General features: G+C 41.7%; 8 protein-coding genes across 15 annotated transcripts; 6 read left to right on the top strand and 2 right to left on the bottom strand.

Annotated features, from left to right (window-relative positions):
* The first annotated feature begins 775 nt into the window (after positions 1-775).
* Positions 776-21,153, top strand: thbs4b (thrombospondin 4b). The gene is made up of 22 exons (XM_033647544.2): positions 776-1,083; positions 6,102-6,299; positions 7,245-7,495; positions 7,612-7,714; positions 7,888-7,970; positions 8,085-8,136; positions 8,267-8,418; positions 9,646-9,783; positions 10,274-10,351; positions 10,460-10,612; positions 10,736-10,840; positions 10,927-11,034; positions 12,936-13,095; positions 15,019-15,137; positions 15,655-15,707; positions 15,827-16,020; positions 17,132-17,310; positions 17,905-17,953; positions 18,066-18,262; positions 18,417-18,589; positions 19,470-19,609; positions 19,822-21,153. Exons 1-22 carry the CDS (start codon positions 1,005-1,007, stop codon positions 19,878-19,880), a joined length of 2,823 nt encoding a protein of 940 aa, XP_033503435.1. The 5' UTR covers positions 776-1,004; the 3' UTR covers positions 19,881-21,153.
* A 264-nt stretch (positions 21,154-21,417) lies between these two features.
* On the top strand, positions 21,418-30,001 carry LOC117270099 (urea transporter 1-like). The gene is made up of 10 exons (XM_078161925.1): positions 21,418-21,590; positions 26,217-26,333; positions 26,464-26,653; positions 26,854-26,982; positions 27,798-27,927; positions 28,018-28,086; positions 28,213-28,360; positions 28,611-28,745; positions 28,829-28,878; positions 28,980-30,001. Exons 2-10 carry the CDS (start codon positions 26,222-26,224, stop codon positions 29,244-29,246), a joined length of 1,230 nt encoding a protein of 409 aa, XP_078018051.1. The 5' UTR covers positions 21,418-21,590; positions 26,217-26,221; the 3' UTR covers positions 29,247-30,001.
* Positions 30,002-46,876: 16,875 nt separating this feature from the next.
* On the top strand, positions 46,877-50,919 carry LOC117269274 (dnaJ homolog subfamily B member 5). Its single transcript, XM_033646192.2, has 4 exons — positions 46,877-47,115; positions 47,835-48,093; positions 48,484-49,037; positions 50,022-50,919. The coding sequence occupies exons 1-4, from the start codon at positions 47,008-47,010 to the stop codon at positions 50,253-50,255; spliced, it is 1,155 nt and encodes a 384-aa protein (XP_033502083.2). The 5' UTR covers positions 46,877-47,007; the 3' UTR covers positions 50,256-50,919.
* A 260-nt stretch (positions 50,920-51,179) lies between these two features.
* Positions 51,180-54,770, top strand: hwa (huluwa). Of its 2 annotated transcripts, none has more exons than XM_033646194.2 (3): positions 51,180-52,060; positions 53,853-54,048; positions 54,210-54,770. In XM_033646194.2, exons 1-3 carry the CDS (start codon positions 51,299-51,301, stop codon positions 54,371-54,373), a joined length of 1,122 nt encoding a protein of 373 aa, XP_033502085.2. In that variant the 5' UTR covers positions 51,180-51,298; the 3' UTR covers positions 54,374-54,770. The 2 variants fall into 2 exon arrangements, with proteins under 2 accessions (XP_033502085.2, XP_033502084.2); XM_033646193.2 differs by having other exon boundaries at positions 53,850-54,048.
* Positions 54,771-56,210: 1,440 nt separating this feature from the next.
* On the bottom strand, positions 56,211-61,138 carry atp5fa1 (ATP synthase F1 subunit alpha). The gene is made up of 11 exons (XM_033646144.2): positions 60,999-61,138; positions 59,435-59,510; positions 59,148-59,317; positions 58,671-58,844; positions 58,365-58,531; positions 57,539-57,839; positions 57,206-57,430; positions 57,020-57,127; positions 56,787-56,931; positions 56,523-56,673; positions 56,211-56,433 (listed from the first exon to the last, which is right to left on the bottom strand). Exons 1-11 carry the CDS (start codon positions 61,056-61,058, stop codon positions 56,355-56,357), a joined length of 1,656 nt encoding a protein of 551 aa, XP_033502035.1. The 5' UTR covers positions 61,059-61,138; the 3' UTR covers positions 56,211-56,354.
* A 1,234-nt stretch (positions 61,139-62,372) lies between these two features.
* On the top strand, positions 62,373-70,603 carry ark2n (arkadia (rnf111) N-terminal like PKA signaling regulator 2n). 4 transcript variants are annotated; one of them, XM_033646630.2, is made up of 5 exons: positions 62,375-62,624; positions 63,535-64,437; positions 69,286-69,456; positions 69,921-70,035; positions 70,133-70,603. In XM_033646630.2, exons 2-5 carry the CDS (start codon positions 63,600-63,602, stop codon positions 70,320-70,322), a joined length of 1,314 nt encoding a protein of 437 aa, XP_033502521.2. In that variant the 5' UTR covers positions 62,375-62,624; positions 63,535-63,599; the 3' UTR covers positions 70,323-70,603. The 4 variants fall into 4 exon arrangements, with proteins under 4 accessions (XP_033502522.2, XP_033502521.2, XP_033502520.2 ...); XM_033646629.2 differs by having other exon boundaries at positions 62,376-62,624; positions 63,532-64,437; XM_033646632.2 differs by lacking the exon at positions 69,286-69,456 and having other exon boundaries at positions 62,376-62,624; positions 63,532-64,437.
* Positions 70,604-77,111: 6,508 nt separating this feature from the next.
* Positions 77,112-95,096, top strand: ark2ca (arkadia (RNF111) C-terminal like ring finger ubiquitin ligase 2Ca). 4 transcript variants are annotated; one of them, XM_078161888.1, is made up of 10 exons: positions 77,166-77,303; positions 78,321-78,516; positions 79,839-79,926; positions 85,989-86,289; positions 86,381-86,506; positions 86,651-86,780; positions 87,448-87,552; positions 88,401-88,496; positions 88,629-88,729; positions 89,830-95,096. In XM_078161888.1, the coding sequence occupies exons 3-10, from the start codon at positions 79,905-79,907 to the stop codon at positions 89,945-89,947; spliced, it is 999 nt and encodes a 332-aa protein (XP_078018014.1). In that variant the 5' UTR covers positions 77,166-77,303; positions 78,321-78,516; positions 79,839-79,904; the 3' UTR covers positions 89,948-95,096. The 4 variants fall into 4 exon arrangements, with proteins under 4 accessions (XP_033502115.1, XP_033502114.1, XP_078018014.1 ...); XM_033646226.2 differs by having other exon boundaries at positions 78,321-79,926; XM_033646224.2 differs by lacking the exons at positions 78,321-78,516; positions 79,839-79,926 and having other exon boundaries at positions 77,112-77,303; positions 88,404-88,496.
* Positions 95,097-96,519: 1,423 nt separating this feature from the next.
* On the bottom strand, positions 96,520-134,426 carry loxhd1a (lipoxygenase homology PLAT domains 1a). The gene is made up of 41 exons (XM_078161945.1): positions 133,694-134,426; positions 129,656-129,770; positions 127,056-127,136; positions 123,499-123,683; positions 122,595-122,693; positions 121,617-121,765; positions 121,402-121,525; positions 121,029-121,279; positions 120,816-120,951; positions 118,817-118,977; positions 118,631-118,717; positions 118,258-118,393; positions 117,997-118,151; positions 117,744-117,904; positions 116,062-116,138; positions 115,748-115,944; positions 115,451-115,643; positions 115,183-115,343; positions 114,761-115,094; positions 113,580-113,731; positions 113,098-113,231; positions 111,957-112,108; positions 111,691-111,795; positions 111,480-111,608; positions 111,224-111,388; positions 110,936-111,117; positions 110,672-110,788; positions 108,691-108,853; positions 108,270-108,424; positions 107,884-108,093; positions 107,454-107,577; positions 107,120-107,328; positions 106,808-106,993; positions 104,776-104,903; positions 104,557-104,674; positions 102,075-102,252; positions 99,412-99,597; positions 98,832-99,002; positions 97,804-97,933; positions 97,370-97,525; positions 96,520-97,256 (listed from the first exon to the last, which is right to left on the bottom strand). The coding sequence occupies exons 1-41, from the start codon at positions 134,424-134,426 to the stop codon at positions 96,776-96,778; spliced, it is 7,266 nt and encodes a 2,421-aa protein (XP_078018071.1). The 3' UTR covers positions 96,520-96,775.
* Positions 134,427-138,923: the final 4,497 nt, after the last annotated feature.

Below are 138,923 nucleotides of genomic sequence, written 5' to 3'. Positions count from 1 at the left end.
CTTTTTAAGTGGGAACATCGTCTCGCAGCCACTGAAACTTGGCTTTTATTGAATTAGTGAAATATTATTAATACAAATTCAGTATTATTTTATGCTCAGTGGCGGTTGCTCAGTCATGGAATAAGGCTCTGTAGGCTTAAGAATGAGATGCAACACGCACTGAGGAATGGAAAAACAAACATCATTAAGACTCGAGCTTCCTCATCTCTGCCAAATGTGGCAACTCGCGTGGTGCCAGACTTGCTGACGACCTGGAGGCCGTGTGAGCCAGCAGCCTGTCTGAAGCTCTGCTGGCCGGTTAACACGGCTTGTTAACGCACGGGCTCCACTGAGCGCTCATTTCCTGACTTTGCCCGGGGACGGAGGGGGGAAACGAGGGCACATGGGGAAGGTGTCACATCTGATCCCTAGAAGGAAAATGAAAGAATCTCTCTGTGTTTTCAGACAGAGTGTGAAATAAATACTCAAAGTCTGATCGCTGGAGGTGGGAAACACTTTTTTTTAAGAATTTCACCTCAAGCATGAACTCAAGAGTCTAAAATTAATCCGGGCTCACTTTGAGTTGAAATACAATTTCAGTGTCCTAACATGGGTTCCTAGAGTGGATTATTAGGTACTCATGTACAGCACATTTATTTAAGAGGCTGTGGGAATTGGTAGCAGGCAGCTGGAGCCAATGCAAACAGTTTCTCCAGGTCACTCCTTCTCTGCATGGGGCCGTCTGACGAAGGTTTTAAGAGCAGGTTCTGGCCCTGATGCTCCTCCCTCACTAAAACTCCTGCGATCTTCACATTCACACACCAATTGAGACACACACAAAAGCAGTCGGCAGCTTCTATTAGGCTTACCATGACAGGCTTGTCTCACATCTGATTCAAAAAGGAAGCACGGACACAAACGCACCACTCACAGCAGAAGCAGACATACGGGAAACTGCCACTGTGTCACATACTGATAAGTCACTCCAGAGAAACTGCTGATCTGGGACCAGCTGGAAGGACAAAATGGGTGTGTGGACAGCCCTGATTCTGGCCTCGCAGCTGCTATTAAAACTGAGCTTACACGTGGAAGCCCAGGCTTTAGGTGAGTATTATCTGAAGTGTTTTAATTTGCTTTTCATAGCAATTATTTAAATGTAATTACAATTTTAACAAAATGTGCCATTGATAGGTGATAACTGATTGCCACAGCTGTGGTTTCTGCTGAGGGACGACAACAATTGAAGAAATGAAAAGCTTTTTAGGTTCTCTGTTAAAATTTTAACACACACAAAGAAAGATGTCTTTGATTTTATTTGAATGCCGCATTTTTCTGACATCCTGGCTGTGATGTAATCCTCCATTTTCATTATCTGTCAAGAAAGATTTAATGGCTCCACCACTGGGTATTTTAACACACTATGTATGAGTTCAATGCATAATGGATAAAGCAGACACTGTGAAAGAGAATATCATATGCAGACCCAAAGAACACAAAGGATTAGACATGGTGTGTGATACTCACTGAGGTACGAATAAAATGCTAAATCTCCCCGTCAGTTCGAGAAGAGATGAGGCCCTCAAATACATTTTTTGTGTTTGTGACAGGAGCTCGACAAAGATAAAGAATAAAAGTAGACATCTCTCTGCTGAAGTAAAGTCATCCTGCTTTCCATATCCATATCTATCCAGCCAGATCTTGCTTGATTACTTTAGCTTCAGGAGGTTCAGCTTTCTGGCTCGTATTAATTCAAACAAAGTCCCAGCTAGGGTCGCACACATGGGAATAATCAGAGATGATCTGGGCGCAATATTGAACTTCAAGTCACACATACGCACAAACTCTCTCTCCCTCTCACACAGACCCACACAGATTTGTTCAAGGTCACACACAAAACCCGAGCTGCAGTCGGCATGTAGATATATTAGTGTTGATGGTTTATCAGCTTCTTACAAATCACTCTGGTGATAGATTGCACACCTTTCATGCACCCATTAATCCCTACAATCTTTTGGTAATAGCCGCCTGATGTTATGTATAAAACAAGTCCAGTTTAATGGAGTCCATCATCTATCATTTCCCTTGCAAATGACGCATTGTCCGCATGACTGGAATTGCTCAAGAGCCAGGAGACCGATTTAAAGCTGCGGTAGGTAAGATTTGAGCAGCACAAAAAAGCCTTTCTGTCTCCGTAAAGGGTTATTGGTCAATATGAATGTCTCAAGGATGACTTCAGAGGGAGCTAAGATTACCGGAATTCGAAACTCACTTTCTACTCTGGGCACAAAGACTCCCTGCCCGGGGACAAAGCACACTTTTAAAGCAGCTATAATCGATATTTCTATAATAACAGTGTATCAAATGACAATGTGAAAGGGGTCGCTCGCATTAATGAACCTATAGAGAATCATCACCTGAATCTGCAGCTCTCTCAGCTTTACAGAGCTTTAGAGTGACTTTCAGCTCATTTTTTAGCTACCCAGCTGCAACTTTATTGTTTTGGTTCTTTCATAGTGTCGTTTTAGGCAACAGCAGGCAGCTGTTGTCATAAAAAAAAAGCTCTAAAAACCCACAGTACACCTGTTCAGCACCAAAGAGCAGACAGACACAGTTAGTGACTAGCAGGGGAACACAGTGGAGGATTTGGCAGCCACAGAGCCAGATATTTCCCTCGGGGGTTGCTAGAGACCAAAAACAGAGCTAAAAGAGATTGAATATTGGACTTACATTCTTTAACTGGCTCCAAATGAATGATAATGTTTCTCTGTAACTGCTGGATGTGTAATTAAGCAACTGTTTCCTAACAAGTTCAGCATATCAACTTAAAAGTGATGGTATAATGTCTTCACAACTTGTTCCCACTGTTCCCAGATGGATGAAAATGTCTCTAGTAAATTAAAGGGGACCTATTATGGTTTTCCATATTTTGTGTCTTACAGTGTTACAGTGAAAGGTTTTCATATCAAACATGGCCAAAGTTTCAAATAATGAAGTAAACGTATAGGCTATGTAGAAGTAAATCCTCGGGCTTCCTACCACCTTGAACACTCCACTTCCAACATTTTTTTTTAGTCTGGCTACAGTATGATATAGTGTCACAGTATGATCATAGTGTGCTGGATTACTTTATATGGTCATCTCCTCCAGGCATGCTACTATAAGCAAAGACACTGTATTATAACAAGATGGCTCACCTACAATATACCCCCATTGTATGAAATGGTATACATTTCCAGTCTCCTAAGTAGGCGTTGTCCCCCGTAGCCCAATCAAAGACGATGGAGAACCGCCAATCAAAGACGAGTATCCCCAACCTCACTTGGTTATCGTAGATTAGCTGGGCTAACCGTTAGTTGTTAGCGGTGTCTGTAATAACTCAGTAACTCAATAAACGGTCCGTGAAAAAAATATTTTTCCAGCGGATATCTTAGTTATAACATGATTGAGCTAGCAAAGCAGTTTTGTGTTGCTATGTGTGGTATTTATTCAGTTTTGGGAAATCATGATGTCTAGAAAGCATCAGTTGCTGCAGCTGACAGGGACAGCTAACAGCAGCAAAGCTAACATCAGGACGTCATCTGTTAAAAGCCTCCCGTTGTTGGATATGACATGAAACTACTCCAGTTAGCTCAATCATGTTGTAACTAAGACATCCGCTGGCTAAAATATTTTTTTAATCCAGTATCTTTGGTGAAACTGCACTGATTTCAGCACCAGAGAGGAGCCATCTGTTGTCTCGGATCTCACGAAAGTGTGTTGTTGAGACAGAGACAGGTCTTGAACAAAGTAAATTTTCTCCTGATTTGTCCGTCTGAAATTTGCCATTTTGGCGTCTGAATGTTCTGAAGATATGTGGCTTGTGATAAATGGGTCCAATATCTGCTTCCGTGACTATGGGGTGAAAGAATCGGCCATAATCTGTAATCACGTTCATTTCTCCCACTGAAGTCAATGGACTCAGGACCTGCTGTAGTCTCCTAAAGGGGCGTGGTGGTTGCGAACCCCACATGACACTGATACAGGAAACTGATTCGCAGTGGACCGTCTTGGTTTATCCACTGTCTTTGCTATAAGTGTTGTAGCCTACATTGCTGCATGTAGCTACATGCTAACGTCAGTGAAACATGTAAACTATTTTGCCAATGTTATAAATTTCTCCCCAATTTTGGATCATATTACTGCTAGAACATGTCCGGTTGTGTTAAGAAGCTTTCATTAATGACTTTTCATGGGAGAAAGTGCCATTATTCTCGATTACAGTCACTCTTCTGCTGCAAGTACACTGCTAACGTACATGTAGCTACATGCTAAAATCAGAGAAACATGTAAACTTGGTTGCCCATGTTGTAAATGTATTCTCAATTCACAGTAAAAAGTGACACTATTATCCTTTACAATCATCCTCTGGCTGCAGTGACCCCAAAACGCTGACCAATCAGAGAGGACTTTATCGGGAGGGGGACTTAAAAAGACAGGCGCTAAATGTAGCTTGTAAACATGTTCTAGTAGAAAACTTAAATACAAGTACGAAGCCTAAAAAATGAGCACAGTAGGTCCCCTTTAAATGCAACTGAGAGAAAAATATTATTATTAGACTATTTTACATCATGAACTATGATAGATCTCGGCTTCTATCAGGTCAGTAACTGTGAAAATGTGACTTCACTGTTTATGTTAACTACATGCTGATGTTGATGATGTAATTCCTCCATCATGACTAATGGTTGACTAGGTGTTTCTAAACAGGAAGCTATGATAAATCACAGCTCTCAACATACAGGCCCTCAGATGTAGGGTATTTGTACAGCAGTAAAATGAAGAATGCAGACCATTTGTACACTTTATAGTGCTCTGTAACCGTGATAGATTTATATGCTGGTGTTAAGGAGAGGACAAGACACTGGATTACTTTATGGCTTTCAGCTGAACTAGTTTTATGAAGCTTGAAATCGGAGGTTAATCAGGGGGTGAAATGAGGCACTTTCTCAGGATCTCTGGTGTAAGACGACCCTGACCCCCACAAAGCCCTCTGTCCAGAAGATTTATGGTCAGCAGGACTGTGTGCTTTGTGTGCGTGTCTTTGTAGTGTTACAGTAAATCTACAAACACGCACTGAGGTTCATTTCCTCTCTTGTTGTTTTGTTCATTTATGGATTTTTGTGAATTTAACAAACTGATTCGTCACATTGAGTCAAAAAGAGATCTATCCGTTTGCATAATGCTCAACAGGTAATCTTTTTGCAATCATGAACACAAAAGACTCATTTCCTTCTCAGTAAAAGGGATGTTGACAACACTATGTGAGCAGCCATTTCCAGTGGCTTAGCCACATTTAACGGTAACATTTTTTTAAAGCCCCCGTGTTTTGCTGAAATACAGCATGTGAGGGCTGAAACACGAGGAGAGAGTTAAAAGAGAAAAAAAGGAGAGACCTCATCTGGGGATCATGCTTCGCAATCTTGGCTGACAGCGACCAATCTCTGGGAGCATTTGGGAGCAATTTTGCTCCCTTATGACTGTGGGCCTTGCAGACTGCTTTCAGGGTGCTTGTGCATTCATGATGCGTGCAGATGGCGGACTAGAGATTCGCTGCACATCCTCTCATAGCCTGCCCAGCTCCCAAGTCACTTTATTAAAGGAGGACTCTAACCATGAGGTGTACAGTGTCCCTCTGGCTTTTCACACCCACTAAGCAGCTTGTCAGTAGATATGTCTTAAGCCTGCCATACCTCTCTGCCTGTGAGAACAATAAATGAATTGTGGCAGAAAATGAGAGCTCAAATACATCTCATAAGCTTAGCAGCTTTGTTGTGGATCTAACAAAAAAAGTTATAATAACACCACACACCTAAGTGTCACAGCACATAGCTCTGATCTGCTTCGAAATCCAGGTCTTTCTGACTTCTCTGAGCCAACTCTGCCTGCCAAGTTTGCGCTGACTGATTGACACAGCGTCTCGCAAGAGCAACAAACACTGGGTCAACATCATCATCTTCTCCTCGTCAGCTCAGGATGTGTTTACTCAGGGATCGGAGCGGCTGCAGGTTGTAAATATTCATATATCTCATCATCCATTACTCATGTGCATTACCGCTTCTCTCTTTTCCCATCCCTGTCAACAGTCTATGATCTGCTCACCTCGCCTGATTGCTTGCCAGACCTGCTGCAGGGGGGTCTGGCCGAGCAAGGAGTGAACGAGGCTTTCATCCTAACCTCCTTCAAGTTGCAGCCCAAGACCGGAACCACTGTGTTTTCCCTATACAACCCCAGGGACAACAGCAAGTACTTTGAATTCACCGTGATGGGGAAGCTCAATAGAGGTAGGAGACCCTAAAAGAGGCTCTGGTGCAGTTTGAAGCTGCACTAATCAACATTTTTGTGTTAATGTGTTAAATGACTGTGTAAAGTCACTTATAATGATGAAACCGCAGAGAATTATCATAAAGAGCTGCAAATCCTCTCAGTGCTCTTGAGCATTTTAACATCTTTCAGCTCTTTGTTTTGGTTTTACAGGTACTATTTAGCAAATGTTAGCATGCTAATCAAAATTACCCCAGCTTAAAATCAGCATGTTAGCATTTTCGCTGTGACCATGTTCAACGTATCCTCCTAACGGTTCATATGATATCTCATGACAATTCACATACAACACTTTGTATGATATCTAAGAAATTAGTGGCTCACGAATGACGTTACGTACTAAACGTAAAGTTGTACTTGACTAAGAGTTACTTAGATTAGGTTTAGGAAAGGAAACATGGTGACAACATACCTCAAAATAACTCAAAGGTCACCTGGTCCCAAACACCGGTCTACCAGGAGAAAGTCCTGTGCTGTTTGACCTGTCCACCACCCCAACCCTTCTCTTTAGCCAGACTTTAGGTCTATACTACTTCCTTCTTCACTGCAGTCAACACATAGGTCACGTGATGGCAGCCTTCCCAATTATGTGGGATATGCACAAATTACTGGGTGATGATTACATGTGTTATATACAAACTGTGGTGCATTACATTTTGTATATTTGAACAGTGCATGAGAACAGCCTGCCATGTTAACATGCTGATGTTACCATTAAACTTAGAGAACCTCTGTGCATAAGAACAGCCCCACAGAGCATCGAGCGAGGCTGTAGACTCTTAGTCTTGTTGTAATTTGGATGAATCAACCCTTTTACAGTAAATGCTCCTTGTAATTTCCTCCTCCTCTATCCCCTGCTATTATCTCTTCTTTCCTTCCTCTTCCCCGGCTCTGTCCTCCCAAAGCTGTGTTACGCTACCTGCGGACTGACAAGAGGATGAGCTCAGTAACCTTCAACAACCTGGTGCTGGCAGATGGCCAAGTACACCGACTGTTATTTCACCTGAAGGGGATGCAGCAGCAGGGGCCAGGCGGGGTGGAGCTGCATCTGGACTGCAGGCTGGTGGAGACAGTCAGGGATCTCCCCGCTGCCTTCCAGGGTTTGCCAGCAGGCTATGGTACGGTGGATCTAAAGACCATGCAAGCCAGAGACCAGGTGACCCATCACTTACAGTATTTCCACACAACAATGAATATGTTTCTTTCCCCATTATGGATCTGGAGGTTTCCAAATGGCTCGGTTGTTCACTTTGTCCTGTTTTATTGTGACAGGAGAGTTTAGACGAGCTCAAGCTGGTGGTTGGGGACACATTTGAAAATGTTGCTTCATTACAAGACTGCCATTTCCAACAAAGAGACTCCGTCCAAACTTTGGGTAAGATTCTTGTGGAAAGCAAATGTCCACAGAGATGGCCAAGTGTTTCTCAGGAAAACAATCCCAGTGTTTGGAAAACAACAGTCTGTATTTGTCAGAGTGACTTGAGAGCAGGCTCGGTGAATCCCCCACCTCTGCTTCAGCTTAACAAAATAACAGTCCCTTTCTCTTAGGGGTCAACACAAAGCAGCTGTCCAATCAAATGCTGGAGTTAACAAAGGTGATAAATGAGCTGAAAGACGTCCTCATTCAGCAGGTGACTACCACTAACAGCTCCTCTGGGGCCACTTAATCCCTGCTTCCTCACCCCTGACCTTCCTGACAGCTTGCCTGACTGCATATAAATTTGTTTATGTTTGACCTTTTCCAGGTCAAAGAGACCTCATTTCTCAGAAACACCATCTCAGAGTGTCAGGCCTGCGGTAAGATTGTGTCAAGTAACAGTCATGTCACCAGTAAATATGATGCTTCATGAACAGTCTGAAATTGTTCAATACACAAAATAAAATAGCAGATGATGAATTAAATGTATCTTTCCTCTGTTGCTTTAAGGTCTGGGTGGTACTGAGGTGGTGAAACCAAGGTGTGCCCCAGGTGTCTGTTTCCGTGATGGTATGTGCACAGAGACAGCCGATGGTATCGAGTGTGGACCGTGTCCTGATGGGTACACTGGGGATGGTTTCAACTGTGATGATGTGGATGAGGTAAGGCCCAGTGTGTTTCTCTACTTCTACACTTGTGAGAATCAATATGAGTTTAAAATCTGCAGACGAAGGACATTCTTAAAGGGAGACTTCACCTCCCAAATGACCGTTTGTATATCAATTACTCACCCCGTGTTGCACTGAATTCATGAAGAACACTTTGTTTTTGTAGCATGTCTCAATAATGGGCGAAGAATCCAAAAAATGAGAATATTTTTGATTAATTGAAGCAATAGGGGTCCACATTTAACAACAGCAAAACTATATCAAAACATCCATTCACATACTCTCACACAACTTGTGCAGTATAATCCAAGTCTCATGGAAGGTCTGTAAATGGAAGGTTTTGATATAGTTTTGCTTTTGTGAAATGTGGACCCTAATGACCTCAAGAACATTCTCAGTTTTTAGATTCTTTGTTCACTGTGGAGGCATGCGGGGAAAAAAGTTTTCTTCACAGAATCAACGTAAGATGGAGTGGGTAACTGATATACAAATGTTATTACGGGGATGACGTATTCCTTTACGATGTGTTACCACCATGTTTAACTTCAATTCTTGTATATTAGGGCTATAATTTAGGTTTATGGTTAAGATTATACTTACGCTTCAGTAAAGTTGTGCATTACCCCAACTTAATGCCCAAAAGATGATAACTAGCCATTTAATGGAAGGGTGGGTAATTTACAAATTTTGTTTAATGACCATGAGGTAAGTGTGAGCCTGAGCTTTTGTTTTGTTCTGTATTTCCATACAGGCGCTCTGCCACTGTGTAGGCAGCGGTTAGTACTATTTATTCTGGATGCTGTGTTTTAAATTATTTTGGGGCATTTATTCAAAGGTAGGCAGCAAAGAGGTGACAGGATATGAGGTGAGACAGAGAGGGAATAAAATGCAACTCACAGAAGCTAATATGGTATAATGGGGTTCAGGAGTAAAAGCCACAAGTAAAGGTATAAGTTTGGGAATTCAGTTAAAGTCAAGGCATTACTGTTAATGAGATCCTTGAGAGGATAGAAGTATAAGGATGTGTGTGAGTGCGTGTGTGTTTGTCTGTCTTCTCGCGTTTGCACTGACCCCTTTTTATAAGGACTGGCCCCTTCAGCATTCTCTTTTTTGCATGAGCAAAAGTGTCATCAAACCTAAAAGCTTTCGGGGAGAAGCCCTGTGAGAACCACATACATTTTGCAGCTTCAACAGAGCTCCTGTCCTCCTTTCTTCCTGCAGTGCCAGTTTAACCCCTGCTTCCCTGGAGTGAAGTGCGTGAACACCGCCCCGGGCTTCCGCTGTGACGCCTGTCCACTGGGCTACACCGGCCTGGCAATCGAGGGCGTGGGCATTTTGTTCGCTCAGACCAACAAACAGGTAAAAGAGAAGATAAAATATGGAGGATACAGAAACAAAATGAGACTAGATTGAAAAACATCATTAGAAAGAGGTTTATAAAAGAATACTGGGTAGTGCTTTAGATAATGCTGTAAATATTTAGTACATATGGGATATCAATAAAATACCAGGACACGTATATAGCTGGAGCTGTAAAATAAATGGTGTAAGTAAAATTATGATATAACACTTGGGACAGGTCACCTTTAACTTCGTATATAATCAGAGATAATAAACTCAGACCCTCTGAAATGTAGTGGAGCAGAGGCATATATACTCAAAAGTACCTTAAAACTGTAGAAAAAAACAGTACTTGAGTATAACTACCTAATTACTTTCCACCACTATTCAGTGTGTATTTTATACAGTAATCATTGGAACCTTGAAATCAGATAAAAAAGGAAAGAAGGTAGATTTTAATAAAGACAAAACTTTGGATGATTTTGACATCTTACATTCATCAATCCAGGTCTGTGACGACATTGACGAATGCAAGGGGCCCAACAACGGAGGCTGTGCTGCAAACTCAATCTGTCACAACTCTGTGGTAAGACCACTGTAGAGTGTTATCCAAACACTACATGTTGCTCATGTGGGACAATTATTTCATTTGTGTGGCTGTCCAAGGAAATCAGATGTCCTCATTCCTGCACAGGGCTCGTACCACTGCGGCAGCTGTAAGTCAGGCTTCACAGGAGATCAGGTGAAGGGCTGTAAGCCAGAGATCAGCTGCGGCAACAGCCTGACCAACCCCTGCGATGTCAACGCCCAGTGTATGGTAGAGAGGGACGGGTCAGTCCATTGTCAGGTGGGATTTCACTCCTTTTTTAACTCACACATTTAAACACTGTCTGCGCACACATACTGTGCATAAGCACAACTCCATATACATGCTGTCTGAGTTTCTGAAGAGTATACTTTGTCTTGTCAGTGTGGAATCGGCTGGGCCGGTAACGGATACCTGTGTGGGAAGGATACTGACATTGATGGATACCCAGATGAAAAACTCAAATGCAAAGATGCAAACTGTAAAAAGGTAACCCAAGTGAAAACTGTCAGCAGATGCAACTTTGCTGTGATAGGCAGGCCTTTAAAAAAAATTACTGTAACATCTCCTTACAGGATAACTGCATCTTCGTTCCAAACTCTGGTCAAGAGGATGCCGACAGAGATGGTCAAGGAGATGCTTGTGATGATGATGCAGATGGTGACGGTATACCAAACGAGCAGGTTGGTGGAAATGTTCTCACAAATGCATGCAAGCACACAACGGCTCCACCTGATGATGATTTTAATTAGCAATTAATCTGTTGATTGTTTTCTAATTGTTTCTGTTTCAATTTATTGATTGTTTTGATCATGAAAAGGTCAGAAAAGAGTTAGAAAATGCATATTACAATTTCCTTAAAGGAGCGGTATATGATATTCAGAGCATATGTGGGATTCAGAGTCCGATTTAGATTGTCTGCACTTGGCTCTCAACATGGAGTTGACTGCGCTGGCGGCTAGCAGCAAGTAGCGCTAACAGCACAAACAGTGCTAACAACAGCAAGAGACTGAGAGAGCTAATGGTGTTAACCTTGAGGGGGGTGGGGGGGCTGAATGGTAGGCCTTAAGCCTCAGTTACACCTTCGCCTGGCTCTGTTCGCGGATTGCATGCGCACATCAACAGAGCGCGAAGGCATTTATACTTGGCGCATTCTCCGTTGCAGTATTCGCCGCAAAGACAGGGAGCGGTAGAGAAAAAATACTATAGGGAGTAGTAGAAGCAGGCAAAAAACAGTAGAAGTAGAAGCAAGTGGAAAACAATGTAAACAGCAATGATGGCAGCACGAAAAGTATGGATTGCAGAGGAGGAGGAATTGTTATATTTATGGCTTTTGACCAGACAAAAGCGTTGCAAAAGCCTGCCAGCTTGGGAAGCCAATGTGGGCTGTAGATGAACAGATGCACTTCAGCTAGTCTTCCTTCAAATTCATTCATTTTGAACTGAGCAACACTAGCATGGCTTGCGAAAAGTTTCAAAATCCTGGAGGTACGTGACCTCGCGAAGCGCCAGCGTGCGCAGCTGTCGCCAGGTGCGCGATCATGTCATTTGTGGCGTGCAAACCTCGCACACTCGCGACTGCGTCGAGCATAAACTAGGCTTTACACTTCTGTGACAACGCTGTTCTGTCACAGTGAGTCAAGCTGCCATCTGGGGGCTTTTAATTTGAAAATCCAGCCTTGTCCAGGGCCCCTTGGAAAAATCCTGGTACGCTCTGGGGGCTTTTATTTTGAAAATCCAGCCAAATTGCAACCTCTTTAACCAGAGCCATCGTGGTCGGGATGGCATTATCAGCAGTAACTGCCATATAAGCGCAGCGCAGAGCAACAGCAATAAGCTAGCCAGTGGGATACACACACAGGGACTCACATGCACTGACATGCATACACTGCCTGACAGGCTACCACAGCAAATAACTGAAAAACTCAAATTACAACACAACATAGTTGTTTACTGTCATATTCATGCTCTGAATGTCACATAGAGCAGTGGTTCCCAACTGGTGGGGTGTGGGTCCAATCTGAATGGACCACAAGTGACTTGCGACTGTGTCAAGTTTGGAAAAAAGACACTTTATTTTGAAGTACAGTGAATATCCGGCACAGAGCATTTATTTTGAGGTGCTGTTTCCTGCTGTAGAGTGAGTGAATAACAGATAGCTGCTTAACAGAGACAGCAAACTACGTCAACGACATGGCCAAACACTGAAGTGTGATGCTAAATATGTAGAACTGTGTGGACCTTGAACCAATGACTAAGGAGAAATCTGGACTCTGTGGTTAGACCATTTGGGAACCACTGGCATAGACCATCTTTAAGTCCTAGGTGATATCTTCAAAATGCTTGTTTTGACCAACCACAAGTCCAAAACTCAAAGATGTTTAATTTATAATCATATAAGATAATTAAAAGCTGCACATTATGACAATAACTAAGCTGTAGCTTATAAAATGGCTTATAAACTGAGCAAAACAGCAAATCTGACTCTGTTATTTATAATTAATATGTTTTATCTAGCTTTTCTAGTCCAGTGGAAACAAATACATGCTGTGAATGAGACCTTTGTGCTCTCTGTCTGTCTCAGGACAACTGCTGGTTGAAGCCGAATGTGGACCAGAAGAACACTGATAAGGACAGCCACGGCGATGCCTGTGATAACTGTCGCACGGTGGAGAACCCTGACCAGAGGGACACCGACAGCGACGGCAAAGGGGACGCCTGCGATGACGACATGGATGGAGACGGTATGGAGATAAATTACATCACTAACACTGACGCTGGTGCTTATATAACCAGCATCACTGAAGGCAATCACTGTTATGACTTATTACCCTGTTCTCTCCTTCACATTTCCACCCTGCTCTTACATTAAATTACAGACATATTTTACACTACACATCACTCTCAATCATCTTATAGAAATATATTACTGTGAAGTAATATGGATGCTTTTAGGAGCCAACTGAGGCATGAGAAATAGCACTGCCAAAAAAAAAAAAAAGTCAAGGCCAACAGCAGTCTGACCCCTGAGCAAACACAAGCTTTGATCATTCACCAGCATGATTGCACCTCAAAAACCGCCACAGGAGAGAAGATAGTTTTTCCTCTATCGCTGCTGCTTGACCTTTATGCATTTGTAGTGCTGCTGCTGCCTCCCTGTGAGGAATAAAAAACAGCATCTGAGCACAAGCTGGTGTTCACCTTCATAGCAAATACAACAGTGCAACCCAGTGGTCAAGTGACGAACAACATGCCATAAAAAAACTAGTGGCAGTAGTAGTATGGATGTAACGTCTCAGTTTCTCTATGTATTCTTTAATCAAATATAAATTCACTGATTGACTTCACTCACTGTTTGTCAGGAAAATGACATAAAGTATTACAATAATGCATCACTTTAACTGATCAACAACAATCTGCTGATTATTCTCTCCATTAAAGCTGCAGTAGGCAGTTTAATTTAGGTATCAGTGAGCAAAAACCTTGTCTGGGTTCAGACGTTTGAATCCGCCTACTCAACCGAGTTTGTGTTGACTGATTCGTCTGGCATATTGACATGAAGCATCAGTTTCTCGGTTAAAATAAAAATTAAAAAAACAACCAATAAGCACTGTAGGGGGACTCGGTTAGCCAATCAGCACCACAGGCGGCACTAAAGCTGTAATAAGCATTGTCAAACGGCGAGGAGGAGTAATAACAACAATGGTGAGCAGTGTAGATATGAAGGCACTTCTAAATTAACCTCTTTAAACAGATTCTGCATATGTATGTAGATTCTATAAGCGATGGAACAAGATTTTAATATAAGAAGTGGTCTGGTTTCTGTTTGTAATCTGTTTATTTATTCTTTATTCATCTGCATTTATATGCAGACATCTGTTTATAAAGATTTGCCGAAATGATCGGCACATGAAAGAGGAAGTCTTGGCCAGGATATCTGCTGGCTACACCAGATCAGCCCTAATTACTGGCCTAAGCCCCCAGAGGCTTTGTCAGACCGAAAATGGGTTACGAGATTGCTTCTAAATAGAAACGTATACTTAATATCTCCCAACATTGTAGTTGTTCACTCCTAAAACCCTAGTTAAACAGGTATGTTGGCATGGTTAATTGTCAGTGTGGACTTAATATGACGTTAGATTTAGGCAGATACTTTGGTCTCTAGTGCTTGTTTAGGGAAAATGGAATCTTCCTCCTCCATGTCAATTGAATAGAGCGGAGGCAATGTCAGATTTAAGATGGAAGCAAAGTGTAACAAGCAAAAAATTCTGATATCAGACAACAAAACCCTATAATAAACTTTGAGTATTTTGTAATTCAAGTGGTCTGATAGGACACCAAACTTTTGCTCCTCTGCTTGGCTGTTTTCAGACTTCAGAAAATCTAGCCTGTGACAGGAGACTTTGGCCAATTACAGATCATTTTCAAAAAGAGCTGCTGTCAAACGTGTCAATCACCGCTTGTGAACAGCAGTTACACTGTCAAACACAGCGCTGATCACATATAAGTCAAGATTCTGTTACTGCATTACCGAGTAATTTCTCAAGTTCTATTTCTGCCGTCTCTGAATGTATCATACATGACAATAATTTGTATTCACTGTTGAGAAGGAGTCCAACTGACTGCTAAATAACACGAATCATCTCCTCTTGTTAATTGGTGAGCAGGCCTGAAGAACTTTCTGGACAACTGCCAGCGGGTACAGAACAGAGACCAGAGGGACCGGGACGGAGACGGAGTGGGAGATGCCTGTGACAGCTGCCCCGACATCCCCAACCCAAACCAGGTCAGTCAGAGCCACATGGATGGATGGATGGATGGATGGATGGATGGATGGATGGATAGCTATGGTGAAAAATAACTGAGTACTTTTATTAAACTGTACATAAGTAGAATTTGGGGTACTTGTACCTCAGTTTTTCCATTTTATATTAACTACAATTTCTTTCTGACAGCTGAAGTTCCTAGTTCCTTTTGAGATTAAGATTGTACATTAAACTATATGATAAGCTTATAAAATACAACACATTTTTAAAGATTAAACCACTGTAGACATTTTTAGTTTGTGACCTGCTGCAACAAATTTGGTGTCATTTGGGGGTGTCATGATTCAGATGTCTATGACGTTGTTCCTTTATAAACTTCCTAGCTGGTTTCCATTAAAACATACTCTTTAGGTCCAAAATGAAGGACCTTTACTTTTAATAGAGTATTTTCAAAGGGTGCATTGGTACTTTTACTGAAGTAAAGGATCTGAGCATTTCATGTGTGAGAAAACAGTGAACTCTCTGTTCTTGTTTCAGTCTGACATTGACAACGACCTGGTTGGAGACTCCTGTGACACAAACCAAGACAGGTAATAATATTGTCACAGTCTCTATGTTGTGTTCTTGCAGCTATCTGAACTGCTTTTTCTACTACTGCTAGTACTGGAGTATTTATTCACATCATGTGATTGTGTCACTTCCACTGTAGTGATGGCGACGGTCACCAGGATACCAAGGATAATTGCCCGTTCGTGATAAATAGCTCCCAGCTGGATACTGACAAAGATGGGCTGGGTGACGAGTGTGACGATGACGACGATAACGATGGGATCCCTGACACTATACCACCGGGACCAGACAACTGCCGGCTGGTACCAAACCCTGACCAAATTGACGACAACAGTGAGTGCTAGTCTAAATATGTAGCAGTTTTACAGCAATGTTTAGATGTGACTGTTAAAATCCTTGACTAACAATCAGCATGGTGATCTCCCTGAACTGTTCTTGACTTACCTTTATATAGCATTTTGGGCCCCACTTTCACACCCATGCAGATCAGACAAAAGCAACCCTGAGCACATTAAGTGCCAATTTAGTTGGCTGAAAGCCTGCACCATTTGTGACTCATTTTGACATTACTTGTGTAAAAATAGGCTTTAAAGTCAATGGGAGTGAAGTGTCAATTCAAATCAACTGGGGCAAGGCAGTTTTTGTTGGCAGTCGGGGAATTAAGTGAGGTAAAGTGGAGGTAACAGTTTGGAATACATAAAAACACAAAAAAATGTACCAACAAAACATTCATGCATTCGCCAAACTGAGCATCAGTAGCACAAAATGAAGCTTTTATGTCAAGAACCACCAAAACTGTGACCTTTTTCATGCCATAGCTGTCGCACATTGACTTTCCTAATAGTGTATCATGACTCCATCATGGAGGAAAAACATTTCCTTCCATTTAATAATCCATATCATCAGATTCAGAGCTGCACATGACATACTACTCAAAACAATCACCAACAAATATGCTAGAGAAACTACAGCATTGCACTCTTAGCATGGCAAATACAGCATTTCTAATTCTGAAAGCACACTCACTCAGCAGGGTACAGACTGAGTGAGCTCCAATACAATCCATCTAAATTAAGCAAATGCAACACACAGCCTTGTTCTTTTGCTGAAATGTGAATAGCCCCCTAAGAAAGACCATTTTTGCACGTTGCCAGCATATTTGGGATGTTTTGTATTCAGGCCTTGTAGCTCTGCAGCTCCTGGACATCAATTCCTTTGGAGAGAGGCCTTTTTGACATTTTTGTTGTAGAGCCAGTCTAAAATCTCCTTGTCGTGACAAGGCAAGAAACACACTGGTTTTAAAAGGATTGGGGAGCTTGTCTCTTTGCATAATTGATGCAACACAGTCACGAGCACACAACAAATGTCTGCACCTGCACCTCGGTCATGAAATGAGCATCCACAGCCTTTCTAAAAATTTAATCCTGTCTCTATTGTCCCTCAGATGATGGCGTTGGAGACGTGTGTGAGTCTGACTTCGACCAGGATAAAGTGATTGACAGGATCGACAACTGCCCTGAGAATGCTGAGGTTACGTTGACTGACTTCAGGGCCTATCAGACTGTGGTGCTGGACCCTGAGGGCGACGCCCAGATTGACCCCAACTGGGTTGTTTTGAACCAGGTGAGACTGCTGAGTGCTTAAACTTTCCCATTTGTCACTTGTAGTGATACATGTAGAGAAAATTATCACTTGAATCTGCAGCTTCCCTTGACTTAATAGCTTTAAAGCTAATTTCAGCTCATTGTTTAGCTGTCCAATCCCCAACTTTACTGTTTTAGTCTCCTAGCCTCATCTTTTACCTTAGCAGGCGGCTATTTTTTTTCACCTGCTCAGCACTAAACAGCAGACAGATGCAGTTCTTGACAAGCTGGTGAACATAGTGGAGCATTTAGCTACTGAAGAGCCAGATTTTTACCTCGGGAGATGGTGGAGACCAAAAACAGAGCTAAAAGAGAGTGAATAATGGACATTACATTCATCAGGTGGCCACAAACACAACTCATGATGAATAATGTTGCTTCATAACTTAATAAGCTACTGTTTGCTGACAAGTTCTTAATATCAAGCTGCCAAACAATCAGTTATTGCAGGTTGCAAATTGTAATAGACTCTAAACGTAAGTTGCAATTAATAAGACTGATAATAAGACTTAAGCAAATAAAAGCATCAAAGTGTACAATCCCTCATTTACAAGTCTTTCTCTTGCACACACAGGGAATGGAAATTGTTCAGACCATGAACAGTGACCCAGGACTAGCTGTTGGTAAGACGTATTTCTTCTAAGTTGAATATCAGTCACCAAAATATACAATGTTCTTGAGAAAAAAACTCAGTCTGAACATAAATAACGTACTGATTACACTTTCTGTTGTCAGGTTACACTGCCTTCAGTGGAGTGGACTTCGAGGGCACATTTCACGTAAATACAGTGACTGACGACGACTACGCCGGCTTCATCTTCGGATACCAGGACTCATCCTCCTTCTACGTGGTGATGTGGAAGCAGACTGAACAGACCTACTGGCAGGCGACACCCTTTAGAGCAGTAGCCGAGCCGGGCATCCAGCTTAAGGTGAAAGCACAAGTCATGTCACAGATCCCCAGCAGCAGATTCATACTCATCCTATTTTTATCCCTCGACATATTTTCCACATTTCTGCCTTTCTCTTGTCTGTTTGCTTCCACATCCCACTCACTTCTCTCTGTTATCTGTCACTGCTTATCAGGCTGTGAAGTCTAGATCGGGCCCCGGGGAGCACTTGAGAAACTCACTGTGGCACACGGGAGACACCAACGATCAGGTGCGTCTGCTGTGGAAGGATCCCAGAAATGTTGGCTGGAAGGACAAGGTGTCCTACCGTTGGTACCTGCAGCACCGCCCACAGGTCGGATACATCAGGTACGACAAACATGTTCTAGATATTTGTTCACATGTTGATTCCATGCAAGCACATATTGAAACTGCCTGGTTCTCCATTGTTTAGAGGAATAGATCAACATCTTGGGAAACACACTTATTAGCGCTCTTGCTAAGAGGGAAATGAGAAGATGCCACTCTCATATTTGTCTGTTCAATACGAAGCTACAGCAGCCACTTAGCTTAGCTTAGCATAAAGACTGGAAACAGGGGGACACAGCAAGCCTGGCTTTATGCCAAGGTATAGGTAATATTCAAAGAGCTATGTTACCTGTTACCCAATTACATTCATTATGCTATGTTATGCTAAGCTAAGCTAACTGGCTGCCTCCCATTTAACTCTCTGCATGAAAATGATGCTGCGTTCCATTTGCCTCTGAAGTCGGAAATGGGACTCACACCCAAGTTGATCCCATTCCAGTACAAGCTGTAAAAATATAATGTTGTTAGCAATACCAGTTCAAGCTAGGTTAGCCATGGTTAGCAATACCAATTAATAACAACCCATTACGCTGTATTGTGCGCATACAAACACCGTAGCAACATGTCCCCAAACAAAAGTTGGACCGCACTGAGTGTACGACTGTTTTAATGGGACACAAGAAAGACAGAAGTGCTAATAAACAGGACTTTACTACAGCGTTCACTACTGCTGATGTGCAGAGCAGCTATTGTGGATTTTAAGGTCGGGGTTAGTGAGGTTGCTCCAACTTTCCAAGCTGGTAATCTGACTTCAGGAGGCGTTTCATTTGAAAATCCAACTTCCAAGTGTAAATGGAACGCACCAAGGATAAGCGTTTTCCCAAAATGTTGGGAGTAGAACACAGGATATAGATTTCTAAAACGTCTTGTGTTTCTGTAGGGCTCGGTTTTATGAGGGAACAGAGCTGGTGGCAGACTCCGGTGTGACTATTGACACGACCATGAGAGGAGGACGACTCGGCGTGTTCTGTTTCTCTCAAGAAAATATCATCTGGTCCAATTTGAAATACCGCTGCAACGGTAAGACAGGAACACCATCATCAAAAATCCACACATTTTTATTTTGAAAATTTTCAATTGCTGGAAAGTCTGGAAAGTGGGACAGGTATAGTGCTTAGATTTTATGTTGTTGTTGCATAAACGGGACTACAGCTGTGAATAGAATTAGTTTGGCCTCGCTGGGCTTCAGAGTCGGAGTTTGTCTCATGATACCTGACTTCTCACTTCCACAGACACCATCCCAGAGGATTTCCAGGAGTTCAGCACTCAGCACGGCGTTGACTCACTCTGAAGTCGAGACAAAAATATGACACCAGATCTCTAAAGACTGCTTCTGTGTGGGAATGTGTGAATGTGTAAGCGAGTGTCTGTGTGTGTGTGTATGTGTGTGAGTGTTTGTGTGTGTCTGTCTGTTTGTGTACTGATGTGTACAGTTTTAGTGCATATAAAACCAGACAATCTTTGTACTGTATGTGCATATTATCATGTCTGTTTTCTTTTCTATCTGTGTCCTCCTGTTTAATCATCTCTGAAAGACTCCAGCCGAATGTGCCATGCTGAATATTATAAGTTATGATGATTCTTACTGAACATGATACAACATCACGTTATAAGGAAAGAAACACAACACAAGAACATGTAACATAAGATAACATAATGCAACATATCATACGGTTAAAGTGGAAACAGACAAGTTTCCAACGTCTCCTGACGTCTCCAAGTGGTATTTTTGTTAGTGCTGCTGTCGCATAGAGAACCAAATCACTTTCTGTTTTCCTCAGGGCCTAGCAACGGGGCTCCTTTTCTTTTCCCAGGTGGAGTTTCCACAGTAACCACTGTTCGCCATTTTCACTTCTGGGTATAGTAACTGATCATAGACTGATCCTCTTTCGTAACTACAGTAGCTACCAGGGAAACAAAGCGCTATCCTCTTCCTGTTTTGTTTGCGCAGTGGTTGACGCACTTGCTTTGCACTGTAAATTGAGCCTTCATTTTCACATCTGGTGGCAGATAGAATTGCAAAATGAAAGCGCGGCCTATAAGGAACCAATGTACATGCAGATGATGTCATTATTCTATGGCCACTACATTGTGCAATCAACATTTACTTTATAAAAAGCTGAAGCAAAAAGACATGTTTATTTCCACTTTAATAATGAACAGTTTCCATTAAGTTCCATGTATTTTCAAAATATAAGGATCATCATTATAAGAACAGTATTTTGCTCCCATACAGTGGAGATTTTAGCTTAAATCTATTCCAGTTCAAACAACCGCATGGGAAGTTCTCACTTTGGATCAACCTCTACTGACCTTTTTCTACATTTTGATCATAAACTGTCTGTATTTGTTTAACAATCATGTTTATTTGTGCTCCTTTTGTGGAGAGAAGATGATCAGACCATATTCTGTATGATTAAAATTCCAGACTGTGCCTTATAGAAAATTAACTTAAAGCTCAGTGTAACCATATTTTCTCTTTCCATCACTTGGTCCTTGGCATCTTGATCATTTCATATCTATGTAGTCATGAACCTGGTTAAAATAAAGGGCTTTAAACTTTATTGAAATTCATGTTCATGTTTAATTAAAAGGTGATATCAGGATTTATTTTATTTTTCCTCAGATTTTGAGACTGTGCATACCTTTCATAACTTGTCCCCTCATGAGTTTGGCACATTCCCCTTTTGCTCAGAAGGTGATACTAAAGAAACAAAGGCCACTGTTTTGCCTGAGCAGGAAATACTTTCCTAATAAGAACATTCTTCCCCCTGATTAGCTGCTGAGATGAATAGAGAGACTTTGGTCCTTGCTCAGGGCAGGAGGTCCCCTGGAGAAGAGACAAAGATGAAGAGAGTTTGAAGCTTTAATATAGACACGAAGAGGCTATGGAACATCATGCAGATTCCTTTATATCTGGCTTTTCTTTAATCAAGTATGTGCGCCTTCATTAACTCAGCTGGTAGATAACAGAGCTGTGATTCATCTTCACTTCACAGAGGTAAGAAAAAAAATCCTTTAATTTCTCTTACATAAGAGGTTAAATGACTCAACTTGGATAAAGTGCAGCTTCATTTTACTGAAAGTGCTATTGTATTAACAAGAAATAATAAGATGGAAATGGAAATTCAATAACAGCACAATATATGCCCACTCTTTACTACTTGATTGTATGTTGGGAATATTTATTGATCGGTAATGAATCAGAAATTACTACATCAGCCAAGACCACTAGATTTTTGCAGCTTGTCTGAGACAAGACTATTTATCTCTATCTATAGACTGATTGATTTATTGGTTGATTGACTGAATAGCTAGACTCACTGTTTTATGTTGGTTAGTCACTGTAGAGTTTAGGTGGCCTTTGAAAAAATTGATTTACATAAAATTAGACAAGCTGCCACCACCCAACAGCGGTGCCTCCAAGAGGGAGAGGGTGGGAGGGCCTGGTCCCCCAATACAATTGCTGCACCCCTCACTAGCTCTCCCAACTGGTTCCTCCTAGCTAAGATAATTTGAGACAGACTTTAATGTCTTTAAGGGGCTATGGCTTGATTTTTCAGCCAGTGCAAAGGTAGTGCAATCTTGTGAAACTAGACTAGTTTTTTTGCACCCTCAAGTTCACTGTTTTCAATGTAGACGCATGGCAGGCACGCTCAAATGCCAGAGCGCTGCCAGAGCAGTGTGCACGCGTTCCTGAGTGCCCATTTTTCAGGGAGCGATGGCTACACTTTGAGATAAACCGAGTTCAACTTTTGGAAGGCAGCAGCGTGCACCGCACATCATGTTACAAGGAACAACCAATCACAGCCAACAATTATCTTTCTCTTCTTCTGTAAATATCAGTCAGAAAAAGATCAGCTCTGCACTCAGGATTTAAGATAAATATGCTTTGATACGGTGCTTGTAAAGGTTGCTTAGCAACCTCAGACGCAACCTGCCGCTGCGCTCTTGGAAGATGGCTCAAAAAAAGGCACAAAAGTAATGTCCAGTGCCTGACCTCACGTTTTCCAGGCAGTTAAAGACGCGTAATGTGTATGATTTTAAGGCATCCAACCAATTCAGCATAGCTTATCAGGAAGGGGGCTAAATTTTGGCAAAGGAACAACTGGCATGGTCCTTGAACTCTCACCTCAAGGTATCTGAATGAAAATGGGTTTTGTGGGTAGCCATGAATCTCCCCTAAACTAGAGAAGGCTTGTTTCCAGTAAATATTTTGTTCCTTACTATAAATGTACTCCTTCAAAGGAAAGCTGTATATTTGTCTTTTTTAAGAAAAGGACACCCAGCTTATTTGAACAATGAATCACCTAAGACATGTACTGATACATAACACATAAAGACAGGATTGTTGTGGGACTCAAAATATTAACTGTGCCGGTGTTAGTCTATGCACAGCAAATAATCAATATTATTACATGGAAAATAAGGAACAAAAATGTATCAGTATGTGATTCCTTAACTCTCATATTGACATAGTTTTAACTTCCCTATGTACTACAACAGCATAATCAAATTCATGACATTCAGTTATGGTTGCCATCCCAAGATCTTTAGAAGCCCCATCTGGCCAGCCATATCTGGGGGCACTACTGCCAGTCAACGAGCTATTTTTATCCTAATGAATAAACACTAACCCTGGTATTCAAGAGGCAGTGAGTGTGTGTGTACACAGTTTGTGCGCCACAGCAGCAATCCCCAGCACCGAGTGAGAAAAAAGCAACTCCCAAGGGTGCTATCAAAAATGCACAAAGAAAGGAAACAGCACAAAACAAGACAATAATCAAGCAATCACGATTTGCAAAGCCATAACAATATGATGGCTCGAAGATAGCAGTATCATGGTCTGAGCTACCTCAAGGTAATATACTGATTGTTTTGTATTCGATCCAACATTGAATCACAAGAGTTAGTGCAGAGTTGTGTTCAGCTGCTTCCATATTTGTTAATTCTTAAGAAGTATTGTGGCACAGAAGAAAAGAGGCTGCAGACAGAGCTGAAAGATCAAGAGGTTCACCGTTCACTCAACAACAGAAACACACCCAGGCTTTCATGCAGAGAACTGTGACTGTGGATGTTGACGGTAACAGTGGGAAGCTCTTTGGGAAATCTGCTTTGATCACTTCTTCAAAAAAAATCTGAAAATAAAAAGAATAGAAAACGACGTGGCAAACTGGCAGTGAAGTTTAGATTTTAGCTCACACTTCTCTGTCGGAATTGTTTCCACCCCAGGGAGCGAAGGGAATCATGTTCACATTTAGTTTGTGGGCAGAAAGGCGTCGACTTGTCTATTTCTGAGTTACAGGGGAAGGGTGGATGTCGATATCTGACAATATCAAGGTCTAAATGAATATTTTAAGTCTAATGAACACGTGGACTGTAGAAGCTTAGAGGCAGAATAAGACTGAGAGTCTTCAGCCAAGGCAAAGCTGTACTTTGCCAGATGAATCATCCATACATTTGTTGAGACATTTTACTAAAACCACCAATGTCTGGGGATCACCAAAGATAAAGGATACAGTCTCTGTGCACCATGAGTGTTTACAAAATTAAGTGCCAATCTGTCCAATAGATAAATATACTGAGATATGTCACAGGATAAGTAAAAACAAGACCAGGGATACTTAACTTAACTAACCCTGTGCCCGGGGTCCACTTTTGCAAAATGACATCAAGCCAGAGGCCAGTTTCTAGGATTTGAGCACATTCTGGGCTTAGCTTCTGTCGGGCATTCAAGGGGATCCTTCGCTGATTTTTTTTTAATGCACTCTGGCCCATTTTTTGCATTCATAGTACAAAAAGAAATTACCAGTGTGAATCAATTTATTTTCATTGTGAATTAGAAACGTGAAAATTGGTTCACCTGGCACCCTATAAGATGAAAAGTCAGAGGGTCATCAGAGTTATTAAGATTCATCCTCTGGGGACCATGACTAGATTGGAGTAGGGGCACACTAACACCCAGGCAAAATTTGGCCAATTAAGGTGAAAGCACCTGAACTGTTAAGGGGCTCATGAAGCACAGGTGTGTCAGCTTCATTCCTGCTCCCATCCATATGCTTCTTTGTTATGACAAACAAACTCTTGGTGTTTTAAATAGGATTATTTGATTGTTAAAGGTCCAGTGTGTAGGATTCAGGGGGATATATGAGCAGAAATTGAATAAAATATTCATGACTATGTTTTCATTATTGTATAATCACCTTAAATAAAGAATCATTGTGTTTTTGTTACCTACAAATGAGCTACATACAAAGTGAGTCCTCTTCCACGGAGTTTGTTGGTCCTTCATTAGCCCACAGCAGACAAAACAAACACTGGCTCTATATGGGGCCATTCACGCTTTCACGTTGGCTACCATAGTTCTCCTACACGCTTGGCACACAGGAGAAGTTTCAGTTGGTTGCAATGTTGCAACTCACTGCTAGATGCCACTAAATCCTACAAACTAGAGGTATTTATTACAGGTTTTTATTGCAGAATGGTGGGTCTGCCAAGAAACTGTTGTTTCCTTTGTAAAGGGTCATAACAGTCCTGGTGTATTGGCAGTGACAAAGTATGAGAATTCCTTTTTAAAGGTCCAGTTTGTATGATTTAGTGGCATCTAAAACTGAAACTTCTCCCATGTGCCAAGCATGTGGGGGAACTATGATGGCCTATTTGAAACACAAAAATGTCAGAGGAAACACTGGCCCTATCAAGAGCCGGTGTTTGATTTGTTCATTCTGGGCTACTGTAGAATAACATGGAGGACTCCGTGGAAGAGGACCCGCTCTGTATGTAGATATAAATGGCTCATTCTAAAGTTATGAAAACACTGTGATTCCCTTTTTTCAGGTGATTATAAACTACTGAAAACATAGCTATGAATATTATATACCAATTCTACCAATAAATGCCCCTAAATCCACACTGGATCTTAATATCAAGCTGTGTTAACCTGTGGTTAGAATGAGATTAATATGTGTAGTTGGTGTGTTTTTTTGTTGGGGAAAAAAGGGTTTATCTTGTGTGTGGTGTTTGGTTATCCACTGCCAGTATACTTCCAGTGCATCAGCCTTCTGATTGGTGCACCACACTCCTGCAGCAAGATGCCTCCACTTTAAACTTCCTTTATAGAATTAATAGCAGGTCACTGCTATTACTCACTCACTGAGTGTAATAAACCAGCCTGTTATGGCACCAACTGCTGGCTTTGTTGAGTTGTAGTTATGTCAAAGCTTGGCAGGGGTCACAATCTGTTTCAAATTTATTGGCAATACATCCAAAAGCTGTTAAGATCTTGCAGTCTGGACCAGAGTGAAGGACCGACTGACAACATTTCAATCGCAACAGTGGCCAGATACAGTACTGTATATAGTATAGTCATGGGCAAAATATGAATGAATGGGCTCCTGGACACAGATATACAGAAGGGCCCATCACCTCTCTAACACAGGAGTGAGACACACAGACTTTGTGGTGGTTTCGCGTCTCTTTGTAGTCATTTTGCATCTTTTGGTGCTTTTGTGTCTCTTTGTGTTTGTTTTGTGTCTCTTTGGGGCAATTTTGTGTCTTTTTTGTAGTTTACTAAAAGCCTGTTTTGTACAAATTGTTGTACTAAAATTTCAATAAACTCTATTGACAGCAAGTATGGACAACAGCAACCAGCCTTCACATGAAGAATCTCCAGCTCGCTCCGTCCTCGTCAGAGCTTTCGGGCTTTTCACCGGGGACATGCATCTCTGTGCAGACTGGGTTAAAAGTAGGTGATGAGCGGTCATGTCAGCTACACTTTGAGTGAATGTGCTTAAGAATTTAATATAGGTTCAGTTTAAGCCTTTTGTAATGTACTTCAGGTGATGACAAATGACATCACTATCAATCTCTGACAGGACAGGTTTTGGCAATCCAACTAGTGGACTGGATTTTCCGAGGGGTGGCCCAGGTCATGTTCGTCAACAACCCTGTCAGTGGGCTCCTCATCACGGCCGGCCTCTTCCTGCAGGACCCTTGGTGGGCTCTGAACGGCCTGCTGGGTACCTTTGTGTCCACAGTGTCTGCACTCTTGCTGGGACAAAACAGGTCAAATTACATCTCCATATGTTTGTTTGACTTCATCGTTAAAAAAACCAAACATTTTCATCCTGCCATTAAGTCATTATCGCTGTCTCTTCCACTTAAACTCCCCGGGGCTACACATTTCTTTAGTTTTCACAATGTGCTATTTTCACAGTGTGTTTCTCATTTTAATGTGTTTTACACATCTGTCACATTCTCCGCAGGAAAGCCATATCAGCGGGTTTATATGGCTACAATGGAACCCTGGTTGGCATACTGATGGCTGTTTTCTCCACCAAAGGAAGCTGGTACTGGTGGCTGTTATTGCCAAATGTGTTCATGTCCATGTTGTGGTAAGTGTTCCCCTAAACTTCATTCGATTCGTTTGATTGCACACACTTTTCAACTTGAAACAATAGCAGACTCTCATTTCTAGCCAGCAAACATCCAACTCTGTGAGTAGGTGGAAAACACTGTCTGATTTTTGTATTTTAAAACAAGAACCCTGAAAATCCAGACCTTTTGGCTGCGTTCATTTATCACAATTCTGCACCGAGTGTCCTGCCAGGAAAGTCTTGTGGAGAGGAACTGACATATGTAATTAAAAGTAGTCCTTGAAATTTACAAATTTTTGATGAAATCTGTTTCAGTGAGGCCGTTCAAATCACCATCCCACCACTGCTGGTTCATCCATTTTGTAATTGCTTATCCTCTTGAGGGTCGCGGGGGGGCTGGAGCCTATCCCAGCTGACATTGGGTGAGAGGCGGGGTACACCCTGGACAGGTCGCCAGACTATCGCAGGGCTGACACATAGAGACAGACAACCGATCCACCCATCCACCGTCCCTCCCGCCCGCCCTATAGGGTCTTTTCAGCTTCTTACATTACGTTGTTACTGGCAGTGTTTTAAACTGATGTCATCCACCGGCATTATAAACTTAAAAACATGATTCTTTGTGTCGGTGTTGGGCGCCATTTGACGCATTGGGAGTGGGCTGGTTGAAACAGTAATTCACAGAGTTAAATTAGGCTGTACAAACGTTCAACTTTGTACATACAGTTCCATCCTTAAGGAAAACATAAATAACATAGGCGAGGGTACCATAATGTCAGTATGTTCTAGTTTGCCTTTCCGTCCAATCAGGTAACCATTTCCTCTGTTCACAGCCCGGTGGTCTCCAGTGCTTTGTCCTCAGTTTCCAGCAAATGGGACCTCCCTATATTCACCCTGCCCTTTAACATTTTGGTGTGTCTACATGTTGCAGCTACAGGAGCCAATCACCCTTACTTCCCAGAGGTACAGTACAGCCCTGCTATACAAACAATGATGCACATACACAATGATTAGCTACATTTGATAATGTAATCTTTTCTTGTGCAATTTCAGGTGGATTTTCAGTCAAATCACCATCTGCACCTTCCTAATAACACCATGGACAGCCTCAATATATCTCAAGTATAACAGTAATGTTATTGGTCCAGTAGCTCTTTAAAAATCAACCGTCTTAATGATAAGAGTGGCTTTACTGCATACATTATTTTTTTTTATAAAAGTAAGTAAATGGAGGCTTTCCATTTGCAGCTCTTCCTGTCAGTGCCAGTTGGTGTGGGCCAGGTGTATGGCTGCGACAGTCCTTGGACAGGAGGTCTCATCCTTCTGGCCCTGCTGCTTTCCTCACCAACTATCTGTTTTCATGCCATGTGGGGCTCTGCTGCTGGCATGCTCTCTGGTAAAGAGATTCTCCCATCTGCATAAAAATATGCATAATGTCTGCTGAGAGGCTACAGCGGGAGCTCAGGCTTTTTCAAAGGGCACCATGGCATTATGGTGAATGAACCATGGCATGTTTTCTCAAATAATGCTGTACAGCCTGTGTATGTTGTTGATGCAGTTTTCAGATCTGACATTTGTGCAATTGTTTGCTGTTTAATATTGAATTTCATGGTGAATCTTGAGCTTGTCTCTATTGTATGGTACAGGATTTGCTCTTGCAGCGCCTCACAAGGACATTTACTCTGGGCTGTGGGGATACAACAGTGCCCTATCCTGCATTGCCATTGGGGGAGTCTTCTATGTCCTAACATGGCAAACCCATCTATTGGCTGTAATATGTGGTAAGATCAGCAAACAGCATGATCGCTATCCTCCTTCAGGTAGCCGCACAGAAAATGATTTTCATTACGGTGTTTTCTTCTAGCACTTTTCTGCGCATACGTGATGGCAGCGATCTCAAAACTGATGTCTGTGGTAAGTTCCTCCCAAATCACATTCTATAACCATAATCTGGACACACAAATGTCTTTCACAACATGTGTCATGCTCCCCTCTCCTATGACATCCCCTTTCAGCTCGCATTACCAGCCTGCACATGGCCTTTCTGCCTGTCGACTCTCATCTTCCTCCTCATTTCCTCTGAGATCCCAGCCATCTGCAGACTGCCTCTGTCTGTGGTTTCCTACCCCGAGGAAAACCGGCGCTACCAGAGACAATTAAAGGCCTCGGAGAAAGCTTGGCGCAGTCAGCAGAGCTGCAGCCAAGAAGAGGCCACGCTGAAAGGGAACGGACAGCCAAATGTCCAGTTGGTCGTGGACAAGGACTGCAGTGAATCTGTGTGATTAGAGGCGATGCTCTACAAGTTATGAGAATTAAATTGTAGGAAATGGAAAAGGAATGGTGGTAATGTACAGTTTTGGCATTTCTTCCTTACATAACAATATGTGTTATATAAAATGGCTGGCACCGGGGTGAGTAATATCATCTAGATGGCAAATATTTTCTCATGCAGCGCTCCACACAGCAGAGGGCAGCACTTTCCAAGGAAAGACAGACCCACTGTTGATGCATGTACTAACACTGTGGAAAATACTGAGCAGATTTGACTGCACAAATGTGATTATGTATAACATCTATATCAACTAAATGTAGCCTTGTGGTGTTATTCTTTTTAACAGTCATTACAAAGCAAAGAGTGACAGACTCTCCTCCCTTCTCAGCAGCACAGTTTCAATGGATGCTTTGAGTTGATTTAAAATGCAGCAGAGCATTTCATCAGTGCAGACAGTGAGCTGTAGGGGAGGTTTCATAAAGGGCTGCCCCAGCAAAAACACCCTTTTCTCTGCCAGCCACTATCCATCACTCCCTTCTGTACTCCAATCTGTCCCCTTTATCGTTTCTCTTTACCTCTATGTTGGTTTCTTTCCTCTCCTTTGTGCCTATCTGCTTCCTCCCCGCTGTCCTTAAATGCACTCTGCTATTATGTTTCCTCGTAAGTTCTTTTGAGGACAACCCTTCTTCCTTTTTCCTCCAGCAACAAGATTTTGATCTCTTCGAAATGCAGCCACCGAGTTGTCAGCTAATAAAAGGTATACCGAGCTCTGTCTGGGTCTGCATTTATATTTACATTTATGAGTAAATCTTTGCATGTATTTATTGCCATCTGTCTGTCTGTCTGTCTGTCTGTGTCTGTATCTGCTGTACCGAGGCACATGGCTCTAGTCTAGCCAGTGCTACACATAACAGTCACACTCCCAGACATGTGTGGGAGCGACAGTACATCGGGGGAGAAGGTGCGAGACGAGGGAGAGGGGAACAAGTCGAAAATGAGAACATCTCATTTTCTTGACTGGTGATAAAACATGAGCTGTTATTACAGTTTTTTTTTTCTTGAATGTCTAATGTGCTTATTTTTTTCTCTCTGCCCTGTTGGACCCCAACATCTTGTCAAATAAACCATTTCTACTTAATATTCTGAGGGTATTACAGAAGGAAACTTTCCTCAATGCTGCCTGTATGTTCCTTCTTATCAACCTTTGTGTAAGAGTGACCTTAGTAAGTGGATTTTCGGTGGCCTTTTACATAACGTTGATTCATCCGGCGACCTTTGAAGGACAGAACAAGTGTTGCCCTGTGTCACCTTCTCTGTGCCAGTGCTGTGTGCTCACAGCAGCATGATTCACCTTGCAGAGTCCCCTACAGGCGGCACCCACTGCTCCCACACAACAGAACAAAGGAGAGACAGACGGGGCTGAACCTGAGAATGTTCACACATACACCTGCATGTATAGTATGCCAGTGCCTGTGTCTCTGTACTGGCTGTTTGTCTACTCCTGTGTCTATCTTTTAAGAAAAGGAGGCCAAGTATTTCATAAGCGTAATTAAAACTGGGTTAGTACCAACAGAATGACAATAATGACAGCATAATTGGCACAAGAGCAGGGGAAGTGGACCAAATGTCTACATACTAATGGTGTGGTGAGTGGGATTGGCATTTGGAGTAATTTCCATAATCAGGAACTCACATTAAATCATAATAGAGTACTTACAAAACCAAAAAATAACTGAACGTAAGAATGGGGTCAGAAATGATAACTCAAGAGAAACACTGGATGTGTGTTGGGGTTAGTCTACCTCTCTGCTCTCCACAGACAGTAGAAACTAGCTATGATCAAGAATTTGACTTTATATAGCTTGCACTGCACATTCATTTTGTTTATTTTGTTGAAATATATCTGCACCTCATTATTTTGCCTGGTCACCATTCTGCCTGTAATGTTAGTTTGAGTGATGTCTAATTGAACATGTAGAACATTTTCTGCAGATGTGCATCATTTCCGCCACATGGATCTGCGCAGATGGTCATCAATAGCAGTTACATCACTGCGTTCTGTCCAAAAACTATAAACTTAATACTGAATTCAATTGATTTGTCACATGAAATAATGAAAAATGTTTTCAGTGAAATGTAGCAGTTGTCAGTCAATTTTAAGTAGTTGTAACAATAAATAATAATACAATAATACAATCGAGGACACTTACGTTATATTCTCTGTATGCTTTTCTGGAAATTTGGGGTTTGTCGCAACCCAGAGTGAGTTCTTATTCTGCCGTTAAACCTATAAATGATGAGTGTCATCATGGTGTTAACTCATGCCCTATAAGAGAAGGTTGCACACCAAACAACCAATTTCTTTGACCATCCAACAATAACATAGATTTGTTGTTGTCGATAGAGTTGTAGTACTTGTTGTTAGGCAAGGTTGGAATAAATTGGACATCCATCATTTGGCCAGTCCTCGCAGTGGGTGTTCGTTTGGATGATTTGACTAGTTTTAGGCCAACAAAAACAAAATAAATAAATGATGAAGGACTGAGAATCTTTTCACCAGAGCTTTAGTCTTGGCAAGGGTGGAAACAGCATTTAGACCTTCGTGTTGAGAAATGAAAGGTACAGAAAATACAACTGAGAAGTTTACTGAATAAATGAAATGTGAACAACACTAAGAGTGTTGTGGAATGAGCCCTCGCAGACTTCAGTCGTTTGCACTGTGACGTGTTCACCGTCATCACATCAATTTTGCGAGAGTGTGGGGTGCCCAGTAGCTCCGTGGGTAAAGCGGGCATCCCAAGTACAAGGGCAATGTCATTGTCGCAGCGGCCGTGGGCTCGGCTCCAACCTGCGGCCCTTTGTCTCTCTCCCCCTTTCACGCTTAAAGCTGTCAAACTAAGGCAAAGAAGCCTAAAAAAAGAAGCCTTGCGAGGCTGCGAGGCTATAAAAGCCGCTAATAGACAGGCCTCAAGGCAACTACAATCATAAACATAGTGATGGCTGCAGTATTGGCCTTATGTGATTGTCATACTCCTCACATCAAACCCAAGGCTGAGGATTGTTTTACCTGAGACAATCATTCAGACAGTTTTCCTAACCTGTATGTATTTGGCATTACACGACACTGATTTATAGGGTTAACTGCAATGATAAAAATGTAGTCTATACTTCTGAATATTTCTGTATAATAATAGTCGAATATTATTTCTGACTTACATGATTCAACTAGCATTTTAACACAGTAATTGTTTTACACATTCATAATACGTTTTGGGGTTTTTTGGTCCACAGTTGGAGAAATTAACATCATGTCTGTATCACACTGAATTGTGGGTAATTCAATCAGTGAAGTTTCGTGAAGTCTCAGAAAGCCCCTCGTGGACTGGATGAGTTGTGGATTTGGACAGCTCTCAGCACGCGTAGACTTCTATGGGAGTGCACCCGCAAAGTCCAAGAGTCTGCAAGTCCAGTGAAGTCCAGACATTTGCATTCCCCCTCAGCGCTGTAGTCAAGACCACCTAAACCAAGACCAGATCAGTGTGAGTCCCACACAACATGACACACTTATGATAAACATGGAAAATGAAGTCTCAAGGCAATTGAATCGAACGCAACTGGACTTGGTTTTTTCTTAGAAGACGTTTCACCTCTTATCCAAGAGGCTTCATCAGTTCATGCTTGTCTGACTAGGCTGGAACTAGTCTGACAAACTGATGTGGAAGCACCCAGGTATTTAACCTCTGGGGAGGTCTTCACAAGGCCAATGATGTCACTGGTTCGTTAGTGCTCCAATGGTGTGTCAACGACAGTAGTTGAAACTCCTCCTGCAACGGTTGTCACTGCAGTCATTAGAGTCACATGAGGCCATTTGTGAACGACCGTTGTTTTTAGAGGTTAAGTTGTTAAGCTTACTGGGCAAGGATGAAAGGACAGCATTATAGGTGGGGGATAGGTGGTGTCGCAGACCTCCTCCTCTATTGAGAGATGGCTTTTCCAATTTCACATAGATGGCTTCTTTTACACCTCTTTCAAACCATCGGTCTTCCCTGTCCAAAATGTGCACATTGCTGTCTTCAAAGGAGTGTACTTTCTCCTTGAGGTGTAGATAGACAGCTGAGTCTTGCCCTGACGAGTTAGCCCTTCTATGTTGGGCCATGCGTTTGTTTAGTGGTTGTTTTGTTTCACCAATGTACAAGTCTGGGCATTCCTTACTGCATTGAACAGCGTACACTAGGTTGCTCTTCTGAGTGTGTGGTGTACGGTCTTTTGGGTGTACCAGTCTTTGTCTGAGTGTGTTACTGGGTTTGAAATACACAGGGATGTGGTGTTTGCTGAAAATCCTCCTGAGTTTTTCAGATACCCCAGACACATAGGGGATGACAATGTTATTGCGCTTGTTCTTTTCTTCCTCACCCACCTTGTTCTTTCTGGAACAGGCTGCTGATTTCACAAAGGTCCAACTGGGGTAACCACAAGTTTTTAGAGCCTCCCTCAGATGTTCATGCTCTTTCCCTTGGGCCTGAGTGCTGGTAGGTACGTTATCAGCTCTGTGTTGTAGGGTCCTGATAACACCTAGTTTGTGTTCCAGTGGGTGGTGAGAATCGAACAGTAAGTATTGGTCTGTGTGAGTTGGTTTCCTGTATACCCCAATGTGGAGGCCTCTGTCCTCTGTAATGTGCACGTCACAATCCAAGAAGGGCAAACTATTCTCCTTAACATCTTCTCTTGTGAACTTGATGTTTCTGTCCACTGAATTGATGTGTTCAGTGAAAGCTTGTACCTCTTGAGTTTTGATTTTAACCCATGTGTCATCCCCATATCTGAACCAGTGGCTCGGTGCTGTTCCCTCAAAGGAGTTCAATGCTCTGTATTCTACATCCTCCATGTACAGGTTAGCCACAATGGGAGATACCGGTGAGCCCATGGCACAGCCATGTTTCTGTCTGTAAAAATTGCCATTGTATTTGAAATAGGTAGTGCTCAGGCAGAGCTCCAGTAGTTGGCCTATCTGGTCTGGGCTGAGCTTGGTTCTGTCGTGGAGGGTGTTGTCATGTATCAAACGTTGCCTGACTGTTTCCAAAGCCTCCATGGTTGGAATACAAGTGAACAGGGAAGTCACATCATAGGATACCATGGTATCATCTGGATCCATTTTTAAACCTCTTACTTTGTTCACAAAGTCTATGGAGTTCTGGATATGGTGGGGCGTATTGCCCACCAAGGGAGCCAGGATGTTGGCTAAATGTTTGGCAATGTTATACGTGACCGAGTTAATGCTGCTGACAATGGATCTGAGGGGGGCCCCTTCTTTGTGAATCTTGGGGAGCCCATATATGCACGGGATGGCATCTTGGGGGTACAGACGGTGATATTGTAGGCGATCAATGGTGCCCTCTTTCTGTAGTTTTTGTAGGCATTTTATTGTCTTTTTCTTGTATCCACTCGTTGGGTCTCATTTCAGCGATTCATAGGTGTTAGTATCACTGAGAAGTGTAGAGACCTTGTTGTGGTAGTCAGATGTCTTTTTCTTGTATCCACTCGTTGGGTCTCATTTCAGCGATTCATAGGTGTTAGTATCACTGAGAAGAGTAGAGACCTTGTTGTGGTAGTCAGATGTGTTGAGATCTACCGTACATCTCCCTTTATCTGCTGGAAGGATGGTAATGTTTGGATCCTTGCTCAGGGATGCCACGGCTTTCCTTTCCTCAGTAGTGAGATTGGAGGGTGGGGGCTTAGCACTGGACAGAGCTGCTGACACTTTTAACCTAAGCTGCTCGGCTTCGGTTTCTGTCAAGTTGTTTTTCCTTATAGCTGATTCTGTAGCTGTGATCAGATCAACTATAGGTAATTGCTGTGGTGTCACGGCTTTGGAAACAGTCAGGCAACGGTTGATACATGACAACACCCTCCACGACAGAACCATGCTCAGACCAGACCAGATATGCCAACTACTGGAGCTCTGCCTGAGCACTACCTATTTCAAATACAATGGCAATTTTTACAGACAGAAACATGGCTGTGCCATGGGCTCACCGGTATCTCCCATTGTGGCTAACCTGTACATGGAGGATGTAGAATACAGAGCATTGAACTCCTTTGAGGGAACAGCACCGAGCCACTGGTTCAGATATGGGGATGACACATGGGTTAAAATCAAAACTCAAGAGGTACAAGCTTTCACTGAACACATCAATTCAGTGGACAGAAACATCAAGTTCACAAGAGAAGATGTTAAGGAGAATAGTTTGCCCTTCTTGGATTGTGACGTGCACATTACAGAGGACAGAGGCCTCTGTCCTCTGTAATGAGGACAGAGGGTATACAGGAAACCAACTCACACAGACCAATACTTACTGTTCGATTCTCACCACCCACTGGAACACAAACTAGGTGTTATCAGGACCCTACAACACAGAGCTGATAACGTACCTACCAGCACTCAGGCCCAAGGGAAAGAGCATGAACATCTGAGGGAGGCTCTAAAAACTTGTGGTTACCCCAGTTGGACCTTTGTGAAATCAGCAGCCTGTTCCAGAAAGAACAAGGTGGGTGAGGAAGAAAAGAACAAGCGCAATAACATTGTCATCCCCTATGTGTCTGGGGTATCTGAAAAACTCAGGAGGATTTTCAGCAAACACCACATCCCTGTGTATTTCAAACCCAGTAACACACTCAGACAAAGACTGGTACACCCAAAAGACCGTACACCACACACTCAGAAGAGCAACCTAGTGTACACTGTTCAATGCAGTGAGGAATGCCCAGACTTGTACATTGGTGAAACAAAACAACCACTAAACAAACGCATGGCCCAACATAGAAGGGCTAACTCGTCAGGGCAAGACTCAGCTGTCTATCTACACCTCAAGGAGAAAGTACACTCCTTTGAAGACAGCAATGTGCACATTTTGGACAGGGAAGACCGATGGTTTGAAAGAGGTGTAAAAGAAGCCATCTATGTGAAATTGGAAAAGCCATCTCTCAATAGAGGAGGAGGTCTGCGACACCACCTATCCCCCACCTATAATGCTGTCCTTTCATCCTTGCCCAGTAATCTTAACAACTTAACCTCTAAAAACAACGGTCGTTCACAAATGGCCTCATGTGACTCTAACGACTCCAGTGACAACCGTGGTGCTTCCACACCAGTTTGTCAGACTAGTTCCAGCCTAGTCAGACAAGCATGAACTGATGAAGCCTCTTGGATAAGAGGTGAAACGTCTTCTAAGACAAAACCAAGTCCAGTTGCGTTCGATTCAATTGCCTTGAGATAACTATGACCTGGATGAATGAGAATATCCACAGGCATGGAAAATGAAGGCACTCCTCAAATTGAGCTGAATGCTCCACATGCATGGAAACACCCACAGAAAACAAATGAAGCCTCTTTATTCATCTCCTTTATTGCCATATGCTGAATATATATGTGAATAAGTGTACCATGAGATATGTCTTGATAAAATAATCAAAAGGCATTTTACGGGTGAATTCTATGTGCTGGAATTGTCCTTTGTTTTATATGAGGAAACAAATAGAAACAAACCCTAAGGATCTGAAATCAACTTATCCATCTTTATTCAACGCTTGTTTTTGCACAGGCAATTTAGTGAGATCCACATAGTTGTGGTCTTGACTGGTCTTAAAAATTAAATCCAGAGTCCTCTTTGTCTACGACCAAGACAAGGCTGAGTAAAAATGCAGTCAAGTCTGAGACAGAGACCTTCAAAAAGTGGTCTTGGGACAGATCTCTAGACCAAAACCAATCAATCAAGACCAAATGAGTACTACAATACTGTCCCTGGGGGACCATGAATATCTGCTACAATTTTCATGGCTATCAATCCAGTAATTGTTTTTTAATATATGGACTCATAAGTCCATATATTAAAAAAATGGGTGGGGTGTCTGCTTGGGAGAAATTGGCCCTCTGAAAATTATGGCTACAGCTCTAATACTCTGGATCTTGCTGGGGGGCAATTCTGCTTTTATTTATTTACTCATTTCTTTTACTTAAAGCTAGAATTGTTAACTATTACGAAATAACTTTTTGTCCGATTTGTTTAAACTGTCATTTCCGTAACTGCTTATCCTGTTAGGGGTCGCGGGGGGCTGGAGCCTATCCCAGCTGACATTGGGCGGGAGGTGGAGGACATCCCAGACAGGTCGCCAAACTATCGCAGGGCTAACTGTTGAAACTATCAATATATTCTAAAAGGGGAGTAAAAAAACATCATGTTCCTCCTCCTCCTCCTATTGCTTCTAATGGCAATCGCTAGAATCATCAACAACCAATCCGAGCCAAAGAGCCTCTAACGCAGCTGTCAATCTTGTCAATCACTGCTCGTGAACTGCGAGTCAAACTAGGCAGCGTTAAGCAAATATGAATCAGGATTCTGTTACTACATTGCCTATTTCTCACCTCACGTTTTCAGAGACATGTTTTAGTGTACTGTTTAGCTGTAAAATGAGAAAGTGTCTGACCCAGCAGCCAGACCAGCTCTCTCTCTTTTAACATCTTAACAGAACACTAAAAGATGTTTCTGAAAAAACATCTAAGGCAAAAAAAATAGACAGTGCAATTACAGAAACATGATTCATATTTGATAATCGCTGCCTAGTTTGACAGTTTGGCTGCAGTTCATGAGCAGTGATTGACATGATTGACAGCTGCGTTAGACAGTCCGCAGCTCTGATTAGTTGTTTTTGTTAAGGTGTGGAAAGGTACAATACAAGGGGGGAGAGGAGCATGATTTTTTCTTCATCATCTAACCTGCTTCTGTGTAGACACAATGACAGTTTCAGCAAATATGACAGTTATTTTTCTAAAAGTTCCCAACTACAGCTTTAAGAGTTGGCATGCATGAATACCATGGAGGTGAGTCTGCATGTACTGATTCACAACTCCCCTACAAAATGTTAGTGAAAGCTTATATGGGCATAGTATGTATTGGTAAAAGCAGACAAAAAGGGAACAGTCTACTGACTAGAGTTTCATTTTATTTTCAGTTATAAAACAATACATATTTGATTACAAAAAATGACACATATTTAACCCTCTAGTTAAAATCCGGGGGCACGAACAAAAGCTGAGACAATAGCTGTTCAATGAAGTTACTACTGAGCATGTGAGAAGACCAAACAACACCACAAGAACACTGGGCTGCATGTAAGCTGTCCACCTTCTCGCCGCCTAACAATAACGGTGTCGGTGCAGCTTGGCACTTTAATTAGCATTCATTTCTCGGAGACTGACAGGCGACGTTGTATGTGTTTATGAGAGAGACAGAGTGAATGTGTGAAAAACAGGCTGAACACAGTCAGACTGTTCCCGTGGGCAGGAAAGAATGAATGCTGTGAAAGAGGCTGTTGTGATTCACTCTATCTCGCTCAATCTGTGAATAGTATGTAAGAGCTGCTATCTGGTGCATGACGCTCCTGGCACACCATGTTCAGACCAAATTTGTCTGCTGTTTCCTGTAAGACGAAAGGAGAATCCCCAGGAAACTCCATCCCCCATTGGATGTATGAAGCATTACAGAGGAGGAAGCACTGCCATGTATGTATGCTCCCCGTGACACTGATTTCCATATCCATGGCTGCACTGCCGGCTGAAGAGTTGACTCTGTGTTGTAATCTTGTAGTATAATCTCTAAATAGAAATACTGGCTCCTTTTCAATGACTGTAAAAGCGCATTCAAGCAGATGACTTGCTGCATTTCATCAAGAGTGGCCTTCATGTGGTGATGGTTTGTGAGTCAACAACATTATGTGGGACTGTGAGATATTTTTAAATATCTTATTCTATTCATCTTAAACATCATCCCCAGTTTCCTCTCTTGTCTTTAAAGGATCTTCCTGGTTAGGGACTGTACAGAATTAATGGGGGGGGTCAGAAAAGAGGATTTATTTATGTATTTTGGGAGAGCAGGAAGGGATCTTTTGTTTTCTTTATTTTCTTGGCCAAGATTTTTTTAATTTCATCTTTTTCTTGTGGGTTTTACTGAAAAGATCATAAAGGTGCATTTTAAAGGCCAACTATCTAAAGCCCCTTTTCCCACTGGACAAAAACCTATTAAGACTCACTGACATCTAGCTTTTGTCTGTAGCGGGAAAGGTTACAACTGACATTTGCTTGCGGGACAAATGACTCTGCAGTAGTCAGGTATTTATCGGCTCTAGCACCAATTGACTCCGATCAGCAGGGATGGAAATGTGGCTTCCCAGCCTGTTCTTATTCCCAACTCATCAGATACTACTGCTTTGTCAGTGATTTCAGCATCAGACACCAACACAAAAAGGCATCTTTCGCAACGGTATAATGAGGCATGGTACGTATCATACAGCTGGATATCATACCGCCACAAGTGGTGTGTCAATTATTAACACTACAGGACAGTGTCAGTTTGAAAAATCGCAAGATATCAACACAACTAAAGGAGCTGGAAAGTCCCTATACTGCTGGCAGGAAGGGTAGTGGATGGGTCCAACAAAACTGGACTTTCACCCAGGAGTCTGGTGTTTGCTTTCCATACGAATGTTGAGCTAAATCATATTTTTTTCTAAATCTAACCATGTGTGTTTGTTGCACAAGGAAATAAACATAAATACAAGGTGTTTTACCAACATTGTAACTTTACTTTGAAAAAGATTTTATATATCTAACGAGAAGAAACTCTACACCCCCTGTGAAAACTGGAGAGTATTTTGAGAAGACACAACGCATGTAACAAGTGTAAATTCACAGTGTCCCAGAACATCAACAGCAGACACATGATTACACGTATCATGTCATATGTAGACATGAAAGTCTCCTGACCAAGCGGTGATTTGTGACGAGTTGGGATGAGAACGAGAAAGTGTTGGACTTCCAGATCAAGATGCTAGTTTTAGCCCCCATTTCAGAGCAATGCTATGAAGCATATCGCCTCTGTTGGTAACCTCTCAGCCACAAATTCTACCCATCTCCATCTGAGTAGCGCTCGAACATCATTGCACATTGGTCAGCACCAAGTTTGAAAGAGAGATTGGCATGACATGGTATGACAGATATGAAAAAGAAGTAACCACCCTTTTTACTGGACTCCAGGCAGCTTTCTGCTGTTACTAATCGTGACACACCAGGAAAACAACGAGAGAGCCATACTTGTCTGCACGGCTATGGTCTACTGACAAAGGGAAAGGTGTCTGTTGTCTATTTTTAGCGGGATTTTGTTAAAAAAAAAAACACATATACACACGGATTTTGGTGGAAAAACGGGTATAACTATAATTATACTGCACAACTGCTTGTAAAACAATCTGTATAATTAAGAGGGATTAAACGTTATCTATATACACTGTGTCATTTCTTCAATACCCAATAGTCATCTTTGCTTTATTCTGCATCTACCAGAACCGTGATGAACTTAAATGTATCATGTAGAGTTAATGTATCCAATGATATAACGTATGTTTAGCACAATCAAACCTGTTCTGCTAATGAGCGAGCTAGTACTATGTGTTCATTTGATAGCTGTTGGTTCAGCGATAGCGAGCAGCTTGAGTGTTCTGCCAACAGACAACACATTTGTTGTGTTTTGAGGAATCTGGGGAATAATTCCACTTCTGATGTGTGACTTGGGCTGTGTAAAGATTATTGTTCCATGCACATATTTCTAACAGGGCCAAGTTACTGAGAGAAGGGTTTTGTTTTAATCATTTTTGTACAATCCCTTATTATGGACTCATCAGACTCTAGAATGATCATAAAGAAATAGTGTATTCTGTGTCTCATAAATCTTTCATTTGTGTATGGATATGTAGTTAACTTGTGAAGCATCAGTGCCCTTAGCACTTGGCATGTTTTGTGCTGAGAGCGTAGACTGTATAAAATAACGGACATAGTCGGATGGACGATGTCACCTATTGGTTGTGGACTCCTGTTTTGAAGCCTCATGTTTGGCATTTTGGCCATTGCCATCTTGGATTTTCGGAGCCAGAAGTGACCATATCTGGACAAGAGGGTGGAGATAATGTTAATGCTAGCTGCTATAAAACTTGGTTAGCATGACTATGGTTTTAAAACTGTCTAAGTCCTAAAACCCAGAAATGAGTTCGCATTTTAGCACTCCCTGTCCCCTTGTCCTAAAATTAAATGGATTTTTTTAAATTAGTTTTTGATTAGATGGCTAAAAATAAGGTATGTGGTTAACACAAGCTGAAGAGACTTACATGTTCTGTTCTACAACAGAAAACATGTCAGTAAATACACTACTCGTGAATTCTGAAGCTTTTTCGTGTCGTTAAAGGCGGTTGCTAACAAGTGGCTAAATGAGACTACAGAAATTCATCACACCAAACGCGGCTTTACAGCCTCATTGTGGTGGCGATGTTGGTTTGTTTATGTTAGCTTTTTACCTCAGGATATTGCATTTGTTTGAGTTATATAAAAACCCATCCCAGTACAGTTGTCATGAATGTTGAAATTATGGGGGTCTATGAGAACTGACTCACTCTTGGAGCAGGCCTCAAGTGGCCATTAGAGGAACTGCAGTTTTCAGCACTTACGTGTTGGCTTCTTTTTTTAGCCCCTGAGGTTGCCACTTGGTTGAGAGGCTCCTGAGCTGTCTGGAAGATAAAAGGTCCACCTTGATTGAATGATGTGGGATGGAAACTGTACAAGGTTGAAATGATTGCTCTGTACTTTGAGTTCTATCTCTGTCCGTGCACATGTGCTGTGCCAAAGGCTTCTCTGATATCAGATTTATGTTGTCATAAAACTTATATTTTCAAGTAACAGGAACTCAGTCTCTTTGAGTTTATTTGTACTTTTTATCAAAACGAAGATTGACAGTACAAATTCTTCCACATCAATTACTGTTTCTGGCAAGGCAATCAGCATCCTTCAGGCAGTCAACATGATTTTAAGGTGATATCTCGAATCTTTCGCAGGAGCAAGATATGTGAACACTCACCAAACAACACAAGGTTTTTAACACATTTCAATTACATAACTGTAAGCTGCCATTTTCTTCCACAGCTGTTGGATATTAAATGGCTCATTTGCATTGGTTCGCATCTATTGTCTGTAGCACTATACATAATTGCTATGCAGAACTGCGGGGGTGGACACATTTACATGCACACCTGCACAACATAATGGATAGAGAAACCATTCAATAAATAAAGCCTCTGTAAAGCGCATTGAACTTTCCAGCAAAACTCCATTAACAGAACAGTTTGAGTCCAAATAATTTCCAGCTTCAGAAAATAAACCTTAACACATTCGGAGTGTCAATCAGTGTGGTATTTGTTTAGGGTTATAATTGGCTGCACTTTTGTTTTGAATTCTGTTGAATAACAAGCACAATTTCTTCTCCCCCACTCCTAGAATACAATGCAATCCAATACAACACTACAACAAAACAGGGGCCTCAAAAACAGATCTTAACTCTTCTTTTCCTGTGCTACTCAGTGGTGGAAAGTAACTGTACAGGAGTATGTTGTGTTACTTCGTACTTCTACTACATTTCAAAATTTCAGAGGGTAATATTGTATATTTTACGCCACAACATTTATCTGACAGATACAGTTGTTAGTTACTGTCAAGAGTAAGATTTAACACTAAAAATCACATATTGAGCTTATAAAATAATCTGTGTTGTTGAAGATTAAACCTTCCCAACATTTATGGCTTGTGACCCTCTTAGAAAAACAGTAGTTGGGGTCCCTTGACACAATTCAGATATAAGTTGATAGCAGTTCCACCAAAATGAAAATTCCTCCCTTTCAAATGGTAAAGCAGGACTTTGTTTTTTGTTTTGTCATTCTAGACACCAAGGATAGCTGCTGCAATGATGTAGCTATTAGGGATCCTAATAAACTACACTAAACTAATTCTTTCAAACAACTTTATTTATCTCAACACCTGTCAGATTTATCTTTAAGGGGGCCCAATCCTTAGGTTGGGGGCCACTGGACTAAAATACTGAGATGTGAGGTAGCCTATTTAAAACAACTGCCATCATAGGTGGATTAATGTACTGGCCTATCAGGCACAGGCCCAGGGGCCCAAAATGTCAGGGCCTCCCATGGCCCTTTTCTGCAAAAATGTAACTCAAAGAGACACGTAACGATCAGGAAGAGACTCAAAATGACCACATAAGATGCAAAGGAACTGCAAAGAGACACAGCATAACTACAAAAAAAGGCCCAAAACAACCACAAAGACACAAAATGCACAAAACAACTACAAAAACATGCATAATGACTATAAGAAGTGGAAAAACCACCACTAACGGCCGGGCTCCACCGGCTGCAAACGTAAGCGTCATGTCAGTGTAGCGTCGCGGCGTATTCATTTGGGCTCCACTGACGGTGTACGGAAGCGACACGTAGAGAAGCCAGCAGGGTTGTTTACCGTTTGCCGAGCCGAGAGGCTGCATGTAATCTTAAAGCATTTTCCACCTAAGTTATTACATATATTTGAGTTATCTACAAGTTAACTGTACTATTTGTCATCTACTCACTTTCAAATGTCCACCACGGACATTTACACAATGTCATGGATAAACACGGGTAAATGCATGAAAAAAATCATCACATATCACCTTTGATAATGGTTTATTCATTTAAAAACACATTGTGCTCGTTTAGCACACTATTTCATGTAGTTTTTAATCTGCTGGAGGGTCGCGTAGGGGAGCGTAGCGCGACAAAAATATTAGAGCCGCGTAAAATAGAGAGTTGTCGCGCCGCTCCCGTTGCCGGCTGTAATTAGGGACTTTAAGCAATGGCAGATTTTGCCACGGCTACGGCTCCCGGAAATAAATCTCTCCTGGCACTGGTACCGTAGCTGTCAAATCCACAGTAGTCATTAAGCAGGTTGCTACAGTAGCTGTCAGGTCGGAACAGCTGATCACGCACCACGTGACAGGAGTGAGGGTAAAAACACAGCTCAAGTGAGCTATCTCAGTTCGGTCAAAATGTCTTTCAAAAGGGCCAGAGAGGAGTTGCTCTATGCATTAGATGACAAGTTAATATCAGAGGAAGAGTTTTTGTTATTATATGACGTGAACAAATCTAAGAACTTACATTTACCATATCAACACTATATGCGCGTTTTCACCTGGATGAAATGGAGGAGGATGAATGTCTGGCGGAGTTCAGAGTGAGAAAGTGCGACCTTCCAGTGTTGGCAGAGGTGCTCGGGATTCCAGACAAGTTCATCTGTGATCAGAGAAGTGTCGTGGGAGGGATGGAGGGCTTATGTATGCTCCTAAAGAGGCTGGCATGAAGGAATGGAATAAAGACTAATGTACATAGTATTTATAGGGTATACTGAGAAATTATATAGGCTACCATATGCAATGCAAGGATGAGGGGAGAATATAGCCTATAGCAGAAAATAATTCACTATGGTTTTTATACAGTGAAATATACATAGTATCCTGCATCTGTGGGAAAGGATCGCGGAAACATGTACTATATAGTGTGTCACTATCAATTGTAGAACACATTTCATTTCAGAAATATAATGAAAACCATTTAACCATGCATTGTAGCGACTTCTTGAGATGCTTTGTTTTCTCGTAGTGAGTCAGCGGGCTATGGCAGGCAACACCGGCACTACAGCTTAAGTCTCGATCAGCAGAGCGCAGATCTATTTCCAGGAGCCGTAGCCGTGGCAAAATCCGCCACTGCTTAAAGTCCCTATTGATTAACAGGGGGGCGAGCTGCTACGAGATTCGCGCTGCAGACGTGTCGCGCTGCTGACGTGACCGGAGGTGGTGGGGCCCTTTGCATAATTTTGCCCAGGGCCCCATTTTCTCATGGTGAGCATATGGCAGCCAAATCTAGTGTTTTAGCGCGACAGACTTTACCGCCAGTACAAAAGTGCGTTAACTGTAGCAGCTACAGCCCTGGACTCACCAATCAGAAGAGCTACAGGTGATGCGTCTTTCCTCAGGACCCTGTCCCTCCTTCATTCGGGTGTGAGGTCCCTTTCTAATGCCAGCTGCTCCAACTGGACGGCGCATGGATAAACGCCGCTCAGTGAAGACGTCCCTCAAGATTGACGGTGAATTTTCTCTCACTTCGTAGATCATTTTGGGGGCTGAAGTCGTGGTCCACTGACAGTATCAACCTATCCCCCGGACAGCGATGCAAGGCGATGCTCCAGCCGCAGGGCTAACGTTACAACTCGGCCTCCTCTCGTGAGTTCGCCCCCTCCTCCTAACACAACGAGTCTTCCTCCAGTTCAGTTCCAAGCCGGGCGTCGGCCATCTTAATTTTTGTCGGTTTAATGTTCTTTAACTTAAAGCCACTATCTTAAATCCATGGTCGCCAACTATACATTACTGTTGGCTAAAGTTAGCTCCTTTGCGCTGCACGGTTCACCCTTGACCTTTGATCCTGTGGGTCATCCTGAATCTCGCGGTTACGTGCGAGATTTGATGCTTGACTGCCTAACTCCTGAATTAGGCTGCTAAATCCATAACTAAAGTATCCCTCAAACTACTCTAACATGCACTTTCTTTTCTTTTTATTAGGAAATGTTGTCAGATGGAGGCAGTGGCGTAGTGGTAGTTGATGAGGTGAGTGTTCTACTGGGTAGATGGGGAGGTTACAGAGGAGGAAGTAGGCAGGTCTATACTCTTCTATATTTTCCAATGGCTTTTTGGCTGATAGGTGGGTGTACTGGTAACAGACAAAAAAAAGAGGTGGCTCTACCCTGTATACCTGCCTATGTCCTCTACTACACCAGTGGAGGGAGGGGTGCAACATGGCACAGGTGGATGGGTAGGCTACAGTTGTGGGGCACATACCCAAGGGGACCAGTGCATCCTTAATAACAATTTGATAATGTCATATGTAATGATTACAGTTACAGGGCCATGTCCCTGCCTACTTTTGATTGATCAAGTACTTTTTGTGGATTATATTAGGCTACAGTGCTTTTTGGATGCAGGACTTCACCTTATAATCTTTTAAATAAAAGATCTGAATAGCCCACTCCTTCCAGCACTGCTGGTGCTATTTTTGATTTATTTGCATTAAGCTGTATAGGCGTTTGTTTCATTGTGTCAACCTCATGACTAAACCTGAGTGTGGTCCTTCACATGAAAGTGTTTGTGCCACTGCAGATCTATTGGCTACTTAAAATAGCTGTCCTGAAATACTCCACTAAAATGAGAGACATTTGTTCAATCATCTGCATCCTGTCACCCACAGCAAAATTATATAGCATTAATATTTCAGACGCGTGGGCTCAGACAAAATGGACATAAAAAGTTATCTGAGGACAGGGGCTCCATCAGTGAGCAGGTGACTGTCTGGACTGAGTCTGGGCAGACAGCAGGATGTTTTAACTGCATGTCTGGTTGTTCTGTTCAGTCTGTGAAGAGACAGAGAAAAAAAAAGCACTCTCTGTACTGAGTCGTGACTGTCTGCTCGGCTCTGCTTTCAAGAACTCCGGAAGCAAGTCTAGAGATGGAGAAGGAGGCTGCAACATCCGCGTGATCATCGCCCGAGCACCAATGGCGTTGCACCGTGCAATCTGAGGACACCGGCATCCCCTGCCGCGCGTGAGGAAATGGGCGGATCCGGGGAAAGCTCGCTCACCGCTGCGTGGGTGGGTGAGTGGATAGTAACGGAGCTGCCGCGGTGGTATTTAACAGAGAGCCGAGGAGAGCTCAGACAGGACGAAGCAGTAGCTCGACAAACCGGCGCGGTTTCAGCACCTGGACAGCGACACTTGTAGCCCTAAAGCAAACTACTTTTTACCAGCCATCATGGTTCTCATCTGGACTCAGTTCGGTGTGAAGCACAAAAATGTCAATGTCAAGTGCAAAGTGCGGGTTATGCACAGAGGTGACAGCTCAGGCTCATCATCATCAGCGGTGAGTACCTTTTTTATTAATGTATTTTTTTTAAAAAATGTTTGTCTTTTCACTAAGTAAATCATCAGATATTCAAATGATATTATGTTAAATACACTGCTAGAATTATTAAATTTCATACAGTGTAGACCTGCATTATATTAGAAAATATTTGGTTTTAAAAAATCTTTCATGTAGTGGACATCCCTCAGTATCACTGACTATATGTCTGTTGCTGTGGATCCATTCAAAATGCAATAGTCGCCGATTCACGCTCAGCCAATCGCTGCAGAGCATCTCGGATGTTGGGGGAAATCTTTTGCCTCTCACGACTCCCCTCCTCTCTCTCTCTCTCTCTCTCTCTCTCTCTCTCTCACTCTCTCTCACGTTGTATTGTGCACCAGCCTGTAAAATCTATGGATATGCAGCTGCACAGCAACACAGACATAAGGGTGTTTTCCCAGGGAGTGTCTTTGCTGGAGGGGTAATTTTCTTGCATATTAATAAATATGTGCAGCAGCTAGTGTGGAGCATGTCCAATACATGAACCTTCCTGCTTTGTAGTGTAGTGTGGTGGATAAATATTTAAATTTACACCCTCATGACTTATTCATCATCAGCCTTCTTGCAGCATGCACCATTCGAGTTCATAAAAAGTGCATTCTTTGAAGAGGTTTTTTTTTTGGAGTGGAGATATGATAAGTAAATGATCTAATGTCTGATTGTCCTTGTGTCCACAGGAAGGCACCAAGTCCGAGCAGGACACGCCCTGCCTGGCCATCAAACCCACAGGCAAGGACTTCTACAAAGTCCTGGGTGTCTCCCCTGATTCCAACGAAGACGAGATCAAGAAGGCCTACAGGAAGATGGCTCTCAAGTTCCACCCAGACAAGAACAGCGATGCGGACGCAGAGGACAAGTTCAAAGAGATCGCAGAGGCCTACGAGATCCTGACCGACCCCAAAAAGAGAAGCATCTACGACCAGTTTGGAGAAGAAGGTGAGATTTTAATGACAGGAGTTAAATGGCGCAAACTGTGACTGACATCTGGTTAATTACTGTCGCACAGGCGGGTGCATTGACTATTCATGTCTTCATTAAGGCTAAATACTGATGTGCAGTGGGAGGATCATGACTGAAACACTTCCACACTTATTAAAGCTGCTAAATATGTGCGGCATAGACAGCTGCAGGGCTGATGAATTATTCAGCAACCTTAGAGTTTTCCTGAAAACTCCTAAATAGCAGATGTTTGGGAAACCTTCTGGAGAGAGAGGCAGACTTTGCATGAAACAAGCACCAATATTAGAATAAGAATGAATCACTGTGTAAAGCTGCGGGTTTTAATGAATTTAAATTAACTTTTTCTGTTTCTGTCTGTGTTTTTAGGTCTTAAAAATGGAATGTCAATGGCCGGCCAAGGCAGCGTGTTTCGCAATAACTTCCACACTGACCCCCACGCCACCTTCTCCTCCTTCTTCCACGGCTCCGACCACTTCGACATCTTCTTCAGCAACGACAACGATGCCGAAGATGACCTCTTCAACCCCTTTAGAAGGTTCCCCTTCAGCCACGTGGGCGGGTTCTCCGGCGGCGAGGGCGGGCTGCGAAGGGGCCAGCGGCGGCTGCAGGGCGACGAGGTGGTGCACGATCTGCTGGTGACCCTAGAGGAGGTGATGCAAGGCTGCACGAAGCACGTGAAGATCACCCGCAGCCGCCTCAACCCTGACGGCCGCAGCGTGCGAACCGAGGAGAAAGTGCTAAATGTGGTGGTGAAGAAGGGCTGGAAAGCGGGGACCAAGATCACCTTCCCCAGGGAGGGAGACGAGACGCCCAACAACACCCCCGCAGACATCACCTTCATTCTCAGGGACCAGGAGCACTCGCAGTACAAGAGAGAAGGCTCCAACATCGTCTTCACGGCCCAGATCACCCTCAAGGAGGTGAGTTCAGTGCACTGATGTCAGGCTCAAAGGTCTGGTGTTTGACTCCTACTAGGGCCATCACACCTAAATTTATTATGAAACACGTCACAGGTTTATAAGTAGATATACTATGTAATTGCCAACACCTCACACCTACTCAGAGAAAGGTGTTCATCCATCCACCACTTCTTATCCTTTATGTAACCATAGAATGATGCATCTTCTGAAATACCAAAAACAATTGATTACAGAAGGGCATCAATAAGACAGAAGGTTCGATCTCTGCCAAATCCAGAGAAGGTGATATTTTTGATTTTAGTGTCAGGACAGAACACGGTGTTCTGCTGCGAGCATCTGAGCCCCCAGCTTACAATGGGCTGACAGACCCCCGCTAACAGAACAGCAGCAGCAGCCTGCCAACGCCTTCGTTACCTCATCGGCCCCTGCAGAGCGAGAGAGAGCAGGAGCTAAATTTAGCCACAGTGCTGACTGCCCCCACGAATCACACTTCACTCTGCTTCTCTCAGCTACGATGTGTGCCGCAGACTCCTCTGCCTCTACATGGCAGGCAGAGAGGCCGCTTTTTTGGCAGGCTGCATCTCTGGCTCTCACTTCAACCGACCCACGCACAGATTAGCAGGGTAGCAGTCACAGAGAGTGGCATTTCAAAGAGCCCCCTCCATCTTCCTATGGCTCCCTTCAGTCACTGAAGCATTTAACTCCCACACAGTGCCTGCAAATAGGGCAGCGATTATAACATCTGTAACACCGGCTTGTTGCATAACACAGAAAATCTTTATGCTTTTTGAAAGACAGACACTCTATATTTATCTGTTATGCAACTTGACACGTTTAAATATCAGGCATTTAATTGATTTTTTTCTTATGATCCAAATGTGCTTCACACCAGTCATAACAAGGCCACTCAGGAAGCATTATGAAACATGCTCTAAATATAACAAGTCAACAAAACTAACTTTTCTCTTCCTTTTGTCTCACCAGGCTCTCTGTGGCTGCACAGTTAATGTCCCAACACTTGACAACCGGATGATGCCTCTACCATGCAGCGATGTTATCAAGCCAGGCGCTGTCCGGCGGCTGAGGGGCGAAGGCCTGCCCCTGCCCAAGAGCCCATCTCAGCGAGGCGACTTGGTGGTGGAGTTCCAGGTGCTCTTCCCTGACAGGATCCCACCGCAGTCCCGCGAGATCATCAAGCACAGCCTGGCACAGTGCTAGTCTGCTTTCATTCACTGACCTGATTTGACACAGCTTCACCATGTGTGTATGTTGTTATCAATTCACAAACACAGCCTTGCCTGAGGTGCTAATTATCACAACCAATCACAACCTCTTATTGTGTTTGGGAAAGGCAAGCAGCGCTTAAGTGAGTTGTTGTTCAGCGAGGAGGTGACTTTCTGCAGGCACGACGCACAACACCTACGATGCCATCTGAGCAGTGAGTGTAGAAGTGATGAATGGGGTCTTTGGTATCTGAGGGCGTCCATTGACTCAATAGCCTTTATCTTGAATAAAAGCGTTATCTGTACTGTTATACTTGCAAGCCTTTAGCAGGATATCAGTGTGCTATTCAAGTCTGTATAGACTTCCTTAAACCTGAATGGTAGAAGAAGAAAAAACTTTATTATAGTTATATGGTGCTCATATGACCGATCTTTTGCATTGATTTATTACAATAGCATATATACTTGTGTACAAGGATCTACTTTGTGTACAAAATGCAAACATATTGTCTCTAAGAGAGACTCATCTGTCAAATGTTCTATTGAATTATTTGAAAATGACTGTATATATTCTGCGAGGAGCCAGCAGTTGGTGTATGATTATTACCTGATATAGAAATGTTTGGAAGCATGAAAAATAAATTTAAAAAAAAACACAATTTGACTTCTGTTCTCTGCTCTTCTTTGTGACAAATGTCCAGTGTGCCTGTATAAGTGGACTACAAGAGTCCTCAGCAACACTGAAGTCCATAAAATCACAGTTCAGAGCATGAATATGATCACTGCAGCACTTTCAGATGCAGTGAAGCAGGAGTCCACCTCGTGCTGCCATCTAGCGGCCAATCTTTGCCATGACAGCGCCAAGCATCCTGCACATAATAGGGCACACCTGTTGATCTGTAATTCATGTGGCTGCCAACTGAGAGTGGGTTGCATAGTCGTCTCAGATCAAGCCTTTGCTTTGTTAACAGTGACAGCGTTAGTCTATAATGATGAAGACAAGAGAGATGAAACACTTTGTTCCCACTTGGAGACTGCATGCATTTGAGAAGAAGGCTGGCATGTTGCTGCTGGATCAAAAATACTTTCAAACAGTCCACATTGATTGACACACCAAACCACCTGTGCGTTCAGAGACGACGTGCAATCTCAGTTGAGATCAGCGACTCTCTAAAATTCACCCTTCATGTCCTCTGGAATGAAATGTCGCAAACAAGTCAGACCACACCTTCAAACCTGACAGAAGGTTACCCCGTGACAAATCTGACCTTAGTGGTCCTTTTGCTCATACCCTGTGTGGTCATTCTGCTCCTGCTGAACTGTTTCTTCCTGGTTTACAAGTTACTGATCCTGTCAAAGAAGAAGAGCAACAGGCAGGAGCGAGAGGACGCAGAGGAGATGCTTTTGCAGTCCACCCTGCAGAGAGTCAGAAGAGTATCCGATGTGGTTTTCCCCTCGCTGCAGGACGGGAGGAGAGCCTACATGTCTGTATCGGAGCCCGTCCTGCCCCATCCTGTCACCTCCTCCAGGGCTTCATCCAGGGAGAGGGCCGGGGTGGATCACAGAAACCGGCTCCTGAGGCCAGATGGCGCCACCGGCTTAGGGTCCCTGAGGGCGCCGAGCACCATCCGGGCCACCCCGTCTGCGGCTGGGTTCACCTCGAGACTCGACCTGCCCTCCGGGTCACGGACATGCAGCATCAGTAAAACGGGATGGTGTAAAAGCGCACCAGTTTTACCGCAGTCCAGTGACTCAGAGGCTGAAATCAGGGTGAACCTTGTTCCGCCAAACTCTCCAACGGTGAGTGGTCCACTGTGGTTGTACATAACTCTAAATAAGGCAGGGGCCCAATGAGTCCTGAGACATTGGGAAGTTATTATAAAGTAGTAGAGATTGACTAATTAGTGGATATTAATTCAAGAACATCTGCAGGAAACATGGACTAAACATACACCTTATCCAATAACACCAATATTCACATTTTAACAATGCCTTTGGCCAGTGATGCCAGATTCTAGTGATTCTACTCAAACAGCATGGCCGGATTAACTTGCCTTGGGGCCCCAGGGCAAAAATGAGCCACTGGGCCCCTCTTAAACACCCTGTTATCGCTCATTTATCCTCCCTTTGCTTACTAAACTATGTACCTCTTTTTCAAACGTTGTAAACATCACTTCACTCACACTTCCAGGCATCCTTTATGATGTCATAAATACAGCTTATAGATGGCACAAGAAGGGAGAGTCAAAAGTTCCTGGTGACGATAGACCTGGTCTAATATTGTACCTTTCAGTGGAGGCATTGTTGTAGACGATGGTGGTCTGTGAGGCCATTATACATCACGGCATGTGGACGAAGAATTCTTTTCACTACATTACAGATTTGTTCTGTTTCACCGAATTTTAAACGTTTTCGTTGTCTGCTACGGTCGTATCTTGCTTGAAATAACCTACACTGCGCCCAGGATCTCTGGCGGTACTGCTGTATTTCATCTGTATCCATAGACCTTCAGAAAACAACATGCAAATATCGACGAAATATGAAGGAATCCAGAGTACGAACAGAATGCTTCATTTGCCTCAGTAAACATATCTAATATTGAGCATTTTGTCTACAGTATTCCTGGAATAATATCTGGCCCCAGGTTTCCTGTGTGGTAATTTGAGGTAAATTTGAGGTAAAATAGTTAAGGTGTTACAAGTAGATTTTCTCATCGGGCCTTAAAATCAGCTAATAAAGCAGAACCCACTTTTAGGGCCCTATTGTGTCAGGTAATATTTGCTTTAGTGCCACATGTTCCCATATTACCAAACAAAGTCAGAGTCCATAAAACTACCACAATTGCCACACAGTAACGTTGGGATTTTTGAGGGCCTCTGGAGGTCTGCTGTTGGCTGTCACTACTTATACTAACTCCCCCACCCATCTTATTTGGTTTATTCCAGACAAACAGGACAGATTAAAGCAACATCGTGTTACAATAATCAGCAAAAAGAGTAGTGAGCAAGAAATCTGTACAAAATTGTAAGATGATTACTTTAAAAATAACACAAATGCATGTCCATCCAGCTGGGTTCCCATAGTCATCACATTTTCCAGGCCTGGGATAGTCATTGAATGGGTCTAATTTATTGAAAGTTTTGGAAAAGGCATGGAATTTTGTTGTTTAATTAAACGTTACAGTAATCTATGGATAACCTTCAATGTAATGTAACATAAGGGGAAATTAATTTTCTGTAGCTTTGGACATAACATAGCTCTAATACTGTATGTGTCAATCTGTGATGCTTTGTTTACCATTGCATACATTTTGTCATTTTCTCCCTGGGTTCATCTCTCCCTTCCTGTATGCCAGCTAGCTGAAATTATGTTTGAATAGAGTTTGAATCTGGTATGTTTCTAAAATGCTGGGCAAGTGATGCAAGAAACAGAAAATGCTACATTATGGATCCTTGAAAAGTCATGGAAAAGTTTGGAAATTTTGTCCATGAAAATGTGTGGGAACCCTGAGCTAAGATCCAACATCCAGTATGAAGCAGAAACTCCTAATTCAAAGAGTGAAGTCTGTATTTCTTTCCTCTGTTCTCAGCAGGAGACAGAACATGTGGGCCATCTTCGTCGCAGCAGCACTTACGATATGCTGACAGATGTGAACCCAGGTGCTGCAGTGCACGTGTTTGACAAAGTACACACAGAGTGTGAGTGCATCAATCCACCCTTAGAGGCGTCCTGCCTGAACACATCTGCAGTGGGTCCTGGACTTGACAGCGATTTTGGTGCAAGTGCAGGTACGCTTTGGTCTCCTTCAGCTGCACTGTAATAAATATGACTGTCATCAATAACTAATACTACCACTGCATCAAGACAAGTAGACTGCGGGAACAGTATGAAGAAAAAACTTCTTTTGTTGGTTTAAATGAATGGAAATGTCATTTATTTTTCTTTTCAGGTGTCTCCCTGCGGATTCTGTCGGACAGTGACGGTCTGTCCAACGGTGTTCTGGCTTCAGCCCTGGAGTGGGATTATTATGACCCCTGCTATGTCAAACAGAATAATGTGCCCAAACATAAACACCACAGACCTGCAGTGCACACCAAACAGTACTGGGTTTAACATGTTCCAGCTGTCAGTGGTTTTAATGTTTATTTATTTTTATTACTTATTTATTTAATTTAAATTATATGTGTATGTTTTACTTTTTGGAAAGACACAGAGTTGTCATTTATTTAGTTTGTCTCACTAATGATCACTAGTTTAAATTCACTCAATTTTTTTATACAAATGCACTCTGCCACTGAACTTGTTCAAATTGTGAAATATTTACTGTGCACCTTCACTTATGCCATCATGAAATATATATTATGCACTTCTTCACTTATGTTCATCTAAATTATAGTCACTGTTTCATGTCAACGGAGGCTGTTCAGCCAGTTCTGGATTTCATAAACATTCACATTGATTAACATTCACTGCTGCTTGATTTAAATGTTTTGATTCACCGTGAATAATAAAGTCTAATTTATAATTTAGTTAAGTGCCTCTTGGTTATCTTTCCATTAAAATGAATTATTGTCACACAGGAAAATTGAAATTTGCAGACATATTAAAAGTAGTAGTAATCAGTATGGGGAAAAAACATATTTATGGGGTTTGAGCAAGATTAATTTTGTTTGTACTGGCCTGTCCAACCCTATCAAACATATTTTTAAATTACAAATAAATCTTAATAGGATTTTTCAATTTGGACATCTACCATGTGCTTCTTCACCAGCAGAGGGCATGATAGTTTTAGTGTTTGTGGGTTTCACATTACAATTTTCCCCCAGTGCAAATAGAGATGCAGGAGACTACTGATGATACTGAGCCTTAGCTGCAGGCTTAGACTACATAGCGGTGAATTAAGAGAGATACACTGATTACAGTGCTTGTCATAAATAAACTAGAAGTGAAGAAAGCACTGTGGCTCCAGCTGGATATAGAATAAACCACTGGATCCCAACCTTTTTACTTAAGTGATCACTTTTATATCATTGAATAAACCTAAGTGACATACTCTCAGAATACTTAATATTATATTTAATGCATAACAATAACAGTAGAGAGCAACAAATAAACTGTACAATTAAACAAAATAGTGACGCAAGTTGTGTAAGACTAACACTTTTTTAAAAAAATTTCATACAATACTCATGCATTTATTTTTGAATTTTTAATTATCAGACATACTTCATAGGCCTCTCTTTGGAAAAATTCAGTATTTCCTTTCCCTGTCACTTGGCTATGGTTCTAGCTTTTTGGTTGTTTTAACTGTGTACTTTTCTAATGCAGGACAAGGCTGTTAAGCAGAGAATGAATGCTCTAAATATAACATGTTATAGCATGTTCAGGTCTTCACCGTGCCCTTATCCCATGAGATTACTTTTAAGTTTATACCTTGAATTATAATCTAAACCTATTTGGAATTTCATTTAATTTTGTTCACAGAAATAAATGAAATCCTGAGATATAGGCCTACTGTTTATTCTTCTAAAAAAGTTTTCTTACACCATTTTAAATCAAGAAGGCCTTGCAACCCCGTGTGAAGCTTTGGCGACCCCTCGTGGCAGTTGGGCCCCTAGGTTGAGAACTGGTGGAATAAATTGCCCTTTGTTGGTCAACTAAGTGGTCACCGAATTGATTTGGCCCTTGTGTTATAAAAAAAAATAAAATAATGCTGAGACAATTCTTTGGATTTGTTGTTGGAGCACACCATCATCTGCTCCCCACTGTTTTGCTCAATAACTAAGATGCAGGATTTTGAAAGAATAGTTCACAGGTATGGCTGTGCACCATATCAGCACTGGTTTCAGTATGTGTTATAGTAGGAAACTTCAAAGTGTGTTCCATCGAGATATTAAAAACAGAAAGTGACCCAACAACAGTGCCCCAATAACAAAAACAAGCAATCAAGTCAACTCGTTGGAATATTTTATTCTCTGTTAAGAGTTATCTGTACATTAAAGTTCAAGTGCCACTTTTTTTTTTAAGTTCATAGAAAGTATAACTCACGTTGCACTATGTGAACACGAAAACAACCAGATCAGAAAGCATCACTTTACTCAAAGCTGGAGAGGAAAGTCAACACAATTTGCTTGAGTTTAGCGTCTGATGCCTCAGAGATTTTGCCATCAGCCCTGCAATCAAGAACAGATTGGTTACAACGTATGTTCCAAACATTCATTTCTATGCAAAAGTCTAAATGTCGAGAAGCTGTTACACTTACCTAATAGCTGCCAGCAGGTCTTGGTGCTGGCTCAGTATGTGCTGCAGGAAGGCCTTCTCGAACTTGGTGATCTTGCTAGGCTCCATTTTGTCCAGGTGTCCCCTCACACCAGCATAAATGACTGTTACCTGTTCTTCAATGGCCATTGGAGCTGAAATATAAAAGCACACAGTCACCATACATAAACACAACTGCAGAATGGATGCATTTTCTGAAAGAGAGAGAGCTAATACGAGGAATTTGATACTGAATGTAAATACTCACAGTACTGTCCCTGTTTAAGGAGCTCAGTCAGACGGACACCACGGTTCAGCAGCTGCTGGGTGGCAGCATCCAGATCAGAACCAAACTGAGCGAAGGCAGCCACCTCACGGTACTGGGCCAGCTCCAGCTTCATGGTACCGGCCACCTGGTGATGAGCAAAGATCAATCGGTCAGAATCAAAGACATTAGTTGCAATAAAAGCTGAGAGATGGGTATTTACAAGGAAGGCTAACCTGCTTCATGGCCCTAGTCTGGGCAGCAGATCCGACACGTGACACAGACAGACCGACGTTGATGGCTGGACGAATACCTTTGTAGAACAGCTCAGTCTCCAAGAAGATCTGAGTGAGAAGAGTGCATTTAGTGGCTGGTTCAGGATTTCAACTGTGATGCAAAAAGTCAAGGAGTCACACGCTCACCTGTCCGTCTGTGATGGAGATGACATTAGTGGGAATGTAGGCTGACACGTCACCAGCCTGTGTCTCGATGACGGGAAGAGCTGTGAGGGAGCCGCCGCCAAAGTTGTCGTTCATCTTGGCAGCTCTCTCCAGCAGACGGGAATGCAAGTAGAAGACGTCTCCTGGGTAAGCCTCACGACCGGGGGGACGACGGAGCAGCAGGGACATCTGGCGGTAGGCGACGGCCTGCCGAAACATAACACAAGGTTGTTGGGTATCTGCAAACTCGATTTGTTAAAATTCTCAACAGCAACTGGTTTCTCTGTGATAACTATCAGATTAAATGAAACTCACCTGCTTGGACAGATCGTCATAGATGATCAGGGCGTGCTTGCCGTTGTCTCTGAAGTACTCTCCCATGGAGCAGCCAGAGTAGGGAGCCAGGTACTGCAGCGGAGCAGCATCAGAGGCAGTGGCAGACACCACGATGGTGTACTTCATGGCGTCGGCATCAGTCAGCCTCTTCACCAGCTGAGCCACAGTGGACCTCTTCTGGCCGATAGCCACGTAGATGCAATACAGCTTCTTCTTCTCATCAGTGCCGTCGTTGAAGCGCTTCTGGTTGATGATTGTGTCGATGGCGATTGCGGTTTTGCTGCAGCACAAATTTAAAGACTGAGCACCGTGGATACACCGACAGAGCCATAAGTGAATCTTAATCTTGTGCTTTGGGGCTCAATATTCTCCAGGTTTAACTCATTCAAAACCACCTTCAAGCGCATATTAAAACCTTTAAATAATTACACGCACAGTTTAAAGCAATCAGTGAGATTACTGCACTATGAATAAGTATCAGACAGGCGGCAGTCGTGATGAAACATCATGCAACACACCTCAATAAGTATGATTTTTACTTTCAAATATGCACAATGTGTCCATATTAAAATAAGCCAGTAAAAACGGCTATGAACGTACAAAAGGCTGAACATCCAGAAATCAGAAGGATTAACCCTTGAAAGAACACAGTGCTATAAGCTATAGTCATGATATATTGCATATTTGGCCCCAGCCCTTATCAGCATTAGCACTTCCAAAGCTGCAAAAGCATTTCAATGGCACTGGGAATAACATCAAATGCTACCATGTGTTCAAGTATTCGCTTTGAGCAGGACCCTCTTACCCAGTCTGTCTGTCTCCAATGATGAGCTCACGCTGTCCACGACCGATGGGGACCAAACTGTCCACGGCTTTGATGCCAGTCTGCATTGGCTCCCTCACAGAGATGCGGGGGATGATGCCAGGGGCCTTCAGACCCACACGCCTGCGGGTGCTGGAGCCAAGGGGACCCTGTGGGGAACAAAAAGATCAGCCATCAGCAAGTGCAACTGGTATTGCTTGTATATAGCCCGATTACATGCTTTTATGTATAGCATTTAAGGGTATTAATCCTGCTATAGAAATACAGTTTATCAATATTATCATTTACCTTTCCATCGATAGCATTTCCTAGAGCATCGACGACACGGCCCAGGAGCTCCTCACCTACAGGCACATCTACAATAGCACCTGTTCTCTTGACAATGTCGCCTTCCTTGATCAGCTTGTCGTTACCAAACACCACAACACCAACATTGTCGGGCTCCAAGTTCAGAGACATGCCCTGGATAAGAAAAGATATAACAGTTATCACATTTCCCTTTAGTGGAAACAGGCCAAATTACTGATAGCATGACATAACTGCCAAGTACATACATGAAACCAGAGCAAGTTCATATGCTGTACTAATAGTCCAACAGTCTTTAATACAGTATATCTACACATCGATTCTAACTTGCCAGTTACCTCTGACGACTCATAATTTAAAGGCTGGATAAGTGAATGCAATCTTCTCAAAAATTCAAGTTTTCAGCATTAAACCATTCAGTAAAAGGTCATCTTCTAAGGTTTACATCATCAGTCTTACCTTCAGACCAGAGGAGAATTCCACCATCTCCTCAGCCTGCACGTTCCTCAGACCGTACACTCTGGCAATACCGTCACCAATGGACAGCACGCGACCAGTCTCCTCCAGGTCAGCACTGGTGTCAGCTCCCATGATCTTTTCCTCCAGAATGGATGATACCTCGGCTGTGCCTTTAATGTTAATAAAAGGTAAACTAATCAACAGCTTGAAAAGACTATTTTGGTAACTTTGACAATTAGATTATTTTCTTAAGCAGTGGATCAATTCAGGTCTCCCAAAATACAGACCTGTTTTCTGCAGCCATGGACGGGTGGTGTGTAGATTCTTGACTCCTACACATGCTGCAGCGACGTTCTTGGATACCTTCAAGACAATGGGACAAGTACACAAATCAGTTTTACTCAGAACAAATACCTGCAGAATTTTCAGTCTGAATAACTTTTTTTTTTATATCAGCCAAATCAAAAATAAAAACAGTCGCAAATTTATTAGGCCCACCCAGCTCAAATTAATGCAATCTAACAGCCCTGCAACAAATCTTTATTTCATGATGGCTATAAGGTTCAATTTATGTTGAAACTGTGAGTTTAACATGTCTGTGTCAACACTGACAACTGAAAAATGCTGAAACACAGCAAAGAGAAGAAAATATAACATGGTAAAAATTTGTCACTAACTTTCCCAGTGATTTTGTCAAACTGCTAAGAAAGCTAGCTCAATTATAGCCCCCAATTTGGGCCTTTTGTGTATTACCAATACACTCACTCTGTATTCTGCCATGTTTAAAAAAATCTGAGAATAGATTGGTTTCTTATTCTAAACAAAAATGGGAACCATAAATTATGTATTTGCCTAATCAGCACAACATGGACCAAAATGTATTAGTAATATTATGACATATATTTGCCCAAATCGATGCTACTATTATTTCAAACTTTAATACAAAATAATGCATAATTATTTAGGACACAAGTCATTACGGACTATCTGGATAGGAAACAGCTGCAACTTAGGGAAGAGGTTATAACATGTTTTCATTGTGCAGCTGACTTTTTCATTCAAATGAGTCTGAAGATTTTGGAAAGTCCTTTAGAACAGCAAATAATGTTGCTGAACAATGCTTTGGGTTTTTCAACATCACCCAAGTATTTATTTTTTTCAGAGAAACAGATATGCATGGCTCTGTTACTAGATGGAATTCAGTTCATGAGACGCACACTGCACTTAATCAAAATATAGAGTTGATATGAGTAATTACCACTCACATTTAATTGTAATTTACTATTAACAGCTAAAAATGTGATATATGAATACATTTGAGAAGGGCCCCAGGTCATACAGTCTGCAGGGTCACAGGACAGTCCACGCCAGTTACAGCTACTAGCCAGAGCAGTATTATGTCCAGCCTAATGTCACCCTGAATTACTCCAGCTTTGCAAACTATAGCTTGGTAAATGCATTTACAGTGAAAGCTAGCAGGCGCAACTGAAGCTAAAGTGAGACAAACCTGACCTTCAGTACCAGATTACATCCATCATTACTTCACTTTAGCTTAGTCATATCCATTGATAGTGTACAACAACCTAAGACAAAGCTAAGAAATTAATAATATCGGCTAGTCAGCCTTACTAATGTAATATTACTGCACTAGCTTGTGAGCAGCTTTGTGCTATGTCTCTGTCAGCTACTGAAATTCACAGTGAGAACCAGCAAAGTGAAGGGCCCGGTGTCCTCCAGTGCAAAGACGTGTGCATGCACAACACCGCCATGACTTTTATATCTGAATAAACTCGGGCTTTTCTGGAGGAAGTCGACATAAATCTTATCACAAATTAAGTTAGAGTTGCTTACAAATCCAGCCCGTCGAGGCAGAGTGCGGGCAAGAGCCGCTGCGACGCGTACTGACAGCATGTTGGTGTCCTGCGGGGTCTATCCTGCTCCCGGAGCGGAGAGAGAAGGATGGCGGACACGGCAACCGCTTTGTAGAAAGGTCACAGTGACCCGGAAGTACTTCGAAATAAACTTTGTTTCTCTTTTTATCTTCAGTTTTTAAAATAACATTTACTTTTAGTAAAAAATGACAAATACTTTGACTTTTAAAAAATATTTTATTAATGTTTATATTTTAGCCTATATTTCAACGGAAACCACTATGACATTTTTTTCATACTCAATCCATGTCTTAAAGAAATATACATTTTTTTTAAAAGGACAAAACAAACAAAATAGCAACAAAGACAGAAAAGAAGAAAAAACATTTAAGGCTTTGCAAAATTCTGTTGTTTTCATTGCTTTAATATTCTTCAATTTATATGATGTTTCAATACACTGTCTTATTTATATTTTCAGTTGTTTTATGTGGGGTATCGTTTTAGTTCATTTGCATTTGTGAATTTAATTTTTTATAAAAAAAAAACAAAATAAAGAGGTTCAGAATCTTTTTTTATTAAAAAAAAAGTCTTTTGTTCGAAATAAATACTTGAACCTGTATATATGTTTATGCTTGAACCAGTCAGCGTCTTACAGAAATGTTTTAAATCTATCCAAAATCATTTTACACATAGACATCAATAAAATAAGTGAGTTTCACTATCATAATTACAAAACATACATTTCCATCAACATCATCTCTGAATCAAATGTATGATTTTAATGAGACTTCTCTGATTTTGTTGGTGACACAACATTTCTTGTAGAAATTCCAGACAGATTTCAATTTAATATTCTTAAATTTAGAGTCATGGACCACTGGCAAGTCTCCTGAGATGACTATTGGTATTTTTTTTTTGTTGTTGTTGTTGTTGTTGTTGTTGAAAAACTGATATGCTATTCAGACCTTGTTAATACTTGATTTTCTTTTTTTCACAGATATTTAATCAACATTGTTGGATGGAGCCTGAGGCTAATTTTCATTGCTAATAAGCTTCCAGCTTTGCTGGAAGACCTTGCATTGGGTAAAAGGTATATTTCCCTCTGAAAGATAATGGAGTCGAAAAATACGGTAGCATAAGATATATATACTTAAGTTAAGTGACCTTTTCTTAGAGTTATTACTGTTATGTGGGGGAAATTATCGTGGCATTTCTGTGGGCACCCTGGTTTACATCCAAACTATTGCTCTGTCCCTCTGTCCATGCTCGTCATGCCGTATTTGGCCCTCCTGTAGTACTAATATCCGGCCCACAGGGGTGCTCGACTGAGTGGATGAGACCGGAAGTGGCGCATGTAGCTTTGTGAAAGACGGACGGCTGATGGAGACATTTTAAAATAAACATACAGCTAACCGCTAAAGGCTAACAGGGCTCGCGAAGGTGCGAGCGCACTGCGCCAAAACACGTTCAAATACTTCCAAGTTGTAAAGTAGTGAAGTATATCTAGCAGTGCATCGTTTATGCATTGTAAATCAAAGACGCTACAAATTACCGAAGATGTTGAAAAGTCTGACACTGGGAAAAGAGGAATATAACTAACACCGCGGTAAGTTGTGCAGAGCGCAGCCGATTTTAAATGCTAGTCGGCTACCACCTCGACTGAGATAACGTTAGCCCGTAGCTGCTGACATTATCCTGTCTGTTACGCCTCTGGATGGGTAGATACTGCTTCCATTTATAGGATCTTGTGAGGCAGCTGTCCTGCAACCGGAACATTTTCCCATGACTTGTGGTCTTGTTCTCGCCAAGTTTGCGGAGTGTAAGGTTATGACCGAGGTTAGCTTCACTACGCAGCTAAAAGTAGTGTCTGGATCCGAGCCTGTGCTAGCTTCAGCTAGCTACAGACCCAACTAACTAAAGCCATTAACTCAAACCGCCAATAAATGTTTCACTGGACGCAGACTTGGTGTAATGTGGTTGAGGAGGTTTAATAGACATTGAAGAAATCATTTTCAGACAGAAGTCTGAGACGTAACGTTAAGGTAACACCAAAACCCAAGTAAAAGTAGCGTTCATCGCACTCATAAGCTAACTAACGTAAATTTCTTACCAGTTATATCGGTAGTGGGAATTTATGGCCAAATTGCTGCTAAAAATTACATTAGATTATTTGTTGTTTTTGGTATGTGAACAGTCAGTGGTTATGCAACATGTTAATCCAGTACAAAATGTACAGAATAAGTTTAAAGCTGCATTTTTATCCAAGTCATTGAAGGAGGAGAAGTACCTTGAATATGCTACTGTTGTAAACCAGTAAAGTTGAACAGGAGAGCTAACATTATATGTTTAATGAGAAATATTTCATTTTGATGCCACTATAATAATATTACTGAATTTCCACAGTGTGTAAAATTGCCTTTAGTTATTGCCTATGCTGTCAGATACCCAGCCCTTTTGCACTGATGCACAGACTAAGCCTTTGAAATGGAATTAGTGATGTGTTTTTCTTCCAGCAGGTGAGCTCCTGTCCAGGCACATTGGTCCATGTTTGTTGGACCTTTGGGCTCTGGGCTCAACTAGCATGAAGATGGCTGACTCAGAGAAGGCAGAGGAATTAGTGTATGCTGAGTACCCCCCAGAGTGCCTTGATGAAGCACAATCAGCTACAGGCTCTGCTCAGGGAGAGCAGGATGAGCATCTGAAAACGGAGACCACCACCAGTGCCAGCTCACCACCGAGGGAGAAGGAGGCAGACAGTCCCTTGAATACAGAGGGCGAGCAGAGTCTCCTCTCCATGCCATGCCTGATGAAGGAGCTCCGCCGAGACTCCCCAGAGTCCCAGCATGCCTCCACAGGGAGTGACAAGCCTGTATCTCGTCATATCTATGAAAGTGACTCCTCAAACCCCTGCATGCTTTCCCCATCATCCAGTGGCCACCTTGCTGACTCAGACACACTCTCCTCAGGGGAAGAAGGTGCTGCTCCTCCCGCAGGAAAGGAGGAAGATGGCAACATGGAAGCCTCAAATGATCCTGGGCAGGCAGCAGGAAGGCAATCATCTGCCACCGCTACAGGGGGCAGAAAATCTCGGCGGTCACGATCGGAGAGTGAGATGCCGCCCAATGCAATGGCTGCAAAGAAAAACCGCTGTCAGCCCACCTTGGTAGCAGCTGGAGGGCAGGAGAAACAAACCAATGGCAAGCTGGCAAAAGTGAAAGGTCACCGGAGCCAGAAACACAAGGAGCGGATGCGTTTGCTGAGGCAAAAACGGGAGGCGGCAGCACGGAAGAAATATAACCTGCTGCAGGACAGCAGTACGAGTGACAGCGAGCTCACATGTGACTCCAGCACCAGCTCCTCTGAGGACGACGACGATGACACTTCAGGAGGTAGCAAGACAATCAAGACAGATATTTCAGGTAACATCCAATGTTCACAACACATGCCTATAGCACAATACTACTACCACTGTGTAGCAGTACAGGGTGACAGTAGCAGCCACTTAGATAACCCATGTAAAACACTGTCTCACATAGCAACAGAAAAACATAGGCCTGCAGTGTATGACTACCAAAGATGAGCCATCAGACTCAACCATAGAGCACTTGACAAGTAGAGGCTGCCTGCGTAACTTAAAACTTTCAGGCAACCCAACCAAATTGTACACTTGCCACATACAGTAAGGACATGTAGGGCTGTACAAAGCCTTTGGAATATCAGATCAGTACAAGCACTGCTTTGTTTGTGTTTGTTTGATCATCACGTTCTCTTATTTCTTTGGTTATTTTCTCACTCATCATCTGTCTTCATTCACCCTGTTTTTAGATACTTAGATTGTGTGTTTAGGAGGGCCTGTGTCCAGTCACTTGTAGTAATACAGTACATGTTTAGTTGGAGCTTTGTCTCATCGTTTGCATGCTGTGGAAGTCTAGTGGACATTCTTCAACTCATGTAACGATACAAACGGAGTTGTGTTAATCTAACCTATATTACAAGCTCTGCCATTCAACAAGTGAGCCATTTATATCCTCAGCCTTTGCTGTAAATAGACAATGAATCGTGTATGATCGCACTGTGTTAGTCTGAGTTGCAGGACTCTGCAGTTTCTGCTCAGTGTTGGTGTGCTGGTAGGAATATAGACTCAAAGTCATATTTTATGTGCCATTTTATTAGAATGCTCAAGAGTCAAGTTAAAAGATTTATATCTATAGCACCCAAAGACTACTAGACATTTAGTAGCCTATATCCTGCTTTCCTGCTGCTTTTGAATATTCCTTAGGTCTATCGTACTTGTCACTCTACACAGGAAGCTTTTTAGAATTGCCAACAGGTGGTTCTCTTCTTTATAATGGGTGCTGTGGCACCTTGACAAGTCACATAACTCTTGTGTCCAGAAAACACTAAGGCATACAGCTCTGACTGAGAATGTCTGTATGCTAAAAACTTAACTCAGGCACAGAAGTGTATAATACGAGTAAACACTGACATTATTGGCCCTGTGTTTGTTCCTTTAGTTAATCTAATGTTTCCTGATGGCTGTAGAAATCTCTCGGGTGAGTTGAGTAAGTAGTTACTAACTGGGTGGTATTCAAAGGCTCGCTGCTGCTGTTGAAGTCACTTCGTTAACTTCAGGCTGATCTTTTCACTGTGATTGCATTTCCTAGAACAAAACCTTTTGGGTTTGCTCTGGTAGGCAGTTTTTCTTTTCTGTGAACTTCAGAATTTAGCTGGTGAGGTGTCAAATGATCGTTTAGGTCACTTACTGTGTTTCCACACTGGAACTAGTTTATCTATTCTTGGATTTTTGTCAGGAGCACCATGGAGGTGTTTTACAAGGAGCCTATTTTGGCATATACCCTGACGCATATTTATTTCAAAGAAAATATTGTTAGACATGTATGTTGCCCTTCATGATAGGTTTGTAATGACTTTCCCTCCAATGGGTGTTTCTAACCTCAAAGTCTCTCCAGTTAACACATTTTCCAAACGGTCACTGAATGAGTCGCCTGAGACAGCCCAGTTATTTTCCTTTAGGGATCCGTACTACATGAAATGTTTTCAACCATTTTTACATCCCGCACACAGATTTGAGTGCTTCAACTGCATGATGTAGTCCATCAGCATGAAAGAGTTGATCTGCACGTAACCAAAAACAAACTGTCATTTTTCTCTTTAATACAAAAGTCCACCTCCGAAGCATGAAAGTGCTACTGTATTTTCTTATGGCTTGGCCTCAATGTCTTTAAAGCTGGCTTCAGACGTGCATCGGAGAGATCCAGAGTGGGCGCCCAGATTCATGGGCTGCTGGACACCAGTTCGTGGGACAGGAACGGCATCGGCAGCGTTCTGGAGGAGGCCATGACGCGATTTGCCGTGATGCAGCGCCAGACTGAGGAGCGCTTCCGCATCTGGATGGAAAAGCTCGCACACCTCGACTCGGACAACGACTCGTCCAAACGCTCAAGTGATGCCGTAGAGGGGCAGCATCCCTCCCAGGGGGCACGTCCGTCCCCACCCAGCTCCTTTTTGCCATCATCAGAGTCTGCAGAGACTATGGCCGCCTACATGTTGGCACGGGAGAACAACAGTCTCACCTCCACCCCTATGAACAACAACAACATCCTACCTGAAGTGGTCACTCAGAATGGAAATCTAGGCGTTCCAGACCCTGGTCTCTTGAATGTTTAGATTTCACTTCTACTGGCCGTGATCTTACTAAGTGTAGAACTAGTTGATGCAGAAAGCATGGCAGTGGGTATTAACAGGTAAATGATGCGAGGTCACTAAACGGATACATCATCAACAGCAGCTGGGCCTGAGCTGGTGATTTGAACTTGACTGTGTGCAGACCTGAGGCCCGGTGCATCTGCTGGCACTGAATCACTGTGAGATTTGACATTCAGAATAATTCAACTCACCTGTTTGATTTCTGCAGCGTCTGTTGACACGGACACGGGGCATATCTCAATAGACTGTTGAGTCAGGGCTCTTATTGTATTGCTTATCGTATGGCTTGTTTGTTTTAGTGTACCAGCGGTACACACACACACACACACACACACACACACACACAGAAGCCGATTATGTCATTCATACAGACTCTGCATTACAGCACCTGGGCAGCCATCATGACAATGCTAAGTGGGGTGCTGCTGCTTAATAGCATGTGCCTTGTCATTCTGAATTCACGCTGGGAATGATAACTAGAGCATCACAGTACTATTCCTTTAGGTTCAACACACTATCCTTTCTCCCGAACTATGTTTGCACTTTGCTTGTAAGTGGTTCAGGACTCTTAAAATCTTGTGACAACCTTTATTTTGGTGGTATAGCTTTACTAACATCAACACATTTACATAACAATATAGATTTGCCTATAAATATAAACACAATATACTAACACACACGGATTCCTTGCTTTTTAAATACCCTATGATGTAATTAGATTAGATGTGTTTACATTTTGTAATGTTTGCCTTTCTGTTACATTTGCTGCTATCGCTGCCTTTGTGCAGTAACAAGAAACTAGTGAGGGGGGAATAACTCCCAATGTTTATTTTTAGTAGCCTATGTATAGATTATGGACATTAGATAAGGCATAAGGCTCCTATGTTGCAGCTATCAGCTGCAATGTCAAGAGCCTCAAATCCTCACTCGTTTAATATTTGCCTAGTTAACTTTTTATTTGCACTGGTCCTCCAGCTTGGCCTGTGTCTCCACAAAGGGGCCACATGTCCCGCAGCTCGACTTTAAACTAAAAAACCCAGGCATCAAACTAACAAGTATACAGCAGTAATACAGCTGCAGTATGGTGCATGGCAATGTTTACTGATTTCTTAAAAACGGACTGATCTGAGTGATCAAGTGGCCTTCTCTGGTTCAGATCCTGTGGTCTTTGAGGTGGAAACACTCCTCCTCAACACTCCTCAAACTACTTTTACTGATGTAGAGGACCATGGTGTCAGAGTTTTTAACACTGCTACCACTGTCTATTCATCACAGACACTGATGAAGGAATCTTTGGCCTAATCATATTTATAGTTAGGATGTTTAAAAAAAAAAAGTGTTACATTTTCTGTATGTGTATATGTAGCCCTCTGACTGTCGGTTTTACAGAACGTAATGCTGGAGGCATCGTTTCCCCACCTGTTTGCATGTGTTTATATTAGTATATAGAATGTGCAAGGCCAAATTAGTTTCATTAGCAGCATGTGTGCAAGGTATAGCTTTGCTTATGCTGATAAATGGTGACTGACAGATCATTTTATCTATTTAGTTGTTTTCTCTTGGCCTAAAGATTTTGTTTCAAATTGTATGAATATTGGTGTTTTCAGTTCATGGTGCATTCTTACTTACATTTGGGTTTAAATGGATCCAACAACTGCTGTTCTGCTTTTGTTCATGAATTACCTTTAAATCAACTGTTTTGTCGACATGGTAAAGGGAGCCTTATGCATACAGTCACAAACTGTGTGCATTATAACCAACACTAAGGACAGTCCATTGTTTACCAAAGAGACTATCCTGGTTTACATCAGTCCTTTTCTATCTTTAATAACATGCCCTTTACATTGGCAAGTCCTCGGGGTTGTCTGGTAACCCTGGTACCTGCCTGTTTCAGCCCAATCAGCTATTCATAGGCAGAGTTCTCTCATAGTACATGCTGTCCAGACGAACCCCCTCACACACACACACCCACAGACATGTCTGGATGATAGCTGTGTGTGTGCGTCTCTCCCAGGGACTCCTTTTACAGGGTAGAACAAACATACATGTTTCCGCTCTTCCACTGAGTTATTCTTGTTTGGCTTTTATTATCCCACTGCATTTCACTCACGGAATAAGATAATTTTGAAGTGTTTTGTAATGACTGTATTCTAGTGTAGTTTTTATGTGAATGGCTGTTATTTTAAAAGCAATAAATGGAAAGAGGGAAAAACATGCTGCTGCTAAAAGCTTTTATTTATTTATTTACTCTTATAAAGGCCTCACTGGTGTGGCTTTGAAAAGTGATGATAACTTTATTCACAGTGGGACGTTTCTGTAAGTGTTGATGTTTCACAGCAGAACTAGTGCTATCAAATTGAATGAGCCTAAATATTTCATTTTATTTTTGGTTTTGGGGAAAATCGGATATGTTTCCTTGTGTATATTTTTGATGCTGCAGTCAGCAGGACTGTGGATGCAGTGTCCTGTCTCTTTTCCAAGCAGTCCTACAGTTCCAAAGCATGATTTGAATAATGAAGTGTTCTCTTTGTTTTCTGCAGACGGGCTTCCAGTAGTGGGTCACTATGATATTTCAGACACTGATTCTAACCAGGAGAGTATGAGTGTGGAGACAGTCCGGCCCACGGTGATAAAGCATGAGCTAAAAACACACAGAGGCCAGGATATGGCAGCTCACTCTGGGTGTATAAGAGCTCTGTGCTCTATCTCAGGTCAGTTACAAACCCGCTGATTCCAAACTGATAATTTCCACTCCTCTCAGTGAAGACAGGACATTTAGAGGCATGGGTGCAGCGTGCTATGTGGGGGAAACGGTCTTTTTAATCTCAGCAAGGTGCTTTTGAAATACTACTGCCTTCATCCCACACACTACTGGCTTGCATTGGGTGCTGTAAAAACTCTCTGCCTTGCTTCAAAACAAAAAAGATGACCTTTCGTGACTGACTAGCAGGCATTGTCAAAACATGAATCTAAAGTCCACAATTTATGTTTTGTCCAATGTGTCACTCCATGCTATCCAGTCAGCTTTTTTCAAACACAAGTGTCAGATTCATCATTGTTTTGTTCTTGTCTGTGTCAAAGCAGCTGCAGCCTTTATGTGTCAGCAAGGCCTAAAGCTCTCTACTGCTCTGGTCCTCCTCACAATGTGTGACTCTGTTCCTCTGATTTGTTTCAGGCAACGCGGAGGCAGAGCTGTCGCACAAGGAAAGTTCTCAACACAACAAGGGCCAGATTAACATTGCTTCCTCTGACAGCGAGGTAGAAATAGTCGGAGTGCAAGAGAAAGCACGGTAAAGACTTTGAGAAACTGTATCTTTTGAATTTTATTATTACTTCTGGTTTTACAGCTGAATTAAAATATTAAAAATGATTTGTTTCTAAATCCAGATGCGCCCACCCATGTGGAGGGGTGATAAAGAGTCTGTCCACTTGGAAGGAGAACTCAGTGGAGCAGTTAAACAGCACAAATCAACCACAGCTCTGGACTACTGTTTCCCCTCAGCCCAACTGGGTGTCCCCACCCGAAGTGGTGGACCTCACACTGGACGAGGACACCGGACAAAAATACCTACTTTAAACAACCCGTACACTGAAGACTCCTTATCTCTGCCCCCTCACTCCTCATCCCTCTTGCCTTGCCTCCATGTTACGGCTGAAATCCTTCTTATAGTTGCGGCCTCGCCTGTAACCGCTCCTGGAATCTTCCTGCTCCAGAGCACTGTTTTTGTTTTTTAACTTACTGTCAAACAATCATGTATCAAAGCCATTCTACTGACGTGATTCCCTCATCTTGGCTTGTCAGTTCTGAATTTAGTTGTAATAAAATGGCACAGCACTTCAAGTGCAGGTGGAAATGTACACGAGAGTGATTTATCTGTTAATGATAGCAATATCCTACCTTCATTTAATACCTCAGTTTCCCCTTGACAACGGATGTAGGTTGTCATTTTGTGTTGTGCTTGCAAGCTGTATAGTGAAAACATCAAGTTGCTGCTTGAGAGCAGGTCAGTATCACGACAGGCTGTTGACCTGCTTCACTACAGACTCTGAACGGCATATTTTCAGATCCGGCGTTTTTACATGTAGTCACCTGCAGTCGAGGCATGAACGGCAGCTGGTACACTTTAAGTTGTACAGTAGACCACAAAGTTCGCTTTGTAGTGGTCTAGGGTCAATTTTGTTTTCAAGAGTCTCACCACTGGTTTCACATTTAGTTCAGTTTGCATCGATGGCTTTGCTTCTCTACACTCTGTCCGGCATGGGTACAGCCTGTGCTCTGGTGCTGCCAAGGAGGGTTTTGGTTTATTTTACAACAACAGTTTGACATTTTGGGATTACACTTATTCGCATTCTTCCTGAGAGTTAAAGCCTTTGCACACCAAGTCTGCTTTTTTCATATGTTTTTTTAATTCCGTCATACAGAGAAAATGTAATGCGGAGAGACCTTGCACATTGAGTTCAACGTGATTTATTGTTTTATTTGTTGCCAAAATTGGCAACACAAGAATGTCCTCACTGTCCTCACTGTCTCCACGCCATCACTCAGTCTGTCTGTGTGCGATCAACATCCCCCTCCTCCTCCTCCTCGTCATCATTGTCCACCTGTATATTACTGTTTGACCTGTTGAAAGTAGGCTGTCTGAGTTGTGAAATGATACTGTGCACCCCATTCCCCTCTCGTTTTCTTCACTGCGTCTTTGTTAAACTCTCTAAAGGTTTTTCACAGATGCGAAAACATGCATAAATGACAGATGAAAATTTCAGTCTGTGTACAAACATGAGTGACACAATGTGAGGTCGTATTTATTTTTAAAACTGCAACAATTTTGCATGAAAAATACGGACTTGGTGTGCAGCAGTCTTTAGAAGGGAAGAGTGATATCACCTTTATATCTCTCCTTAAATATAAAGCTACAGCCAGAAGCAGGTTAGCTTAGCTTAGCTTAGCACAAAGACTGGGAACAGGGGGAAACCGCTAGCGTGGCTCTGTTCAAAGATAGCAAAACCCTGCTACCAGCATCTCTAAAGCTCACTAATTAACACTTTATATCTCGTTTGCTTATTCCACACAGAAACTGAACTGTAAAAATTACATTTCACTGTTTTTGGGGTGTTACATGACAGACTATTTCTTGGCCAAGAAATAGTAAGACAGAGCGAGGCTAGCTGTTACCCTGTCTCCAGTCTTTGTGCTAAGCTAAGCTAACCTGCTGCTTTGGGTAGACATGAGTGGTACCAACCTTCTCATCTAGCGTTAATTCTCTATCAAAAAGCGAATAAGCATATTTCCCAAAATGTCTTTATTTAATCGCAGCATTGTTTCTGTCACTACCATATTACAATATTTTTTCCTTTTTTTAATGTAAACATACAGAAAACCACAGGTTAAACTTGGACTCTGGTTGAAAAATACAAACACACTACAAAATACAACTCATTTCCACCACAGCACTACTGTATGTGGTGGTGTGTTGGCAATACAAAATATGTATGGTTTTATTAAGACACATTTTATGTTTGAAGCCACAGAGTCTGCTGTGTTGCTACAGAGTGAGTGTCCCAAGTGACGTAGTTATCAGTGAATGTATGACCCTGCAGTGCTGACTGGCTGCACTTATTGTTTGCATGCTTTTTCCTGAGTGGATGCAAACACCTTTAAACCTCTGGGGACCCCTTTATAACAACTGAAGAAATGTATCTTCCATTGAATACTGCAAAGCAAGATGGCCTGAATGCCTTGAAATGTGCACTATTTTCTTTTAGAATTGTATAAAGCTTATTCTTTTACCTTACAAAGCAGTGGATTTTGCTATCTCGACAATAAATATTTTAATAATAGATGTGAATTTAGCACACACACAAAGTATACGTGGTGTTGAGTTTATACCCACATGTTTGGGGCATTTATAGAAGAAACTTTTACTGTATGAACTGTTTTTAACCCTGATCCTCAGGGCCTGCTTGCTCTCTTTCCCTGTGGTCTTATTTCTGTCTCCATGCAGTACTGCAGCCAAGCTGGTAAATTTTTTATCAATGATCCCACTTCACACACTGTTTTAACACGTATGATTTATTTTATTTAATATTGAATAACATCTACTTTTCTAAGTGATGCTTGAGAATTGTAGAATCAAATTATTTGACTTCTGCTGGTCACAGAAGGGAAGGGAAAATCCTAAATATAAGGAACTAAACCAAAGTCTAAATGGGATTAATGTTTGAAGTTTTGTTTTATGGATTTTAAATTTGCTTCCAGTCTTTCTTTTTAATTTGCTCTGTAAGTCTAAATCTTTTAATTTGGAAGTCAATGCATTTGTTGTGAAATGAGGTGACTTGAATTCTGTCTCAAACTCAAGATACAGTTTAGTATAATGTGATATTTTTGTCTTTCCTTCGGCCAGTTCTTTCCACTATATGCAGCTACCACTGTAACGACAATTCTTTTTACCAGACCACTTCTGCTTGCAAAACCCATTTTGCTATTGTTCTTTAGAGTTATTATGACATGTTAGTGAGACTCATGTCTTTAGTGATAGAGGTTTGGTAGAAAATAAGGGCAGAGATGCTCGATTATGGTTGCACATAGCATGTTTGGTCACATCTTTAACCTCAAGTCAGATATTATCCTCATTACCAGTAATTTAGCTTTGCTCTTCTGTTTATTATTGTTTTCATTTTACTGTCAGTATTTTAAATTAACAAAAAAAAGGTGTTTATTTTGTTGCTTCTGCAAGTCCTTGACTTCCTTGAAATTATGTCTGTAGAACAAAAAGAAACTATTTTAAAACTAAATAAATAGAGCGTTATTTAATGACCCTGTTGTACAGCAGTTTATTTCCTCGGCTTTAGAGAACTCTGAGTCATTTTACAAGCAGTCTGTGTTGTCTTTGTTCATGTGCTGTGACTGTCGGCATGTCAAATGTCTAATGTCAAGCTAAGGGAAGGAAAACTAAATTGGAAGATTTTCTTGTTTTATTTTAGTCTGATAAATCTGTGTTGCCAAATTAGCATGTCAAAGGTTGTATGATTGGGACTGAAGACAATGACATTTGTCATATTTTTCATCCTCTCAGACAACTTTAATTCAATTTATGCAAACAATGTCCTTTAAAATCTGCCTCAAATTGTAAATATAACAATGGCAGCACAAAGTCTTGTCAATCAAAAAGTGTTTCACACATCTAAATTCCTGTGTGTGCGAGTGAGAATAACTGCCATCATAGGTATAATACTTAACGACACGTCTCATTGTTGTCTTTTATCCTGGGGCCAAACAGTCTAGACAACTGCCTCGCTGTGAACAATACAACTTCACCGTCACCCACAGAAGTGGCATGCGGGGTCAGGGGTCACACGGTGACACCTGCCGCTAGGGGGACATATGGAGTTCACATGAAGAGGACAATGAGGGTGTGGAGCAATGCAGTCTGCGGGGCCCTCCTCTTGCAAACCAAAGCTCTTCAGCCAGCTCTTTTCACCCCTCGGGGCCAGAACATCAGCTGTATGCTAATTTTTACAGGCCAGTGGTGGCCTCACAGAGCAGCGAGTGTGCTGGCTCACTCTCAAAAGCCAGAAATAAGTATCCTTCCTCTTGCAGATGTCTTTTTAGTCTGAATGATGCAGCTTTAGATTCTGTGTTGTACAAGTGCTGTTCTGGGTTTATTCAGACTGACAGTGCGCTTGTTAATGGCTGCTTCAGCCGCCACCAGAGGGCCTTACACCAACAAAATAATGCATGTGTCTCCCTCTAATTACCAGTGAGCACAACATAAATACCATAACTTTCTTCTTTCATAGATCTTGATCATTTCTGTTGTGGGAAGTTAAAGCTCTAATGAGCAAATGTTAAAAATATTTAGACCCTAATAGAATAATAAATTAGGCAACTATTTTGATGAATGATTATTTGCTGTTTTTCCTCAAGTAAAAATAGTGAAAAAAGCTTCAAATAAGAGGATTTGCTTCTTTACTTTGTCATATATCACTGTAAACTGAACATGTTTGGGTTTTTTACTTTTAGTCAAACAAAGCAAGACACTTGAACATGTCTCCTTGGGCAGTGGAGAGTTGTGATGGGTATTATTTCACTACTTTTTAAAAAACATTTAATAGATTAAACGATAATTCTGAAAGAAATTCAATAATTAGAATAACTGTTAGCTGCCACAAAATATTTAATTTTTAACACGGCATTTTAATAGCAGGCAGTGTGACTTGTGAACATAAGGACAGAAAGGAATTAATTTTTCAAGAAAATCAAACAGTGTACCACTTTCTTCACATTATGTATGAAATAGTTTTGTAGTTTAAAGTTATAGGTCTGTTATTTGTGAATGAAGGGATCTGATGGCAGTAGTTTGACCTGCACCGATGGCAGAGCATTGTTAAAGGCTCTTTGTGTGGCACCGCAGGCTTAAAGCATTAGATGGTGGGAACTGGAGGAGGAGGACATATGGGACTAAGAGTTTTGTGACCCCCTCAGCCTCACCATGCCCATCTGTTCCTTCACCCTTCAGGCTTAACACTTAAGGCAGAGAGGTTTTCAGGACACAGACAGTTTTGAGCATAGCTGCTGCGCAGGAAAAATTATACAACACAGAGAGAGGCTGTTTTTCAAAGGAATTACGATGAGAATTAAATATTATTTAATGATCTGTAGCAGATTATTCAGCAACATTTCCCTGATCGCTGTTTTACTTCTCACTGAGCGGTTCTGGCTGTGACAATAGATTCACTTAAGAAAACTCTAATGTCTTTTCTTGTCATTAAAAAAATCAGATTCTTATTACATCCTATGTAGTATTTGCTCATGTATTGAGACTGGAAAAGGAGTGTCAGGTGTCCAATCTGTTCAGGGAAGGGAAATTAAACCAGTGAGGATTTTTCCATGCAGTTACAATGAAGTCTGATGAATGAATAGAAACTTCTTGTAATGTCTCCAAAAATGTGGCTTTGAGTGTGGCTTAAAACAACCCTATGGTATGCAAGGCCTTTAATCTTACATAGTGAATCATATTATATAAAGTGATCATATGTTTTGTATGTAACATCAAAGTGGTGGGTATAGCAAATAAATGTAGTGGAGTGACAGCATGAAAAAACATAAATTGTAGCACCTCAAAGTTGTACTGAAGAACAGTACTTAAGTAAGTATTTCTCCTGTTTTTGGGACCCAGTGGGTCATCTGTCCCAACTATGATTCCTCAGTGAGAAGTAACCAACACTACCATTAGGAAATATTGCTGAATAATGTGTTTCAGATTATTGGGTGATATGTGTTTTTCACTTTAATTCCTTTGAAAAGCAGGCCCCCTGAACAATACCTCACACAGCCACATTACTAGCTCAGCTTTAGCTAATAATATCCATAGCTGTGCATGAACTTGTCATTTATTTGGCCCCAAGCATGTATCTGAATTGGGTAATATTTATTTTTTACGTTACTTCATTTAAAAAGCAGGCCCCTACTTCTGATTTACACATGCTAATGCTAAATATGAGATTGGTGACCCAATGTTAATCCCAGCACATCTCTGTAAATATCCACAATAATCCACAATAACTGAAACCATCTGTGTAACATAAATGTACCATACTAGTATATGAATTTGTTTTGTAATATAGCCTATGTAAAAATCAAGGTAACTGTGTGCTATAGTTGGCAGTGGTGGATCTCCCAATAGGGGACGTAAGCAGCCACCCATGCATGTAAAAATAAATAAATAAAAAATGTATGTATATATAGTTTTGACATTCAAAAACAATATATAAAAAATTATTAAAAAAATCAAACATATGGTAAATGCCATTCGAGGCTCTGTACAAAAATAATGAGATCTGCAAATTTGCACATACCGTATTCTCTTATTGTTTATTTATTATAAGCATTTGTTACCGGTAAGTTGCTTATTTGTGTTGATTTCTCATTAGCTCTTGTTCTTGTTAGATTTAATACAATAACCATTAATATTTTTTAAATGAAAAAATATATATTTTTGAGAGGGTTGGGGGGGGGGTCGCCAGGGAAGCTTGCCTTGGGCACCAGATGTGGTAGCTCCGGCACTGATGGCTGGTTAAATGTAGAACAACAAGTTGCTAAATAATTTGTTACAGATTAATATGTCATTTTAATCCCTTTAAAAACACTTCAGTGATAGACATGCCAAAATCTTAATGAACAGCTGGGACAAAATCTTAGAGGGTCTCTCAGGAAACCAGCACTACCAAGATTACCTTATGATGAGGACTGCTTGCTTCAGTCATGTAGGGGCAGGCTGTCCAAAACACAGACAGCCCCGCCCCGGGGCTCACCCCATTGGTGGAGCAGGGTGCCAAAGCTGGAGGGTCCTGATCGGAGGGGTCCAGTGATTGGCTGCTCGGGTCTGTGTGTGCTCGCAGCGCAGCCTGTCCGTTTGAATGTGCTCGGGACTGGAGAGGGTATCATTTCCATGGACCATCTGTCTCACTGGCTACACACACAACAAAGAAGGACCCAGGATGGTGTTAGTACATGTTGGATATCTGGTTCTCCCTGTCTTCGGCTCAGTTAGAAATAGAGGTATGACTAGCTCTATATATTTTCTTACCCTAACCCTAACAAATTTCTCGGCTTTTTCCTTCTTTTAAATGTCCTCAAATGATGTAAACAGAGCTGACACCTGCTAGCAAAAACCCGAGCCAGCATAATAGCGACAGCCGAGCGTAACGTTAGACAACATTTAGCTATCTTGCTAACTGTAGCGTCGCGTGAAATTAGCCGTTAAAGACCGCTAGCGCGTGGCTAACGTGACTGAAGACATTTAAAATGATATGAGAGCAACTGTCGTTTGTTTTAGGATGTTTCAGGGCCTGTTACCCGCATCAAATGACTGCAGCTGTCAAATGGCAGCCCCTCTTTTCTTTCATCCTCAGCTGTGCTAGCGCGGTCTGCTGTATCTCTCACCGCGCGCTGTTTACGTGCGTTTGCAGCGTTTTTTTGTGCAGTCACCGCTAAGCTAACGTTACTGAACAATACCAGAAGCTTCACACAGCCACATTTTACCAGCTCAGCTTTAGCTAATAATATCCATAGCTTTGCGTGGATTTGTCATTAATTTGGCCCCCAAGCATGTATCTGAACTGAAGCTGACAACTGACAACATGACAAGGGGATGTTTGTCCCTTTGTGTGCAGCTGGCATGGAGTCTGTTGATTTACTGAGCTCATTTTACCCCGGGTTAGTCTCAATTAAGGTTTCTCCCAGGTAGTGTAATGGCCGTAGCTCAGATTAGAGGCTATGGCTGGCTATTTAAAATGGTATCAAATGGTGGCATTTTGTCTCAAATCCTCAAAAAGCGTCAGATGAAACCTTGAAATCACGCTGCAGGTGCAGTGCAAATCTGAACAGCATAAATATGAATGATGACACTCGCTGAATTGGCCATAATAACTATAATCACCCTCCATTGCAGCAGGCTATCTGTGTTGATTATGTAATAATAATAGTAATAATTTGACGTGCATTGTTAAAACTACATGCAGTAGCACCAATGATTTCATTGTGCTTTTATTTGTGTTCTTTTTTCCTGTTCCATAGTATCGAGGCTGGCTCTACATTCCGCATTTCTCAGACCTTTGTCCCCCTCCATTGTGTAGCTAACGATCATCTGCTGCTGTCTGCCGTAGCCTCTGCCTGTTCTCTGCATCTAGCTGTATTGTGAACCCCTTCTTCCTCATTTCCTCTTTCCATCTGAAGACGACATTGGCATTAAAACCGAGTTCCCACTCATACCGTATCCTTCTGTGTAACAGACTAAAGAATAACACCTTCTGTAGAAAACAGTTTGTCTTTATTTAAACTGTCATGTTGCTCTTCAGTGAATAACCCATTGTAGCATTAGATTTTACTACAAACTGTCATTGTGATTCTCCCATTCAGTGTGGATAGACTACATTCTGCTGTAAATTTCTGTAAAGTGGATACATTTTGATCCTCCCCGATTCGATTACAGCCAGGCTTGATCGAACTCTTTCAATTTTGTCTCCATCCCCTATTTGCAAAGGTGCATTGTACCAGCTTTTGTAATCATTAAAGCCTTTGTATGATCACCTTTTTCTAAATAATCACCACCAATAATCCTTTTATCCTAACGTGCACCAATTGGCCGATACCTGTAGTGCTAAAGTCATTTGTGTGATGCTATTTTCACTTTTGATGGTCCACTGCACCTGTTCTAGTGGCGTCCAAAGGGCTGGTCATAATCCTATCCATGTGTGAAAGCCTTTGTTCCTGCTAGCTGAATTGATTTTGTCAGTCACAATAAATTGGCGAGACTCTCAGGTCTAACTCATCTTGCCATTTGAAAATCCCCCACTATCATGCACAGCCCCCCCCAATCAAGTCTTTTCTTCAGACACCTCCAGAATGCTATCCATTTTACAGGGATGTGTATATCCTGCACTGCTGTAGAACTCCTTTTAGAATGAAAATGTCTTTTATTCTTTGGTTGTGGTTTTCTACCTTATGTTCTTGTATTAGATCCTAATGCATGGTCATTTTATACTTTTGTTTTTCCACATTGAACAGCAGATTCCAATGTAAACTTTGTGTAGAGATGTCCCTGCTATACTGAAATGTGCTGTAAGCATACACATCTACTCATTGGATGCTGCTTCTGTTCTGTTAACCCTACAGAGAGCATGGTCGGGCCTTGCCTTTGGTCTTTATTTGCATGGTATTATTATGGTTATGTAGGATATATTACTCTTATTATTACTATTATCACACAGTGCCACACATAACTAATATTTTCCAATAAAGACTGTAGTTTTCTTTCTAACCTTCAGTGTGCTTTTTGCTGATTTCCATGTGGTCCTCCCCTCCTCCCTCCACACTGTGCTGTCACTGAGACGGTCCCCTCACTCTTAATGTGCTCTCATTTCTCAGCTGTCTTTGACAGAGTTTCTTCAAGTTGCTGCTCTGCTTACTTTGGAGTAGGGGCAACCAAATTTTCTATCCATATGAAAAAAAAAGAAGCATGTTTATACTGAAACACACCGGCATTGATTTTTAATGTTACATGCTGTCATTCACTCCTTATCCAACAAAACACAGCCTCCCTCACATTCACTCATTGGTGTTCATTGGTGATGAGTTAACATTGAAACAACTTTGGGCGAAATGGATACAATTCTCTGTCTAGGTATACATTATTTTGTATTTTGATGAAAATATATATGGTGACACTCAATTTTCTTTTAAAAATCAACAACTACAATGTACGTCTTTGGCTAATCCAGCAAAAATCATATAAAAATCCATAAAGAACTTGATTTGCAGCATTGCCTAAAATGGCCTGATACACCCAAAGATATGAAACTGTACACAAGGGTATAAACACTATTGTAAATGGATGGTCTCATGGTAGATATCATGATATCATCCAACTCTGCCTCGAGCTATTGACTGCTTGGTATTTTAACACAAAGACCTTTGATATCTCTCCTCATCCCTTAAGTACTGGATTACATACTTCAGTAGATTGCTTAGTTGTTTTATTAAAGGAAAAATTCAACATTTTGGGAAATACTCTTATTCTCTCACAAGCAGAGAATTAGTTGAGTAGATCGACACCTCTCATGTCTTAGGGTAGCAGGATAGCTTAGCTTAGCACAAAGATAGGAAACAGGAAGAAACAGCAAGACCAGCTCTGTCAAACGGTAACTAAATCCACCTACCAGCACCTCTAAAGCTCACTAATTTACTAATTTACAGTATTTTGTTTGTTTATTGCAATAACTGTCTATAAAGATGGACAACACATCTCCACTTTCTCCCACTGTACAATAATGAAGTCAAAATATTCCAGATATGGGCACTGCCATCTTGGAGCTCGAGTCTTGCGCAGTTGCGATCTCTGGGGTGTCGAGTTCTCGTCGTCCAACCAATCGCAAGCACACAGATTCGGTCAGCCATTCGGTCAGTCGTGACTTCACATCCTCTTTTTATAGACCAAACTTACCAGAAAAGTGAACAGTTGAAAATACATTAGTGTGATAAGAACTACCTAAAAAGACAGAGACCATCTTTTGGTAAAACTTAATTTGATGCGTGCTGTCATTTTTAGTTTGGCCCATGTCCCATCCGCTAACAGGGCAGGTTTTATGACCTACAGCCAGCCACCAGTCAAGATGTTTTGACTTCACTTTTGGGCAGACCCCCAAGATGCGCACTGGGCTTTAAAGGCAATTCATAGCAACCAAACAGTGGCATTACATTGTCTGGGATGCACTTGGGCCCAAAAAGACTGTCTCCCATAGACTTAATTGTGAAAGAGACATCTGTAAATCAGCGGGTAGCCTACTTTTTTTTTTTTGAATGCCACAACCCCTGCGAAATGACTCTTCCTCTATCGGAGTTTGATCCATTTGGTTCAATAACACCTTGAAAGTCTAGAAGAGCCGCATGGTTAAATACTTTGATCCCCATTCAAGTTAACAGAGGGCTTAACATGATGTTAGCAGCTTGGCTTGTGAAAGTCTGTTGTGCACTTGCTCTGTGGGCCCAATGATGCAGAAGATCTGGATAATTTCACATCTGGGAAGTCGAACTTTTTGGCTTCATGCGCCACTGAGCAACTTTCATACAAATGAACAGAGCCCAGCCATCAACACTGTATCAGTTGTCTTTATCCACCATATTTTGGGGAGCTGTCATGTCGCCCATCTTCATTTTACAGTCTATGGTTTAGTTCTTTAAAAAAAGTAAATTATCAGTTGTACAGAGGGGTTATGTGACAAACTATTTATTGGCTGTGAAATAGTCCTCAAGAAATAGTCTGGCACATAACCCACCATCATTTTTCTATTAATTTAACAAGGAGAAATAACCTGACAGATATAAGAGTGGTATCCATCTTCTCATCTAAATCTCTCTCATTAACAGTCTCCAAATATGAAGCATAATTAGAAAACAATTTGGCTCAATCACCAAATGGCAACTATGTCATCTTTAAAGTGTTTTATCTTTGTATGTAATGTTGTGAAAATACTGGCCTCTTTAATAAAGTCCTCTTCTCATTATTAGTAGAACAGACCTTGACACAGTTATACACATAAAATCACAGAAAGAACACGTCGCCACTCACGGTTTTAAAAATAAATTTCTACAGTTATACAGTCGTGCCTTTGTTGCTCGTGATAACAGCACAAATGAAGACAAGGCTTCTGAATATTTATTGCAGGAAGTCAGTAATATTGTTGAATTGAAGGCCTTTTGTAAATGAATAATAGCAAGACACTTTTATAACAAAAGTTCTGGATGTTTCTATTGGATCTAGAAAATAATTAGCTTTTTAAATCCTTATTTTTCCTGTGTTTAAATGTGGTCTTGGTTTAAGAGTTGCTCTCACTCTTTAACTTTAAAAGTGGGTAAACTGGTCACAACACAGCGCAGGCAACGATGTCATTAATTGCGAGTATTACATTGCACATTTGAAATATAAACTCAGTCATTTAAATAGTTTCAGAGTCTGGGACTTCTTTCTGTCATGTTCCAACCACTTGAGCCTTACATCTGTTCACAGTGTCTGAAATAGTCAGAGTTATTTATGTGCTGACACAAGGTGTGTCTGAGACCCAGCCATATGCGCATGGCAACTTTCTCCAGCGACTCCAGCAACAGACCTTTAAATAACTCAACAGCTTTAATGCACAAGTTCTTTGACAGTAGCTGCACTGGTAAAGACCACATTAATATCAGATGCTTTGTCTTCCACCCCGTGCCCAACCTGTCCTTGTTTGACTCGTGTGTAGCATCAAGGTCAGTATGTTGTGTGCAAGCATGTGTCATGTGGAACCGGTTGTATGCAGACTTTCACTCCAGCTGTGAAACAAACAATCTGATTTCACTCATTAGTCCCTCATTCTGAGTGTGAGCGTGCCAATCACTGATATCAGCAGGTGTGGTGATGATGGGCTTCAATGAAAAACTGCATACACAAGACTCTCAGCGTCACATGACAGAAGACCACCACACCAGCATTGAGACAGGATTATGTTAGAGGGGAGGTGTGATTGTAAAGCTGCAGTGATGGAAGCAGGAGGGGTTGGAGAGAGGGAGAGAGAGACAGGTTCGATGTCAGACTGCTGCAGTCGCGGCTGGGCAGGGCTTACGGGCTGTCACTCACGCAGGGACACCATGCCGCAGCCACACCGTGGGGGAGGGGCTGCCTGTGCAGCAGCTCAGGGGTGAAAAGAGGTGGATGGGAGTGTATGAGCGTGTGTGCTTTATGCGTGTGTGGATGGGTGGGGGTCTGTTCTGCACCAATCAGGCATTTTATGTCTGCGAGTCAAAGTCGAAGCAGAGACGTAACAATAACAACATCAGGGCTGTTACTGCAATACGTCAAATATTAATGTCAGGGATTCATGCTGGGAAAGACAATTTTATATTTACTCTGAGCTTCACATCGAGTCCAGTCATGCCGGGTCACAGGCTTCATACAAAAGTGATGCACAGCCTTTAACCAATCCAAACCAGCGGTCTGCCATTTCTGCTCTACTTCCTCAGCCAAATGTTGTTTTCAGATTGCTCATGGCTCTCAAGGTTCACTGGCTTCCCATGTCCCGAGGCCATACACAACGAAGCGAAACAGCAGCCATGCATGTATGTCATTTTAGCAATAATTGAGGAATAGTTTGACATTTTGGGAAATTTGGCTTCTAGTGGAGAGTGTGATGAGACAATTAATACTACTCTCACATTTCACAGTGAAGCTTAGCACAAAGACTAGAAACAGCCAGCATGGTTCTCCATCACAAAGTTACAGCTTTGCTTTTCTTTTTTAATTACATACAAAAAAACTACCCAGACTACTTCCTGGCTTGGACCAGTAACTTCTTGGAGTCCCTGCTGGTAACTGCTCAAAGCCAAGAAATTGTCTGCCACAGAATGTCTGTGAAATGACAGATTATTGTTTTGACACTTTGGTTTTACATGTTAAACAAACAAATAAAACACGTTAAATAATAAGCTTTAAATGTGCTGGTCGGCATACTCTATAATCAAGGGGTGTTTCCAATCTTTATGCTAAGTTAAGCTAACCAGCTGCTGTCTACACCCGGCAGCCAGTTAGCTTAGCTGGTAAAATAGATTAGAGAGTGGTATTGCTGTCCTTCTCTCTTGCGTTAGCTCTGGACATTTCGGGTGACATGTTAATTTACCCTTGTTAAATCCGTCGTCTCTTTTCAAAATAAACTTCAGTTTTCACAGGAAACATACTGTTTTCTGCTCGTTGAATGCATACCATCTCTTTTCAACATTAACCTAGAACGTAGGTACAAAAGTTCAGTTTTAAATTTTACTTCCTTAAGTTAAGCAACAAAAGCATGTGGTTAAATTCAGAATAAAACATCGTAGTTTGACTTATAAATATGTGGGTTTGTTTCAAACATAATTTAGTATAACATGACATACATCATATATACGTCAAATAGCATAGTATAGCATATTATGGTACATATATGTGTATAAATATATATATATATGTGCGAACACACTATGTTAGAATAACTTGATTTTCGGTTTCACACAATGAACAAACAGTGGTCTCCTGAGTGAAAGTCCGGAGTTTGTTTGACCCATTCACCTCACCTCCTACTAGCCCTATGCAAACCTTCTTGCTCTTTATATAACTGTTGATGCCCAGTGTCAAAAAATGCTGCTGCCCAGTGCGTGTCTTTCTGCCCCTGAAGGGTGTCTCAGTGCATCAGTGTCTGACACCAAGAGCCACTGACCAAGCGTTGGTATTGGAGAAGTTGGGAATGAGACTACGTTGAAATCTCAACTCAGTGCAGACTATTTTAAACAATGCGCTATTTGGATGGAGACGGACAGTATTTTGTGTATCGCTCCAGAAAAAGGGGAGAAGTTAGCATCTCCAGCTGGAGCTGATACATACCCATGACTATTACAGAGTCATTTATCCCAGAGGGCTGCTGTTTTCAGTCTTTCCAGTTAAATACAAAAAACAGATGTTAGCAGGTGTTAATGGGTTATTTGTGCAGTGGGAAATGAGCTTCAGAGAGAGAAAGCAAACAAGCACATTCCCAAAATGTTGTACTATTCCTTTAGATTAATAAATATATTAAAACGTCATCCATTGAAAGTATATTGTGGGATTTTGTGTTCACATAAAATGTTGCAGACTTGAAAATTTGTAAATTAGATCTCAGCTCAGTGAACCATATAGTGTTAATTAGATTTGTCAGCAATTGCTAAATATATCACAAACCATTAACTACCATCCAAATCATCTCCTCTTCCTATTAGACTTACTTTGTCACTCCATATCACTGTTTATCAGGTTTTAATCTGCCTGACTCAGCTTGAAACCACTGACAGAGCAGTAGATGAGACAATTATGTCTTCCAACCATGCAAATGCGCAATACTCCGTTACTTAATTATACACAGTGCACAGTCCATTCTCCGGACCCCGCTGTCTGCTTCCTGTTCCAGAAGGCTAGAAAGCCGTAATGGGCAGCTGAAGAAGTAATTGTTTGTTCCCACCTCACCCTCCTCCCGGCCCTCCTCTCTCCGAGCTCAGAGTAATTTGTATTGATTGTTTTGTGTAACCTGATACCGAGGTGATTCAGTGGGACTACCACACAATCTCATGCCTCCTCCATCTCTGATAGGATGGGTGGGGGAAGGTAGAAATGGAGGCAGATAATCTTTTGAGCCCACCTCAGTTGCTGTGCAGGGTTTTAATGAGAAATCTACAGTTGAGTATTTGTTCCATGGAATGGCAGACATAATACAGAGCCTGAATCTTTTAAATTGACTAGCAGCGGACCGCAGACATCCCTCAGTGCTGTAGATCTTCTTGGAAACACACCAGGCTGTTAGTGAAGATCCATCCTTCCTGCTGGCTGCACTGTGGCAAGTGGAGAGGCAGGCCATCGGGTGCAATCTGTGTGTGGGTTTAGATGGTGCTCCACAGGGGGTCTCAATGTCTGTGTCCTCCATCTGCTGTTTTGTCTGTCTTGTCTTGTCTCTTCCTGTGTCAAGTCTCTCCTATTTTCTAATTGTCTCTGTGTGATTGGTTGTTAAATGTGTTTGTGTGTGTGAGAAAGCCAAAAAGTGCTTGTTTCTGCAATTATGTGCGTCAGTATGTACTCTCCATTGGTTTGTCTGGGTCTCTCTGTGGTGCCTGTTTGGATGATGAGGCTTAGCCCTGATCGCTTGCATTTCCTCTCCATAGGAGCACACTTCACCAGGCATCAACACAGCCATGCTACCTCCTGCCGACACTTTCACCTGGGCGCACCCCAAGCGCCCATCTCAGCAGAGTTCCCTCTAGGACATGCCAGCCAGCCGCCTCAGACCGGCTTGGCCACCCACCTGCCCCCGGCACACCACCCGCCCCTCACTGCCCTGCCTGCACCCCCTCAGTTCCAGGATGTGCCGGGTCCTCCATTCCTACCTCAGGCCTTACACCAGCAATACCTCATCCAGCAGCAGCTTCTTGAAGCGCAGCACCGCAGGATTCTCCCGCACTCCAGGTATAATTGCTACCTGCATGCAAATACAGATACACACAAACTAATAAACCTTGTCAAACATTTTTAAAATCTCATCTTCGTCCTTCTGCAGAAGAACCCAGGACCGTATACCCCTGAACCCTCACCGACTGCGCTCAGGCTATGAGTACTCCCCTCCCCTCCATGTTCCTCAGCCAATGACACAGCAGCAGCGGTACCTGGCCGAAGGCACCGACTGGTGAGTCGCTGTCGGAGATTAACGAGAGTCCTGTAGAGTCGTGAAATGATACCGTCCTTTCATCTTTACGCCCATCTGTCTGTGTGTCACATTGCCTAGCATGGGTGATGATGTTGATTTAGTCTCTTGTCTGCCTGCCCGCAGGGATCTCAGCGTTGATGCTGGCCTCCCTCACCACCAGTACCAGCTCCAGCAGCTTCCGCAGCACTATCAGCATTACCTGGCCTCCCCTCGAATGCACCACTTCCCCAGGAACACATCCTCTGCACAAGTGGTATGTCGGTCACCCTGCTATTTTGTAATGCAAATTTACTTATCATCATTTTTAAATATATCTTGACCTTTAAATTAAGGTGTCTGCAGGTCCTTAAAATGTCTTAAATTCAAAAGTCTCAAATGCAACAAACATTTGATCTAATCTAAATCCATCTAGCCATCTTTTAATTTTTTGTCAAAATGTGTCAAGCTCTTCTGCGTTAAAGTCCAGATTTCTGATGTTACAAATCTTCAAACCGCTAAACCTTATTTTACGCTTGCACTATGTTTTACTATCCCACCTCACTCTAATAACCATAATCTTACATAAAACGTAGCTCTGCATGGTACTACATATACTATTTACCTTTATACTATAAGAAAAATATGATTTGTCCAAAGGCAGCCTTAAAATTTGGTTAAAAATGATCTTGAAAAAGTCTTAAAAAGCCTTAAATTTAAGTGTCTGATACCTGTAGACATCCTGCATCGATCTGATGCACTTCTGGTCTCGCCTCTTGCTGTTTTGAAAAGAAAATCACAGTTTTGTTTTTTTTGGTTTGTATTACCTGTCAGTATTCTCAAAAATGTCTTGTATTTCCAAAGATGCATCAAAACAATGGAGAAAAACTGTGTTCGACTACTCTTATATTGCTGTAATATGACAAAGAGTTCTCTTTTGTTAGGTTGTGCATGAAATCAGAAACTACCCGTACCCACAGCTGCACCTGTTGGCACTGCAAAGTCTGAATCCTTCAAGGCATGCCACCGCTGTGCGAGAAAGTTATGAGGTAAATCTTTCTCCAAATCAAGTTCATAGACTTTCTACCCATCCGTCTGTTAGAGCCTCAGATAATCTCACCTCAAATTCCATTTAGTGCCTGTTCTGGTGCTTTTGATCATATCCCATGATCTCCTTTAGGCTCACTTGTTGTGGAGTGATAGATGCTGCAAAAAAGTGCACGTTAAAGGGACTGCCAACACCAAAATCAAAAATACATATTTTTCCTCTTACCTGTAGTGTTTCTTATCCATCTAGATTGTTTTGGTTTGAGTTGCTGAGTGTTGGAGATATCGGCTGTTGAGATGTCTGCCTTCTTTCAATTATAATGGAACTAGATGGCACTCGGCTGGAGGTGCTCAAAGCTCCAAAAATTACATTTGAAAAACTCAACAGCAATGTCTCTTTCCAGAAATCATGACCCGGGTACTCAAGATAATCCACAGACCTTGTTGTGAGCATGTGAGAACTATTTTCTCTTTACCAAACTACAGTTGCCAAACATATCACAGCGCAGAAGGAAGTGTGCATCTACTCATGGACAAGAGGCTCATGCTAGTGACAGTGCAAGTTGCAAACATTAATGGCGCCCTCCTTGTCTGAGCTGTAACGTTAGCTAGCTCAGTGGTGCTAGGTGAGCTAGTAGTAGATGCACGCTTCCTTCTGCGCATTCATGCAGTTGTGGATGTAGTGCAGTAAAGAGAAAATAGTTCCTACATGTAACTGCTCACACCTAGGTCTGTGGATTATCTTTTCAGTTCACTGTTGACCTTGAACACCCTGGTTTTACAACACCATTTAGTCCATTTAGTAGCTGTTCAAGTTTTATATTCTTAACTTATGTGGACTTCTCCTCAGGAGCTGTTGCAACTGGAGGACCGGCTGGGGAGTGTCAGCAGAGGAGCTGTTCAGACAACCATAGAGAGATTCACCTTTCCACATAAATACAAGAAGGTAGGACAGATAACAAAAATTACTGGATGTTATTAACATACAGAGACATGCACTGTTGGATATACTCCCATTTTTTACAATCACTTTTCTGACCCTACCTTTTTACCTCTGTGTAATCTGACCTGCGAACAGAGAAAGCCCCTGCAGCTGAAGATTGGGGAGGAGGAGGAAACAGATGTGGATGAGAAATGTACCATCTGTTTGTCAATGCTGGAAGACGGAGAGGACGTCAGGTCAGAAATGATTAGTAGCCCCTAGAATTCTGGTTTTACCACAAAAAATCCACTTCTCTGAAAAGGAAATAAGCTGAAAATAAAAGTTTGACATTTTGGGAAATACGCTATTTGCTTGCTGGCATAGACATAGAGGAGAAGATTGATAAAGTAAGTGACTGAATGTTAATTACTGAGCTTTAAAGGTAGGCTGACTGTGTTACCTGTGGACAGAGCTGGGCTAGCTGTTTCCTCCGGTTTCCAGACTTTGTGCTAAGCTAAGCTAAGCTAACTGGCTGCTGGCTGTAGTTTATATTCAGCAGGACATGAGAGTGATATTTACTTTCTCATCTAATGCTTCACTAAATGGTGGCCTGACATATTTTCCAAAAATGTAAGACTGCTCCTTTAATAACTTGTAAATAAGATCTCGACCCAGTGAACATCTACTGTTAACAGGAAATGCTAAATATATCAAGAACCATTAACTCACAGCCAATCCTCAAAATCAAGGCATATCTTAAAGATGATGATATGGATCAATGTTTTCACTTTGCACTGATAATATTGATCATTGAATCCATAAATATCAAACCAGATCTGTATCATTACACCCATATAGGTTACACAATTAGTAGGTGGATTTTGTAATAGTCTGACGGAGCCAGGGTAGCTCTTTCCACCTGTTTTCAGTTTTATGCTAAGCTAAGCTAACTGGGTGCTGGCTCTAGGTTCATATTTAACAAACAGATGTGAGAGTGGTATTGATCTTCTCATTTAACAAGGCAAGTAAGCGTATTTTCCAAAAATGTTGAACTAGTTCTTAAATCAGTGACATGAGCATGTGCACCAACACGCGCATTTCAGACCAAGCTGTGGTGTGAAATCCCCAGTGCCCTGGGATGAGGAAAGAGGGTCAGTTTACAGCGTGTGGAGTCTCAGCTGTCTGAGAGGCGTGCAGGATTGATGACTCAACAGAAGTCGCCTCTACGTGCCTGAATGAACAAAATTAACTCCCTGCTGGTTTCAGAAGTTCTTTGCAAGCACATAACTCTATTGCACAGGGAGAGTCAGTGTGAATCAACATTGACCCTGTGTCTCTCTGTCTCTCTGTCCTCCAGGAGATTGCCCTGCATGCACCTCTTCCACCAGGGCTGCGTGGACCAGTGGCTGGCCACCAGCAGGAAGTGTCCGATCTGTCGGGTTGACATCGAAACACAGCTGAACCCTGACAGTTGATGAGATTTCAGCACCCCTCTCCCCTCCTTGTCAATCACCCTTGTGTGGTTCCTGCTTTCTTCCACCCCGGCTTGCCGGCCCTCCTCCTCCTCCTCCCCCCTGTTGGGTGCTTTGCCAAATGTCTCCAGACTTCATGTGACATCACCACCCTTCTGACTCACGCTTTACTGAGCCAAGCCAGGATAACTAACTGCACGAGAGGCCGCAGAGGACTCTCTTTATATAGAAGCACATCCCTCTGGAGGCAAAAGACACGCAGACACACACACATACTCATGTACACAGGGTTTACTTGTAGCTTGCTGGTCGTAAGTGGGGTGTTGTTGCTGTTGTGGTGTTGTACTGTAGGTAGCCCCGGGCTGTGTAGCATGTCCTCAAAGCCATGACTTAATGTCCTGACAGTGGAAAACACATAACCCCACACTGAGCTGGCTACTTTCTCTCTCTTCTTCTCTCTCTTTCTCTCTTTCTATATATATAAATATATATATTTCTCTCTTTACAAACACACTTCAATCAAAGTGAATATTCTGCCACACAAGAAAGCTTAACAAATGCTCTGATGCCATGTTTACCTAAAGATCATTTGTGGTCGTAGTAGAGTAGCAGTAACCAACAAGTGATATCTGGTGCGCTGTTGCTTCCTTGGGCGCACAAGCACCAGCTAGCTGAGTGTTTTAATTCTATCATGCAGCTTTGACATTTTGCAATACAGTTGTACATTTACCTTGGGTTGGTGTCATGTGAGATGGTGTTGTGTGAGTAGGTCTCTTTCACTGCCGTGGGAAAACCGAGCCCAGTGACTGAGTTGTTGTGTGTTTTAAAATCTATAAAAAAAAAATAGGTAGAAAGTGTTTTTTACCAAAATGCATTTTTGTCACGGTGTAGCTTGAACCTGATGCGCAGGTTCACATGTGTGTGTGTGCTCTGCCCTGCTGTGTGTGACTTCAAGAATGTGTCTAACAAATGTGTGGATGTTCAAAGAGTGCAAATGTGAGTGTGTTTCAAGGGTTCGAGGCAACAACTAGTCGTTAAATCGCTGTAGGTTAACAGCATGGCCACTGGAGCGCTTATACAACATGAAGCCAAAAAAAAATAGGGATGATAAAAGGAAACTATCATGCACTGCAGAGTGAGGTGGGAGGAAGACTTAGCTGCCCTCGTACCTGTATCTTCATCTGGCGCAGGGCCAGTGGCAGAACAGTGTGTACTAAACTTGCATGTTTCATCGTCAACTTGGGCTGTTAGCTCCGGTAGCGTTTCTTCAATATTAAAAGGTACAGAGATGGCTTTGCATGACTTAGTTAATCTGAGCTGTGACTATCTTCTCAACACAACAAACAAACAAAAAAAAGTGTCAGTGGCTGCTCCCCTGACTTGTAGCGTGTGTTCATCCTGTCCCCTTTGGTGGCAACGATGGGATCCTCTTCTTGATGTTTACCTTATTGCCTAAAGAACAAGCACATGTGATGATAGTTATAGCAACAAAAGGTTTTTTCCTTGGTATTGCATTTGCGTTGGTTTATATATAGGTATAGATTCATGCAGTGTTTCAGCAGAGAAAGGAGCTTGCGTATTGATCTTGTGTATTCGTGTGACAGACCTCCCCTCGTGGTTGCTATGCTGGTTGCTATGCTGTATTGCTAGAACATGTAGAACGTGGTGAGACGGAGGCAGCCTCCCTCTCGCAGTGCACACAGACATGAGACGACACAACAGCAGGAAAACATTCAGGCTGTTAACACTTGCTCTGACTGGTTTTCACTTCTTTATTTTCTTTTTTACCCTTTGTGTCATTTCTGTTCAACAGGATGCCTTTAGGACCCTCTCTGTCCTACGCACTGTGATAGAAAAGGATAAGTCCAGAGACTCTTTAAGCCTCGTGGGTTGAGGATCAATTAACTCGGATTACTTTCTCCCTGTCTTGTGCACTGCCAGTGTCGACACTGCCTCCTCCTGTAGTGGAGTCATCCGTGATGAAGTTTTCATAGTTTACACAGGGTGTTGTCAGTTGAGATGCCTTAAGTATTTAACAATCATAATTTATTACTAACTGTAGATATTGTTGGTATGTATTTAATTTTATATAGTTTTTTTTGGGAGGGGGTGGGAGGGGGGTGACTGAATCATAATTTATTTATTTAGAAATAACACAAAAATGCTATGAAAAAAACTATTACCTCATTTTTGCATTGTTTTAAATGGGAATGCTTTGCATGCAGTTGTACTTTTTGGAACACTAAAGTCTATGAAAAAAAGAGCCCTGCTGTTTGATCTCCACAAGCTGGCTGTGCGATGTTTACTGTCCAAGGCTGAGCTACTGAGCCCGCTCTCTGTCTTTCTCTTTCTCTTTCAGGCTCAATCCCAATACACCTCTTGCCCCGACCACTTAGCTCTACTCCTCCATTTTGCTCGGTCACGTAAAGGGGTAGGGTGTCCTGTTTCTTGTTGAGATAGAGGGATAGGGTAAAGTGTAAAAGGCCCAGACACACTAGACTGACGTCGGTAGTCTGTATTCATCATTCAAAAAGGGAACCCGAAAGACCAACAGGAGAGATTCAAGATGCTAATTAGCCAGTTAGCACATTAGAGACACTACCCCATGTCGAAAGAACAAATTATATTTACAATGCACCAGTGAAAAATAACACAAACAATTACGAATTGTTTCTGCTAAAGAGCTCAATGGCTAAAAAATTATCTTACCTTACTTAAAAAGTTAGGTTTGATCTCACACCCTCTTGACTTAAGTAATTTGTTTACTTTCCTCACTTCTGTTAAACTCTTCTTGTGCACTGAGTCTAACTGCCAATCAGAGTGATTTTATAAACTGATGGTCTTCGCTGTCTCTGACACAGAGTCAACATTCTGAATCGGCTGAAAAAGAAACCAACAAGGGCTGACTAGTGCCAACAGTGTGGGGCACACCGCAAACACAAGGGGGCAGATGCCCACCGACGGCCAGATGTTGCCCAACAGTGGACTGTCAGTTTGGTGTGTCGGGGCCCTAAGGGCTACATGGTCCTCCAAATGGAGGTTTTTCAGAAGCACACTCCAATCTGCGATATTACAAATCATTGGCAAAATGGCTGTATGAGCAACCAAACAAACTCACACATATATTTTCTTCGTTAATGAAGATTTGAAAGTGACAGTAACTATTGTATTATCTTAGTTTAATGTTGCTTTGATGTATTATGGTCCTTTTCTGTATAACAAGCATAAAATAAGTCGTTAGTAGTACGCTGATGTCTCGGTAGCTGACTAGCTAGCTAGCTAATGTTACGTTGTTATTGCTGATTTGTACATGACAGTCTTGCATTCTGACATATTTCCATGTCCCATCCCCCCCTTTGATAGCATATGACACCATAAATTTAACTAAACTCCAGCAGTGAGGTTCCTGCACTTGTTACTGTTCCTCCTGTATTAATGCTGGCTGGCAGAATAAGAGCAAGGGTTGCTAACGTTAGCCTACAGGGCTCTGCTTGTGGCCTGGTAATGAAGCAGTGTTATTTTCTATTCGATTACTTCTTTAAATAATTGATAGCATGAAACTGAAGTTGTGAGCTAATTGCAAGCTTCCATGCTTTTCTGTCTTCATTTGATAAATGACAAAGGTCATTGTAATAAAACCGTTATTGCCATAGTCACATCTGTTTACTTAACTGCCATCAATGATGATGCTGACGGCCTATCAGGGTCTTTAATGGTTTTCCCATTATGATAGGGGAAGATTTCAACCATTACCCCTTGTGACTCTGTTCCGAGGGGCCAAGGGGCTCTTGAAAATAAGGTGTATGGGTAAAAATAAGAAATGGGATTGGGCCTTAGTCTCTGTCTCTCTCTTTCTCTCTCTCATGTGGTGCTGTGGATCTTGGTTACATTCCATTCAATGCAATTTCTCTGATCCCCCATGCTGTTATGTAGTGGACAAACTGCAATGAAGTGATTTTTTTTTGTTTTGCACTCACTTGTTAAAATATGGGAACCCTCTCACTGGCAAAAAAGTTAGTTTAGATAATTTAATATGAACACTAAGGACTCTGGCTTTTATTTTGTATGCTCTGCTTCTCACAATGCACTATGGGTCTTAAAAACGATCATCTGTGAAGCATGTTCCTTCGCTTTAACTCTTTGTATCTTTTAATTTCCATTTTCTCTGGTGTTTCTCTTCAGTTTGTAGACATAACAAGTGCCTCGCTTTAAGTGTTAGGAGATATTTCCATGTTACTGAAACCATTAATAACAATCAGTCCATGAAGCCACCATGCCTTATTGGTTGCACAATTAATTAAAGAGTGAGTTGTGAAGACAGCATTTGACAGATGTCTGCAAAAGCCATTATACTCAAAATTGAAATCAAACTGTCCAGACTAGCTTTTCGTTTGTAGAACTGGAACGATACAGATTGTGGAAATAGTTCTGACTATAAAGAGGCATGTTTCACTGTGGGCTTTACAACAACTTCAGTAATCCTTCTTTAATTTTATCTTCTATTTCCAACTCTTCATTTGTTTTTTTATTTTACCGTCCATCTCTCCTCTCAGAATCTATCCTCTGTTTCCTTTCACAGTCGTAAAGGAAGGCAAGGATTTTAAAGCACAACCTTTTCTAAAAATGCATGTTTTCTCAGGTTTCAATATAGTCTCAATGGTTTAATAGTATATGGTGAAAATATATACAAAGAATATAACAGGAAAAAAAATATTAATTTTGTCGCTGTTTGAAACTGAAAAACAAAACTGAAGAGAAAATATCCCAAAAAGTGCCAGTGAAAGGGCTGCCGCCATCCTCGTATGAAATTCTGCTGTTTAGCTGTGACTGCGCAATGTTTTTCAATATAGGATATTTTATCTGAAAATAGAACTATTTATCATTAATATTAAAGCAATAGTGCATTAATGGTGATGAGTGTGTTAATGAAGAAATGGATGAGCATATTATGGGTAAATGTTAGATTCACATGTGGTGGAATTTTGTACTTTATTTATTATTAATACTAATAATAATGATAATGATTTCAAAAGTTGCATTGCTAAACCCAAACTGTTCTGTTTTGTTTTTTTTAATTTTAATTTTATTTCATGGCTTGTATATTATCCTTTTGTATGTGCTCTTTTTGTAATAAATTGGATAAAATCGACAAGTGCCTGTTTTTGTGTCTTCTATATTCTGGTATGATATGGCCTCAGCTTTCCTCCAGATGAAAACACATGGTTATAATTTGAATCCATGACATGTAAGAAGCTGTTGTTAGGTAAAACAAGAAAAAAGTAAAAACGCAGCCATTTTCATGGTCTTTGTCACTATGAGTGACCCATTCTATATCACCAATAGTCTTTAGATCGTTGTTGAAGCTGGGGTGGGCAGTATCATTTTGGCTTTGTTGGGCAAAAATGCTATCATAAACTGAACAAATTGTAACTCAAGAGGCCTGAAATAAAACAAGTTTTTGCACCTTCTTTTGACTCTGTTTTCAGGCTTTAGAAAATCTAGCCCATGACAGGAGGCTAATCACAGGTCATTTGAGAGAGAGGGTGTGTGTATTGACTTTTTTTGCAAGTGCAGACACATGCACATCCCTTTGGTGAAAGCCTGGCTCAATGGCAGAGAACCGTGCAGAGGAAGTTGCTGTTTCAGCATTGGCAACAATTGCCTACACTGCAAAGCCCAAAAAGGAAAACGGACTTATCAAAAAGAGAGTTATAGGGTCTGACAATAAACAAAACAACCCTTATTGCAATATCGCTAAAGAAATGTTGAGAAAATGCTTCTAATAGTTTGGCCTTCTGCTAGCCAAAGCAAAAGGCTAATTGCAGCTGCTTCAAGTTCACATTTATGAAGTTAACGTTAGCTAGAACCTTCAAATCACAGTGTTACCCCTGTCTCATGCCCTGCCACTACAGACCACCTCACTGAGACAAGAGCTGGTCTGAAGATGGACCCCTAGTCAGCGGCCACAGCAACCTAACTCCAGCCAGCGCAAACCCCAGTTCCAGGGGACCGGACAGCTCTGACTCCCACTGAATCAGCTAACAGCTTAGACCTGGCGCTGTTGCTGGCTACCAGCCCACAATGGCAACCATTGTTGGGGTGTTCTGATGACTTATTTCGAGGTGCTACAGCCACCAACTGCAGGTCCATCTCCTGAGCTGCTGCAGTCTCCTCCCAGGGAAGCAGTCCGCAGTGGCGTGGAGCGAGGCGAAGGGACGGTGTGGTGGCTAATGTTAACCTGCTAATTCTTGTCTCATTTGTGGTCTGATTAATAGAGAAAGAGCGGGGCAAAGAGCAGCTGACTGAATGCACTGTGTGCAACTCTGCAATTAAGTAAGATTTATTAAATCACTGTATGAAAAACACTGGGTTACTGTATGAAGCACATGCATATGTCCAGTCGTTCTGGTGGGAGGGGCTTAGGACAGTATTCATGCAGCTTTAAAATAAACTTCTGTAGGTTTGGATTTTGCTTGTATGAACAAGGAAAACAAAATTACTGAGTACTGTAAAAGAGTTTAATATTTTAAAATAACTAAATTATAACAAAACAACTTAACAAACCATCCCTGACATACGAAACTTAAAAAGAATGGCACATTCAGTTTCCTGACCAAAAAGATGTTGTCACAGTATTTCATTGCAGGCTATATTTCCAGGTAGCATTAAACATCTAACTATAATATAATAATAATATAAAACTTTGAATGTAAAAATCAGTCTCACTTCCTGAGATATAAAACTTGCCAGAGCAGAATATCTTTGGTCATTACTTTTAAACATCAGGGGAGATCTCTCTACAACGTGAGTTTGTATAAATAAATAGTTTATCTAGTACTTCGGGTAAAGGACCCTGGCGATCTGCCCATCAGCCCTCTTAGTGTCCAGCCACTTCCCACAGAGGAAGATGGTGGTGACACCATTAGCTGTGTTAGTGACTTCCACGCGATCCAGCAGCCAGCCGGGGCTCAGACCGGAGTTGTCATGCTGCACCCGAACCTTCTGTAGCTCTCCCATGTCCAGCATTTCCAGCAGGAAACGGTCCGTCTGCTCACGTTCGAAAAGGTTCCGAAACTTCTGCCGCAGCTGCCGCTGGCCAGAGTCTCCATTGGAGCCATAGATTGTGATAAAAACATTGGCATCTGTACCCGCTCCCTTCTCATCGCCTGTGATGACGATGATCTCATATTTGACGGGAACCAGGCTTCGAGCTTTACTGGCGAAGCTCTCAATGGCTTTCGCGCACTCAAAGTTCAAGAACTCATCTCTCTTTGGAGAGAGAGGGATGAGGGCATTGCAAGTGAAGATGTACCTGGAGGTGATGAGATGGAACAAAATTATTTTTTTTTACCAAGAAATGGTACAAGTAGAATGAATGACTTTTGGATGTAGATGTGGGTTACTGAGCAGTAACAGATGTCTTACTTATTTCCCAGTTCCCTTTCAGTGACAACGACCTCCTCCACGTGCCAGTAAACCTCCCCCTTTACTTTCTTTCCATCCTTGGGTGTGTGGCCGAGACAGATACCAGCGATGTCCCCCAGGTTCTTCGATGAAAAGTCAAACCTGTCAACATTTCCCCTGTAAAGAAAGAAAAATAAATACGGATGTTAGAGCGAGTAGCTGTTCCCTTAAATTGACCCACACACTTTAAATTCATGTCACTGCTAATTTGTTCTGGATGGTGTAATGTCATCATAGTGGATTGCAGCACTGGTCTGAGCTCGAGTGCTTGGTGCTGGTGGGATTATCATAATAAGTGTAAAGGCAGAATTAGAGGGAGAGAAAGCACATTTCTTGAAGCTTTTTCATGTAAACAAGTTGCAGCTCATTAAGTTAATCTTGCACCGAGTACCTACCGCAAGAACCTCTTTTTCTTTGAGGAGTTCTCCATTACAAATTCTTTTGATCGGCCCTTCCTCCCCTCAAGTATAATCCAGGCATTTTCTTTGGTTTCGGTGTTTCCAGTTGTGATACAAATTTCGTATTCTTACAGAGAGAAAACAGGGACAGTTAAAGTGAAAAATAAACAGTCCTGCAACAACATAATACACAACCTAGTCCTTAGCACAGTAACATATGGGATAATTCAAAGTTGTAATCCCTAAGATTTTCATGAAATCAAACCCCATTTTTGACTATATTTGACAATTAATGGTCTGCATCTTTTCTTCAACAGCCATTTACGTTATACAGTATTTACATTCTGTATTTATCTCTCTACATAGTAGTTATTATTGTTTGGCTGCACTATAAAAACAGACATATACTGTAGTAGCTAGTCATGAGAGTTTGCTGGACTCCAGAATTCTGGGACCTGTAGTTTTAGGGTACAGTCACACGTGAGCAAAATGAACACTTGGGAATATTCGCCGCCGTTCACTTCCATTCAGTGCAAGAATAAAACCTTCGCCTCCAATGGCAAAGCAAAATTTGTGTCTTCGCATTGCATGGAGTTCAACTTTGGTGAACTTTGACCGATGAAGTAGCAACCTCAACCAACAGCAAAGAAGTGATATGGTTGACCACGCTTGTTGACATGTCTAACCAGCTGACAACGTATGATATTGGCCATGAAAGATACAAACCATATGAGAGATGTTGCCTGGCTCGTAGTATGGCGGGAAAATGGAAATCGTACCAATAACATCATAATTCACTGTATTTACTAGCAAGCTAGCTTCCAAAGACAACCTTCACATCCAGTAGCCCCCACATTTAGCACAAATATCGCCCCAGCAGGCAATGGTCACTTGCCTGCATTCGCTCATATGTGACCATACCCTTAAACTGCACTTGCTGTTACCACGGTAGCCATAGTTGTCATCAAATCAACCAGAACTGAAATCTCAAGGACTTTAAAATGTGTCCTTTGTGCTGGCCTTACTCGTCTTCTCGTTGAGGTCCAAGTAGTCGTTGTTAGCGCACGCCAGTTCTCTCATAATCTGTCCATCGTCATCATTCTTGGCAAGCCAGCGGTCACAGGGGAAACGAAATGTTTTGTCCATGATCTCATCCTTTACATCAATATACTCCAAGTGCCATCCTGGAGCAGGACCTGGGTGTAATGTGATCAGGAAGCAAAGACAAGACAGTAAGTAAAAATGTTGTCAAGAATGATGAAACAAGATGGATGCAGGGATCTTTCAGGCCAATGGGTAAAAAGCTGCGTCATCACTTCAGGTTTCCTTAAAGCCAGACAGTGATTTGTCAGGTGTTAGTGTTTGACAGTAGCCCCATGAAGTCATCCACTGTTCAGGTTTCATCAATATCAGAGTGGTGACTCAGACATCTCCTGTGATGTCAGACTAATGTGTCTGTGTCCAGATTTATTTTCGGTTCAGTGATTGTAATTTAAGTTGTAGCTTAAATAAACTTCAGTTATATAGCACTTTTCACCATGCCAATTACAAAGTGCAGATTTAATCAGCCCACTATGCAGAGTGACTGTTGATCTGAGGGCTGACCTGAGTTGTCGTGCCAGACTCGCACTTTAGAGAGGTCTCCCACGCTGAGGATATCTGAGAAACGGAATGTGTCCAACTGCTTGCGCTCGAACTTGTTGGACTTGTTGCACTCTTTCAATGCCAGCGTCCCCGTGTCTCCATTCTCTCCGAAAATGATGATCCACACATTGGCATCGGTGCCCGCCCCTGAGGAGACAGGAGAGTCACCTCATTTAGAAAAGTGAATCTGAATTTCTGCGTCACTCGAACAAAAAACATGTCAGATTAAACAAACAAGTGTTAGCTGGGCTAGCTCAGTATAGTTTCATTTAAATGTTATCATTATAATTACATTTCTACTCTTGACTTTTATTCTGACAGCATGAAACTCATAAAATTGTTAACTACAAAAATGCACTTGACCTCATCTATGAACAGGAGTGTGCTGACTATAAATTCAAAAGTGCTCGCAATTTGTTGTCGAACTTTCAGACTGCATTGCTGCCCAACTAAAGCAGGGATTTCTTGAGTTGCCAATAAATACTAAGATTGCAGAGCCCCAAGAAAAAAAAACCAGCTAACAACCAGACACACTATGCAAAAAGGAAAATGAGCAGCAGAGAGAGGTGCGTACTATGACTCAGACAACACATCTATAATCCCTCTGTGCTTTATTATTTCATTACTGTGAGTTAGACACCGAGTGAATGTGTATTAGGCGATGGTGAACACAAGCCTCACTCAGTCTGCAGCATTTTTTCAGAGACATGTCTGTACACTAAACTAGGAATCTTATATTTTAATGAACAGCCCGTAGTTTTAATGAGCAGTAATAGAAATGTAGATAGTAAGAGTTGCATTTAATGTTGCTGTTACCTTTAAATGTCTTTTTATGTACCTCCCTGTGCGCACATTTACATTCAATGCCTTGTCACATTAGACATGCAGATCATCCCACAATGGTCCCAAAGGAGAGCATTGCTATATGTTCAGCATTGCCTATGTAATGTTGTCTGCATGTGTGTGCCTGTGCGTGTGTGTGTGTGTGTGTGTGTGTGTGTGTATCAGCCTGGCTCATTATTCCTCCCAGACCCTCAGTGGTGGTGCAGGGCTACATCTTAGCTTCCAGTAACAGCCAAGGGCAGAGAGCACTCCTTTGAAGTCGGCTCAGACTTCTCGCCACGCTATCGTATTGATCAGCAGCCCTACTGAGCTATAGAAAATACCGCATGAAGAAAAGAGGGAGCAAAGCCGTGTGGAGGGTTTCTGAAGAGGATTTCTTTCATTACCACGTTTGAGTCAGACATGAATAATTCCAGATTTGCTCCTCCTGGAAAACACAAACGTCTGCACAAGGACAGGTCAACTGATGCAGTTTTTAAATCTGTTTTTTCCTCCACTGCAATAAGAACTCTGAAGACTTCTCATAAACCCTGATAGATGGACTGCACTTAAAACTCAATCTTATAAATCTTGTCTGTGAACTTTGTCCTGTGGTTACATGTGAATGATGTCTGTTTTGTTAGTCATGTGTCTAATGTGATGCTACTATATGTCTCTGTTTGATGTTACTGACACTTCTGTATTGAGCTTGCCCACCATGCTGTACCAAAAAGCAAATTCCACCAACCTCGGCTGTGTGTTCATAAGTAAATGACTGATGATTGATGAATAGCTATGTAACATATCCATGAACTTGGCCTTGAGCTTTGGATAGTGGTCAAAGGAATGACATTACAGACATAAATCACCCCCACAAGGTTGCTAATTTGGTGTTACAGGGTGGGGAATTCGCTCGTCTGAGTAATATCAAGCCACCCTTCACTTTGAACTTAGCCATTTAAGCACCAGCAGGTTGCCCTCAGGTGTCTTGAAAGAGTTCAGGAAACAATCAACAGGGATGTGATGGCAAGGTGGACCCAGGACACACTTGACAGATGAAATCTCTCATCTGACATTTGAGTCCACCAGGATCCCCCCAGGAAGAGCTGGACGATGTCACTGATGAAAGAGGATGTGTGATCTGCTCTGCTCACTGTGGATCTGACCTGATGCTGCCCCCCAGATGAAGGAATGGATGGATGAATGATGCCAGTTGGCCTAATTAGTGGACTTGAAATGGCCTCATCTGTTGAAGGTGTTTGAACCCATGCAGTAATTTTAATATATATTGGTCAATGGTCAGTTTAGCCCCCAATGTTAAATAGATGATTATGATGCTAATTCAAACTCTTCGGTTCCTGTGCCTCACAGGTTTGATCCATATGTGAACCCAAAGGTGTTCCCCAAAGATCAATCCTTGGCCCCCTTCTCCTCCAAAAGGAAGCTAGATAATTAATGGTGTAGGAAAACAGAAAACTTTTTTTGCTGCACAAAAATGGTTTATATTTTCTGAGTGTTTTTCCTAATCTTTGCTCTCTGCTTGTGAATTGAAACTGAATAATTTAACCTCTCCAGGGTGCTGAAAATAATAAAACTAAACAACAAACACTGACATATGCAACCTGTGATGATGAGTTGCAAGTAGAAAAAGCTTTTAAGCCAGAAAAGACTGCTTTACAGTATGTCTGATAATGCAAGCATATATTCATAAATTCACAATTTTTGGTTGGCTATACCTGATAAACTTAACAAATCATTTTCATAAGAAAGCTGACAGCAGTTGGCATGTGTTGAGGAGTTACCTGCACAATCACTGGTCTTGACCTGGATTATATAGGTGGTGAGCTCCACCATCATCTCTTCATCCACCACAGCAGCCATCTCGCAGATCATGGTTCTCTTGGGTCCACGTGTCTTGGACAGCCAATCTTCATAGGTGAACACAGACACCTCCTCTGTGGTCAGGTTGCGCATGATCACCTGGTTTCACAGAGTTCGTGACATTGTTTTTTCAAGCTCTACTATCACAGTCAAAGCAAAATAAAATTCAGTGGAGAACTCAAGTGTAACCAAAAGTGTGTGAACGTACAATACAACCTAGACTTAAATATTACTATTATTATTAGTTATATTATTATGTGATATTATGACATATTAAGATTTAATCATGTCAGCGTTTGAAGAATAAATACAAATCCATTTCTAAAAGTCTACAGCCATGCTAGCAGCTCTGTGAGGTTTTACATAGCCAAAATGAAGCTTGAATTAAATGCTAACATGTTTAAAATCAAAGTGTTAACACTCTGATTTTCAGCAGGTACAATGTTTACCATGTTCATCAGAGAGTATTGTTCGTGTTGGCTTGCAAGCATTTACCAAATAGTACTAAAGTACACCTGAGTCTGATGGAAATGTTATTAGTTTTGCAGATGCTCTGCCATAAACCAAAAGTATAAGACAAGTTAAAATTTTGACCAGTTGATGACACTGGAGGGAAAGCTAAGGATCAACCTGAACAATGTTAGCAAAGGTACTATAATTCATCCTGAGGGGGACATGATTGTCTGCACTAAATTTCAAGGCAATCCAATAACAGTAAATCTCATGGTGCTTTGGCATCACCAATAGGATTCATCCTCTGGGCACCATGACTGCACAACATTTTGGGATAGTTGTTGGGATATTTCAGTCTGAACCAAAGTGGTGAAACAAGATGATTATATGAATAAGCATTGTGTCATACATTGTCTTATTATGGACACTAGTGTGTATGAACACAAACCCTGCCTCTGATCACTCATCCTGGGAAACATTTTGTCACTAGACAAAGACCCAGCTCGGGCAGCCACACTCGTATTACCTCTCCACTCTGCATATTTATTTGGCCAGATTACTATGCTGGCAGTCTGCCCTGTGCACTGTTGTGTCCATTTCAATACATAGACCCAGCAATCCATAAAGGCAGCACATCTGCTTGTGATGCTGAACACACAAGGCTCTGTGCAGGGTCAAGTCAAGGAGATGTTTGCAGTCGCTGAGTCCCAGGCACGGACGGACAGGGCTCGGTATTGTTCCTGACTGCTCTGCTGCTCTGCAGGCATGGTGCCTTTACCAGAGAAGACATTTGCATAGGAAATGTGTTCTGTTTCATTTGGCCTCAGACATCAGACTGAATTTGGAGGTGAGCAGTGATGCTGTCCTCACAGGGTCAGCCAAAGGGAGAAAGTACTGAACCATTTTGGGAAGCTATGTATATTAATGCAGTCGATTATATCGCTGGGTTATGCATTAAAATTGTGATTTTTGCACTAGCACACACGGAATCACACTAAAAGGAAATTTAAGATGATTTTTGTTTTCTTTTTCTCTTTGTGTTCTCCCTCTGCTCACTACAGAAACACACACAGCTCATTACTGGCGTATGTGTGTGTCTGTGATACAAGAAACAGCAGCATGGTGAATAAAATGGGTCAATATGCTCACTCCAGGAACTCTGGGTGCTACTGCGTATGTGTCTGTGTACGTGTGTGTGTCTTTGTGGGTGGGTGAATCATTGACCATTCTCCTGCAGGCATGGGTAGATGTGTGTGTGTGTGTGTGTGTGTGTGTGTGTGTGTGTGTATTTGTCTGTGCTGTGTGATATAATAGATTGAACGATCCTGTGACCTACAGCATACAGTGCCAGAGTAAAAACACAAACCTGTGACTGCTTTGTACTATTGATTTTTTGCAAAAGCCAACAGTTACTGTTCTGCTTTTTATGCTCCAGGTTTTATGTTTTATGGACGAGATGTGCAGTTTCCTCTTCCTAATCAATTAGCCCTTGACAAGAATAAAGGAAATCTGTGCATAGTACATGATCAGCTTATTCTGGAGCCTTAAATCTGCTTAAAGCTTTCCTTTTGCTGTAATCTTTGACAATTTTCTTGCATGCATATCCTGAACACATGTCTCCTGATGAACAGTTATAATAAGAGATATCATCCATCTTATTCCACACATTGTTCCTCCATGTCAGAACCTGGTGCTTACAGTAGCCACTCAGTCACTTAAAGTTCAATGTGTTATACTAGTGGTGGCTAATGTTGCCATAAGCTGCTAGCCTTAGTCAGAGGTAAGGAGTGGGCCACAGAGGTTTTGTAAGCTCACACCTCCATATTTCTTTTATTTGGAGCCACAAACGGCTATATGCAACCTTAGCCTTATATGCAGTGGTACACCCCAAAACCTCTAAATAGACATTGATGTGTCAAATTGGTGGAGTTCTTTTTTAGGTGAACTGACCTGATCCAGAAACCAGTCAGGTCGACTTCCAGAGCCATCAATACGAAGCCTCATTTTCTTCAGTGGGGCAATGTCGTCGATCTCCATCTTGAAAGTGTCCTCCTGGCCGCGCTCAAACCTGTTATTTGCCACACAAACAACACAAAGTTTATATTCTGCAGTATAATGAAAAGATGTCTTTATTTTACATTGTGTGTGCTGGTGGCCACGTTTGGCTACCTGTCCTCGTTTTTCTGCAGCAGCATCTCCTCGGTGCTGCCGTTGGCTCCAAACACAGACATGAAGATCAGGGTGTCTGTTCCCGCGTTTTGGACGTCTCCTGTTACTACCGTCACCTCATAAATTATCTGACATGAAAATATGAGACATTTTATTCATTATTTTTCTTCACATGCTCACACAGGCAGTATTACCTCTAAAACTCCAATAGGATTTTATCTTCCAGGTACTAAACAATACACATAGTTATATTTTTAACATTTATAAGGCTGTAAATATCCATAATAGTGAATATGGAACATCGAAAGTATCTTTTTACAGTGATACAGCCGTCACAGGAACAGGACATGGAGAGGTACTCAAAAAAAGCCAAAGCTGTAAAGCTATGTTCTATTATTTCATATTTCCGTTGCTGACAGACATAAATATGGAGACGGGACACTCATCTTTAATAATCTTTCTTGACATTATGATCGTGCATAACTTTCACCCAATTTATCGAAGGACCACCAAAGTTAAAGGGCTCCACACAATCATGAACATAATGGTGTCATAACTGTTCTAAAAATCAGCCAGGATAAGCCCTCATTTTTTTAAGAGATGTCTAATACCTTCACCAATTAATCACCCCTCAGTAAATCAATGAATCATGTTGTGCAGCTTCCAGCTTTTTTCCATGTGACTCTTGCTGTTCCCAGCAAAAATACTTACTGACATCATATCAGCAACACTACACCTACCACTACAGTTTCAATGTCTATATCTGTAAAATGTGTCACAGACCTGATAAAAATATAAGTAGTTATTTTAATTTCAACACCTCTAGCATTTCTGTGGGCAGAATTCCTTCATTCGTCAACACAAGACTTTTAATGTGGCTTTTATATGAGGCAAACTCAATGTAGAAAGACAGAGGTGGCACTAGTAGTGCCGCAGCAACACTATCTATGTGGACACAACATGTGTGCAAGCTGCAGAAGTTCAGCTAGGTAGCCATCGTGCAAAGTTAGAGTTAGGCAGTGTGACCCGGGCGTTAGATTCATGAGTAATAGCACAATAATGTTCAAAATCTTTTCAATAAATCAAATGTTTGCACCTACATTGTGTATTAAAAGCAATGAGAATTATTTTTTCTCATCTCAAATGTATCTGAAATGAAGTGGAATGTGTTCTTTAAAGGGGCCATTCACCCCAAATCAAAAACACATATTTTTCCTCTTACCTTTTTCATACCAAGCTCAGTCTTTCAACTGGTTTTAGCCCATTTTCTATTGATTTATAACAGTTATTACTTAGAAATAAGAAACTGTATGAAAAGCAAACTTTCATTCCAGGCTTTTTGAGAGACCCCGCCCACTGGGGCCCTGGGTAATTGGTCCCACTTTCCCCCCACTACAATGCCTCTGCTCTTGAATATTATGAAACTAGATGGCACTTGGCCTGTGGTGCTCGAAGTGCCAGAAAAATACATTTGAGAAACTCAACAGCAATGTCTCTTTCCCGAAATCATGACCCGGTTACTTAAAATAACCCACAGACCTTGTTGTGAGCAGTTTCATGTAGGAACTATTTTCTTTCTACCAACGTGCAAAAAGAAGCATGCATTTACTGCTAGCTCGCATAGCACCACTGAGCTAGCTAACGTTACAGCTCAGTCAAGGAGGACGCAATTAATATTTACATCTCACACTGTCATTAGCTAGCTCAGTGGTGCTAGCTAGCTAGCTCAATGGTGCTTGGTAAGTTAGCAGTAGATGCACACTTCCTTCTGCAAGGTGATACTGTTGGTCGGTGTAGTGTGGTAAAGAGATACCAGTTCCATATGAAATTATTTTGAAATCCCAATTAAGCCAATATATTTACCAGATTTTATTTTATTAATTGGAAATGAATGCTTTTTAAGGATAGAAACTGATGATAGAAGATGATAGAAATTGACTCATTATCACTAGTCTGTTGCAGTGATTTGATTTAACTGTGATGTTCTCTGCTATATTACTGTGCTTTTGTCCATTTGCTCACATTAACATACCTGCTGGGAGATTGAAATGGCCTCCGCATCCAGCACGTTGAATACTCTAGCAGTCAAACCATCTCCTCGATCTTTGGCCAGCCAGCACTTGCAAGCAAAGATGTATTTGACCCCTTTGGTTGGCACAGCAACAGACAGCTCATCAACCAGCCAGCAGCTCTCAGGAGTGGCCCCATCATGGCCGAGCTGCAGGGAGGGCGAGAAACAATCACTTCAAGCAACGTGGGTGTATTTTTCTGCGTGGTCATGTGTGTGTGTGCACGCGTGAAAGTACACAATCATCACTGAAACTCTAAAAGCCACCTCCCTCACCTCGACCTTTTTGATCTCCCCCACATCTGAACCGTGGGACTGAAAGCTCTCCAGAGAGCCGGCCTCAAAGCCCTTCTTCCCGTCCGGCAGGTCCAGCCACAACCTCTCTGTCTGGGTGTGATTGGCCCCGATAATGATCACATAAGCCCTGCTGGTGGTGCTCGCATCCCGCTCAAGTCCAGTGCAGATGGTGATGTGGTATGGTATGACTGCACAGGAAGGGGACAACACTTATTCATTCATGAGCACAAGAGATTATGTAAAGATGTGTGTGTGTGTGTGTTAGAATATTCATGACAAACGTTCACAGAGCAAAGCTGAAGATTTTTCTTACTCGGGAGCTCAATTTCCTCCTCATTCTTCTTTTTACTTTTTTTGTTCATGTTACTGTCGACACTCTTCACTGTCAGGGCTGAGTTCTTCTTGCTGTTTAGGCTGTCTCTAACTCCTTCGTAACCCTGAAAGAACACAACACACACACACACACGGTAATGCTACCAAACACACCAACACAGATCATGCTTGCATCTATAGAATCACACAAAGTCTACGGAACGTTGGTGGCTTGATCCCTGGCCCCTGCAGTCTACACTGAATCCCAAATTGCTCCCGATGGCTGTGTCACCAGTGTGTGAGTGTGTGTGAATGATTATCTGATGAGCAGGTGACACCTTGTATGGTAGCCTTGACCACCATGTGAATGGTGCCTGTAGTGTACAGTGCTTTATAAATGCACTCCATTTATCCATTTGCAGTCCATTTACCTTAACATAGAAGACTCTCTGAATGCGTCTGTCCTCCCTCTTCCTGGACAGCCAGCGTTCACATAAGAAGAGAAAGACCTCTTCCGTATCCACGTCAACCACTTCCACCTGGTCCAAGTACCAGTCGGCACTCATCATACTGTTATCATGCCGGATTTTTATCTTGAAAACCTGTCCGAGGTCGACGGCCTCTATTGTAAACTTATCCACCTGGGGACACAAAACATGACCATTGCTGAAATGATAACACACTATAATCATGTATTACTTGTTTTTTTTGGATGATACATTTGCTGGAGCTCAGTTTTTTTTATAAAGCTGTTAACTGTGTCAGGATTTTTTGTCTGTCCTCACTTCATTGGATAATACACAAAATGTATTCTTACAGATCCCCGTTCAAACTTGTTGCTGTTTGTCTCCGACTTGCTGAGCTTCCTCTCCCCAGTGTCCCCCAGGTCCCCGTAAATTGTGAGGAAGACGTTGGCATCAGTGCCGCCTCCGTACACATCACCTGTCATCACTGATACTGTGTATGTGTGAGCTGTAGTGGGGACGACGATCACAGACAAGCACACGAGGGATCGGTTACAGGCAATTGGCAGAAAACAGAGTAAAAGAAAGCTATTTTCAATCACTGCTTGATGCCACTGTCACAACACAGACTCACTCAGGGATTAGAAAGGACCTGAAGGGAAAAGTGTCTTGTTTCCAAACTAATGCTCAGAAAGGTGCAAAAAGACAGGACCACAACAGGGAGATAAATCCTGCACATATTTTTGCATGTTTGTGTGTATAATGTTTGCATACTCTCCAGGGCATCTTCCACCTCCACTTCTGTGACTTTCAGGCTTCCGTCTCGTGATAGTTTCTCAGTGATGATGTCAGAGGGCACCAGCTCTCTCACGGTTTCACCATCATCCTCCGACTTGGCGAGCCAGCGCTCACACGGGAAGATGACGGTCTCGGAACCCTAGAGAGAACACAGTATTTTGTCTTTGTCCGAGCCGAGGCTCAGAATGTGAGATAAAGCATGAAATCACAGTGCTGGATTACCCTCATCTGTCTGTGAAGAGAACATCTCCACCTACTGACCAAAAATAGTTTAGGGCTGAGCAGTAGATGGGAGCACTAAGAGTCTTCTATTTGTCTGTCATGGCAAAGACAAATTTAAGTCCTGTACGACAAAAGTCCTGAAATCAGTACCAATAGTTGTTTGAGGCGCTTGTTCTTTATTTTGCATTAAACGCTACTTTACACTTAACACTCCACTACAGTGTCATCGCCTGCTGTTGGTCCTGGCTCTGTTTGTGTCTTTGTGTATGAATGATGTAAGAGCCACTATTTCATACATTCTTACCTGATTCATTAGCGTTTGAGTCCACCTGTTGTGGTTTTCCCTGATGTGTGTGTGTTGTGTCTCGTAATGTGTGAGCTGTGTATCTGACAGTTATGTTGCCTCTCATGTATGTGTTTGTAGCGTTTTATTCCTTTTGTACAGCACTTTGGTCAATGTGCTTTATGAATAGATATGAGTTGAGTTGACTTCAGAGGCAAATACTTTTCACTTCACTGCATTTATCTGATCTTTTATTAATAGTTATTTAACAGATTAAGATTTTCCTGCAATACATGCAGTATGATCATTTTATAAAATGGGTACCCAACATTATATAAATGTAATTAAAAATAGCCTCACCTTGACCTACAACTGTAGGTACTTACACATTAGTGCCTCAGTAATAATCATCCAACAATATAATATATAGTAGTATAACACTTAGTTTTTTCTGAATTGTGATTACTTTAAGTACATTTTGCTAATATTACATACATTAACTCAGGTCACATTCCAGCGCAGGTCTTGTATAGAGTGTTTTTATTTTGCAGTACTACACTGGATTGCGCAAGTTCAAAGGTAGCCTACTTTGAACCTAATTTCCAACTTACATTGGAGTTGATGCAATATTAACATTTTAAGAGTTGCAGCAGCTGAAATATTTCCAACATAGGCATAAGTTACAACTTCTTACACCTTCTTACAATCTTACACCTTGCCCTTTGTAAGTTTAAAGTCCTAAGTAAAACTTGGTTAACTTGGAAGACGAAGAGGAGTGCATTATACCGGCTGTTTTGAACTGACAACAGTTCTTTGTGATAGATTATACCCACAGGTGATCTCCTGTCTTTTATACTCAAAACACAAATGCTTGAAATTAAATGGTCTGAATGCATGCAAATGAGGTGCATACCACATTGCCAGTAAATATATAGGGTTAGACAGCTCTATAATTAACAAATGCTCATTTCTGACAGGCTATCATTATGTGTTTGTCACAGTTTCATCTGCCCAGTAATTGTTTGGCATTAAATCACTCTATGATGGTTTCACCACTCGATGTCACTGTTGTTACTCTGCACGAGCTGTAGGTTATGGTTACGTTACCTAATCATAATGCTTTGTCCTAGCTGATATACATTCTTGTTGTTGTATTTTTATGATTTGCTATTTTTTTTCCATTAGACAGTACAGTGCTTTCACCTTATTGGCCACAGGAAAACATCTTTTACTGTGACAGTATTTCTTTTAGTGTTGACTTTATGCCAAAGTAGCTAAGATGAACCTTATGTCTCCTTGGTGCCACCAAACATTGACAAAGCTTTATGATCAAACTAACTAGTTTCAACATATCATTTTGTGTGGACTTTACAACCCAACTTAAAAGAGACATATAGCTGGTGCAACAGGCTGCTCCTACTTAAAAAAGAATCTGTCCACCATTGGCAGTACCTTTCCCTTCCTGAGCAGACGTCTGATCTCCACTCTGTCCAGATGCCAGCCTGGGTTGACCCCCCGGTTGTCATGGCCGATCCGGATTTTTTCAATCACATCTCCCAACTCCTCTAGCTGCACAGAAAGCAGAGCATATCACTATATGAACACTGCATTCAGTATTGTATTTACTGTAGTAAATACACTCATGGCTTTGCTGTTCTTCATTGGTCCTCTACTTCTACTTATGTATCTGTTTATCACTATACACTGTTATTGTACCTCAACAATAAACATGTCCTCAGCTCCTCTCTCAAAGTACATCCTCCTCTCCCTCTTGTTCACACACAGAGACTTCTGCTGGGTGCACACTGCATCTCGTCCATACAGCACAATGAAGACATCTGCATCCGTACCGGCTCCAAATATGTCACTTGTGAAGATTTTAATTTCATAAGGAACAACTACAAAATGAAAACAAATAGGAAAAATAACCAATTATGTCCATCAAATGAGAAATATCTGCATTTTTGTGAGTGTGATGTAGACTGTCATGCAATGACATTTTACATGGTGTGTAAAGCTCCGTCTGAAGAGGATTAGGGAACAGGTCCCTGACGATAGCTCCATCATCCTCCCCTTTATCCAACCAACGGCCGCAAGGGAAGCGCAGCTTCTGTCCAAGAGACGGGGCATCAATCTCCACCCAGTCAAGAAACCAGCCTGCTGATCCTCCTCCTTAAACATTGACACACATTATTGTGATAACACATGTAGACTCATTTGCATTATTCACTGCACAGGCTGGCTGTCTGTCCTACTGTACCACAGTTGTCATGTCCAACACGCAGCTTCTTCAGTGGTCCTATGTCCACAGCTTCCACGATGAACTCATCAATCATACCCCGCTCAAATTTATTCTTATGAGTCTTTGAAGCCTTCAGGTTAATTATCCCTGCAGACGCACATATTATAGAGCAGTTTAATCATTTATATAAAAATGCACACAGATATCAATGCGTAGTCTGGAGTTTTACCTGTGTCATCCTTGGTGCCATACAGGGTCACAAAGACATTAGCATCAGTTCCTGCGTACTTTTTGTCACCAGTTTTTATCCTCATGTTGTAAGTTGTTGACATGGCTGTGATAACAAGAATTCAGAATGAATGAAACATAAGGCAATCTTGTTCTTAAATATTGTTCCTATATATTAATTTAAAAAAGACAAAATGTCTTCTTCAGAAGTCTCTTTGATTCTTCAGTGTTTCTCTTGTCTCGGGGCAGCCATTATGTTGCTCTCACCTTTCTGTTCCAGACCAAGTGTGGCCTCAGAATCTTCCTCATCATCATCATCTCCTTTCCTCATAAAGGCCTCGTCCACAGGAACAAGCTCCCTAGCAAGCTGTCCATCATCCTCATCAACAGCCAGCCAGCGTTTACAAGGGAAAAAGTACCTGAAACAAAACATATACCGAATGTATGTTCCATGCAGTGTGCAGCCTGCATCATACCAATACAGTAATCTCTGTTTAGTCTTTACTGTTAAATGTTTCCGTGACCAAAAAGACAATGGGCATCTTGAGCTACATGGATCCCAAGTCTCCACAGACAGGCCATCACTTAACCAGAATGTATCAGAGTACCATTTTACACCACACAGTGGAGCTCTACAGACATTTTATGTGCAAAGGCTCTGTCTGCTGATTAGGATGATGTTGTTTTGTGAAACCTGTTGCAATGATCTGGTGTCTAGAATGACTCAACAGGGTGTAAATAATTTCTTATCTATGATATAAATGATTGATAAACCATATTTTGTAATTAAATGGTTAATTCAATTATTCATGGCTTTGTGTGAAGATGCAGTTGCACATCTATATCTGAATTTAAGTGCTGAGGGATCTTTTTTTTTTCATTCTAATAAGGCTGCAACTAATGATTATCTTCTTTGTCAATTAATCTGTCAATTCATTTACTGATTATTGGATTAGTTGTTTGGTCTATAAAATCTCGGAAAAAGGTGAAAATGGAGATCTGTGTTTCTTAAAGCCCAAGATCACATCTCAAATGTCTGTTGTTTTGACCACAACCCAAAGATATTCAGCTTACTGTCACAGAAGGAAAAGGAACTAGAACATCATATTTAAGAAGCTGGAATCAAAGCCTTTTGACTTTTTACTGTAAATTACTGTGTTTCAAACTTTATTTATTTGTTTGTTTGTTTTGTTTTCTTTTAATTTCTTTCTTTCTTTCTTTGGGTTTGTTTGATGCTAGTTCCCCCACCTGTACTGTGTTGTGTCATGTGTTTTGTTTGTTTTCATGTTGATTACTTGTCCTGTACTCAAACCATTTAACTGATTAACATATTAGCTGGTGATTAAATTAGTTGGCAACTAATCAGTTAATCGTTGCAGCTCTACTTTCTAACGCTGTCATGACTTACGTTGTGTCATCTTTGCTGTCTACAATCTCCACTCTGTCCAAAAACCAGCCGGCACTGGCCTGACTATTGTCATGTCGAATCCTCAGCTTCTTCAAGACCCCTAAGTCAACTGCTGTGATGTTGAAAATGTCCTCCTGGGTCACATGTGAACAAAACAGTGACAAAGGGTCAAGAAATGTCACAGGTCTCAGTTTAGCAGTCCACAAGAGTGTCATTACTTATTTATTTAATCTGTATTTAACCTGCAAGGCTCCTTAGATCCAACGATTCTTTGACAATAGAGGGTAATCCAGGAAAACAGAATCAGTGATCACAGTTGTGATCATGTAGAACACATCAGATCAAATAAATAAATCTATATTACATCATCTCATTAAGTAAAGTAAACACATATTCCAAAATGTTAGACTGTTTCTGACTGACTGTTGTCAGATTATCAAATAAAAAAGAGCACATCTAGAGCTGAAAGAAACCAAGCTTACTTTGCCTTTTTCAAATTTGTTCAGGTTGTTTCCCTTCCTGAGCCGTCGCTCCCCAGTGTCGCCAGTCTCTCCATAGATGTTGATGTAAACATTGGCATCAGTCCCCGCCCCCCACATGGTCCCAGTAAAGACATGAACCTCATATGAGTTCACTGTCAGAGAAAACACAGTTAGACACAGTCAGAACATCACAATTAGTGGCATGGATACAGGTATTTTTGTAAACAGTGTTTTTCCCTGCCCACCCCCCAAAAATACCATCCAAACACACTTAATAACCTCCTAAGACCCAAACTATTGATTGGTATGCATTTTTAATTTCTCCCAGCTATCTGGGATCAGTACCCCATAGGTTTAAATACTAAATATTGTCAATGATAAAAGTCCCAATATCCTCAAATGAGACAATAATAAAGTTCCAATGTCCTCAAATCAATACTTCCTCATTAACAGGGTCTTAGCTTGTTACAGTTGCTAAAATCAGTCAAATTTGTTGCCATATCAAACTACCAACATTTTTAATCATAAATAAACAAGTTTCAACCATTAAATTTAATCAGGTTTGGACCTTGTCCACTTCTGTGTTGGGATCGGCTGCAGACTGACTTGGCTGAAGAGACGGCTGCCATCTTGTTTTTACATGGATCAGTGTATTGGGCTCTTACTACCACTAGATGGCACAAAAAGTGTCCACTAACAAGGACAACAGGTCTAAGTTAAGTAGGAGGAAGTATAAGGACAAGTAAACTCAAAATGTAATGTCCTTATATGAGGACACAGGGTCTCAGGAGGTTAAAAAAATCTCTGTCCAAATAATAAGCGCAAAAACACAAGTGAAGAGCTGTATACAGCGTGTCAAACCAACAACCGACGAAATAACTCTAACCCTAAAACCATGCAAAAGGAGAAGAACAATATGGCCTCTGTTGCTCAGTATTGCAGAAGCGTAACTGTACATTTATGTGAAAACATGTAAAAAGTCCTGTAAGCAAGGTGAGAACGTCATCTGCCATTACACTAATTGCCACTTTTGTGACCTATAACGCATTTTGTGTGTAGACAAAAGGCCAAAACGCATAAAAGTTTTCAAAAAACTCGTGTGGACAAGGCCTGAAACTATCCATCTAGCATTTGGAAGCAAATACCAGTGGATCAACACATTACATTCACACTCTGATTACCCTCCAGGTCTTCATTGTCGTCAGTCAGCAGCTCAACCACAATCTCCCCATCCTCCTCATCCCTGGCCAGCCAGCGGTTACACGAGAATGTAAATGCCTCCACCACTTCCTGCAGCTCCTCAACAATCTCCACCTCCTCCTCCTCTTCTTTCTTCTTCTTTTTCTTATCCTTCTTCTTGTCTTTCTTGGTCTCCTCTTTCTTCACCTCAACCTGCACCATAGCCATCGTCAGCCTCTTGACGTCCACTGTCTCCAGGAACCAGCCGTCTCCGATACCCTTCCCATCATGGTAGATACGCATCTTGTAGATCTTACCGACATCCAGAGCCTCAATCTAGGTTGTGTGTATGAAACAGTGGTCAAACCAAGGACTTAAATCTTCCATATACATTGACATAACATGACAAAGGCTATATACAGACCTTGAAGATCTCCGTGGTGCCACGCTCAAAATTGTTGGAGCGGCTTTTGAGAGCGATGACTTCGGTTTTTCCTTCATCTCCGTAGATCTGACAGAAGACATTGGCATTGGTGCCACCTGCACGCACATCACCTGTGACCACTGTTACTTCATAGTTGATCACTGTTATGACAGGAGGAAAGATTATGTAGAGCAGAGCAGTATGTTTCAACTCATAACCACTGATTTAATTCTGACTGTACAGTACTTTTAATATTGTTGTTATTTACATTGCTCAATTTCCAAGACCTCACTGGGATAGATCTCAACTTCCACTTTCCCATCAGCCTCGTCTTTACAGAGCCAGCGGTGGCTCGGGAACATGTACTCCAGCCCATGAACTGGTACAGAGATCTGTACACTGTCCAGAAACCACCCAGCCCGCAAACCCTCATTAGTGTGACCAATCAGGAGACGGTTGATCTGTAAGCAGAGAGGACAAGATAGGAAGAAAGAGAATCAGGAAACATGGATATAGTTCGAACTGTAAACTCTCTGTGACATGTATTCATGGCTTAAGAACTTGCCTTTCCGATATCAAAAGTGTCAATAGTAAAGATGTCAGTTTGTCCCGTCTCAAAGTAGTTCCTGAGGTCGTTGTCAGAAACTGCCAGTATCATCTTGCTGGTATCACCCTTCTCCCCATACAGCTTGACAAACACCCTGGAGTCCGAGCTGGCCCCATTCACACTGCCCGTCTTGATTGCTATGTGGTAGCTGACATCTTGGGAGGACAGATGGATGGAAATTAATGTCATTTATATAAGCATTGAAAAGATATGTTGTTCTTTTTCAATTTGCTGAACCTATCCTTGATTGAAAATGTTATTTATGCACTCACTGAAGAGACGCAGGCCTTCTCCAGCTGGGACTAACTCCCGGACAATCTGTCCATCATCTTCATTACGATCCAACCACCTAAAGAAAAACACACAGACAGGAACAAACTGTATCCGGCAGCAGACCTCACACCATGTTATTGATTCATTTAAAACTTTTAATCTATAGATATGGAAACATATTCATTTTACACAATGAATAGGGTAGAAAGGGTAAGACCCAGATGTTCAAATACACTGGCTGGAGCTACACATTATAACAATTATATTTGCCAAGTCTAAGTTTTTACATAATGCACGACCTTCCATTTAAAATCTATACATTTTAATTAGCCTAAGACAGAGTCCTGCATGGGTCTGATTTTCAAACCAGCGCCACGACACACAATACCACAACGGCTCCACTAGCCACAAGTAAGACCAATTAGTTCCGCAACCTGACCCGAGGACATAAGATCCGCGGCCCGATCCGAAACCACAAATCCTGTAATAGCTGTTTAAAGTGATCATTTTGGGACATTTCATACATGTTAAGCAAAAAAAATATTTTTAAATAAACAAAGGTTATTCATGATATATAATTCAAATAAACATTTTTTGCCTGTTCTCATAACCTCCAGAATTAGCATGCCTGTTCCGCAGCTGAAGGGGATTTTTAGAGGGGAGGTTTTTCCTTATCCGCTGTGAGAGTCAAAGGACAGAGGAATGTCATATGCTGTAAAGTCTTCTGAGGCAAATTATGATTTATGATATTGGGCTTTATAAACGAAACTGAATTGAACTGAAGTGATTGAATCTCATATTCCAGCTGGCGCGGAAGACAGAACCGACACGTAACGTCAACAGCCAGAAGATAAAAAAATGTTAAAATGTTGTATTAAATTGTTATTATTTTCACTTTACTATCATTTATAGTATTATTTAACAGTGACAATCGACCTGCATGCTTTTTGTTTAACCCAGAACTGAAATAAAATTAAGACAAAATACCACCAGCAGATTTTTTGTGACAGGTACCTGGAACTGATACAGGACTCTGGCCTATGATTATTGATTATCATGAGGAATTTAAATCTCCTAAAAATAATGTGATTCATTTGAAAATAATCACATAACAGTACAAGCAACACAAAACACTCAAACAACTGTTCCACATTGTTTTGCATGGGAAGCTACCACACCTTTCCCTTTTAACAGTACAAACAGACGGACAGACAGGAAAAGCCTCTTTCAAGATGCAACACTGCACCTTAGCCTTGCAGTTTGGCTCCAGTTACAGAAGAAGAGAGTTGGCTGACCAGTGTGCATTTAGTACCTATTTGTAGTGGCAAACTCATCCATCAGCTGCCTAACTACTTAAACACACGTCACGGGAGTACTAGTAAAGGTAAGCATGGCCGATTTATGAGGTTTTTAGGGCTGTTTGGATGATTTTGTTCAGCTGTTTGATGTTTTAGTGGGTTACAGGCTAAATAATTAATAAGAAAATTTAACATACACTTATTTGCTTTCTTGCCAAGAGTTACATGAGAAGATCAATACCAATCTCAGATAGGAGCGGTATTGATTTTGTAACACAGCTCGCTGCAGACAGCGTATAACTGTTTTCCCCAAAATACCAGTCTATTCCTTTGAGTCCTTTAAGTCCTTCCTTTAAGCCATGTGGAAAGTATTACTGTCTTGCCTGAAACAGGGGAACTCAGTGGCCATACTCTCCGGCTGGCCCTCCTCCCTGACCATCACCTTATCAAGGTACCAACCACAGCCTCCACCACGGCCATCATGACCCACACGCACTCTGCGCACCTGGCCCAAGGACACCGCCTCAATGAGAAACTCATCGTGCTGAAGGAAAGACAGAGAGAAAACGGGTTAAAGATGTTTACAGTCTTTTCCAGACTGTCGCTTTCTGCTGTGTGTATTAATGTTGCACTCACGTTGCCCTTTTCAAATTTGTTGACATTGTTTTTGCTCATAAACATAAGTCTCTCCCCTGTGTCACCAAGGTCACCGATAATGTTGAGGAAGACGCTGGCGTCAGTGCCACTGCCACTGACGTTACCGGTGCAGATGGTGACACGATACTTTATCACTGAATAAAACAAAGGGACAAGGACACTCACATTATATTACATAAAACACCTGCATTCACACAGAGTTTGAATATCTGCATGTCCTGTCCTCTGTGTGTTTCTTACAGGGCAGTGGCTCATCTATGAGTGCTCCGGTAGCTGGAAGCTCTCTGACAATCTCATTGTCGTCTTCATTGATATCCAACCAACGGCCACATTCAAAAGAATATTCCTCCATCGTCAGGGTCTTGAGCAAAGTGACCTGCAGAAAGTCACAGCCTCACGTGTCACACACGTCTTCATCTCTGTTTCATGACCTTACCCTCAGACAAATACAGACTGAAGCAGTGACATTAACATGCATTTTCCAAACAATTAATACATTTCTGAGATCAAGTGCAAGATTAAACTCTAATTCAGTGTATAATTATGTGCTAAGAAGGTACGCGATACAACAGACTTAACAGCTTACACTGACAGGTCAGACAGACGGCCTCACCTTCGCTAAATGCCAGCCAGCGAATGGATGTCTCTTCTCATGCCAGATGCGCAGTTTCAGCAGTCTTCCAATGTCTGGCATTTCAACCTACAGTGATCAAAAATCTTAGGAGTGTAGACCAGTGTAAGAACTTAACAGTGGAAGACAATGTGATGCCCTCAGTTTAACAGATGATCCAAGGCCTACCATGAATTTATCAAGCTGGGCCTGTTCAAAACTGTCCGAGTTGTTTTCCAGTTTGATCTCATCAGACTTGCCCCTCTCTCCATAGATCTGCAGAAACACCTGGGCATCTGTCCCTGCCCCCTTCACATCTGATGTCAAAATCCACAGGGACCATGGGTACTCTGGAGTAGAAGGAGAGTAGATCTGACAGTCGGCTAGTCTGTTTTTTTTTAAGAATTAAAAATGCCCTTAAAGGTTCAGTGTGTAAGATTTAGGGCGATTTAGTGGCATCTAGTGGTAAGGATTGCAGATTGCAACCAGCTGAAACTTCTCCCAGTTAGAATTTGGTCAATGTTCATTGTTCAGGAGGTTTTTTATTGTGAACCAGATCATCCACAGAGGTGTAAAAACCAGCAGACCAGGTGATTAAAACCAGTAAAAACACCAAATAAAGCAGACGCGAAAATGCAAATAGTGTTTGGTTTTTCCATCCTGGGCCACTGCAGAAACATGGTAGTGAACATGGCAATCTCCAGAAACAAGAACCCACTCCCTTTGTAGATATAAACTGCTCTTTCTAAGGTAAGTCAAAACTCAATGATTCTTATTTTCGGTTGATTGAAAACTTACTTAGAATATTTTATTCAACTTCTGCCAATATATCCCCCTAAATCCTATAAATGGACCTAAAATCTATAGGGTCAGATCAGTCTCATAATGAATGAACTCACGCAGGGTTTTTCACAAATGCACATGCTCTGGTTCACAAATATAATTTTTATGCAAACTTGTAATATAAATTCGGAAATGCACATGCTCTGCTTCACAAATATTATTTTGAGGCACACTTGGAATATAAATTCACAGATCATGCGAATCGCTGAATGTGCATTTACAAACTGCTTCTCATTTGTGAACCTCTCTACATTTGTGAGAGAAATCTGTGTGGTGATTTTTGAGACTCCCCTGACGTTGCAGGTCAACGAACGTCACCATTGGCTGATAAATCTCTCAATCAAATTTATGATTCTGATTGACAGATTCATCAGTTAATCAGGTGTGTTCGCTTTCAGCCAATCGTATGGCTCCTTACATTTTCGCCACACTTTTAAACCAATCGCAGAGCTACTGAGCAACTGTTTGCAGTGTTCAAACAAGACGCGCTAGACTGAAACAGTGGAAGAGACATGGATCAATCTCAACCTGTAAGTAACACATTTATCTTATTATCCCCTCATTGTAAATCATGCAATGTTATTGAATTATAATGAGTTGAAGCATTCTGCTTAGCCAAGTAACATGTTTGAATGAACATAAACTATGAATACACCCTATGTAAGGAGCCATAGAATTGGCTGAAAGTGAACACACCTGATTAACTGATGAATCTGTCAATCAGAATCATAAATTTGATTGACAGATTTATCAGCCAATGGTGACGTTCATTGACCTGCGATGTCAGGGGAGTCTCAAAATTCACCACACAGATTTCTCTCACAAATGTAGAGAGGTTCACAAATGAGAAGCAGTTTGTAAATGCACATTCAGCGATTCGCATGATCTGTGAATTGATATTACAAGTGTGCCTCAAAATAATATTTGTGAAGCAGAGCGTGTGCATTTCCGAATTTATATTACAAGTTTGCATGAAATTTTTTATTTGTGAACCAGAGCGTGTGCATTTGTGAAACAGATCATGTGCATTTCTGAATTTATATTACAAGTTTGCATAAACATTATATTTGTGAACCAGAGTGTGTGCATTTGCGAAACAGATCGTGTGCATTAGTGAGTCCGAAATACAACTGTGAACCAGAGCATGTGTATTCGTGAGAAACCCTGCGTGAGTTCATTCATTATGAGACTGATCTGACCCCATAAAAATCAGAAGCCAACGTGTTTTCAAATCAGATTTAATTCAATAAAATACAACTTAAAATCTTTTTTTGGTAAAGAGAATATGAATGATGTGTTTTTCTTTCAATGATTAGAGATCTGTGAGTTGACTAAAGACACATACTCTTCTGTTTTTTCTGCCTTAGAGAGACCATCTCATACAGCTCCCTCTCAATCAGTCCGTCCGCCTCGTCCTCGTCCAGCCACTTCCCGCAAGGAAATGTCTGCTCGATGCCCGTAAACGGACAGTATATTACCACCTGGAGGGGAAATGGGAGCTTGGTGGGTGAATGACACTTTGAGAATCACTCTGTTATCAAAAGCAGAGGTGTAGTACCTTTTCACAGTACCATCCAGCACCAACAGCCCCGTTGTCATGCCCGATGGTGACTCTGCTGAGTGGGCTGATGAGTTCACAAATCTCCACGTTGAAAATGTCAATAAGACCACGCTCGAAAGCGCCACCCTCCAGGAATACTTTGCCGCTGTTCTTTAAACCCTTGGAGCCGTGCATGACCATGTGGATCTTAGAGTTGGTGCCTGCACCCCTCACATCTCCAGTCATCACTTGCACATTGTATATGATTCCTAAGTAGATGCAGGAATATACACAAAAAAATGCAATTTTATGAATGAACTCTGATGGAATGAGATGTAATAATAGTGTTTGACCTTATATAAAGCTGATCATTGGCTTGTGTTGCTCTCACCCATTGGCTGCACGGATCCAACCAACACATCTCTCTGTATTTTGCCATCACATTCATCCATGGCAAACCAGCGATTAACTGGAAACTCATACACTTCTTTATTCCCCATGTCATCAATCACTACCTGGAGAGACACATTACGCACCATCATGAGTGTTTTTATGCATGCGTACATGTCAGTAAAGACAATCTGTGCACATGTAGACTGAACATACCTTATCTAGAAACCATCCAGCTGATGAACCTTTGTTGTTGTGGCCGATGGTGATTTTCCTCAGCCGACCCAGGTTTGGCGCCTCTATCGTAAACTTGTCCTCTGACCCGCGTTCAAAGTTGTCTTTGTCACTGTCCAGTCGTCTCTCTCCTTTCATAATAGACAAAGCATTTTGAAACAGGAGTCACACTGAAATCTTTGTCATAGCTATTGGTGATATTAAATAAGAATCACCTGCGCCCAGCCTTGAAATGATTAGCCAATTGATAGATTACTTGACCAACAGGAACTGATTCCCCTACTATTTTGATGCTCAAGTGATTGTTTAAATGAGCTGTATGCAACATTCAGAGCGGTATGGCAGCAAACCACTTCTTGTTAAGTAAAGATAACTTGGAGTAATGGCATCCTGAGAATAAAGTCACACTCCCTCTGTGTGTGTTGTAATCTGAGCTTTTCTGTTTTTTGCTGTGGTAGACAGTCTGGCTGAGTCTCTGTGTGTGTATCCCATTAGCTAGCTCATTGCTTCTGCTCTGTACTGAGCTAATATGGCCGTTACTGCTGTTATCATGACTGTGTCATTGCTGAAGTGCAGCAGCGCCCACCCTCCGGTATCCCCCCAAGTAACAATGTTAGGTCTTGCAGCACTTTTGCTGTTGTTAGCGCTGTTTATTGAGTTAGCACTGTTAGCTGCTAGCTGCTGGCTCAGCCACCTCCATGTTGAATGTCACATACAGCTCCTTTATGTCACTTATGAAGTAAGAAATTATACTATGCCAAAATGTGAGGGTTTACCGGTTCCCTGCTTAGATCATTGTAAAAGTAATATCTTTTTTTGGTCTGAAAATCAGAAAAATATGCCAATTGAAGATGTCTTATTAAGTTTGGGGATATTGTTCAAAATGTGGTTAATCAGTTACTAAAAAAATGATCAACAGAACACTCAATAATGAACAATTATCATTAGTTGCAGTCCTACCTGTGTCACCATTCTCTCCAAAGATGTTTAGGAAGACATCAGCATCAGTTCCACTTCCCTTCATGTCAGCAGTGAACACACTCACTATGTATTTATTTACTGAAAAACATGAAATACAAAACAGGAAATACCGTGATTTATATAAACAATGCATCAGAGAGGCAAACAGTGCAGTAAATGTTGATTATCAGTATCCTCCAGGATCAATTTCCTGCCAAGTAGCACAATTTAATCATAATTAAATGGACTTTTCTGTTGTCATTGGCAGGTGCCTTGTTAATCCACCCTCGGATGGTTTCCAGGTTAAATATTCATAACACCGTGCGTGTGTGTGTGTGTGTGTGTGTCTCTGTGTGTGTGTGTGTGTGAGTAACAGCCATATTGCTTTGACCACTCCCTCGCAGCACTGTGCCCTCACGTCTTTATCTGAGCCTTGGCTTCACAACGCTCTGCTTGACTGACTGCAGGTACTGAGATGTTAGATCACATTGCAGCAGAGGACACATGGGCTGGTTTACCTGAGGATTATACTCTGATGGAATTCAATTACAAAATGAAACAGTAGGAAGATCTGTTGGCTATCAGGCGCCTTTGTGTCCCTCTGGCCAGACACATGGTTATACATTTCTTATTGCAAAGAAATGCAATAAGAAATGTATTTATTCTGAGGAGATAGTGTCATTAACATAAGTATTAGAGCTCTTGGACTGTCTCATTAGTTGTCAGTTGACAAGGCTTATTTTATTTAATCTTAAAACTAGTCTTTCTGGTGAAATTTCTAAACTCATTGGTTTCTCTGCAATGTGTTGGAGGTATTTGGAATTTTAATCAAATGTTATTCCTTTAAATCTTTGAGAGCCTTTGTGTCTGCTTTGTGTTATGCGTTTGTCCCAGAGTGACCTACATTTCGGGACGTCCATGGGGTTCAGGCTGCCCAGCAGGTCCCTAACAAACAGGTTGTCTCCCTCCTCCCGACTCAGCCAGTTGTTGCAGGCGAAATAGAAGCGCAGATGGGGCCGGTTCATGTCGGTCACCACCACTCTGTCCAAGAACCAGCTGGCGTTCATCCCTGTGTTGTCGTGCTCGATCCTGGGGAGTCAACCGTCATAGTGTGACATGAATTCACCCTGTAGGTAATCACAAATGAGTTTTCCACATCAAATGCACCAATGCCTTTGTCCTGTTTTTTTTTAGTTTGCTTGAATTTCTGGTAAATACCACACAATAGAGATAATGGATTGTTTGAGGAGTGAATAAGATGGGGTAGAATAACACAATGAAATATATAAGCAAGCAAGATCCAGGCACATTGTTTTGCCATAATAGATGACTTAAATAACCTTTAAAGCACAAGAAGCAACACGTGTGAACAGAGTTCACCACAGACAGTAGGGAGAAACATGACTCACACACAAAGGTTCCTGAGCTGTATTCAAACCTGCTTTCATATTCATTAGATTTTTGTTGTACCAATCATTTGGGAGTAGTTTGATGCCAATAATCATCTTCTGCCAGCACTCACACAATAAAGACAAAAAACAAACAGGAGAACAAAAGCAATGCCAGCTCTCGCAAAAGCATGGACATGTAATATTTCACTCAGTTCTCGGGTAGCTGCTCCAAATGTCAACACATGAGTGTATAGTATAATAATACAACTCAAGACAAAACTGAAGTTATTGTTCTTGGCCTGAAACAACTCAGAGGCTCTTTATCTGATGACATAGTTTCTCTAGATGGTATTGCTCTGGCCTCCAGCAATACTGTAAGAAACCTCCGAGTAACATTTGATCAAGATTTGTCTTTTAATTCTCATTTAAAACAAACCTCACGGACTGCATTTTTTCATCTGCATAATATTGCGAAAATCAGGCCTATCCTGACCCGAAAAGATGCAGAAAAATTGGTCCACGCTTTTGTTACCTCAAGGCTGGATTACTGTAACTCTCTATTATCAGGTAGCTCTAGTAAGGCCTTAAAAACTCTCCAGCTAATTCAGAATGCAGCAGCACGTGTACTAACAGGAACTAAGAAACGTGATCATATTTCTCCTGTTTTAGCTTCTCTGCACTGGCTCCCTGTAAAATCCAGAATTGAATTTAAAATCCTACTGTTAATCTATAAAGCTCTAAATGTTCAAGCTCCGTCATATCTTAGAGAGCTCATACTGCCATATTATCCCACCAGAACTCTGCGCTCTGAGAATGCAGGGTTACTCGTGGTCCCTAAAGTCTCCAAAAGTAGATCAGGAGCCAGAGCCTTCAGCTATCAGGCTCCTCTCCTGTGGAATCATCTTCCTGTTACGGTCCGGGAGGCAGACACTGTCTCCACATTTGAGACTAGACTTAAGATTTTCCTCTTTGATGAAGCTTATAGTTAGGGCTGGCTCAGGCTTGCCTTGTACCAGCCCCTAGTTAGGCTGACTTAGGCCTAGTCTGCCGGAGGACCCCCTATAATACACCGGACACCTTCTCTCCTTCTCTCTCTCTCTCTCTCTCTCGTGTCCTATTACTGCATCTTACTAACTCGGCCATTCTGGATGTCACTAACTCGGCTTCTTCTTCGGAGCCTTTGTGCTCCACTGTCTCGCAGGTTAACTTCTATCACAGCGGTGCCTGGATAGTGTGACGTGTGTGGTTGTGCTGCTGCCGTGGTCCTGCCAGATGCCTCCTGCTGCTGCTGTTATCATTAGTCATACTTCTACTGTTATTATACACATATGATTATTGTCACACATGTATACTATCAGATATTAATATATTATTATTAATTATAATATTATTACTTTTATTAATGTTGTTGTAAGCTACTGCTTTTACCATCTATCCTGCATCTCTCTCTGTCTCTGTCTCTCTGTCTCTCTCTCTCCTCTCTCTCTCTCTCTCTCTCTCTCTCTCTCTCTCTCTCTCTCTCTCTCTGTCTCATTGTGTCATACGGTTTACTGTTAATTTATTATGTTGATCTGTTCTGTACGACATCTATTGTTCGTCTGTCCGTCCTGGAAGAGGGATCCCTCCTCAGTTTCTACCATTTTTTTACTCCGTTAAAGGTTTTTTTGGGGGGATTTTTTCCTTATCCGCTGTGAGGGTCCAAAGGACAGAGGGATGTCGTATGCTGTAAAGCCCTGTGAGGCAAATTGTGATTTGTGATATTGGGCTTTATAAATAAAATTGATTGATTGAAGACCTATGGCTAATTTTGTTTGAAGGTTACTGCATTGGAAAATGAGTTGAAAATTCTCCACTCTCCAGCGTTAAAAGCTGTCAGTTTCTAGGTTAGTGGTCTAAAACACTTTGGTATCCCCGTCTATTTTCATGTGCTATTACTACAGTCCTGAATAGAATTTGAGTGAATGGATGGATTCGCTCTCCTTTGCCAATGTCGACAGCAATATTGTAGAAGCATTCCTAATCTTTGAAGTAGTAGTTTGACAATACAATTGCAACTCAAGGTCCTCCTACCAGTCCTTTATAGAGCTCTCAAACATATCACACAAATGTTATCAGTGGATGGAGTTTGCTCAGTTATTATTCGGATGGATTCAACATGTGACATAACAAAAATAGGTAATTATTTTGATCCTTTATGGTGCCTTCATTGATAAGATCATAATATATCAGCTATGGAATTAAGCTGCAGATGCTCCGGTTCAAACTCTTCGATGAATGTCAGTTTTTGAGCCACTACAGAGGCCAAAACGTGGCCTGCAACAGCCGGTAAGGCTCTTTGTTTTTAGCCTAGACAATTGGTAAAATGCTTTTTGCTCTATGCGTTTGCTACATGATTGTGTTGATGACTCATGGTTCCTGCCAGCCAGTTAAGAGGAGTGAGGGGCAGTCTACTACGGTACAAACAGTCAATTGTGAATCATCACAACCATGAGAGGTTCTTGAGCATGGATCAGGTCGTACATGTGTACACAGCTGCAAACAGACAATTACACACACCCACACATGCACACACATACATCAGGGATAAAATTGCATCTCCGTGGACATTGTGTTGGGACTGTTTTGTCAAGAAACTGTAGAACATGCTGAGGGAAATCAACACTTTCATAGTTCTTAATTTTCTTTCTGTAATCTGACTCATGTTTCCCGCTGCCTCGTTTCACTGCTCATGTGTGGCGGCTATGATGTAACCCAGCCTCCTCTGGAGTAAGATCCTAACTCCCAACAACAGATGGAGCTTAACCTTCTGTCACTGGATGGGATCCTTTGATGGCCAGCAACACAGCTGGAAAATAAGTGAGAAATGTGTCTGTGTGATCCGCTCTGTAAGCCGCTCTTACCATGTGTGAGGTAAACGTGAACTGTGATGTTGTCAGTGACCTGTAGCTGCATTTTGCAGCCATGCAAAAAGCAAAATAAGTATTAAAGTATATATTATTCATAAGTTAGCAGAAATCACAGTCAGCAGCACAGCGTGGTTTTCTGTCACATGAACTTTGTTGTAAAGTACCTCAGCTTCTTCACAGGCCCCACGTTGTGTGTTTTAATACGGAAAACATCAGTCTTATTCTTCTCAAATGCAGTTCGGCTTCTGTGAATTGGAGACACACAGAAAATGTCAGAATTTGGGAGACAGATAAGTTGTGTGTGTGTGTGTATGTGAGAGGGAGACAGAGAGTGACGCTCTATTTGATCAAAAGAGATTACACGAGTTGAAGAAACACAGTCCAGACAGACAACTGAAGTGAACTCTGGAACAGTAAATTACATCTCCTGACTGATCCGGCTTAGGGTACCCTGGTGGTCTCATGGCAGTTGTATAATCTGAAACCTCCTGAGGCTCGGCCACTTCAGTGCTCCCGCCTCCTCCTCCTCACGTACTCTTACCCCTCACAGAGATGAGCCGAGCCTGCGTGCACAGAGGACCCCCCTTGCCAACCACAGCGAATCAGACACCCTCTTTTCCATTAGCAGAGAACACATGCCTTTGTCTCTGACCCACATTTCCATCTGTTCTCATCTCTCTGCAATATTCAACTCAAAGACAGAGCCAAGGCTGGCATAATTAAAGTGCACGGTGTCATGTACTGTAAACACAAAACTGCCAAGAGTGAAATACTGTCCAGCACACATGAATACATGCCCTCTTCTGCGTTTCTGCATAAATCACCTGTAAGACAATGATGGGGAGATGGGGACTGATGTGAAAAAGCAAACCCATTGCAAACTTTGGCATTCATGCAATTTGAAATTGTTATAATCACAATGAATTTCCAAAGAGTTGCATTTCTTAATCTGCCTCGATTGTGCAATCGGGCAAATATGCTTGGAGACATAGCAACCCTCCCTTACCTGTATTATGTTATAAAGTTTGAATTTGTCATTACACAATACAGGCAGGACCTAATATATATCGGAGTAAGGTGAAACTCCTTACTATGCTGTATGTTCATTATATGACAAAAGTGACTCATCAACGTCCATGTATGGTATTTCATCAGCTGAGCAGCAGTACAGCCACACAGCATAGAGATACTGAATACATAGCATGTTGATGCTGTCCGAGGTGGATGAATGGGACCACCACAAGGTGTGGGTGACATGTTTCAGTGTGGCTTACAATACGTTGGTATATCCTATACGCTGCACAGGTAACCCTATCTGTCAATCAATGTGTGCAGAGATAAAGGGAGCCTGCTGCTGATAAGATCCCCTGAGAGTCATTTGATCATCCACAGAAATGACATCGTGGTCTTCTTTCATTTGCCTCTGAATGAAAAGAAGACCGGCCATGTCACATAGTTCCTCCTTACTCCAGATATTCTGTGTCCGACATTATAAACCACTGTATAGAGGAGAGATTCCTGCGCCACAGCCAAACCTTTTTGAACTTGCGCTGCTTCTTTGACATCAAATGACTTTTCAAGTTTCAGGTTTTAACAAATAGGTTAAAGAGATGCTCAGATCGCAAATAGATCTTGTCTTTATTCATGGGCTCCACAGGTACCAGGTAAATGTTGAGTAGGAATGCTCCTCCATACAGTGTTATGCACAATATAACTCAACACAAGGACAGAATCATAACCATCCTTTAGCAGACTGATTAGAAAATACCTCTTTTCTGTGCTGAAGGATCAAAGAAGAATAGACAAGGTTAGAAGTTAGCAGCTGGCATTGAAAAAGTATTGAACTAGCTAAGCTTACTCATTATATAAACTGAAACCAAATTGACTCGAAGCAACACGTAAACAGTGGCGTCCCCAAGGGAGGGCACGGGAGGGCCATGGCCTCCCTGATACATTTGTTGGCCTCCCACCCAGCGAAAAGAATTGGAGGTTGACATTACTGTTTTTAAGAGATTGTGGCATACTTTTTTTTTTTTTTCCAACCTTGCCTGGCACCACCCATGTTGGCATACCTTGTTGGGAGGGGGGCCAAAATAACGCTAAATTTTGGCAAGGGAACAGCTGGCATGGCCATTTTCAAAGGGGTCCACTGAACTCTCACTTCAAGATATCTTAATGAAAATGGGTCCGATGAGTACACTCAAGTTGCACCTAAACCTGAGTGGTCTTGTTCCTGGTAAATATTGTGGTCCTCCTAATCAATGTACCGCTTCAAATTAAAGTTGTATACTTGTTTTTTGAAGAGCAATCAATAGCCTAACATGTTATATTAATGATAACACATTGAAACAGGATTGGTGTGGAACTCAAAATGTTAACTGTACCTGTATTAGTGTGTGTACATCAGATAATTAGTAATATTGAGTGTGAAATAAGAAACCAAGTATATCAGTATGTGATTCCTTAACTTTTCATATTATAATAGTTTTCAATTAGCCTATATATTTCAACAGCATGATAGAAATCCTGAAATTTATTCATGGTTGTTGGTTTTGTTGTGCAACCCAAGATTTTCAGTGGCCCCATCTGGTCACCCCTATGAAAACTTTCTGGGGGCGCCACTGTACATAAAACCTGATATAATAAGTGCAAACAAATCAGAGCCAAGTGAGTCATTGAGACCTGATTTAGAGTTGTAAAGGCAATATAATAACCAAAGTGTACTATAATTCAATGACATCAGCATAAACTTTTTAAAACTCACTTGCTTGCCAGGTGGACTTTGGGCGTGACTCCAAACTCTCCAAAAAGGGTGACAAACACATTAGCATCTGTCCCGGCTCCCTTTACATCACCAGTGATAGTGACCACCTCATACACTGAAAGGAGAGGAGAGTGGAGATTAGACAGAGAAGAAAATGTCAACTCTGTTGTTTATGTCGCATTGGATTATGATTCTGAAATAATGACAGCACGTGTACGGAATAATTAGGTCTGACAAAGACTTAATAATTCAAAAAGTAAAAGGTTGAATAAAAGGACAAACAAAAAGTCACATCCTCAGACAGTGTCCAATAATCTATAAACATTAGGGAGCATTAAGTTTCCTTCCATGCACGGTTGCCAGGGAATTCAATGCGGCGAATCTGCAGCGAATCCATGTCTGGTGTGATACACCAGCCAAGCCTCTCTCACATTTCACAAATGTGTCTCTTTGTCTGACCAAGCCACTGAGTTGATGGAGAGGTAAACAGGAAGAAAACTCAGCAGTCTGTAGAATCTGCTTCAGTGTGTGTCATTTAAGGATGTTGTATGGAGGAGGGGGAGAGAGGAGCGGGCACACACATCTGAAGTCACTATGTGTTTACATTTTTGGATGGCAAAGGTGGTCTGATGGTCCACCACTTTGATCCAGACTGAAATGTCTTTGGCACAGACTTTCATGTGCCTCTCTAAATGAACTGTAATCACTTTAATGATATCCAAAATTTATATTTGCATCTGGCATGTTAGCATTCCTAAGTTAGCATTAGGCTAAAAGCACCACTGTGCCTTTGTACACCCTCGGAGCTGCTAGCATGGCTGTAGATTGTTCATCTTGTAAGATGATGTAGCTCATGCTTGTGTCTATTGTTTACCTACAAACATGCATCATGGTCTACATAATCATTCTACTTATTTTGTGTGAGTCACTTTTCACTCAGCTTTTGTCACCGTGAATCCAATGAGATGATAATGACTCATCAAAGTACTTGTAATGGTCAACACACACACAAAGAGCGTATTTTTTGGAGAGGATTTTAAAAGTCACACCTGTAAAGCTGCCTGTGTTAGGGTTACGGGAACAACATTAACTCTTCAGTAGGAGCTTAGTCTGTGATTGGCTGTTGCCTGTGACTCAATAGCTGGGCCTATACAGGGGGTAATTCTATAGTCCTGCTGCATTACTGAACGTAAACGTAAACTCCTGTGGTTATGTAAGAGAGATTGGAAGGTATGGGATACTGTCTGGGACATTGGGTCCAATTGAATCAGAGAGAAACAACAGAGGATAAAATGCCCAGTCTGAACAGAGGTAGAGTGTGCTTTTAAGGGCTGGTGGACTTGGTTCTCTGTCAGGTATCCTGGGTACATGTTAAAAAATTGAGAGGACTCTGGGAGTAAATACGTTGAAAGTATTTAAGATGCATTAAAAACACCCATCAAAGAATGCATAAAGCAGCTAGAAGAAAAGGATCAATTGTCAAAGGGAGACATGCAGAAGAAGCTTTGGTAGGAGACACAGACAGATTACCAACAAACATCTAGGAGAGGAGGAAAGGAGAGGAGACTTGATAAAGAGCAATTTGACCAAAGTCCGATAGGGACATGGATATCTAATTAACAGTGAGCAGAGCTATTAAAGTCAGATTAAAGAGAAAGAGAGACACCTGATAAAATCAGATAGACAGTGGACTGGTAAAACTGAGCCCTGATAATCTCCTCGGAGTGTCAGAGGCCTGAGTGAGCCAGTGAGGTAAGAAAGACATGTACACAAGCAAGTATCACTGCTAAATAATGATAGCTGCTGCTCCTTTCATAATCTGCACACAGATCAGGAGCTACAGGCACATTCCAAGCAGCTACTTGTGTTAGCAATTACATGGGTGTGAAAATGCTAAAAAAAAATCACAAATATGTCACAGTTTCAGCACTCAGAGTCAACATGATGGGGGAAAAGATATGGAAAGCTTTTAAGCTAAGATGCATTTATGTGCAATTTCCTCATTCAAAACAGCTTTCAATACAGCTGAGTGCCTCACTTTCCAAACGCTCCTTTAAGGTAACTCTGTCTCCTAAATGTTGCATTTCTATACAACTAATTTGTTTTGCCAGTAAAAACAATTGCTGCCTTAGACTGGGGTTTGCATCAAGTGTGTGACAGAAAACACTTCCTTTCTTGTACTTTCAACTCACTGTTGACTCCTTCAATATTAAACCACAATCTTTTGCTGACAGTAACTAAAATGGTTTAGTCAATATCATCCTTTGTTATGGGTGGATATTGTATTGTAACAGCAGGTATTGTCAGAAAAACAAATACAGTAAGTTTACAGGGAACACTTTTCAGATATTTTGAGTATTAACATTTGGCGACTTTGCAGATACATTTATTAAAAACGTTTTATCATAATACTGATGGAAAAATGAAATCTGGGTGGAGTTACATTTCTCTAAATAAGCATTTGCAGTTGTAAATTAGTAATATAAATTCATAACAAAAAAATTCTTGGAGACAGAGGGTTGTTTATGTGCAAGATTGGCAGCCTGGTGGCCAACAGAAAATGTTGGCATCATCCAGCCATCCAAGCCATCCTTTCATAACCACTTATCCTCTTGAGGGTCGTGGGGGGCTGGAGCCTATCCCAGCTGACATTGGGCGACAGGCAGGGTACACCCTGGACAGGTCACCAGACTATCACATGGCTGAAACATAGAGACAGACAACCATTCACGCTCACGTTCACACCTACAGACAATTTAGAGTCACCAGTTAACCTGCATGTCTTTGGACTGTGGGAGGAAGCCGGAGTACCTAGAGAAAACCCATGCTGGCACAGGGAGAACATGGCTCCTTCCTGGGATTGAGCCAGGAACCCTCTTGCTGTGAAGCTTCCCTTGTTGGCATTATACGTTTCTGAAAAGTATGAATATATTGAATTTGTTTCATACGTATCATATTGTTTATGACATGACGTGACATAATATATGACCTAACTTTGTCATGAGCGGTAGAAGGGATGGTGTATGGCGTGCCACCTAGCCAAGATGCCGGCCAAGCCTCAGACTGCCACAGAAAACTGCAGACAGCTGTTAGGGACCAACAAACAGCAAAACCTGTTGTGATTTAGTGAGTCATTGCTGTGTTGCTATCGGCTTCTTCGGCCCCAGTCGTGGGTGTCAGTGGATACAATACCACGAAAAGCCATGTTTTTTTTTGTTGTTGTTGTTTTTTACCAAGAATGCCCTTGCTGCTTTTCCTGCCTGGATTGTGCGCTCCAAATGGGGTACTCAAAGCCAAAACGTGATCTTTTTCTAACCATAACCCGGTGTTTTTCATGCCTAAACCCCACATAGACCACAGCATTGTTGAAATGTAAAGTTTCAGTGAATCCGCTACATAATACTGTGCAAATGCATGAAATTGTATAAGCAAATTTAGTCTTAGTCTATTGACACATAGAAATTTCCTGTCAATATTTCCATCACTTAGGTAGCTACATCTGTGTTTGTACCTATTCCATAAATCACCCTGCTGCCACCTTTCCCCCAACTAACCAAACAAAATACTATTTTGAAGTCTCCTGGGGGATCTGGTTCCCCCATTCGAGAACCTCTGTGCTTTAAAGTCAAGGAGAAAGCTGTTTATGGAATTTTCCAGAACATTTAAAGGATGTGTGGCACCTGTGTCACAGTGGGTTCTTATGGGTTAAGAAAGCTCCCCTGGCTCCCGGCCCTGCCTCTAGCCCTAGTGGTTTTCCCAGCCCCGGTGACTGGGACGGCACCCAGCGCCCGTCTGCTCCCGAGCTTCTGTTTGGCTCCATTCATGTGGAACATAACTGAGCTTTCACCCAAGAACAATCACAGAGGGAGTCCCCGGGGTGCTCCTGCTCAGAGCTGAGGGAACTGGAGGAAACCTGTCGTCGAGATCTGACCAGTCAGGACAATCCAACAGGTAAATATATATGTCTTGTAACTGACTGAGACCTACCTGAAATACATGTGTGGCTTCTCTGCTTGCTCTATGATGTCAGATCCTTACCTTTCTTTTTGTAGTACTCGTCCTCGTATCCATCGGATGAGTCTGTGTGGTAGTTCAGCAGCTCGCTCTGGTACATCGCACCATAGTCCACCTGTTTATTTTTGGATTTTTTCCCCTTTTTCTTCTTGTCTTCGTCACTGTCAGCCGATCCTTTCTTTGCCTTCTTCTTTTTCTTTTTCTTTGAGTCCTCCTCCTCTTCCTGCTCCTCGATCAAGGGCTCCTCATCATCATCATTGTGAGACTTCTTCTTCTTCTTTCCATCTTTCGACTTCTTGTCCTTGGATCCCATCTCCTCCTCTCCCTCTGGATTCTCTGCAGAAGATTTCTTCTTCTTTTTCTTCTTTTCCTCCTTGGCTCCCTCAGTCACTTCCTCTTTGAGCTTCTCTGATTTCTCCTTTTTGGAATTGGTAGTGGGGTCATTATTGTTCTGCTCTCCCTCCTCAGCTTCATTTTCAATCACAGCACCGGCTTCAGCATCCTCATCTGGTTTCTTTTTCTTCTTTTTCTCTCTTACTTTGTCACCTTCTTTTTTCTTCCTCTGTTTCTCCGGGGCCTCCTGATTCTCAGAGCTCTCGGCGTTCTTGTGTTTCTTCCGACTAGTCTCCCCTTTTGTGGTGTCCCCACGGGTCACACCATTGCTCCTCTCCTTTAAATTTGGCTCACTTTCCTCCACTTTGTCATCGACCTCTTCGGTTTCTTCTGAAGCTGTGGATTTTTTCTGTTTCGACGGCATCTTTTATTCATCCACTTCCCTGGCCTTTAGTTTCGTAAGTGCTGCCTTGAGTTTCTAATGGTGAAAGACAATTCATTTGACCCTTGGCTGCAGAGAGGTGCTGGGATCGTGGGGCTCAGCAGCGTGGGCCTGTGTGTGGCTGCAGGTCTACAGACTCAGGACATGCAGAGGGTGCATTGGCTGCATGGACGTCCCCTACCTTTGCAGTATATGGCCATATGACTAACACACACTACTCATGAAAAATTACCGTCACCTCAACACTCACGTGACCCATGGGAGAAAGCCCTGTGAAAAAGGAGCCTTGCACAGAGAACTTATCCTCTCTGCCACGGCACTCTCCATTATTCATGGTGTTAGGATCGCTTTACGGGCCGGGGGCGTCTCGCTTTTACCTGCAGTCACACGTACACAGACAGATAGACAGACACACACACATAAACACACATGCACACATACTCACACAAACTCTCTCTTACAACTACTCCTCTTTGTTTATCCTGACATAACAAAGTGGAGCAATGTGTACCAATCACATGAAGTACAAAGAAGCACCTGACTTGCAAGAGATCAAGATTTATCACAGATGGGTAAATATCCATGCAGCAATGATTTATTTTTGCCATGGCTGTTTTTAGCATATATCACTGTCCAGTTAAAGGAGGGTTAATATGCTTTTTAGTTTGAGTTGGAGATTGATACTACTCTCATATATGTGCACTTAACATGCAGCTCGAGCCAGCCAGTGGTTAGCTTATAGCTTAGCTTAACAAAACACCTGGAAACAGGAGGAAACAGCTCTGGTTCTGACCAATGCAACTAGCACTTACAATTATCACACCTCCCATTGATTGCAGAGCTAAACGCTCCACGTCCTTCTCCATAGCTTGCTCCACTGCACCCCAACATCTCCCCTAAAATGATAATGAAAGTGCAATATTGTCTGGAGAAGTAACTGTATTAAAATCTACACATTTAAGTATTTAGTATCTGTTTCTGTTAGAGGTCGAGTGTAAGATAGAAGCTGCACTGTCCTTCCTCATCTGCACAATGACACTTTAATATTTTGGCTCCGAAAATATGATTCAACCAAATTTACTGAGACAAGGTTAATCTTATATCATGGTTCAGTAAATTGCTAATTGAAGTAACTTTAATATCTTGGAAATTTAATTCCCATTGTGGATTTTCAAGACAACTTAACTGTAAGACTAGTCAAGGTGCCAAGTAGAAATATGCATCACATTTTCCTTCCATTATTTGTTCAGGGGGGATAAAATGCTTTGAAATTATGGACAATCAATTAATTTAGTAAAACCTAAAATCATAAAAACAATGTTGAGTTGTTTACCAGCACAGTTGTAGGCCTACCTATTACATGAACTAATCAAGTGTATATGAGCTTCAAAACTAAGAAAAACACAGAAAAGGTTTTGCAGGACTTAAGACTTTAGCAACACTGTTTGTATAATAGCACACATTTCTCTATGCAATTTTTGGTTGCAGTTCCATCACACTGGCGTGCACATCTGCACCCAGGAGCCAAATCATCCCATTAGCGTTATTGCTGCCACCTGACACCAGATAATGTAGGCATCAAGGTGAAGGGCAGAGTTTGGTCATATTGATCTTTCAACATCAGATTACCCAACACACAGATGACAGCAGAGAGTCAGACCTCATTTGACCCAGTTCAGTGCGGAATCATCCCCATAAAGGACCAAATGCTACATCATTCCTTTCTAATTACATTTCTAACATTCATGTAATAAAAATGGATCATTCTTATTGTCCTGCAGACCAGCAACCTGGGCCAGCATGTTCTTTTTTTCATACTTTCCCCTTGTGTTCAAATAAAGTAGAACTGCATGTAATGTCATGAAACTAAACTCACCTGAACTTGCTTGTGGCAAATTGTTTTCAAGTCAAGTCATAGCTTTTCCATGCATCTTTTTGTTTGTTTTGGTCTGTGTCTTTTGGGGTCTTTTTGTGTCTGTCAATGTTTTATCTCTCTTTGGGATAATCTTGTGTCTGTTGTCCGTCTCTTTGTGATCATTTTTGTCATTCTTGGTAATTTTGTGTCTCTCTCTGTAGTCATTTTGTGTTTTGTGGGGCTTTTTAGGTAATTTTGTGCCCTTTTTTGTCATTTTGTGCTTCTTTGTAGTCGTTTTGTGTGTCTTTGTGATCATTTTTGTGTCTTTTTTCGTAATTTTGTGTCTCTTTGTAGCCATTTTGTGTCTGTTTTATGCATGGGAATACTCTGCTGCTGTAAGTGTTGATGATGTGAATGTGCAAACTTGACCAGCATCAAATCCTGGACCCAGGTGTTCAGAAATAATCTGATCAGATTTCAGCTATTGGATTGGATCAAATCTCACAAATGAGTTGTTCAAAGGAAAAAAATGATTCTGAAATCGGATTCGATTTTTGACCGTCAGTGTGTATTGTTCAAAACCTTCAAGTAGGACTGGGATTGTCATGTCCAAGAAGTTAAGTTAGTTATTTTTAGTTCTGTCTTGTGTCTATGTTGTCTCGTGGCTTCCTGTTTTATTTTGACATCCAACTCTCCTCTCGTTTCAGGTAACTTGCCCCTTCCTCTCGTGTGTTCCCACCGGTCTGATTGTCTGCCCTGCCCTGATTGTTTCCACCTGTTTCCCATTACCTTGTGTGTGTGGGTACATATAGTCTGTGTTTCCCTTTGTCCTGTGCCAGTTCGTCTTGTCTCGTCAAGTCTGAGGTCCTCCATGTCCCATTTATGATTTATCAGGTTATGTATTCTTTTGATACTTTGCTCAGCTTTTGCCATTGTCTAGTTTTATGTTAATTTGATACTTTATCTAGCCTTTTCCTCGATCCTTGTTGTTTTCCTCGCAAGAGTGATTTTTTTGTTATTCTGATTTGGTTTTAGATTTTCCTCTGTATGAGCGATTTTCCTTTGTTACTTTGAAATTAAAGATTGTTTATTTGCACTTTAATCCGTCTCTGAGTTGTGCATTTGGATTCAGATTCAGGTTCAGTTGTGACAGGGATATCTTTCATCCAAAAAAAGTGGGATTTTCTTGTTCCAGCAGAAGGGTGGGCTCATGGTGAATTTCAGGAACAAATGCACTAAAACTTTTAAATTGGTCAAATATATGCACATTTAGTTATATTTTGAACTTTGCTAACTATTTCAATCATTGACAAAGCCAATAGTAAGGGCCGGCTCAGGCTTGTTTTGGACCAGCCCCTAGTTAGGCTGACATAGGCCTAGTCTGAAGGGGGACCTTCTGTAATACACTGAGCCCCTTCTCTCCTTCTCTCCTTCTCTCCTTCTCTCCCTCTCCTCAGTTTCTGAAATGTTGGTTCTTCTTCATTTGCTGACATTCCCGCCCTATTTCTTTAGCATATCACTAACTCGGCTTCTCCGGAAACTTTGTGCTCCACTGTCTGTAGGTTACCTTGTATCGCAGCTATGCCTGGATCATGTGTCGTGGTTGTGCTGCTGCATTGGTCCTGCCTGATGCCTGCTTGATGATACAGTTATTATTACAATATTATTTCTAAAATCAGTGTTATTGTAGCTATTGTCATTACTGTCTGCCCTGCATCTCTCTTTGTCTCTGTCTCTGTCTCTCTTGGTCTCTCTCTGTCTCAATTTCTCTGTCTCCATTTATGTATCATTTTGTGACATGGATCACTACACATTTATGTTGATCTGTTCTGTATGACATCTATTGCACATCTGTCCATCCTGGAAGAGGGATCCCTCCTCAGCTGCTCTTCCTGAGGTTTCTATCAGTTTTTTTTCCCCATTTAAGTGGTTTTTACTCATCCGCTGTGAGGGTCCAAGGACAGAGGGATGTCGTATGCTGCAAAGCCCTTTGACGCAAATTGTGATTTGTGATATTGGACTTTATAAATAAAATAAAATTAAAAATGTTTGTTACTTTTACCTGATTCAGCTTCTTTGCTGGCTTGCTATAAAACTTCATATTTTCATAGTGTGATTATTACCTTGTGATTGAGTGGTGAGTGGTCAGGTGTTGAGGGTCTCCATGTGGTTAACCATAACAAAGCCCAATGACTATCAGAGCATGTATGATATATGGTTCTGATATCCTCCTGAGTCAATGTGTGAACATACATAAATATACTTTTTTAAAAGATTTGGGCAGATGTCAGTGTAGAGACAGATTGGACATGGCCATAGAAGGGGAAAGAGAGAGGAATAAAGTGAAAAATTACAAATTAATTGAGCAAGTCCACCATCTTCCACCATACCCTAAGTGCAGAAGTTCAGTTGAGTATATGTGTCTTTAATATTAAGCTATAGCTGCCATTATAAAACTTAAATTGCTTAACTTCTGCATCTTTATCTTTCTGTCTAAATTCTAACGGGATTCATTCACTCTTGTTATGCTTGCCGACAGGGTAGAAATTGAAGACCTCAACAGCTACAGTACAACTCAGATATGATCTGCTATATTCCCCACCACCCTCTGCTGAGTGAGTCAG

The sequence above is a fragment of the Epinephelus lanceolatus genome, chromosome 19 (genome assembly GCF_041903045.1).
Source record: "Epinephelus lanceolatus isolate andai-2023 chromosome 19, ASM4190304v1, whole genome shotgun sequence".
NCBI lineage: Eukaryota > Metazoa > Chordata > Actinopteri > Perciformes > Serranidae > Epinephelus > Epinephelus lanceolatus.
This window is presented reverse-complemented; position numbering and strand designations above follow the sequence as displayed.

Excerpts from the sequence above, each read along its gene's own strand:
- thbs4b (XM_033647544.2), top strand. The coding sequence starts at position 1,005 with ATGGGTGTGTGGACAGCCCTGATTCTGGCCTCGCAGCTGCTATTAAAA. Across the intron at positions 6,300-7,244 it reads GATGGGGAAGCTCAATAGAG|CTGTGTTACGCTACCTGCGG; the intron begins GTAGGAGACCCT and ends GTCCTCCCAAAG. Across the intron at positions 10,841-10,926 it reads AAGATGCAAACTGTAAAAAG|GATAACTGCATCTTCGTTCC; the intron begins GTAACCCAAGTG and ends ATCTCCTTACAG.
- LOC117270099 (XM_078161925.1), top strand. The coding sequence starts at position 26,222 with ATGGACAACAGCAACCAGCCTTCACATGAAGAATCTCCAGCTCGCTCC. Across the intron at positions 26,983-27,797 it reads GTGTTCATGTCCATGTTGTG|CCCGGTGGTCTCCAGTGCTT; the intron begins GTAAGTGTTCCC and ends CTCTGTTCACAG. Across the intron at positions 28,746-28,828 it reads TCTATTGGCTGTAATATGTG|CACTTTTCTGCGCATACGTG; the intron begins GTAAGATCAGCA and ends GTTTTCTTCTAG.
- LOC117269274 (XM_033646192.2), top strand. The coding sequence starts at position 47,008 with ATGGTTCTCATCTGGACTCAGTTCGGTGTGAAGCACAAAAATGTCAAT. Across the intron at positions 47,116-47,834 it reads CAGGCTCATCATCATCAGCG|GAAGGCACCAAGTCCGAGCA; the intron begins GTGAGTACCTTT and ends TTGTGTCCACAG. Across the intron at positions 48,094-48,483 it reads CGACCAGTTTGGAGAAGAAG|GTCTTAAAAATGGAATGTCA; the intron begins GTGAGATTTTAA and ends CTGTGTTTTTAG.
- hwa (XM_033646193.2), top strand. The coding sequence starts at position 51,299 with ATGCATTTGAGAAGAAGGCTGGCATGTTGCTGCTGGATCAAAAATACT. Across the intron at positions 52,061-53,849 it reads TTCCGCCAAACTCTCCAACG|CAGGAGACAGAACATGTGGG; the intron begins GTGAGTGGTCCA and ends CTCTGTTCTCAG. Across the intron at positions 54,049-54,209 it reads CGATTTTGGTGCAAGTGCAG|GTGTCTCCCTGCGGATTCTG; the intron begins GTACGCTTTGGT and ends TTTTCTTTTCAG.
- atp5fa1 (XM_033646144.2), bottom strand. The coding sequence starts at position 61,058 with ATGCTGTCAGTACGCGTCGCAGCGGCTCTTGCCCGCACTCTGCCTCGA. Across the intron at positions 59,511-60,998 it reads TGCCTCGACGGGCTGGATTT|GTATCCAAGAACGTCGCTGC; the intron begins GTAAGCAACTCT and ends ATTGTCTTGAAG. Across the intron at positions 57,128-57,205 it reads TCTCCATCACAGACGGACAG|ATCTTCTTGGAGACTGAGCT; the intron begins GTGAGCGTGTGA and ends CTTCTCACTCAG.
- ark2n (XM_033646630.2), top strand. The coding sequence starts at position 63,600 with ATGAAGATGGCTGACTCAGAGAAGGCAGAGGAATTAGTGTATGCTGAG. Across the intron at positions 69,457-69,920 it reads AGCTCTGTGCTCTATCTCAG|GCAACGCGGAGGCAGAGCTG; the intron begins GTCAGTTACAAA and ends GATTTGTTTCAG. Across the intron at positions 70,036-70,132 it reads GGAGTGCAAGAGAAAGCACG|ATGCGCCCACCCATGTGGAG; the intron begins GTAAAGACTTTG and ends TTCTAAATCCAG.
- ark2ca (XM_033646223.2), top strand. The coding sequence starts at position 77,162 with ATGTGCTCGGGACTGGAGAGGGTATCATTTCCATGGACCATCTGTCTC. Across the intron at positions 88,497-88,628 it reads TTCCACATAAATACAAGAAG|AGAAAGCCCCTGCAGCTGAA; the intron begins GTAGGACAGATA and ends ACCTGCGAACAG. Across the intron at positions 88,730-89,829 it reads GAAGACGGAGAGGACGTCAG|GAGATTGCCCTGCATGCACC; the intron begins GTCAGAAATGAT and ends TCTGTCCTCCAG.
- loxhd1a (XM_078161945.1), bottom strand. The coding sequence starts at position 134,426 with ATGCCGTCGAAACAGAAAAAATCCACAGCTTCAGAAGAAACCGAAGAG. Across the intron at positions 115,344-115,450 it reads GGTCTTGGAAATTGAGCAAT|TGATCAACTATGAAGTAACA; the intron begins GTAAATAACAAC and ends CTGTCATAACAG. Across the intron at positions 112,109-113,097 it reads GACAGCAAAGATGACACAAC|GTACTTTTTCCCTTGTAAAC; the intron begins GTAAGTCATGAC and ends GTTTTGTTTCAG.